Source organism: Coregonus lavaretus, assembly GCF_964263955.1.
Source record: "Coregonus lavaretus genome assembly, chromosome: 10".
NCBI classification, from domain to species: domain Eukaryota; kingdom Metazoa; phylum Chordata; class Actinopteri; order Salmoniformes; family Salmonidae; genus Coregonus; species Coregonus lavaretus.
In genome coordinates this window covers 59621669-59765847 of record NC_139997.1, presented here as the reverse complement: position 1 = coordinate 59765847, position 144179 = coordinate 59621669, and the positions used below count along the sequence as shown (strand labels likewise).

The 144179-nt window shown below is 42.5% G+C and overlaps 3 protein-coding genes across 6 annotated transcripts; 1 reads left to right on the top strand and 2 right to left on the bottom strand.

Moving 5' to 3' along the window:
• The first annotated feature begins 77571 nt into the window (after nt 1-77571).
• Nucleotides 77572-79332, top strand: LOC311136134 (heart- and neural crest derivatives-expressed protein 1-like). The gene is made up of 2 exons (XM_084170221.1): nt 77572-78348; nt 78995-79332. Exons 1-2 carry the CDS (start codon nt 77884-77886, stop codon nt 79088-79090), a joined length of 561 nt encoding a protein of 186 aa, XP_084026347.1. The 5' UTR covers nt 77572-77883; the 3' UTR covers nt 79091-79332.
• Nucleotides 79333-82027: 2695 nt separating this feature from the next.
• sap30l (sap30-like) lies at nt 82028-102266 on the bottom strand. Its single transcript, XM_084170987.1, has 4 exons — nt 101616-102266; nt 95287-95409; nt 94916-95014; nt 82028-83714 (listed from the first exon to the last, which is right to left on the bottom strand). Exons 1-4 carry the CDS (start codon nt 101799-101801, stop codon nt 83586-83588), a joined length of 537 nt encoding a protein of 178 aa, XP_084027113.1. The 5' UTR covers nt 101802-102266; the 3' UTR covers nt 82028-83585.
• A 1764-nt stretch (nt 102267-104030) lies between these two features.
• On the bottom strand, nt 104031-141474 carry LOC311135624 (gametogenetin-binding protein 2-like). 4 transcript variants are annotated; one of them, XM_084169653.1, is made up of 14 exons: nt 141339-141474; nt 140306-140435; nt 139599-139679; nt 135198-135451; nt 129495-129593; nt 127156-127269; nt 126835-127044; nt 126439-126613; nt 119353-119529; nt 116699-116852; nt 105260-105385; nt 104907-105064; nt 104467-104700; nt 104031-104313 (listed from the first exon to the last, which is right to left on the bottom strand). In XM_084169653.1, exons 2-14 carry the CDS (start codon nt 140396-140398, stop codon nt 104125-104127), a joined length of 2064 nt encoding a protein of 687 aa, XP_084025779.1. In that variant the 5' UTR covers nt 140399-140435; nt 141339-141474; the 3' UTR covers nt 104031-104124. The 4 variants fall into 4 exon arrangements, with proteins under 4 accessions (XP_084025779.1, XP_084025778.1, XP_084025777.1 ...); XM_084169652.1 differs by having other exon boundaries at nt 141343-141432; XM_084169651.1 differs by having other exon boundaries at nt 141330-141397.
• Nucleotides 141475-144179: the final 2705 nt, after the last annotated feature.

Sequence of the window (144179 nt, the reverse complement as noted above, 5' to 3'; positions counted from 1 at the left end):
GAGAAACAGGCGCCTCACAGGTCCTCAACTGGCAGCTTCATTAAATAGTACCCGCAAAACACCAGTCTCAACGTCAACAGTGAAGAGGCGACTCTGGGATGCTGACCTTCTAGGCATAGTTGCAAAGAAAAAGCAAAATTGTTTTTCTTTCGAAAACAAGGACATTTCTAAGTGACCCCAAACTTTTGAACGGTAGTGTATTCATTATGAATGACCAAAGGGGTCTGACTTTAAATTAAGTACAGCGTCATGCGATATAGAGTCTTTATGGATGTGTTATGAATGACCGAAGGTGTCTCACTTCAAACTAAGTATTACAGGACACGACATAAAGTGTCAATAAATAGGTTATTAACGTTCTGCTGGTTTATGAATGTTCTCTCATGATGCACAGGTTACGGTAGGGTGTGACAGGTATTTAAATGGGTTGATGGACCTGCAAAGTTTGTGTTTGTGTGTGTGTGTGTGTGTGTGTGTGTGTGCGTGTGTGGGAGTGGGTGAACATGTCAAAGGCCTCACTGGGCCCAGCAGCGCACGGTATGGCTCGTTTTTGTTGTGTGCGTGAAACTTGTGAACTATATTTGGGAGGGAGAACAAGAAAGTAGAGCAGTCCAATAGTTCAGGGGCAGGGACAGAAGAGGTGTATGTGCCGAAGTGGGCGCATTTCATTGCATACGCTTGCATTTCCTGCGGGATGTCTTGAAAGCAGGACCGAGCAAGGACAACCTGACCACACACGATGATGATGAGATCTTTGAGCTGACTCCGACTCCCTTTCCTCCAAGAAGTCTGGTAGGCTACATAATAATACAACTATTGGACATTTTATTCTAGACTATCCTATGTGATAACCCAAGATACAGAACTATTGCAACACCTGGTAGCATCAATGTGTAAATGCGTTCTCAAATACCACATTACCACGGTTTTAGTGTTGGCAGTAAAGTAAGAATGTCTTTATTCTTCATGAAAGTCAATGAGGAAAGACACATCACAGAGCCCGAAAATACATTGCCTACCACCAGTATCTCAAGGAGAGCACCCAAGAGGGCAGCAGTAGATCAGAAAAAAAGGGGAGGTGTGCCCCCAGGTGTTAAACATATTAAAAGGAACCACAATTGGCATAAGTACCATGTTTGGACAGTATGTGGGGAAAACCTTACAAGGGTTGCCAACTAGAGCGAGAGAAAGGGCAAAGATGGAAATCCAGACCATTCTGGTTAAACACTTACTGGAGAATATCACTGATGAGTAATTGATCATCTAGATAAAACAACAAACTTTGTGTTTTCTTTTAACCAAATATTTATTCTAAAAACATGAACAAAATTGTCCTAAATGTATTTATTTATGGGGTTTTATTGTGTCTTTATTAAAATCATGATTCTAATGATCTATCCATCTAGACCAATAGCAGAGAGATATTCCATGGCCTATGATGTTGTTCCATGGAATATGGCCTTCTTCATATGCAGTCAGTAGTAACAGCCATGCTGCCAGCTAACAGCTCCAGTTTCTTAGTTGAAGTAGTCACAGAACTCTTGCTGAATTGCCTTGGCCTCTTGGGAATGGTAGTTTCCAGCATTGACTCTCAATGACGGTAGAGGGGCCTCGCTTAATTTTTTTGCATAATGGACAAGATTTTAAAGAATTATCACGTGTAGTTGAATATTGTGGTCTCTGTGGTCAGTTGACCCCTTGGGTATGGCTTCATGATGTTTTTCTTCAAGCCAAAAGCCTCGGCTACCACCACACTTTTTAAAAAATCCAAGATGGCGTAGCAGTGCGGTCGTGTTTTTTTCTGTGTCCTTGTCTAAATAGACAGTTTTTTAAGTTTTTTGTCTATTTTGTATATATTTCTCCATTTTACTTTTCATTCTTTAACTAAATATATTTTCCTGCAACCCGCCTCACCCAACGTGGAAAGGATTCTATTATTTCTTTATAACTTTTATCAAGAACCTTAAGCTGAAACTAGTCTAGCTGCAACCAAATGGCTACTTGCTATTAGACACCATTAGCGTCTTCACCATTGTCCGTGGCCTGCACTACCCACCAGCCAGCTCTAGCTCTAGCCTGGACAATTTGTTGGCCAGTCTGCACAGCGTGCTATCAACCCAGAGCATATCGGATTTTGGAATCGGAATCACTGGACCCTAGCGCCAGATCATCGCAACCAGCTAGCTGCAACCAAATGGCTGTTGTCGTTGGCTAATTACCATTGCCCCTTAGCAAGCACCAGTTAGCCTTGAGCTAGCCTCGAGCCAGGCCCATCTCCCGGCTATCTACCTCTCTGTCAACCTGACGGGACCTCCTAGTGTTGACACGGAGCCCCGCCGATCCAACACGACTGGTTTGCCGACGAAATCATCTGATGTGGTTTCAACAGGCTTCCTGTTACGACGTCGACCACGAAGATCCATCTGCTAGCCCCGGCCCGCTGGCACACGCAAGCTTGACTTCTTGCTCGCCAGTGCTGTAGCAGCCCACAAACTACCTCTGAACTCTCCTATTGCTGTTCACCGGACCTTATGATAACTCAGCTATACAGCTGATGCCTGCTGGACTGTTCCTTTATATGGTACCGCATCCTGTTTATGTTTAGCCTCAGCACAAACTTTGTCGCCATGACCAGCTGTTGTCTTAGCTCTCTCGAATAACACCTGTGATTGCTTTATGCCTCTCTCCCATGTCAATATGCCTTGCTTATTGCTGTTTCGGTTATTTCTTATTGTACTATTTCACTATAGAGCCCTCAGCCCAGCTCAACCTGCCTTTGACAGCTCCTTTGTCCCACCCCCCATACACGCGGAGACCGACTCAATCGGTGCCTCCAGTGATGCTATCTCTTTCATCGTTACCCAACGCTTAGGTTTACCTCCACTGTACTCATATCCTTCCATATCTTGTCTGTACATAATGCCCTGAATCTATTCTACAATGCCCGGAAATCTGCCCCTTTTTTTCTCTGTACCCAACGCACTAGAAGATCAGTTCTTAAAGCCTTTAGCCGTATCCTTATTCTACTCCTCCTCTGTTCCTCTGGTGATGTAGAGGTTAACCCAGGCCCTGTAGCCCCCAGTATCACTCCTACTTCCCAGGCGTTATCATTTGTTGACTAATGTAACCGTAAAAGCCTTGGTTTCTTGCACGTTGACATCCGAAGTTTGAGTTATTCACTGCGTTAGCACACTCCGCCAACCCTGATGTTCTAGCAGTGTCTGAATCCTGGCTTAGGAAGGCCACCAAAAATTCAGAAATGTCCATCCCCAACTACAACATTTTTCAGTCTCAATAGAACTGCCAAAGGGGGTGGGGTTGCAATCTACTGTAGAGATAGCCTGCAGAGCTCTATCATACTATCCAGGTCTGTGCCCAAACAGTTTGAGCTTCTACTTCTAAAAATCCACCTTTCTAGAAATAAGTCTCTCACTGTTGCCGCTTGCTACAGACCCCCCTCAGCCCCGAGCTGTGCCCTGAACACCATATGAGAACTGATTGCCCCCCATCTATCCTCAGAGTTCGTGCTGCTTGGTGACCTAAACTGGGATATGCTTAACACCCCGGCCAACCTACAATCTAAACTAGATGCCCTCAATCTCAAACAAATGATCATCGAACCTACCAGGTACAACCCGAAATCTGTAAACATGGGCACCCTCATAGATATCATCCTGACAAATGTACCCTCTAAATACACCTCCGCTGCATCCATAATGGGTCCTTTCTAATTGACCTGGCCCGGGTATCCTGGATGGATATTGACCTCATTCCGTCAGTAGAGGATGCCTTGTTGTTCTTTAAAAGTGCTTTCCTCTCAATCTTAAATAAGCATGCCCCATTCAAAAAATTCAGAACTAAGAACAGATATAGCCCCTGGTTCTCCTCAAACTTGACTGCCCTTGACCAGCACAAAACATCCTGTGGCGTACTGCATTAACATCGAACAGCCCCCGCGATATGCAACTTTTCAGGGAGGTCAGGAACCAATATACACAATCAGTTAGGAAAGCAAAGGCTAGCTTTTTCAAACAGAAATTTGCATCCTGTAGCACTAACTCCAAAAAGTTTTGGGACACTGTAAAGTCCATGGAGAATAAGAGCACCTCCTCCCAACTGCCCACTGCACTGAGGCTAGGAAACACTGTCACCACCGATAAATCTACAATAATCGAGAATTTCAACAAGCATTTTGCTACGGCTCGCCATGCTTTCCACCTGGCTACCACTACCACGGCCACCAGCTCTGCACCCTCCGCTGCAACTTGCCCCCCCCCCCCCCCCCCTCCGCTTCTCCTTTACACAAATTCAGACAGCTGATGTTCTGAAAGAGCTGAAAAATCTGGACCCCTACAAATCAGCTGGGCTAGACAATCTGGACCCTTTCTTTCTAAAATTAGCCGCCGAAATTGTCGCAATCCCTATTACAACCTCTCTTTCGTAACGTCTGAGATCCCCAGAGATTGGAAAGCTGCCGCGGTCATCCCCCTCTTCAAAGGGGGTGACAATCTAGTTCCAAACTGTTACAGACCTATATCCATCCTGCCCTGCCTTTCGAAAGTTTTTGAAAGCCAAGTTAACAAACAGATCACCGACCATTTCGAATCCCACCGTACCTTCTCCACAATGCAATCCGGTTTCCGAGCTGGTCATGGGTGCAACTCAGCCACGCTCAAGGTCCTAAACGATATTATAACCACAATCTATAAAAGACAGTACTGCGCAGCCGTCTTCATCGACTTGGCCAAGGCTTTCGACTCTGTCAACCACCGCATTCTTATTGGCAGACTAAATTGCTTTGGTTTCTCAAATGACTGCCTCGCCTGGTTCACCAACTACTTCTCAGATAGAGTTCAATGTGTCAAATCGGAGGGCCTGTTGTCCGGACCTCTGGCAGTTTCTATGGGGGTGCCACAGGGTTCCATTTTCTGGCTGACTCTATTCTCTGTGTATATCAATGATGTTGCTCTTGCTGCTGGTGACGCTCGGATCCACCTCTATGCGGACGACACCATTGTGTATACATCTGGCCCTTCATTGGACACTGTGTTAACAAACCTCCAAACGAGCTTCAACGCCATACAACACTCCTTCCGTAGCCTCCAACTGCTCTTAAACACTAGTAAAACTAAATGCATGCTCTTCAACCGAACGCTACTTGCACCCGCCCACCCGACTAGAATCACTACTCTCGGCGGGTCTGACTTAGAGTATGTGGACAACTACAAATAGCTAGGTGTCTGGTTAGACTGTAAACTCTCCTTCCAGACTCACATTAAGCATCTCCAATCAAAAGTTAGATCTTGAATCAGCTTCCTATTTCGCAACAAAGCCTCCTTCACTCATGCTGCCAAACATGCCCTCGTAAAACTGACTATCCTACCGATCCTTGACTTCGGCAATGTAATTTACAAAATAGCCTCCAACACTCTACTCAGCAAACTGGATGTGGTCTATCACAGTGCCATCCGTTTTGTCACCAAAGCCCCATATACTACCCACCATTGTGACCTGTACACTCTTGTTGGCTGGCCCTCACTACATATTCGTCGCCAAACCCACTGGCTCCAGGTCATCTATAAATCACTGCTAGGCAAATCCCTGTCTTATCTTAGCTCACTGGTCACCATAGCAGCACCCACCCGTAGTCTGCGCTCCAGCAGGTCTATCTCACTGGTCATCCCCAAAGCCAACACCTCCTTTGGCTGCCATTCCTTCCAGTTCTCTGCTGCCAATGACTGGAACAAACTGAAAAAATCTCTGAAGCCTGGAGACTCTTATCTCCCTCACTAACTTTAGGCGTCAGTTGTCAGAGCAGCTTACCGATCACTGCACCTGTACACAGCCCATCTGTAATTAGCCCATCCAACTCCATATTGTCATTTATTTTGCTAATTTGCACCCCAGTATCTCTATTTGCACATCATCTTTTGCACATCTATCATTCCAGTGTTAATACGAAATTGTAACTATTTTGCACTATGGCCTATTTATTGCCTTACCTCCATAATTTACTACATTCGCACACACTGTATATATATTTTCTGTTGTATTTTTGACTTTATGTTTTGTTTACCCCATATGTAACTCTGTGTTGTTGTTTTTATCGCACTGCTTTGCTTTATCTTGGCCAGGTCGCAGTTGTAAATGAGAACATGTTCTCAACTGGCTTACCTGGTTAAATAAAGGTGAAATAAAATAAAATAAATAAACATAGGGGACAGGTGTACTCCATGTTGGGAGGGCAGATGGCTGAGGGATGTTTAGGGCCCCGTCTTGTAGTGCCCTGTAGCTGGTTGGTCTTTAAGCTCCCGTGAAATATTATTGAAGCACCCTCCTCATCCTGCCTTGTAAGCCAGCTCCTCACCCATTCCTTTCTTTTATTTTCTTAGGTCGGTTCCCTTGCTCTTCCATAATATCTATTAAGATTAGTGCACTTAATGCACACTTGTTCTGCACACTCAACATCGTTAATCTCAACCCACAGCACCTGTCTGATTGCATGTTGTAACTGATTTTAACTGTCATGGAACACTACATATGTTATAATTCAAGTGATATCCTAAACTAAATTGTCCTTTGTTATTGCTTGAAGTTGGTACAATTTTAATTGCAAACAAAATGCATTCAAATTGAATAGTGTACCGGTCAACTTGAATGCAATCCAAGTTGGCAACTTTTATTGTGTCCAAATTGCTTCTTTTATTATCTACCTCCTCCGTCTCATGTAGTTTGAAGAAACTAATTTGAATTGAATAATATAAAAAAATACTATTCTATCACTATTCACAATCCCAATCTCTCAATCTATCCAACAATGTCACCAACTCACCAAGCTTCTAAATCACACATGCGTAGTACTAGGTTAATTATCTGATTCTTTGATTGGATGGACAACATGCTAGTTCATATTGCAAAATCTTTGATTTGTTGAGAAAGTTGTTGAGCCTCCTAGGTTTTGTATTGAAGTCAATGTAGCCAGAGGAGAACGGAAAATAGCTGTCCCCCGGCTATACCAGGGTGCTACCCTAGATAATGCTTTTGAGACTGCTGTAGACCTTCATTGCAAAACGGTGTGTTTTAATCACGTATTTGGTGACAAGAATATATTTAGTATAGTTTTTATCTTAAAAGGATAACTTTTTAAATTTTTCATTATTACATTGAAATTCACTGAGTAGCATAGTCTTCCCCTTCCTCCTTTGAGGAGCCTCCATTGGCAGGCGCAGCTCCGCAGCCCCCACGCAGGCTATTAGCCCCCCCCCCCCCCCCCCCCCCGCCTCACACGCAGAGAGAGGCTCAGATAAGATACATTGAAACTAAGAGGAAGAGAAAGACATCTCTCCAGCCACAGACTTAGTTTTCTTCTCCCCTGCTATCTTCTCCTTCGGTTGATTAGCCGCGAGGCTCAAGAGGCCTTGTTATCAACCTTGGAGACGACAAAAGTTCATTGGCCATGACGTTGGAGTGATGGGGGAGGATGGGTAACATGGTAGATAGAAGGGTGGATTCCAGTCCTCACTCCTCAAGGACTACAGGGTCTACAGTTTTTTTCCGACCATAACATTTTGATAGCGGACTGATTCAGAGCTAACAGACCTGAGAAACCACGTGAAACCAGCTAAAAAAAAACGCAAATAACATTGGATAAGGGATTGCTCCAGACCTGGGAAACTAGTTGGTTGGACTTGCTGTCCATTCTGTTACATGACTACTTGAACATAACTGACAGTAACTGACCAATGAGAGAAGAGCAAACACAGAGGGCCTTGAGAACTGGACTTAGACACAGAAAGCATGCGTACCAAATGGCACCCTATTCACTATACAGTGCACTACTTTTGTCCAGGGCCCATCCTCTAGAGATGTCAGTTAGTTTTGTGGACTACCAAATGGCACCCTATTCACTATACAGTGCACTACTTTTGACCAGGGCCCATCCTCTAGAAATGTCAGTTTGTTTTGTGGACTAACCTGACATTCAATTACACTATTTAAACATAATAGTAACTGCGGAAACACAGGACCAATGCGGAAAAAGAACCAGGAGACACCTCTGACCATTAGAAACCCTTTTCTACACCCCATTAAATTAAGCCTGCTCTTGAACCTGCTTCAGACATGTCAGTTAGTTTGCCTCATCACATCGGCATCTTCAGCCAGAGTTTCTCTCACATTTCAGAAGAGACCCTCAGAGGGTGTCAAATAAACATAAACATTCCCAGCCTAGTGGGCTCTCGTCTGTCCTGTCTGTCTGTAATGATGCATCTCTCCAACGCATTTGTTTACCGCCTTAAGAATGTATGGGACACATCACAGTTCAGAGTGTGTGTGTGTGTGTGTGTGTTGTGCAGGGTGGGGGGGGGGGGGGCACTCGGGGTTCAGAGGTTTGCTAATGTTTTAATGATCCAACGTGCAGGGGCTTGGGATCTGGTGAAGATGTTCTGCTGTTTAGTCTACCAATCACAATAGTGACAAAGAGTCTAGGTGGGGGAGGGCCAGGGGGGGTTGATGGGAGCATGAACGACAGTCGCAGCACCCCGGCACCATTCTCTTCCCCTCGGCCTTGACTGAAACACACACACACCCCACCCCCTCGACATGGAGCTGAGGGAGCTCTGGTTAATTTAAAGGCCTGCTGTCGTTGAAAGGAAATTAATGGGAACACTATCAGGCACATTCTTAGGCTGGGGTTACACAATGCAACTTTTGCACAATTTTAGTTGCAGTTGCAGGTTGCAAGTGGCATCATTTCAAGCAACTTTGCTGATACACGTATCAACTCAAACACAACTGAAATTGCATGCAAAAGCCAATCAAATTGAAGCTGCTTTAGTCATACTGTATCATTCCATATGGGTTGAGAATTCTAAACTCACCAATGTCATCTGCTGCATTACATCGTGGTTTCACAAATAATTAGTTTATCCAACCGTTTGGTTATTGTATGAGGATCGATTTAGACAAAATGCTGGCTGTACAATTTAGCTAGCTAGCTAACCAAAATGAAATTGCCAGCACTGTTCTAACCAAACTAGCAATGAGCTAGTCAAGCTAGTAATGAACTAAGCTAGCTAGCTAACAATAGTGGAGTTAATGTTGAACATTTTCAGTTGAAACTGGTAAGAGAGAGGTCTGGGTTCACTTAAAAAATACATGTATTGACTGCCAAAGCATGTACATAAACCTTAACTAGCTCTGATGCCAATATTTAATTATACATCTCCTGTTTGGCAAATGTCTCTTCTGTTCAGCTTTATCGGCTCCCACAGCACTGACAACTATGTTGGAAGGACAACTGGGCCGGAGTTCAGAAACATTGACTGGATCATGTGACAAAAGCATTAATTTTGATTGGCTGTTGCTTGCAATTAGTTGCAAAAAGTTAAATTGTTTGCAACTGCATGCAACCAAGTTGCAGATTAGTTGCTTATTAGTTATGGGAGTGTTACACGAAGCAATCAAGCAGCAACTCAGTTGCAAGCAACCAAAGTTGCGTGAAAGTTGCCTGGTGTAACGTCAGCCTTAATAAGCTGTGTCACACGAAGCAATTTGGACGCAATACGAGTTGCTAACTTGGATTGCATGCAGTGTGACTGCATGCAATTTGACTGCTACACTATGCAATTTAAATGTAATTTTTTTGTAATTAAAATTGTACCAACTTCAAGCAATATCAAAGGAAAATTAAGTATAGCATATCACATGAATTATGACATATGTAATGTTCCATGACAGTTAAAATCAGTTACAACAAGCAATCAGACAGGTGCTGTGGGTTGAGATTAACGATGTTGAGTGTGCAGAACAAGTGTGCATTAAGTGCACTAATCTTAATAGATATTATGGAAGAGCAGAGAATGAGTGCTTCAATAATCTTCTACTGGACCTTAAAGAGGAGGATCCAACCAGCTACAGGTGAGTGCATGATAAGAATAAATACAAAAATACATACTAAGGTTGTTTTAAGCCTACATTAACTCCATCTATCCACCTAGTTTTAACTTGAGTGATAACATCAAAATAAAACAATGATAATATCTCATGTCTGTTTGTTTTTTAGATCTGGGAAGTTTTGAAGTGGTGGTAGCCGATGAAGCTTTCAGCTTGAAGAAGAACATCATTACATTTTTTACATTTTAGTCAATTAGCAGACGCTCTTATCCAGAGCGACTTACAGGAGCAATTAGGGTTAAGTGCCTTGCTTAAGGACACATCGACAGATTTTTCACCTAGTCGGCTCAGGGATTAGAACCAGCAACCTTTCAGTTACTGGCACAACACTCTTACCCACTAAGCTACCTGCCGCCCATACTCAAAGGGCCAACTGACCACAGCGACCACAATCTTCAACTACAGGTAATATTTCTTTAAAATCTTGGACATAATGCAAAAAAAGAAAAAACAGACCTGAGTCAATATCACTATGAGGTGCCTTTGGTGTCCTCATCAGACTCACTCAGTCATCATGAAAATGTAGCAGAATAATGAAAGTCTGAGGTCTTATTATAAGTGGCCAAACATTTGCACACATATCAGTAGAATGATAAGTCTCTAAAAAAGTGTTTCCTTCATTTTATTACATTTTTTTCATTGGATGTACGTGATTTTGGCATGTCCCACACACTGCTCTGCTAACTACAGTGTGTGTAATAAGTGGTTAAATGATACTATATCCAAAAAATGTTTTACATGGTTTTACTGTCCACAATAAGTTATTTGGTAAAACAAGTAATTTTGATCATGTATATTGTATTTTCATAATCATCTTGAACATTTTGCATGTGTCCCTGAAATTGCTGTCCACCCTGTCATTATGGGGTAACTGCCCCTTTAAGAAACCCACTGATGTTTTCAGTGACATCACTACGAGCATTTTGTCTTTCTTCAATGAAGGCTGAAGCAGTGTCTAGTTGCAGAGTAAGTATTTACACTTATGTTTCATAATTTTCATCATATTATGTGTGTAGTTGGATGTTGTCAAGCTTAACATGTCCACTCTGTCATAGTGAAATATCAATTGATAGAAAAACCTATCAGAACTTTGAAATATATTTGTAAAACAGTACACAGTCAGCTTGCTAACTGTAGTATGTTGCTAAGTGAAGGTCCACCATGTGCTCATTAAATGCTAACATTAGCCAAAAATGTCCACCCTGTCATTGTCCACCCTGTCAGCAAGCCTTCCGTGACAGGGTGGACATGGTTCATGACAGGAAGGACATGTGCATAGTTTAGGCCACATACTGATAATGTTACACATATTACAACAGCTATTACACACATTTTATAACAGTACATGCTATACATAGTAAGAATGGACAATATGGACAATTTTTTTGGCGATATCGGTATCAGCAAACCTAGTTTGATAATGCAAGCCTAGTTTACCGGGACTGCCAATTAAAGTGTGTAAGGGAACATTTTCAATCGTCTTTTTCAAGGAATGAGATCAAAAGGAGCTGAGATAGCAAGGAGATATCGGGAACGTCGTGATGCTGACCCAGACAGAAGAAGAAAGTACCTTGAGAAAGAAAGGGTCAAATGGAAAAAAGACAGAGAGACTGGAAAGAAGAAGGGTGTCAATGAGCTCAGTGAGAGAGAGAAGAGGGCAAAAAGAAAGAAATGGAGAGAGGCAAAAAGTCAAGCCAGAGCCAGAAACAGGGCCAGTGCTTTGCTACAGTCAGAGACACCACCCAACTCCCCTGCTGAAACTCCTGAAAATCAGCATGAGCCAGGGCCCTCCAGGTTAGATCATTCGAAGTTCATCCCAGAGAGGGATATTGAATCAAAGCCTGAGGTACCTGCAATAGCTGCCATAAAAGGCACTATGAGAATCCACCAAGCTATCAGTCTGACACCCGGCCAAATGAAATACAGAGACATTTCATGTCTGTGTAAAAGGGAGGAAGGTGTTTTGGACTGCCCCTGCTTTAACCTTCAAGAGGTCACTCTAGCTAATGTTCCTGTTTCATCTGACAAGTCCCCAGCATGTGGAAAGACACCAGATAATCCTAGGAGACCAGAAATGATTGAGGTAAAGCACATTGGAGAGTGGTGCGTCGTTAATTATGACAATGAAGCATACCCAGGTATCATCATGGATGCAGAAGGGCACAGTGTGAAAGTTAAGTGTATGCAACGCCATGGCATAAACAAGTTCAAATGGCCAAGTCTTCGGGACGACATCTGTTGGTACCATGACTGGCAGGTACTTTGCCTAATACCAGAACCACAGGCTCTGAACAAGCGCTCTGTACAGATTGAAGTGTCTGCATGGAAGTATGTGGAACAGCAACTGCAGAACTGAGCCATGTCTCTGCAGAAAGGGAGAGACTGTTTGGAGATGCGTCCAAGTGATCTTTCTGTAATATTCTGTTTTTTCAAATCAACTGTTCTCCACTTAAAAAACATTTTTCTTCTTGTTCTACAGTTGAATGTTTGACTTTCACTGTGCAGAATGATGTACAGAGTTTAACGCTAGAAGGCCACATTAATGTCTCATTTTGGGCATCTTTATTCAGTGGCTGCATGCAGGTAGAGTGGATCAAAAACAGTCTGTTCAACTTGTAATTTCCCCCTACATGGGAAAAGGCATTTTTTACATCATTTTCTTGCATTGTTCCTTGCATTTATGAGGCCATTCAATGACATTTCACAACGTGTCCACCCTGTCATGCCCAGGGTCCACCCTGTCATGTCACTGTCCACCCTGTTCTTTTCATGTTCTATGAAAATAAACAAATTATTTTCACAAGTTAGCAAAATCTTTTGTGTGATTCCTTTATAAACAAATGAGGGCCAAATAGTATTGTTTGAAAGTTTGACCAGATATATTTTTTGTTAGATTTTATTTAGAAAAGAAAGTGCAACTCTCGCAGATTTTATAGAGAAACAAATAGTTTGCCATAATTTCATTATTATCCAAATACTTTTCCCATAAACTAAAATATATTGTTGAGAAAGTGACTAAATAGTTTTCTGAAAATGTACGTTTTATAATCACTATGTAATTACAATGTATTTATTCTGCTTTGAAATTGTCCATGACAGGGTGGACATATTTTGCTGTTTGCATGTAAATTGTCTGCTTGCAGTTAATTTATAAAAAGTGTGGGAGCTTGACCAATATGCATTTCTAACAGCATAACATATACTTAATACAATGAATATGAAGTTCAATGGAAAATCTCAGCTTTTTTGGGGGGAAATGGGGAAGTCTCAAAGGCACCTTATGGTGATATTGACCCACCTAAATCTAGTAAAAATGTGTAGTTCATACTCACTACTGTACATTATTATGTATACTTATTTCTACTTTTATTTCAGATTGTCCAGTGCTAAAAGGTGTGTGGAGAACTTATTTGGAGTGTTTGCAAACCGCTGGCGTGTGTTCAGGACCACCATCAATTTGTATCCAGAGAAGGTCAGGTATCTTGTCCTTGCCACGACTGCGCTCCACAATTGCCTCCGCTCCAAGAAAGTCTCCAGGCTGGTCTACACAACCAGAGATGGTAGATTGTGAATATGTAGAGACCGGTGTCATCATACCTGTTGAGTTGCGCAGAGAGGCCCCTCTGCAGTCAGTGAGAGTCAACGCTGGAAACCACCATTCCCAAGAGGCCAAGGCAATTCGGCAAGAGTTCTGTGACTACTTCAACTAAGAAGCTGGAGCTGTTAGCTGGCAGCATGGCTGTTACCACTGACTGCATATGAAGAAGGCCATATGCCATGGAACAACATCATAGGCCATATCTCTCTGCTATTGGTCTAGATGGATAGATATTTAGATTGATGATTTGAATAAAGAAACAATAAAACACCATTGAATGTATTATAACTTTTAATTTAGTACTGAATAGATCAATAAATAAATACATTTATGACAATTTTGTTCATGTTTTTAGAATAAACATTTGGTTAAAAGAGAACACAAAGTTTGTTGTTTCATCTAGATGATCAAATACTCATCAGTGATATTCTCCAGTAAATGTTTAACCAGAAGTGACTGGATTTCCATCTTCACCCTTTCTCTCGCTCTAATTGGCAACCCTTGTATGGTTTTCCCCACATACTGTCCAAAATTCCAAATATGGTACTTGTGTCAAATTCGGTTCCTTTCAATATGTTTAACACCTGGGAGTACACCTCCCCTTTTTTCTGATCTACTGCTGCCCTCTTGGGTGCTCTCCTTGAGATGCTGGTGGTAGGCAATGTCTTTTCGGGCTCTGTGATGTGTCTTTCCTCATTGTAGTAAGACATTCTTACTTTACTGCCAACACTAAAACCGTGGTAATGTGGTATTTGAGAACGCAGTTACACATTGATGCCACCAGGTGTTGCAATAGTTCTGTATCTTGGGTTATCACATAGGATAGTCTAGAATAAAATGTCCAATAGTTGTATTATTATGTAGCCTACCAGACTTCTTGGAGGAAAGGGAGTCGGAGTCAGCTCAAAGATCTCATCATCATCGTGTGTGGTCAGGTTGTCCTGGCTCGATCCTGTTTTCAAGACATCCCGCAGGAAGTGCAAGCATACCAAAATGCGCCCACTTCGGCCCATACAGCGGCTTGCGAAAGTATTCACCCCCCTTCGCATTTTTCCTATTTTGTTGCCTTACAACCTGGAATTTAAATGGATTTTTTGGGGGTTTGTACCATTTGATTTACAGAACATGCCTACCACTTTGAAGATGTAAAATATGTTTTGGGGTGAAACAAACTAAGATTTAAAAAACTGAAAACTTGCGCATGTATAACTATTTACCCCCCCAAAGTCAATACTTTGTAGAGCCACCTTTTGCAGCAATTACAGCTGCAAGTCTCTTGGGGTATGTCTCTATAAGCTTGGCACATCTAGCCACTGGGATCTTTTCCCATTCTTCAAGGCAAAACTGATCCAGCTCCTTCAAGTTGGATGGGTTCCGCTGGTGTACAGCAATCTTTAAGTCATACCACAGATTCTCAATTGGATTGAGGTCTGGGCTTTGACTAGGCCATTCCAAGACATTTAAATGTTTCCCTTTAAACCACTCAAGTGTTGCTTTAGCAGTATGCTTAGGGTCATTGTCCTGCTGGAAGGTGAACTTCCGTCCTAGTCTCAAATCTCTGGAAGACTGAAACAGGTTTCCCTCAAGAATTTCCCTGTATTTAGTGCCATCCATCATTCCTTCAATTCTGACCAGTTTCCCAGTCCCTGCCGATGAAAAACATCCCCACAGTATGATGCTGCCACCACCATGCTTCACTGTGGGGATGGTATTCTCGGGGTGATGAGAGGTGTTGGGTTTGCGCCAGACATAGCGTTTTCCTTGATGGCCAAAAAGCTCAATTTTAGTCTCATCTGACCAGAGTACCATCTTCCATATGTTTGGGGAGTCTCCCACATGCCTTTTGGCGAACACCAAACGTGTTTGCTTATTTTTTTCTTTAAGCAATGGCTTTTTTCTGGCCACTCTTCCATAAAGCCCAGCTCTGTGGAGTGTACGGCTTAAAGTGGTCCTATGGACAGATACTCCAATCTCCACGGTGGAGCTTTGCAGCTCCTTCAGGGTTATCTTTGGTCTCTTTGTTGCCTCTCTGATTAATGCCCTCCTTGCCTGGTCCGTGAGTTTTGGTGAGTGGCCCTCTCTTGGCAGGTTTGTTGTGGTGCCACATTCTTTCCATTTTTCAATAATGGATTTAATGGTGCTCTGTGGGATGTTCAAAGTTTCGGATATTTTTTTATAACACAACCCTGATCTGTACTTCTCCACAACTTTGTCCCTGACCTGTTTGGAGAGCTCCTTGGTCTTCATGGTGCCGCTTTCTTGGTGGTGCCCCTTGCTTAGTGGTGTAGCAGACTCTGGGGCCTTTCAGAACAGTTGTATATATTCTGAGATCATATCACACTGAGATTGCACACAGGTGGACTTTATTTAACTAATTATGTGACTTCTGAAGGTAATTGGTTGCACCAGATCTTATTTAGAGGCTTCATAGCAAAGGGGGTGAATACATATGCACGCACCCCTTTTCCTTTATTTATTTTTTGAATTTTTTTAAACCAGTTATTTTTTGAATTTCACTTCACCATTTTGGACTATTTTATGTAAGTCCATTACATGAAATCCAAATAAAAATCCATTTAAATTACAGGTTGTAATGCAACAAAATAGGAAAAACGCCAAGGGGGATGAATACTTTTGCAAGGCACTGTAGAGTCAATCACATACACAAACACAATCACATTATTACACATCAATGTGATTTTTATTCTTGCTTGGACTAACTCATTCTTAGCTCTTTTGTCTAACTGTGTTGTGTTATTGGTTTTTGTCTTCCTAGTCAAATCCTGTCCTGCCCTCAGTGGAAGAATTGAGTTGTTCTCCAACACCATCCATCCATGATGAGCCTGTCCTGCACTGAAGCCTCTGAGCACCTCAACCCCTGTCCTGCACTGAAGTCAAGCCTCTGAATACCTCAACTCATGCCTCATACCTTCATTCAATCACTGCTGTGATCCCTTCCCAGTAAGTAACCCTCTCATTCCCATTCACCATAATATTTCTTTATTAAATGTCCTCTCCAACACTCGTAGAAAAAAAGGGTTCCAAAAGCGCTAAAGACGGCTATATCGATACGCTGATACAGGACTAGTAAAAGCCCAGTTCACTACTTTTGTGAAAAAATATTATTTTTTTCCCGATTTTTTATTTAATTGTGATATTTTCAGGGGGTTCTGCAGCACCCTCAGCACCCCTACTTCCCGCTCCATAGCCGCTCATGCCTATTCTCTAATAGTTATGATTGACCCAAGAAACAGTCCTGGTTTCCCTGGCTTGGAATTTCAAGTCAATTCCTGAATTAACTGAATTTAAATGGAATGGACCCCAACCTTGGTAAGAGGAGAATCTAAAGCCCATCTCACGGCCAGTGTGTATGACAGGTTCTCTCTCCTTATGCCCTGACAGGAATGTTGCTGGTTAGGTGTCTGAGAACACCCCTCTCTCGCCTCTCTCCCTTCCCTGTCCTGCACCTCTCCTGGCACTGCTGGGTCTTTGCACTCACTCCACTGGGGAGATAAGGCCAAGCTGGGCCGTCAGCGTGTCGCAGCTGACACCGTGCCTGTCACTGTTCACAGCTCCCCTCGGAGACACTGCACGTCACCACAGAGATCAGCACCCAGCATTCCACAAACACACCTACGTATATAACACACACACAAACACACACACACACACACACACATTACCCCAGAGGACAAACACACACACATACAGATGCACACACACACAAACACACACACACACACACACACACACACACACACACACACACGTGCGCACACGCACACACACACACACCCTAGCTTGCAGTCCCTAAAAGAGAGCCAACATTAAACCTGTTAAACTCTGAGCGGTTGTTTTGGGCCCTGTACAGGGCCCGGTGAGTTGGGGGAATGGGCACCCAAAAATGTAATCAGAATATACAGGCCTTGTCTTTTTGGAAATCGAACTCAAATCTTACTGCTGGCATTGTCATAAAAATTTATTTCTTCATCTTATCAAAAAAAAAAAAAAAAACTTGAAAGCTCTGATTGCTAAGGTCATTTTAAGATGTCAGGCTTGAAAATCCGTTCAGCCATTTTGGCACAGTGACTCACTACCCAAACCAGATGCAACTGGTTTCAAGTGGCCAAGAGACGCCATGTGATCGCCTACTGCTATCTAGTGCAGCGACTCTCAACTGGTGTGTCGCGACCAAAATTTGGTCGCAGGAGGTTTTGAATGGGTCGCGGGTGTCAGATTTTCGTTTTCTTTAAATAAATAAAAAACATATCAATGAAAGAATACTCCAGTCTGAACTTAAACAACTTAAACCAGATAGAAAGTGTGTAGAAATGATAATGAATTTACAGTTAAAGTCGGAAGTTTACATACACTTAGGTTGGAGTCATTAAAACCTGTTTTTCAACCACTCCACAAATGTCTTGTTAACAAACTATAGTTTTGGCAAGTCGGTTAGGACATCTATTTTGTGCATGATACAAGTAATTTTTCCAACAATTGTTTACAGACATATTATTTTATAATTCACTGTATCACAATTCCAGTGGGTCAGAAGAGTACATACAATAAGTTGACTGTGCCATTAAACAGCTTGGAAAATTCCAGAAAATTATGTCATGGCTTTAGAAGCTTCTGGTAGGCTAATTGACATCATTTGAGACGATTGGAGGTGTACCTGTGGATGTATTTGAAGGCCTACCTTCAAACTCAGTGCCTCTTTGCTTGACATCATGGGAAAATCAAAAGAAATCAGCCAAGACCTCAGAAAAAATGTGTAGACCTCCACAAGTCTGGTTCATCCTTGGGAGCAATTTCCAAACGCCTGAAGGTACCACGTTCATCTGTACAAACAACAGTACGCAAGTATAAACACCATGGGACCACGCAGCCGAAAGAGGACCGTTTCCAAATAATCTGTGGGAGAACAAAAATATTTTCTGCTGTTTCTCACACCTTTATCTGAATCCCACAGTTCTTACCTTTCTAACAGTACTAAGCATGTGTTTATTTACTTAATGAGGGTAGTATACAATATTATGCATAGTTTAGAAAATGCCACCAGAGGGGATCAGTTAAGGGAGTCACTAATCATGCTCTGCCCTTTTCTTCCACAGGTCTTAATGGGCCCCGGCAAAACCCATACACACACACACACTCTATCACCCATCCCCCTTGTTCTAAACAGAGTTGGGGAGAGAGACTGCAACCCAGGCCTCGACCCTTACTTCTATCCCTCTCTACTAATTATCTTTAATTGCACCTCTTAAAGCCCAATGTGTTGCATATTATCAAGGCTTAACAGTGGAGGTGTGGGGAGGAACTTTTAAAGAGAAGAGATCCATTTTGATAGAACCTGTGGCTTGGCAAGAGCGAGTGAAGTAACTCCGAAACGGAATTAAATTCCAAGCACGTTGTCAAACATCCATATATTTACTTTCCATCTGAAGCGTAAACTGATAATAAGTCACCCAGTCCAAGCGTTTTGCAGTAATGGATTAAGAATCATAAAAGAAAAGGAACCGGATCAAAACAATGTGTTGGGATGAGAAATCGAGACGCAGCCTAGACTGATGAAAAGAGACAAAATGTGTGTGTGCGTGTGTGTGTAGTTGAGAAGGTGGAGCAGTGATCACAAAGCTCCTCCAACCACATCAAGCCTCTGCTGCCTAGTAAATGTCAGGTAGACTCAGGGGGAGATGTCATCCAGGGGGGAACTGAGGCTTTGTCCCAAATGGGACCCTATTCCCTTTATAATGCACTACTTTGACCAGGGCCCATAGGGTTCTGGTCCAAAGTAGTGCACTAAAAAGGGATAAGTGTGCCATTTGGGAGCAACCTGAGAAACCCGAACCCCGTGTTAAACCTCCAGGGGTCACAAAGCTCAACCACAGAACAAGACTTAAAAAATCGGACTCTCAGTTTCACCTTGAGCACAAACGTAAATGTTTAAGTGAGCAGTGGTAAACACTTCTAAATCATTTTCCGGTCCGCAGTGTTCATACACGCACCTTAGGGGAGCATGGAGGAATTATGAGTACCGAAGCTGTCTCTTAGCTGTCTCTGTGTTTGTATTTGAAGTGCGACAGAGGAACGGTTTGGGTGATTTACTCTCACACACAGAGGAAAGCCACGCAGCTGCCGGGAACAGATTCAGTTGAAATCAGCGGTTATTGCCAGCTCTAGTCACAGCTTTTTCCATCCCTGCCAAGATCTATGATTATACGAGATACTGTAGCACTTAGGAGAACATGGCTTTCTTTCCTTCCATCGTCCACACAGATAACACTGTGGAAAAACTTCAAACATGATTTTGCCTAAATATAGCTAGCTTTAAGTTACATTTGCTGCAAAGAAGCACTTCTTGTGCTGAATATGTATTCACAATTGGGAATATTTTTTGTCAGTTAGGATGAAAGAAAACCGCTGTTGCATAAAATACATAAAATATGTAATCATAAAAAATATTGTATGATTAAAACTAATGTCTGAAGGAAATCATAAATATATAAATTTAAACATCATAATGTAACGAGGTAGTGGTGTCCTTTCCTTTCCTTAAAAAAACGAATTAAAATAGACTACAAATTTAGTTTCTTGATAATTTTGAGAACCAAACAAATCATTAATGGGAATGTGGATAGGGCCTAGTGATGGGAGTGTGAGATTGAGGTTGGGGCCAACTCCAAAATAAAGTTTTGGAGTTGGACCTATCTCCAGCTCCCAGGAAGCTGCCGGGCTTTGGTGGAGCCAGAGTTCTGCCCATCCATCATCCTTATCAGGGGGAGTCTGGCAGCACTGGAGTCCCAGGCTGCAGCAGGGCCAGCAAGGCCTGCTCCAGAGGAGAGCAGAGGAGAGCAGAGGGCCGGCCCAGCATGTGCTGTTGGGGCCCAGGACCCTCCGACCAGCCGGACAGCAGACAGACAGGGAAGGAGGGAGGGAGGCGAGAGCTGCATTACTGCAGTGATAAGCCCTGATACAAACAAAAACAACAGGCCCCGTCCACTAACATCAAAGACCCCCATTTAGATTTGGAACGTGGGGCTGAGGGAGGGCCGAGGGGTGTTCATCAAAGCCTGTACCAGAGACTGACCTGCGCTGGGAGTCAGAAGAGATCTTTTACAACGCAATGTTAAATAAACAAAACACAGTAAAAAGCGCAGGGGAGAAGCGGTTGGAATGTCAAAACTAGCTGTTTTGTCTTAATAATGTGTTTATGGTATTAAAGGAGTTAAAGAAAGCTGGATGTCAGTGGGATAAATAGCAATAACACTTTTCTGATTGTGAAGGATGAGAACTCAAATGAATGAAGAAATATGCAGGGATCAGACATTGTATGGGGATAGTTGAATCTCCCTGTAAACAGGGAATAGCCTGTCCACATGGCAATAGGACAAATACCAATAATCAGAAATGGCCGGCTGCACTTACAACATCCATCATTAGAAAAGACTACATCAACCGTAACAAAGAAAGCTGAAATGCATAGTGTTACCATTTTTTAAAAAGTCAAGTTGATCATCTCTGTGTCTTCTCAGCCAAAGGCATTGATTTTCAACATGAGATACACCAGCACACACGCAACAACATCCTGACGGCATAGGAAACATGGCACCATTTATCTTGATGAATGTCAAAAACAAGAGCCATCCATCTCACTGAAGATGAAGAAGGTTTTCTCTGGTTTGAAACTTAATAAAAACAATTTGTAATGGCTCGTAGTTGTATTAAGGCTGGTTATAAAAGCCATATGGCCACTGTCAGGCAGAGAGGGGAATATACAGCATCATTACTGAAGCAACAGACATCACTTTCTGATAACATTAAAGGAAAGCTTCCTTTGTGTGGCTGCAATCTGTTCAGCGCCATTCTAATTCTCTCTGGCATGAACCAGACAGAGGGCACTTTGAAGCCACACTCCATAGCCAGCACTACTTATCTGATGTTGTTGGAGAAACATGTTGAAGGACAACCATAGCTGGAGGCTTTTGAATTAGAGTCACCAGAATAGGTTAGGATAGAGCGTTAATGTCATTTACAAATGTAGGTCAGATGAAACAACTAAATGCAGCACTTTGACACTAATGATTTGAATGCAGTACTACACAATGGACATTACACAAGGTTTTACCTAAAGGCAATGTGCTTCCAAGGTTGATTATTCAGAAAACCGTGCAAAACTGAACTTTGAACTACTCTCAACTTTACCAAACAAGAATAGGCCAAATATAAAATTTGTTACAGATCAATTATGAACTATTCACAATTCATGTTGGTAAAACATTGTTATAAATAGGATCTTCAATCTGTGCCATTCAATGATTCAGGCAACAGAATCAGTTCTGGAGAGTAAAAGACTCCTGTTTGCACATTTCTACTTTCATGTGGACAGGGGCAGACTTAGTGATTTGGAGGCCCCAGGCAGAGCCCCAGTATATCATGAATAAACGTCACAGCCATTTTGTATTGATCTATTGACTGTGAGACACATTGTCCTATGGGAGAGGAAACTCTAGGAACATCTCTGAAACGTTTGTGCACTTTGGGTTATAATAATTCAGAAAAGACAAAGCACCAGTACAGAGCAGGGGAGAACGACTGCCCCTCTCATTGAAGCAACGGAAGTTCAAGGCCGACCGCGTTACTGCAGGCATCGTTTGCCCTCCCCATTATAGTGAATGGTAAAATGCAAATCTTCGTGTTCAATCTTTGTGTAAATAAAAAATTTTTTAGAAGACAATCATGATACCAATAATTGCTACTAATACAGCAGATGCACAGTATGTCCTTGAATTGATTATTCTTTAATCGCACACAGAATAAGTTATATGGACAATTTAGTTGCTAATGGCAGCCTGCAGTACCCAGGTCGGCCTTCAACTTGAGTTACTCAAAGAATAGCGGCAGCAATGAGCTAGCCTGCAATGTCACTTCCTGGAGTAGCTCAAACTGTGCAGGTCATGTATCCATGAGAAGCCATCGTAGCCCTTTACCCTTGTACCCATATACGGGTAGAAAATGACATTTGGTCACTAAGAAGCGCCTAAATTGGAAAGCAGTGGCTGTACAGTAACATGCCATACATGACGTCAGAGCTCTGGCTCTGTGCTTTACAGCGCTGTTTGGGTTTTGACTGACAGCCGTTTGAACTTGAGCACCACGTCTGACAAGAAGTTGCCCCCATCCCTCCCGGTAATTGGGCAACTTTTGCAAATGGTTTGTTGTTTGACTGAGGGAAATGCTGTAAATTAAGATAAATCGAATTATTTTGAAAGATGAGACATTGAGGATTATAATAACTACAGCTTAGATGTCATACAAGCAAGCCAAACACCCGTGACTCCAAATGAGCACTTTTCCAAATCATAAAACTCATGTCATATACAGTGTCAACGTTTATGATCACTATGTTTGATGTACAGTTACAAGATGGTGTCACACCCTGTATTGTTCTAAACAGAATGAGCCTATGTTTGTTTATTGTGAAGAAAATTTGCCGCGGCACACGCACCTGAATGCACTTATGACTCCATTCTATGCGCACTAAAATTACGATCTGGTTCTCTAAATTGCCTTGTGAAAGCCTAAAACTGTAAGATTGTATTTTATAACATACAGTGGGGAAAAAAAGTATTTAGTCAGCCACCAATTGTGCAAGTTCTCCCACTTAAAAAGATGAGAGAGGCCTGTAATTTTCATCATAGGTACACGTCAACTATGACAGACAAAGGCTCCTCTGTCCTCCACTCGTTACCTGTATTAATGGCACCTGTTTGAACTTGTTATCAGTATAAAAGACACCTGTCCACAACCTCAAACAGTCACACTCCAAACTCCACTATGGCCAAGACCAAAGAGCTGTCAAAGGACACCAGAAACAAAATTGTAGACCTGCACCAGGCTGGGAAGACTGAATCTGCAATAGGTAAGCAGCTTGGTTTGAAGAAATCAACTCTGGGAGCAATTATTAGGAAATGGAAGACATACAAGACCACTGATAATCTCCCTCGATCTGGAGCTCCACGCAAGATCTCACCCCGTGGGGTCAAAATGATCACAAGAACGGTGAGCAAAAATCCCAGAACCCCATGGGGGCTAGTGAATGACCTGCAGAGAGCTGGGACCAAAGTAACAAAGCCTACCATCAGTAACACACTACGCCACCAGGGACTCAAATCCTGCAGTGCCAGACGTGTCCCCCTGCTTAAGCCAGTACATGTCCAGGCCCATATGAAGTTTGCTAGAGTGCATTTGGATGATCCAGAAGAGGATTGGGAGAATGTCATATGGTCAGATGAAACTTTTTGGTAAAAACTCAACTCGTCGTGTTTGGAGGACAAAGAATGCTGAGTTGCATCCAAAGAACACCATACCTACTGTGAAGCATGTGGGTGGAAACATCATGCTTGGGGCTGTTTTTCTGCAAAGGGACCAGGACGACTGATCCGTGTAAAGGAAAGAATGAATGGGGCCATGTATCGTGAGATTTTGAGTGAAAACCTCCTTCCATCAGCAAGGGCATTGAAGATGAAACGTGGCTGGGTCTTTCAGCATGACAATGATCCCAAACACACCGCCCGGGCAACGAAGGAGTGGCTTCGTAAGAAACATTTCAAGGTCCTGGAGTGGCCTAGCTGGTCTCCAGATCTCAACCCCATAGAAAATCTTTGGAGGGAGTTGAAAGTCCGTGTTGCCCAGCGACAGCCCCAAAACATCACTGCTCTAGAGGAGATCTGCATGGTGGAATGGGCCAAAATACCAGCAACAGTGTGTGAAAACCTTGTGAAGACTTACAGAAAACGTTTGACCTGTGTCATTGCCAACAAAGGGTATATAACAAAGTATTGAGAAACTTTTGTTATTGACCAAATACTTATTTTCCACCATAATTTGCAAATAAATTCATTAAAAATCCTACAATGTGATTTTCTGGATTTTTTTTTCTCATTTTGTCTGTCATAGTTGACGTGTACCTATGATGAAAATTACAGGCCTCTCTCATCTTTTTAAGTGGGAGAACTTGCACAATTGGTGGCTGACTAAATACTTTTTTTCCCCACTGTACATAGTCATGTTGGCAATAGAACAAGCTTTCACATCATGCCCACCTGACCCAGACTGCAATTTACAATGTACCATTTTTAGATTGCGTAAAGTAATTGTGTGATGGCGTGGATGAAAGGTTGTGTTCCAAACTAAACAACTACAAGTGTGCTTGCTATAGTTCCTCAACGGCACAGCTAGGAGAGCTAAAACATGTCTTATATTTGAAGACTCTTCTTTGAGTCATAAAAGTGCATTGAAATTGCGTAGGAACTGTGCACACTTTGAAGAGGTGTGTGGCCACTTGGAGACACGTTAGTCCTCTCACTCAAACCCTTGTAATATTTTGGTTGCACCTACCCACATTTTCCAGGAATAGTCTTATCATGTTACTGAATGTATCCAGAATATTTTCAGATTTTGTTGTCAACAAATGCAGCGAAAAGTAAAGTAAATATAAAATCCAAATAAAATCAACAGTGTAATTTTTGGATTCAGTCTTGTGTTACGTGAACTGTTGTGTACTCACCATTGGTTTAATAATTGTACCATTATCTCCAAACTGTTCCCTTTCAATTGTTGCCATGGTTTTCATATTTCTTCTGTAAGAAACATTTCAATTTAGCCCTATGCAGATAGGCCAAATCCCTCTAGTGTAAAGGGTTTTAACCGACTTTATTTGGCTTCAATGCGCTATTTAGTCCTCACATAGGAATGGATGATGTCACGTGATAAATGGCTTTGTTCTTTCATATACAGTCATTTGTACAGATAGACACTTCTACAGTCAAACCAAGCAGCCCATTTGGAAAAAAATAATTTTAAAATATATATTTTTATAAATTTTTTAAGATACATGTGAAATATAAAAATTGGCCAAAAATGTATATTAAAAATAAAAAACCATATTTAATACATTTGAAATACATTCCTACATATATTATGGAATGTATTTAAAATGTATATATAAAGTTATGTAAAATGTATATCACAATATGTTAAATGCATCGGAAAATTTATTAAATGTATTTTAGAATATATTTTCACATGTAGTTACCGATATACACTGAGTGTACAAAACATTAGGAACACCTTCCTAATATTGAGTTGCACCCCCTTTTGCCCTCACAACAGCCTCAATTCATCGGGGCATGGACCCTACAAGGTGTCGAAAGCGTTCCAGAGAGATGCTGGCCTTGTGTCAAGTTAGCTGGATGTCCTTTGGGTGGTAGACCATTCCTGATACACACGGAAGCTGTTGAGTGGGAAAAACCCAGCAGCATTACAGTTCTTGACACAATAAAACTGGTGCGCCTGGCACCTACTACAATACCCTGTTCAAAAGCATTTAAACATTTTGTCTTGCACATTCACCCTCTGAATGGCATACATACACAATCCATGTCTCAATTGTCTCAAGGCTTAAAAATCCTTCTTTAATCTGTCTCCTCCCCTTCATCTACACTGATTGAAGTGGATTTAACAGGTGACATCAATAAGGGATCATAGCTTTCAACTGAATTCACCTGGTCAGTCTATGACATCGAAAAAGCAGGTTTTGTACACTCAGTGTATTTAGAAATATTTTGTAAAATGTATTCCAACATGCATTTAAATGTATTTGTAAAAAAGATTTATTGAAATAATAATGCATGTCAAATATAAAAAATGTGCCAAATCATATTGTAACAAAGTGGTGACTGTCTTAACAATGAATCTTTAGTAGGCTCTTTGGCATCACATGCACGTTTGCCAGTCTGATTAAGACTGCAGAATTGGAAGTGTAGAAGCTTAACCTTTAATCACAAAACACAACATAAGACATTAACTGGATTCGCAATTCGTCTCATGGGAGGCCAAAAAGCCCTACAATAAAGCCACGTCTCAAATACTTCTAATAGGCTGCCGCTGCTACAATATATTTAGTCAAAATGCATTTTTATTGTACTTGACACATACCAAAAGCACACCAAAAGCACTAACATGTTTTAAATGCATTTAAATGACTACAAAAAGTATTACAAACATGACACATTATATAGTGACTCCATAACTTTCAAGTGCATATGACAAAAAAATTAAACTTGACAAGAGCATTGCAACCAACCTCCATCGGGCAGAACTTAACATGTACTGGGTAGTTCCACGAAATGAGTGTCTTTTGCACCAATATTGTATTTTAAAAGACTGTTATATGAAATTAAGTGCCCTTTAATATAGACCACATGAAGAATTGAATAAATCTGATTTTCAGTTTGAATAAAGACTTGCTAAAGTAAATTCTGCATTTTGACATGTCCCTCTGTGCACCCTCTGTGACTTCTAGGAATATTTTAACCCATTAACCCCCAAGAATACTCCAAGTCTTCACCATCATTGTAAAGCCCTAGTTATTTTGTTGCTTTGACAAAATTATTTCTGAAGATTATTATTTATTTCATGTGATTAGTGATTCATTTACGTCTGTCCTTCATTTTAAGGTCAACCCTGTTATGTGAACTGAACTCTCATTTTAATATGGTGAAACTTTCCCTTTTTCTTTCAAAAGAATCATTGAACATCTAATAGTCCAATCATAGTGTGAAAGCAGGTGAGCTGGTTCTACTCTTGTTTTCAAATTTTCTGGTGTTTTGTGGTGAAAAACTGAGCAGGTCAAGCAAAACACGTCAAGCCTGTTATCCATACATAGACAGGGAAGCAATGTTTTAATTGCACATAACAAGCTTCCATTCTTTCTGTCACAAGGGGATTCATGGCTGATTTAACTACACTGAACCAAAATATAAACGCAACATGCTACAATTTCAAAGATTTTTACTGAGTTACTGTTCATATAAGGAAATCTGTCAATTTAAATGAATTCATTAGGCCCTAATCTATGGATTTCACATGGCTGGGAATACAGAAATGTATCTGTTCGTCACAGATACCTTAAAAAAAAGGTAGGGGTGTGGATCAGAAAAGTGAGTATGCAGGCCAGTGGTGGAAAAAGTACCCAATTGTCATACTTGAGTAAAAGTAAAGATACCTTAATAGAAAATGACTCAAGTAAAAGTGAAAGTCACCCAGTGAAATCCTACTTGAATACTCATAGAGGATCTAGATACATTTTCTAACCTCTCTGGATTACAACCAAATTATGACAAATGTACTAAATTACGTATTGGATCACTAAAAATACAATTTTTACATTACAATGTAGTTTACCAATAAAATGGTCTGATGGTGATGTGGATATACTCGGAATACATTTCCCAAAGGAAATAAATGATCTCACTTCAATAAATTTGAATGGAAAGTTAGCAAAAATAGATAAGATCTTGCTACCATGGAAAGGTAAATACCTGTGAATTTGTGGAAAAATCACCCTGATTAACTCTTTAGTATTATCCCAGTTTACCTATTTGCTTATGGTCTTGCCTACGCCTAGCGAACAGTTTTTTTAATTATATGAGAAAGAAATGTTCCATTTTATTTGGAACGGCAAGCCAGACAAAATTAAACGGGCCTATTTATATAATTAATATGAATTCGGAGGACAGAAATTATTAAATATTGAACGTTTGATCTATCACTAAAAGCTTCAGTCATACAAAAGTTATACTTAAATCCGAACTAGTTCTCTAGCAAATTAGTAAGATTGTCTCACCCAATGTTCAAGAATGGCCTTTTTCCCTTTATTCAGATTACAACCACTCACTTTCAGTTATTTGAAAAGGAAATCATCTCCCAAATATCACTATTTCTAAAACAAGCCATAGAAAGTTGGTTGCAATTTTAATTTAATCCTCCAGAAACGACAGAACAAATAATGCAACAAATATTGTGGTTAAACTCAACTATACTAATTGACAAAAAAACTTTATTTTTTGACAAAATGTTTAAAAAAGGTATAATCTTCGTAAATTATATCATAGGTAGGACTGGTGGAGTTATGTCGCACATGCAGCTAACAAAAACATATGGAAATGTCTGCTCTATCCAAAATTACAACCAAATAATTGCAGCCTTACCGCAAAAATGGAAGAGGAAATTGGAAGGGGGAGAAAGTAAGGAACTTGTCTGTCGGCCTTGCATTAAAGAACATAATTGGTTAAGGAAAACTGTGATAAATAAAAAAGTATATCAGTTTCATTTAAGGACCAAAGGATTCACAGCCGTCCCATATAGATTGCAAAATAGTTGGGAAGAGATTTTTGACGTACCGATCCCATGGCATAGTATTTATGAACTGATACGCAAAATGACACCGGATTCAAAATTTAGAATCTTTCAATTTAAATTATTATATAAAATTTTTGCTACCAATAGAATGTTATTTATATGGGGGATACAATCTTCCCAGCTCTTCAGATTTTGCTGCGAAGAGACAGAATCATTAGATCATTTGTTTTGGTACTGTCCATTTGTAGCTTGTTTTAAGACACAGGTCCAGGAATGGCTAAAGGATTGCAATATTTACCTGGAGCTAACCTTGCAGATAGCATTACTGGGTGATCTGAAAAGTCATAGTCAATCGATCAATAACATATTCTCCTGAGTGGCGCAGTGGTCTAAGGCACTGCATCGCAGTGCTAACTGTGTCACTAGAGATCCTGGTTCGATTCCAGGCTCTGTCGCAGCCGGCCGCGACCGGGAGACTCATGGGCGGCGCACAATTGGCCCAGCGTCGTCCAGGGTAGGGAAGGGAATGGCCGGCAGGGATGTAGCTCAGTTGATAGAGCATGGCGTTTGCAACGCCAGGGTTGTGGGTTCGACGCCAGGGTTGTGGGTTTGATTCCCACGGGGGGCCAGTATAAAAAAATATGTATTCACTAACTGTAAGTCGCTCTGGATAAGAGCGTCTGCTAAATGACTAAAATGTAAATGTAATACTTTTAGCAAAAATGTTTATTTTCAATTCACAATCTGTACAAACAATGAGAATAGAAAGGTTCAGAACTTTTGTAAGACATCACAGTACAGTTGAAATATATATGACAAATAGAAATCCTATATGGATGGTGTTAAAAGATAGATGGGAGGTGTTGAATGGAATGGAAGGATGGGACTAATAACAACTAACAACAAATAATAACAAGATAACTAATAATGTAAGCATACTGTGTCCATAATACATATATAGGTTGTAGGTTGGGAGCTTTTGTGAAAGAGCACAGTTACAAAAATATGGCATATAGAAGCAAACCGGATGGATATCATGAAAATTACCGGAGAGGTTGAGAGTAGAGGAAGTTCAGGAGAAAAACAAACAAAATATAATTATTGTAAAATTGACTGTGTCCATAAAATGTAGCTTGTAGGTATAAGCTGGAAGTAGAGGCCTAAGCATTGTTGTTCACTAGTTTACTCCAAGTAGGGAAAGGGTGGTGTGGTTGGAAAGTAATAAAGGGGAATACATATATATTTTTAAAGGATATGTATGTGTATGTATGTATGTATGTATGTATGTGTGTATGTATGTGTGTGTGTATGTGTGTATATGTGTATATATATATATGTGTATATATGTATATATATATATATATATATATGTATATGTATGTGTATGTGTATGTACAGTGGGGAGAACAAGTATTTGATACACTGCCGATTTTGCAGGTTTTCCTACTTACAAAGCATGTAGAGGTAGAGGTGTAATTTTTATCATAGGTACACTTCAACTGTGAGAGACGGAATCTAAAACAAAAATGCAGAAAATCACATTGTATGATTTTTAAGTAATTAATTTGCATTTTATTGCATGACATAAGTATTTGATACATCAGAAAAGCAGAACTTAATATTTGGAACAGAAACCTTTGTTTGCAATTACAGAGATCATACCTTTCCTGTAGGTCTTGACCAGGTTTGCACACACTGCAGCAGGGATTTTGGCCCACTCCTCCATACAGACCTTCTCCAGATCCTTCAGGTTTTGGGGCTGTCGCTGGGCAATACGGACTTTCAGCTCCCTCCAAAGATGTTCTATTGGGTTCAGGTCTGGAGACTGGCTAGGCCACTCCAGGACCTTGAGATGCTTCTTACGGAGCCACTCCTTAGTTGCCCTGGCTGTGTGTTTCGGGTCGTTGTCATGCTGGTAGATCCAGCCACGACCCATCTTCAATGCTCTTACTGAGGGAAGGAGGTTGTTGGCCAAGATCTCGCGATACATGGCCCCATCCATCCTCCCCTCAATACGGTGCAGTCGTCCTGTCCCCTTTGCAGAAAAGCATCCCTAAAGAATGATGTTTCCACCTCCATGCTTCACGGTTGGGATGGTGTTCTTGGGGTTGTACTCATCCTTCTTCTTCCTTCAAACACGGCGAGTGGAGTTTAGACCAAAAAGCTCTATTTTTGTCTCATCAGACCACATGACCTTCTCCCATTCCTCCTCTGGATCATCCAGATGGTCATTGGCAAACTTCAGACGGGCCTGGACATGCGCTGGCTTGAGCAGGGGGACCTTGCGTGCACTGCAGGATTTTTATCCATGACGGCGTAGTGTGTTACTAATGGTTTTCTTTGAGACTGTGGTCCCAGCTCTCTTCAGGTCATTGACCAGGTCCTGCCGTGTAGTTCTGGGCTGATCCCTCACCTTCCTCATGATCATTGATGCCCCACGAGGTGAGATCTTGCATGGAACCCCAGACAGAGGGTGATTGACCATCATCTTGAACTTCTTCCATTTTCTATTAATTGCGCCAACAGTTGTTGCCTTCTCACCAAGCTGCTTGCCTATTGTCCTGTAGCCCATCCCAGCCTTGTGCAGGTCTACAATTGTATCCCTGATGTCCTTACACAGCTCTCTGGTCTTGGCCATTGTGGAGAGGTTGGAGTCTGTTTGATTGAGTGTGTGGACAGGTGTCTTTTATACAGGTAACGAGTTCAAACAGGTGCAGTTAATACAGGTAATGAGTGGAGAACAGGAGGGCTTCTTAAAGAAAAACGAACAGGTCTGTGAGAGCCGGAATTCTTACTGGTTGGTAGGTGGTCAAATACTTCTGTCATGCAATAAAATGCAAATGAATTACTTAAAAATCATACAATGTGATTTTCTGGATTTGTGTTTTAGATTCCGTCTCTCACAGTTGAAGTGTACCTATGATAAAAATTACAGACCTCTACATGCTTTGTAAGTAGGAAAACCTGCAAAATCGGCAGTGTATCAAATACTTGTTCTCCCCACTGTAAATGCCCGTCTGAAGTTTGCCAATGAACATCTGAATAATTCAGAGGAGAACTGGGTGAAAGTGTTGTGTTCAGATGAGACCAAAATGGAGCTCTTTGGCATCAACTCAACTTGCCGTGTTTGGAGGAGGAGGAATGCTGCCTATGATCCCAAGAACACCATCCCCACCGTCAAACATGGAGGTGGAAACATTATGCTTTGGGGGTGTTTTTCTGCTAAGGGGACAGGACAACTTCACCGCATCAAAGGGACGATGGACGGGGCCATGTACCGTCAAATCTTGGGTGAGAACCTCCTTCCCTCAGCCAGGGCATTGAAAATGGGTCGTGGATGGGTATTCCAGCATGACAATGACCCAAAACACACGGCCGAGGCAACAAAGGAGTGGCTCAAGAAGAAGCACATTAAGGTCCTGGAGTGGCCTAGCCAGTCTCCAGACCTTAATCCCATAGAAAATCTGTGGAGGGAGCTGATGGTTCGAGTTGCCAAACGTCAGCCTCGAAACCTTAATGACTTGGAGAAGATCTGCAAAGAGGAGTGGGACAAAATCCCTCCTGAGATGTGTGCAAACCTGGTGGCCAACTACAAGAAACGTCTGACCTCTGTCATTGCCAAAAAAGGTTTTGCCACCAAGTACTAAGTCATGTTTTGCAGAGGGGTCAAATACATATTTCCCTCAATAAAATGCAAATCAATTTATAACATTTTTGACATGCGTTTTTCTGGATTTTTTTGTTATTATTCAGTCTCTCACTGTTCAAATAAACCTACCATTAAAATTATAGACTGATCATTTATTTTGTCAGTGGGCAAACGTACAACATCAGCAGGGGATCAAATACTTTTTTCCCTCACTGTATATATATAAACATGGGGGATTGGAAGTGATGCAGACAATTACATTGATGGAAGTTACAATCTATCTGCAATATTAAGCTGATCTACCCCCAGAAAAAAACTTTAAAAAAAAAAAAGTTTTTGGTTTTAAATATACTTAAGTATCAAAAGTAAAACTCAAATTCCTTATATTAAGCAAACCAGACGGTACCATTTTCTTGTTTTATTTATTTATGGATAGGCAGGAGCACGCTCCAACACTCAGACATCATTTACAAACGAAGCATGTGTTTAGTGAGTCCGCCAGATCAGAGGCAGTGGGAATGACCAGGGATATTCTCTTGATAAGTGTGTGAGTTAGACCATTTTCCTGTACTGCTAAGCATTCAAAATGTAATGAGTACTTTTGGGTGTCAGGGAAAATGTATGGAGTAAAAAGTACATAATTTTCTTTAGGAATGTAGTGAACTAACAGTAAAAGTTGACAAAAATATAAATAGTAAAGTAAAGTACAGATACCCAAAAAGAACGACTTAAGTAGAACTTTCAAGTATTTTTACTTAAGTACTTTACACCACTGCTGCACTGCTGCAGGCCAGGAATTGTGTACAGATCCTTGCGACATGGGGCCGTGCATTATCATGCTGAAATATGATGTGATGGGGGCAGATGAATGGCACAACATTGGGCCTCAGGATCTCGTCACGGTATCTCTGTGCATTCAAATTGCCATCGATAAAATGCAATTGTGTTCATTGTCTATAGCTTATGCCTGCCCATACCATAACCCCACCAGCACCATGGGGCACTCTGTTCACAACATTGACATCAGCAAACCGCTCGCCCACACGACGCCATACACACTGTCTGCCGTCTGCCCAGTATAGTTGAAACCGGGATTCATCCGTGAAGTGCACACTTCTCAAGCGTGCCAGTGGCCATCGAAGGTGAGCATTTCTGCATTCAGGTCAAGACTCTGTTGAGGACGACGAGCACGCAGATTAGCTTCCCTGAGACAGTTTCTGGCAGTTTGTGCAGAAATTATTTGGTTGTGCAAACCCACAGTTTCATCAGCTGTCTGGGTGGCTGGTCTCAGACGATTCCACAGGTGAAGAAGCCGGATGTGGAGGTCCTGGGCTGGCGTGGTTACAGGTGGTCTGCAGTTGTTGTGAGGCCGGTTGCACGTACTGCCAAATTCTCTAAAACGACGTTGGAGGCGGCTTATGGTAGAGAAATTAACATACAATTATTATTAATTATCTGGCAACAGCTCTGGTGGACATTCCTGCAGTCAGCATGCCAATTGCACGCTCCCTCAAAACTTGAAACATCTGTGGCATTGTGTTGTGTGACAAAACTGCACATTTTAGAGTGGCCTTTTATTGTCCCTAGAACAAGATGCACCTGTGTAATGATCATGCTGTTTAATCAGCTTCTTAATATTCCACACCTGTCAGGTGGATGGATTATCTTGGTAAAGGAGAAATGCAGGGACTAACAGGGATGTAAACAAATTTGTGCACCAAATATGAGAGAAATAAGCTTTCTGTGCTTATGGAAAATTTCTGGAGTCTTTTATTTCAGCTCATGAAACAAGGGACCAACACTTTACATGTTGCGTTTATATTTTTATTCAGTGTAGTAATGACCAGTTGGAGGGCCGTTAAGGAGGATTTTTCTCAGATGTGGTAAATTCCCACATCCCACTTGGTTACGAACGTACCATAACACCGCTAACTATCCACTGTAGAGCCGTACAAGCAGAAGACATAGACCTACACTTTGACATATTGTGGAGCTTTGTATGATGTATAGTTTTTGTTTGAATCAATACAAAATTAAACAAAAACATTATAGAAACAGCCTAGTGCCCGATCTCGAGACACTTATTATAGTAATCTTTTTTACCTCTTGAGATGGGAAAACATGCTTTTGATCAATAAATAAAGAGTAATTTAAAAAGCCGAATTAGGAACCACTTTGACCGCCCTGTAGACTAGATGTCATAGCCATGCATTTGTGGAATATTGTCAGGTCTTACATGCATTTCAGCAAAGATGTAAATGTATGTATATTATTCTCTGGAATACATTTTAAGGCATTAAATGCATTTTACAAAAAGATGCAAATGTATCTACATGCATTTGAAATAAATATTACGTGACGTTAAATACATTGAAATGAATTTTTTGGGAAAGAAGAAGATAAAAGATATTGCATGAATTTAGAGGATTTCTCATTCACCCCAGAGACAGAAGAGTTCCTCCTCTCTCTGATATAAATGGAGAACTAGCCTCATTGACTAATACAACGGTTGTGTCCCAAATTGCAAACTATTCCCTATATATATTGCACTACTTTTGACCCGAGCCTTATGAGCCATGTGTGGCCCTGGTCAGTAGTAGCACACTATATAGCGAATTGAGTGCCATTTGGGATGCAAACAATGTCTGTATTTAGTCTCCCTGCTTGGTTTCAAGTGCTTTCGAGCCATACACCCATATACAGTACCTAATGCATCTGTCGTTGTTATATCACACACATACTGTACATGATGTCTTGGCAAAAGTCCCATGCAATCGGACCAACAAAACATGACACCGTGGATAGTGAAGGGACTCAAGGGAGGCTAAACAATATGTGACGTGAATGGCATCTGTAAATCGGGTGGGAAGCTCAGTGGCTCATTGAGTATGAGGAACAATGAGTGGTTAGAGCGAGCGAGCGGAGCGGGCCAGATGTGGCATGGTGAGGCTGAGTGGGGAGACAGATTTACGGCCCTTTCTTTAATGAGGTAACATCCTTTTCACTCATAAGACTTTTAAGAAACATTTTCCCCCACATGTGAGGAAGCAGTTCTCTTCCAAGGCGAAGGGAGATAAAAACATTAAGAGGTATTGTCAAATTTGCTACATCAATATAAACAAAATGAAAGTAACCAGTAAAGGGATTTTCTGGCTATTCATGGGAAGTCGGATTACTCTAATAGCAATTTCAAGGGACCATTCAACTGTTCATGACCTCTACATGACCTCTTATCACCTCTACTACTGTACATATAATTCTTACTATATATTTTGGTGTATAGTATGTACGCATAGATTGCATTTGGATTACTGATAGTGTTATTTGGGTTGTTCGTAGTTTTTTTCTTCTTTATTATTTGTCTACTTGTTTAACATTTTACTGCCCCATTAGGAGCTAGTAACACAAGCATTTCCCTGCACCCGCTATAATATCTGCTAAACTGTGTACGCGACCAATAAACTTTGACTTGATTTGATGATTTGATTTGATTTGATTTATCAACCGAAATTAGTTTACTAAAGAAAGCCAAAATGTGATTAGGGCCCACAGTAGAGTGTGTCATATAAATCTGAAGGCCCTAGATTGTTTTTGCAGAGGCAGGGCGGCCTTTTATGAGCCGCTAACATGAATGAAACAAGGTTTTAAAACAGAGTAGGTAACAGAGGATTTGTGTGGCTGCACTCTGGGGCCTCCTGAACACTGGACTAGATTGTTGCCCCATCCTGAATGGTCGAGTCAGCACCCTTTAACTTCTCAAGACTCCTACTCTCCGTCCCAAATGGCACCCTATTCCCTACATAGTGCACTACTTCTGACCAGGGCCCTATGGAAAAAGGGTGCCATTTGGGATGCATCCCTTCACTACAGCCTCTCCACCTTCACTCAACAATGTTTGAACAGTGTTGAAGGACCCTCGGATGAAGAAAAAACACCCATGTCATTCATGGAGTCCCACTGACCGAGAACGACAAGAGTCTAAATTGAATTTCTGTGAATGTGATGTAATCCGTTGCTACGGGTCAGGCGGAGATGTTATTATCTTGATTTGGGGTTCATTAATCCCATGCGGAGCGACCCGATGACAGGGTTTCCACCTTGTCCCAGCTGCCTGGACCTGCCAGCTGATTTAGGAGGGCTCCCTGCCTTGGTATGTAAACCATTTGCAGCAGGAATGTATAAGCAAGCCATAAAAATAGGATTTGGTCTGAGACACATAAGACAGATAGCGCCATAAAACAATGCGCCACATCTCCAGTGCGGCCGGCCAACGGTGGTTCTCAGCGGCAGAGGGGAGCCCACAGATTCAGAGTTCGCCCAACGACAAACTATAGGTTTGAGGGGGAGCATGTTTAAACCTGAGAATGGATTATTGGGCCAGAACATTGTTATCCTCCTCACAAATAAACAATATATTATGTACGACTCTCATGAGGGGTACTTAAGAAGATGACACATGCACAGAAGTAGAAAAAACATTTCAGAAAAGCTTGAAAAACAAGGGTCTTGAGCTCGGGGGCCCCTGCACTAAATTCAGCCAGTCAAAAACATGGCTCCATGGCTAATTATAATCTTTACTGAAATAAGGCACAACATCGTACATGACAGCATGCACAGAAATACTTGATGGGCTCACATGCCATGAGATGAGTTCACAGGAGATCCGTGCACACTGCTCTCTCCATCCATCCATGTGTCTCCACCCTGACTTGCTGTTCTTCAAGTGGATAATTAAGTATTTTTTCAGATTTTCTGAATGAAAGTGAAATAACTCATTATTTTTTGACAGGGACCATGTACAACAGTCATTGTACCAGATTTGAGTTTTTTTGTGCCTGTATTCATTATTATTTGTGAATCAATATTGAATCAATTAAGATCAATGAGATTAATGAACGAAAGGAGTACATTTCTCTCCTTCAGATAGGATGACATTAAACATCGGCTTGACATCTGATCCAGGACCAAGTCCAACAGTGCTGCTCTAAATACCAGAGCATCTCCTTCCACAAAACAGAAACAGACACCATTACGCAGATACAGAGGAAGAAAAAAAGGTTAATTGTTAAACGGCAACATTTTGCCTCTCCAGCATAGCTCAACTGAAAGTATATAAAGTATATAAAATAAATATTTCATTTTGGTGGCAGGCAGAACAAATAGTCGTCATGCGAATGAGTGTAATGTATACACAGAATTACAACATGTCATACTGCATAAGCCAATAGCCAAGCAGAGAGTGCACAGAAACCTGCAATTAGGCAAGGTAGACATGTAAAAAAGAAATTCGCCCAATGACTTCTACACTACACAGAGATGATTTCTTAACTTCCTAAATTGCCAAGCATCCTGAAAATCCAAGTGAATATCGTTTGATTGGATTATAGTAGATACGCTTTAGGGAGGATAAATCAACAATGTTATCGCTGCTGAAAACTGGCATGGACAGATATTGGAAAGTAATGCATCCTATTAAATAGCTCTATGGACATGAATATATAATCACATGCTCTGTATTTCTGGCGTTGTATGATAGTGTACACGCTGTCTAATGCATGGCAGAGGTCATATGTCAGAGAACCTGCCATAAAAAAGCCTGAGAGGAAAAGGGAAAGAAAAGAAAGCTGGGAGAGGGAGGAGGAGGAAGGGAGGTGGGGAGGAGGGGGGAGGGTGGCGGTGGTGGAGGTGTCTGCTTTTTCTCAGGAGCGAGGCTGCAGAGCAAGGCCGACGTGGAAAAGCCAGGGAATGGGAAAGTGGGGGGCAGAACCTCCAGCCCTAAGCAAGGCTCCAAACCCACCCCAGGCCTACTATCCGGGACAGGGACAGCACACATTCCTGGTCCCAGAGGCAGTTTGGGTCCAGATCAGACCCAAAGCCATGGCCAGGCTTTGTTGGCCTATCCTGGGTTCAGACGAGCAAGGTGGTCCACTGGCATCACGGGAGCTTAGCCCAGATTGACCCTGTTTTTTCTCTTCCCAGAGAATTCCATGCATGTCAAGGTTCAAACACTATGAACATATTTACAGTACCAGTCAAAAGTTTGGACACACCTACTCATTTAAGGGTTTTTCTTTATTTTTACTATTTTTTACATTGTAGAATAATAGTGAAGACATCAAAACTATGAAATAACACATACGGAATAATGTTATTAACCAAAAAAGTATTAAACAAATCAAAATATATTTTATATTTGAGATTTTTCAAAAAGCCACCCTTTGCCTTGATGACAGCTTCGCACACGCTTGACATTCTCTCAACCAGCTTCACCTGGAATGCTTTTCCAACAGTCTTGAAGGAGTTTCACATATGCTGAGCACTTGGCTGCTTTTCCTTTACTCTGCCGTCCGACTCATCCCAAACCATCTCAACTGGGTTGAGGTCGGGAGATTGTGGAGGCCAGGTCATCTGATGCAGCACTCCATCACTCTCCTGCTTGGTCAAATAGCCCTTACACAGCCTGGAGGTGTGTTGGGTCATTGTCCTGTTGAAAAACAAATGATAGTCCCACTAAGCCCAAACCAGATGGGATGGCGTTTCGCTGCAGAATGCTTTGGTAGCCATGCTGGTTAAGTGTGCCTTGAATTCTAAATAAATCACAGACATTGTTACCAGCAAAGCACCCCCACACCATAACACCTCCTCCTCAATGCTTTACGGTGGGAACTACACATGCGGAGATAATCCGTTCACCCACACCATGTCTCACAAAGACACGGCGGTTGGAACCAAAAATCTCCAATTTGGACTCCAGACCAAAGGACACATTTCCAACGGTCTAATGTCCATTGCTCGTGTTTCTTGGCCCAAGCAGGTCTCTTCTTCTTATTGGTGTCCTTTAGTAGTGGTTTCTTTGCAGCAATTCGACCATGAAGGCCTGATTCACACAGTCCCCTCTGAACAGTTGATGTTGAGATGTGTCTATTACTTGAACTCTGTGAAGCATTTATTTGGGCTGCAATTTCTGAGGCTGGTAACTCTAATGAACTCATCCTCTGCAGCAGAGGTAAATCTGGGTCTTCCATTCCTGTGGCAGTCCTCATGAGAGCCAGTTTCATCATAGCGCTTGATGGTTTTTGTGACTGCACTTGAAAAAACGTTCAAAGTTCTTGAAGTTTTCTGGATTGACTGACCTTCATGTCTTAAAGTAATGAGAGACTGTCATTTCTCTTTGCTTATTTGATCTGTTCTTGCCATAATATGGACTTGGTATTTTACCAAATAGGGCTATCTTCTGTATACTTCCACAAATTAACTACCTTGTCACAACTGTCTCCTGAGTGGCGCAGTGGTCTAAGGCACTGCATCGCAGTGCTAACTGTGCCACTAGAGATCCTGGTTCGAATCCAGGCTCTGTCGCAGCCGGCCGCGACCGGGAGACTCATGGGCGGCGCACAATTGGCCCAGCGTTGTCCAGGGTAGGGGAGGGAATGGCCGGCAGGGATGTAGCTCAGTTGATAGAGCATGGCGTTTGCAACGCCAGGGTTGTGGGTTCGATTCCCATGGGGGGCCAGTATAAAAATAAAATATATATATAGGTATTCACTAACTGTAAGTCGCTCTGGATAAGAGCGTCTGCTAAATGACGTAAATGTAAAAAACACAACTGATTGGCTCAAATGCATTAAGAAATTCCACAAATTAACTTTTAAGAAGGCACACCTGTTAATTTAAATGCATTCCAGGTGACTACATCATGAAGCTGGTTGAGAGAATGCCAAGAGTGTGCAAAGCTGTCATCAAGTCAAAGGGTGGCTATTTGAATAATCTTTTGAAGAATTTGTTTAACACTTTTTTGGTTACTACATGATTCCATATGTGTTATTTCATTGTTTTGATGTTTTCACAATTATTCTACAATGTAAAAAAATTATAAAATTAAGAAAAACCCTTGAATGAGTAGGTCTTCACAAAGTTTGCTGCTTCAGTGTTATGAGATATTTTTGTCAAATGTTACTATGGTATACTGAAGTATAATTACAAGCATTCCATAAGTGTCAAAGGCTTTTATTGACAATTACATTAGCCTTTATACAAAGAGTCAATATTTGCAGTGTTGACCCTTCTTTATTAAGACCTCTGCAATCCGCCCTGGCATGCTGTCAATTAACTTCTGGGCCACATCCTGACTGATGGCAGCCTATTCTTGCATAATCAATGCTTGGCATTTGTCAGAATTTGTGGGTTTTTGTTTGTCCACCCGCCTCTTGAGGATCGACCACAAGTTCTCAATGGGATTAAGGTCTGGGGAGTTTCCTGGCCATGGACCCAAAATGTGGATGTTTTGTTCCCTGAGCCACTTAGTTATCACTTTTGCCTTATGGCAAGGTGCTCCATCATGCTGGAAAAGGCATTGTTCATCACCAAACTGTTCTTGGATGGTTGGGAGAAGTTGCTCTCAGAGGATGTGTTGGTACCATTCTTTATTCATGGTTGTGTTCTTAGGCAAAATTGTGAGTGAGCCCACTCCCTTGGCTGAGAAGCAACCCCATTGTCACGATCGTCGAACACAGTGGACCAATGCGCAGCGTGATGAGTGAACACACTGATTTTATTCCACACGAAACAAAACGATAACGTGAAGTCCTTGGTTACAATACAAAACCAACACGGAACAAGATCCCACAAAACACTGTGGAAAACAGGCTGCCTAAGTATGGTTCCCAATCAGAGACAACAAGCAACAGCTGATACTCGTTGCCTCTGATTGAGAACCACCCTGGCCAACACAGAAACACATGAGCTAGATAATCAACCTAGAACACAAAACACATAGAAACAACACACCCTGGCTCAACATAACAGAGTCCCAGAGCCAGGGCGTGACACCCATACATGAATGGTCTCAGGATGCTTTACTGTTGGCATGACACAGGACTGATGGTAGCGCTCACCTTGTCTTCTCCGGACAAGGTGTTTTCCGGATGCCCCAAACAATCGGAAAGGGGATTCATCAGAGAAAATGACTTTACCCCAGTCCAATCCCTGTACCTTTTGGGGAATATCAGTCTGTCCCTGATGTTTTTCCTGGAGAGAAGTGGCTTCTTTGCTGCCCTTCTTGACACCAGGCCATCCTCCAAAGGTCTTCGCCTCACTGTGCGTGCATATGCACTCATACCTGCCTGCTGCCATTCCTGAGCAAGCTCTGCACTGGTGGTGCCCCGATCCCGCAGTTGAATCAACTTTAGGAGACGGTCCTGGCGCTTGCTGGACTTTCTTGACGCGTTCTTCACAACAATTGAACCTCTCTCCTTGAAGTTCTTGATGATCCGATAAATGGTTGATTTAGGTGCAATCTTACTAGCAGCAATATCCTTGCCTGTGAAGCCCTTTTTGTGCAAATAAATTATGACGGCACTTGTTTCCTTGCAGGTAACCATAGTTAACAGAGGACGAACAATGATTTCAAGCACCACCCTCCTTTTAAAGCTTCCAGTCTGTTATTCTAACTCAATCAGCATGACAGAGTGATCTCCAGCCTTGTCCTCGTCAACGCTCTCACCTGTGTTAATGAGAGAATCACTGACATGATGGCAGCTGGTCCTTTTGTGGCAGGGCTGAAATGCAGTGGAAATGTTTTTGGGGGGATTAAGTTCATTTTCATGGCAAAGAGGGACTTTGCAATTAATTGCAATTCATCTGATCACTCTTTATAACATTCTGGAGTATATGCAAATTGCCATCATCAAAACTGAGGCAGCAGACTTTGTGAAAATTAGTATTTGTGTCGTTCTCAAAACCTCTGACCACGACTCTATGTTCTAGCCACAGAATTACGCATGAAAAAAAACTCATCTTAAAAACATCTGAAAGTACAATATCCTCATACACCTTGATGGATGAATAACAATATTACATTTGATATAAGGATCGTTATTTCTCTCAGAAAACAATGGAAACACATTGAGGTGGCTGTGTATATTTTTTAATGGGTGTCCCTTGAAATATTCCCTCCCATCAATCTCATAGGGAGTTGGTCCCTATTGTAGAAATCAAAACAGGAGAGCACCACAACAGCAGTATCCTCTTTCATTTGGGAAGTAAGTCCACTACCTCTCAGACAAGACCTCAAATTGCCACGGTTCATACAGAATCACTGTAATTAACATTTGAACAACTTTTTTTAGTGTGGCGCGGCATTCAAAACACTCAGATAGCTCTCTTTGCATTATGTTATACTGTGCTAACACTGCTCATAATGCTATTTAGTTGCTTTGCCACACACACACATTTTCCCTCTGTGATTATAATACACATACTGTAAATGGGAAAGTCCAGACTGAAGTTATAGCCCACTGGGCACAGACGTCAATTCAACGTTCATTCCACGTTGGTTCAACGCATTTCATTGAAATGACGTGGAAACAACGTTGATTCAACCAGTGTGTGCCCAGTGAGGGGCTACCTCACCCAGGCAAGGCATCCATGGCTCATAATCAGTATGCGTCCCAAATGGCACCCTATTCCCTATGTAGTGCACCACTTTTGACCTGGGCCCATAGGGCTCTGGTCAAAAGTATGCACTATATAAGGAATCGGTTGCCATGTGGGACGCAGCCTGAATGTCATTCCATTAGCACAGAGCCGGCAATGGTTATGATAAGCGATCCGATCATGAACAGCATTGCTATGACAAGCATCCAATCAAGCGCTGGTCTGAGAGCTTGTCACTGCATTCCGGGGGCAGATCTGACACTATCATGTGGTCTGATACAGATAGACCTGTGTCTATTTTAGGTTATATTTAGATAGATGCATCAGGGAGGTGGACAGGACAGGATACTCTGCGTGGCGTGGGCATATTATTAGGTTTGGAAGCCATGTCAGACCCTTTTCCTGGCAAACCAACTGATTCAGACCAGCAAAATGAAATTCCCCCTCATGCCTTGTAATGCTTGCCAGGTGACCTGGTCCCAGATCTGTTTGTGCCTTATCTACTCCTTATCATTCATTGTCACACATCATCATCATGTTTGGCATGACAATTCCATAAGGAGTTGGCAAGAGAGGATGGAATGTAAGAGAGCTGAAACAGTCTGGCACTTATGATAGCATTTAGGTGAATTTTTCACCCCATGGCCTTAAGAGTGGTAGGCTAAACCATCTCTTTTATCCTCATAGGAGTTCACTGAAAACTTTTTTGCCTAGAGCAAACAGGTTTTCCAGATGCTTACAGTAACAGATGAAGTATGCGCTTTCAGATTTTGCCACAAGCCTCTCAGTCCTCGCCTCTGTCTCTTTGTTTCTCTGTCAGTCTGTGTGATGTGTAACTTCGTTAAACCTAACTTAACCTATCACAATGCTCCCTCCAGGTGAACTAATGGCAATCTCACATCTGTAGCTCATTCATTGGTTTTAATGAGCTCAGTGACTTCAATATGAATGAACAGACATCGCCTTGAGCAGCTACCTGCTTCTACCTTTATGAGGCCGTGAGGCAATTAGTCTTACAAACACATTGACCACAACACCACTATATCATAAACAGACACATAGTATTATAGAAAATACATAAAAACAGATTTTTATAAGATATTTAACTTCCAGTATCAACAAAGCCCTTTAAAAAACATTCCCAGGGTTAAATCTACGTGATGATGTTTTGTGTGTCAACTATGTTCTCCCAAAACAATCTGCAGCCTTTTGACATAGAGCAGCCGTGCTCTTTTAAATGACTTCTGTAAAATCATTAGTGCCAGTTCCGTTGGTGGTCTCAGGAGCCAGGACTGTAAAATGGGGGGGGATTTGCATGGGGCGTCTGCACATAGATGGGGCTGGGGCTGGCGGTAGTAGTCTGCTGGGCTAGGTAGGCTTCCCAGTGGGCACACCATGTATACAGAACAAAACTATAAACGCAACATGCAACAATTTCAAAGATTTTTACTGAGTTACTGTTCATATAAGGAAATCAGTAAATTAAAATAAATTCATTAGACCCTAATCTATGGATTTCACATGACTGGGAATACAGATATGCATTTGTTGGTCACAGGTACCTTAGAAAAACAGTAGGGGCGCGGATCAGAAAATCAGTCAGTATCTGGTGTGACCACCATTTGCCTCATGCAGCGCGACACATCTCTTTTGCATAGAGTTGATCATGCTGTTGATTGTAACCTGTGGAATGTTGTCCCACTCCTCTTCAATGGCTGTGCGAAGTTGCTGGATATTGGCGGGAACTGGAACACACTGTCATACACGTCAATCCAGAGCATCCCAAACATGCTCAATGGGTGGTGACATGTCTGGTGAGTATGCAGGCCATGTAAGATCTGGGACATGTTCAGCTTCCAGGAATTGTGTACAGATCCTTGCAACATGGGGCTGTGCATTATAATGATGAAACATGAGGTGATGGCGGCCGATGAATGGCCAGACAATGGGCCTCATGATCTCATCACAGTATCTCTGTGCATTTAAATTGCCATCGATAAAATGCAATTGTGTTCGCTGTCCATAGCTTATGCCTGCCCATACCATAACCCCACCACCACCATGGGGCACTCAGCAAACCGCTCGCCCACACAACTCCATACACACTTTCTGCCATCTGCCCATGGTCTGCGGTTGTGAGGTCGGTTGGACGTCCTGCCATATTCTCTAAAACAACGGAGACGGCTTATGATAGAGAAATCCACATTCAATTCTCTGGCAACAGCTCTGGTGGACATTCCTGCAGTCAGCATCCCAATTGCACAATCCCTCAAAACTTGAGACATCTGTGGCATTGTGTTGTGACAAAACTGCACATTTTAGAATGGCCTTTTTTTTTTGTCCCCAACACAAGGTGCACCTGTGTAATGATCATGCTGTTTAATCAGCTTATTGATATGCCTCACCTGTCAGATGGATGGACTATCTTTGCAAAGGAGAAATGCTTACTAACAGGGACGTAAACCAATTTGTGCACAACATTTGAGAGAAATAAGATGTGTGTGCGTATGGAAAATTTCTGAGATCTTTTATTATTTATTATTTTATTGGAAACATTTTATATTTACATTTTAGTCATTTAGCAGACAAAGGGTTGTGAGACAGAGATTGAATCTTAGACACATGAAAAGTGGAATGTATACGGAGGGGGCAGGGAAACAGAAGATGATTCAGCAGTGGGGCTAAGGATTTTAAAGATGGGGAAAGGGCCGATAAAGCGGGGGGGAAGTTTGCGGGATTCCACCCGGAGGGGCAGATCCCGAGTGGAAAGCCATACCCTCTGCACAAGATGATAGTGGGGAGCAGGGGTCCGGTGGCGGTCCGCCTGTCGCCGATACCTGGAGGTGGTCTTGAGAAGAGCAGACCGGGCTCTCTTCCAGGTACGGCGACAGCGGCGGACGAACATCTGGGCAGAGGGTATATGCTGACTTCTTCCTCTTGCTCGGGGAAGAGCGGGGGCTGATATCCCAAGGAACACTCAAAGGGCAAGAGACCAGTGGCCGAGCAGGAAAGGGTGTTGCGGACCCACACGAGTTGCTGGCTCCAGGTGGTGGGGTTGGCGGAGACGAGGCAACGAAGAGCCGTCTCCAGGTCCTGATTGGCTTGCTCCGACTTGCCGTTAGACTGGGGATGAAAACCGGAGGAGAGGCTGGCCGACAACCCAATGAGGGTGCAGAATGCCTTCCTGAACCGGAACGAGAACTGAGGACCGCGATCGGAGACCATATCAACCGGAAGTCCATGGATTCGGAAGACGTGCTGCACCACGAGCTGGGCCATCTCCTTGGCAGAGGATAACTTGGGAAGGGGAATGAAATGGGCGGCTTTGAAAAACCTATCCATTTTTTACATTTACATTTTTACATTTTAGTCATTTAGCAGACGCTCTTATCCAGAGCGACTTACATTATCTTTTTATTTTTCATACTGGCCCCCCGTGGGACCACCACCGTAAGGATAGTGGTGTTGCTATCTGATGGAGGGAGACCAGTGACAGAGTCCAGGGATATGTGAGACAAGGGGCGGTGAGGAACAGGGAGTGGTTGGAGGCCAGCCGGAGCTTGTTGTGGAGTCTTATTCTGTGTGCACACAGTGCAGGCGGCGATGAATGCGGAGACATCAGGAAACATGGTGGGCCACCAAAAACGTTGTCAGATGAAAGCCAGGGTGCGACGGGAGCCAGGATGGTAGGTCAGTCTAGAGGAATGTGCCCATTCCAGGACCGGGGAACGGGCAGAGTCCGGGACAAACATCCAGACTCTGGATGTGGGTTGAGGCCAATCCACCACCGCTCTCACCTTGTCAGAATCCATCTGAATATTTCCTGCAGCAATGATGTATCCTAGGAAGGAGATGGTGGAGCGATGGAACTCACATTTCTCCGCTTAAACAAAAAACTGGTTTTCCAGGAGACACTGAAGGACCTGTCGGACATGGAGGACGTGCTCTTGAGCTGAACAGGAAAAAACAAGGATGTCGTCAAGGTAGACAAACACGAACCGGTTCAACATGTCATGAAGCACATCGTTGACCAGGGCCTGGAACACTGCAGGAGCGTTGGTCAGACCGAATGGCAATATAAGGTACTCGTAGTGCCCGCTAGCCATGTTAAAGGCTGTCTTCCATTTGTCTCCTTCCCGTATCCGAACTAGATGGTAGGAGTTCCGAAGGTCCAACTTCGAGAAGATCGTCGCCCCCTGGAGAGGCTCGAAAGCAGAGGAGATGAGTGGTAGAGGGTAAAGTTTTTTTTACCGTGATGTCATTAAGGCCCCAATAGTCGATACACGGGCGCAGGGTTTTGTCCTTCTTCTCCACAAAGAAGAACCCAGTGCCGGCGGCGGAGGCAGATGGGCAAATACTCCCTTCAGCAAGAGAGTCCTCAATGTACCTTTCCATAGTCTTAGTCTCCAGACCCAACAGGGAATAAAGCCGGCCCCGAGGCGGTGTAGTTCCTGGGAGAAGGTTGATAGCGCAGTCGTAGGGTTGATGTGGAGGGAGAGATGTAGCGCGGGCCTTGTTGAAAACCTCCCGGAGGTCCTGGTACTCCACGGGAATGGCGGAGAGATCCGAGGCTTCTCCCAAGCCCACAGGAAGACGTCCCGGGGCAGGTTGCGCCGACTTCAGACAATGCGCCTGGCAGAACGGGCTTCAACCCATGATAGAACCAGTAGCCCAGTCGATCAGGGGATTGTGCCTCTGAAGCCATGAACACCCCAAAACCACGGGTACATGAGGAGATTCAATGAGCAGGAACTGCATAGACTCACTGTGATTACCTGACACTCGCCGTTTAATAGGAACAGTATTGTGGGTGACTGCCAATAGAGCACCCATCCAGCGCTCTGACGTCCATGGGAATGGAGAGGGGTTGTGTGGAGATTCCCAGCTCCAGGGTAGCATCCATAAAGCTCTCGTCGGCCCCAGAGTCAATGAGCACCCGGAGAGATTTGGACTGGTGACCCCACAACAGGATGGCATGGAGAAGGGTACGAGTAATGAAGGATTGGAAACTCCCAGCTGAATAAAATAGAAAGGATATTTTCTCCAAACAATTTGAGGGAGTGCGTATTCTGTGTAGAGCGGTTAACAAAGAAATAGGTACTCCTATATGCTTAATTTAGAGTTATTAATGTAACTTTAGTTGTTCTAGAAACGTTGGGCTATATTGTTTTGATTTGTAATACATTCTAAGGCTGCATGATGCGACTCTAATGATGATTTGAAAAAAGTCACTTGAAAGGCATGAGCTCTGCTTAGTTTTTTGCGCAGGCTGTTCACACTTTATCAGTCTCTCATTCACAATTTGGCAAGCACTTAATAATACCTAGAATTTCACGGCATAATACCCTTTGTGTGGCCGTAATGCACCCTAAAAAAACACATGCCCTTTGCGGCCTGTGGCAGTTGTGCCTTTGGCCCGGAGTGCTGCGTTGTGCCCTTCTCCCTGAGTGCTGAGCACTCCGAAGCACCTCTCACTCACATGGCTCTCCATCACGTGATCAGGTCTTCTTCACAGGCTACAAGTGAAGACAGACACATCCAGGACACAACTACGCGCGTCCTTATCAAATTCCGAGGTACATATTGAAGATATTGGAAGAACTGTCCACATTTCCTTTTCGTCAGCCAACAAGATGAGTAGGCCTAACGAACAGCAAAAGCACTAGCCTATGTCAATCTACTATCCCCCATAGTACAAAAGTTGACCTATTCTATTCTGTGTGAGAAATAAATATTCCAAACATAGTCTTTTTTTCCAAACACATTTTTTACGCAATGTGGCTGACGCAACCGATCAGAACGTTTAGCTTTAAATGTTGATAAACTATTAGGCTATATCTTCATATTATAAGCGCAGCAATGCGCACATTGCAGAAGGCTATAAGCAAGAATGTTCCATTAGCGGGAAAACACCAGTATCAAAAGTGACTACAAATTCGATTATGCATGTAATGCTTTTATTATAAAGGTGCATTGTTATGGTGAAAATTATTCTCCCCAAACTTGAAATTTTCACTGCTTATGTACAGTGGGGAGAAAAAGTATTTAGTCAGCCACCAATTGTGCAAGTTCTCCCACCAAAAGATGAGAGAGGCCTGTAATTTTCATCATAGGTACACGTCAACTATGACAGACAAATTGAGAAAAAAAAATCCAGAAAATCACATTGTAGGATTTTTAATGAATTTATTTGCAAATTATGGTGGAAAATAAGTATTTGGTCAATAACAAAAGTTTCTCAATACTTTGTTATATACCCTTTGTTGGGTATATGACACAGGTCAAACGTTTTCTGTAAGTCTTCACAAGGTTTTCACACACTGTTGCTGGTATTTTGGCCCATTCCTCCATGCAGATCTCCTCTAGAGCAGTGATGTTTTGGGGCTGTCGCTGGGCAACACGGACTTTCAACCCCCTCCAAAGAGAGACACAGTACATTTTCAAATGTGCCCAGTGGGTTCTGTCCAGACCACTGGTCTCTCTCCCTGGCTGTACACACAGCATAAATCAGCTCAGAGGGCACCAGGGCCTCACACAACCTCTCCCAGTCTCATCACTGCTGTAAACAAACACAGGAGTCTGCCCCAAATGTACCTCACCGAGCCACCTTCACCGCATTCCAGCCAGGATGTCTTATCTTTATTGGTGGAGGATGTGAGGAAAAACACAACAGCGATCGACGGTCATGAGGGTGATGTATGAGCTGACTCTGCTAAAGCCAGGAAGGCACATGAAGCGAAAATGCATATTGCCCCCCTAACGAGGAGCCATTCCACTGGGCACAGACATCAGTTCAACATCTAGTTTTGATTTTAATTTGGTTGAGTTGTCAACTAACCTGAATTCAATGTGAAATCAACCAAATATGTCACGATGTCATTGGATTTAGGTTCAAAGTTGGGTGAAAAAAATATGAAATTCCCTTACGTTGATGTCTTTTTTCAAATCCAATCATTTTTTGGTTGAAATGACGTGGAAACAACGTTGTTTCAACCAGTTTTTGCCCAGTGGAATAGACTGTATGTGTGTGTGTATAATGTTTCATCACTTTGCATTTAGAAATGGATATAAGGGCATACAGTAAATGCAGCCTTAAAGGCAAAGAAAAGAAAAGCGAGAACATACTGTGTAGAATAGTTTCTAAGAGTAGTTATTATACCATGCTGAGCATGTTAGTGTAATGGGGTTCAGTGTGCAGCTAACAGTTTTGCTTCCTCCATTGTCCGACTGCCCCATACTGGGCTCAAACCAGTGATCCTCCGCTTCGCAACATACATGACCGCCCTCCTTGAAAACGTTCCAATGGTTTGAGCTACCAAAAAAGATCTAACTCGAAAACTCCATCCGCAACATTTGAAGCTTGCTGTGGAGTGAGCTTACGGTACATTCTTAACTCAGTTACACTAGCTTAGAATCATTCTGGGGATATTTGTTTAAAATCTGAAGACCAGAGTAAGCACTCTGAAGAGGGGGGAAACAACATCATTGAAAAATCTACAGTACACGATGACACAAACAACTATGAGGAGAATTCATAACATGTTCAAGATGGCTCCTATGACCTATTTGTTTCCCCAGGCACAGCTAGCAAGGAGAGAGAGAGAGAGAGAGAGAGAGAGAGAGAGAGAGAGAGAGAGAGAGAGAGAGAGAGAGAGAGAGAGAGAGAGAGAGAGAGAGAGAGAGAGAGAGAGAGAGAGAGAGAGAGAGAGAGATGGGAGTGGAGTGGAGGGGTAGAGGCATAAGGTTGAGGGGTTACTTTTGGTGCCAGGGACCAGGGTCTTTCAGATTAAATAGGGTTTATTTTAAATATTTTCATAGTTTTGATAGTTCCTTCCTCATGATTTGTGTGTTCCCCCTTTAACAGCATCCTGCGAATCTTTGCCAGACAGAAGAAAATGTAGCTCCAGTAAAATAGGTCTTTACTTTTGAACGGTATGGGCTACAGATGAGCGGTTTTCTGTGTTGTAAAGATGCAACCACGGACACAAAGCCATGCTCTGTTTGTTTCTATGGCAGAGGCTGTGGTATAGCTAAGCCCAAAGCCATATATTAATTAATAAATGACTCGGGCTAAGCCTAATCAGACTTGCCTGTGCTATTGGGCTTAGCTATACCAAAAAAATCTAGATTAGGAAAAGTTTCCTGGGACACCCGAGAGTTCCTCAATGCACACTGGTTGGGAACCACTGGTCTAAACATCCTATCCGCCAATCAGGGCTGTGTATGTAAATGTATTTACATTTCTATCAACAAACCCATGATCAGACTGAGCATTTCAATGGAAGAAGGAGGTTCATGGAAATAAATGATACAAAATATATATATGGGAGAGCAAAGAACAACTGAAGGAAAACATACTCCAAAAAGAAAATGTAGACGTAAAAGAAAATGCAGAGGAAATTATTTGATATAAAGTCCCCTGTTTAGGGGACCTGCGTGGTTCTGGTACCGGTTCCAACCAATATTTTTGCTTATAAATCGATCTGTGGACACTGTAGATCAAAATGGCTTACACTGAGTGATAGCCCTGGTTCCCACAGACACAGTGGTATATTTTTTTAGCCTGTGTGACATAGGATGTGAAATCTGAAACCACTTGAAGCTGGGATGTCCCTCCTACCATTTAATTCACTCTTCCAACTGTCCATCAACTCCTGGTTGAACCCTATGTCACAGCCACTGACAAAGCACATGCCTGCAATCCTTACATTGTAGCGCAGCAGGAGAGAGTGGTTTCATACCGATAGCACATTCAGAGATCCATAGCCATTAATCTAAAATTCATAGATTTTAAACAAAACAAACGTTTTGTTTGTCATAGCTGGACAAAATTAATATGAGATGAAAGGCGAGTTCCTAAAGAGATCAGGAAGCCAAGTTAGCACTCTGTGTGAGTTCACAGCGGTGGGGGCAGATGTTTTGATCAAAAGAGACCTTTAGAACATATGCACATTTCCTCTAACACTAAACATACAAATATGTATTTTACAGTTATAAGGAAGGTGAAATCTTATAGTCAGTGGTTTTCTCATTTGATTATACTATATTTAGAAAGCATATACAGTGGGGAGAACAAGTATTTGATACACTGCCGATTTTGCAGGTTTTCCTACTTACAAAGCATGTAGAGGTCTGTAATTTTCAAAAATCCAGAAAGTCACATTGTATGATTTTTAAGTAATTCATTAGCATTTTATTGCATGCCATACAGTGGGGGAAAAAAGTATTTAGTCAGCCACCAATTGTGCAAGTTCTCCCACTTAAAAAGATGAGAGAGGCCTGTAATTTTCATCATAGGTACACGTCAACTATGACAGACAAAATGAGAAAATAAAATCCAGAAAATCACATTGTAGGATTTTTAATGAATTTATTTGCAAATGATGGAAGTCGTGACATTACCGTTCCTCTCTGGCGACTGAGTTAGGAAGGACGCCTGTATCTTTGTGGTAACCATCCAAAGCGTAATTAATAACTTCACCGTTATATATTCAGTGTCTGCTTTTTTAATATATATATATATATATATATATATATATATATATATATATATATATATATATATATATATATATATATATATTTATATATATATATATATACAGTGGGGAGAACAAGTATTTGATACACTGCCGATTTTGCAGGTTTTCCTACTTACAAAACATGTAGAGGTCTGTAATTTTTATCATAGGTACACTTCAACTGTGAGAGACGGAATCTAAAACAAAAATCCAGAAAATCACATTGTATGATTTTTAAGTAATTAATTTGCTTTTTATTGCATGACAGAAGTATTTGATCACCTACCAACCAGTAAGAATTCCGGCTCTCACAGACCTGTTAGTTTGTCTTTAAGAAGCCCTCCTGTTCTCCACTCATTACCTGTATTAACTGCACCTGTTTGAACTCGTTACCTGTATAAAAGTCACCTGTCCACACACTCAATCAAACAGACTCCAACCACTCCACAATGGCCAAGACCAGAGAGATGTGTAAGGACATCAGGGATAAAATTGTAGACCTGCACAAGGCTGGGATGGGCTATAGGACAATAGGCAAGCAGCTTGGTGAGAAGACAACAACTGTTGGCGCAATTATTAGAAAATGGAAGAAGTTCAAGATGACGGTCAATCACCCTCGGTCTGGGGCTCCATGCAAGATCTCACCTCGTGGGGCATCAATGATCATGAGGAAGGTGAGGGATCAGCCCAGAACTACACGGCAGGACCTGGTCAATGACCAGAAGAGAGCTGGGACCACATTCTCAAAGAAAACCATTAGTAACACACTACGCCGTCATGGATTAAAATCCTGCAGCGCACGCAAGGTCCCCCTGCTCAAGCCAGCGAATGTCCAGGCCCGTCTGAAGTTTGTCAATGACCATCTGGATGATCCAGAGGAGGAATGGGAGAAGGTAATGTGGTCTGATGAGACAAAAATAGAGCTTTTTGGTCTAAACTCTACTCGCCGTGTTTGGAGGAAGAAGAAGGATGAGTACAACCCCAAGAACACCATCCCAACCGTGAAGCATGGAGGTGGAAACATCATTCTTTGGGGATGCTTTTCTGCAAAGGGGACAGGGCGACTGCACCGTATTGAGGGGAGGATGGATGGGGCCCTGTATCGCGAGATCTTGGCCAACAACCTCCTTCCCTCAGTAAGAGCATTGAAGATGGGTCGTGGCTGTGTCTTCCAGCATGACAACGACTCGAAACACACAGCCAGGGCAACTAAGGAGTGGCTCCGTAAGAAGCATCTCAAGGTCCTGGAGTGGCCTAGCCAGTCTCCAGACCTGAACCCAATAGAAAATCTTTGGAAGGAGCTGAAAGTCCGTATTGCCCAGCGACAGCCCCGAAACCTGAAGGATCTGGAGAAGGTCTGTATGGAGGAGTGGGCCAAAATCCCTGCTGCAGTGTGTGCAAACCTGGTCAAGACCTACAGGAAACGTATGATCTCTGTAAATGCAAACAAAGGTTTCTGTACCAAATATTAAGTTCTACTTTTCTGATGTATCAAATACTTATGTCATGCAATAAAATGCAAATTAATTACTTAAAAATCATACAATGTGATTTTCTGGATTTTTGTTTTAGATTCCGTCTCTCACAGTTGAAGCGTACTTATGATAAAAATTACAGACCTCTACATGCTTTGTAAGTAGGAAAACCTGCAAAATTGGTCATTTCAAGCCTTATTCATACAGTGTTGTTGAATAGGAAATACATCATAACATATTTCATATTTTTATCATATTTGTACTGTGTCCTCAAAAGTGACTACACCTCAGCAATTCATTAAAAAAACTTACCAGGAAGGTGAGATTTTAACCTTTCTTGGAGTATGCACCATTACTAGTTATTGTTTGTGGTCCTCATGATAAATAATTGCTTTCGGGGATTATGTAGATTACATTTTAGATTACATTTAGTTACATTTAAAAGGATGATTTAAAAGGCTTGTAAGTTGCAACCTGTTGAATCTAATTCATAGTCTAATATTAATAGAAAAAGGTATATCCAATAATATTGACACTTTTACGCTATCAAGCAAAACAATTCTGGTGCACTAGAAAACAAGTGTTAGCCAAAAAGAATGACAATGATATACTAATTCTCCAATTCAACAATTATTTAATATGGTCCTACATCTGAATTTGGAAAAGCAGCTGATCTTCACTGCATGGCCACTTCCCTGACTGGGCAAATTGTTGTGATTTAATATTTCTCGTGACGTTGGCATTAACATAGGAGACATTCAAATATGTAGCAAACTGCCCTAATATACACAGTGGCCTTCCAAAGAGGATTTGTATGGGATATGTGTGCTAAACTGGAAGGTGAGACCTCTGATTTACTACTATATTTAGATAAGAAATGCAGTAAATGGTTTCAAAATAGCGTCAAGTTCATGTAATGTAATGGGATAATGCTGATAGAGATAAGATGGTGTGTTAGTATGGGGCTGCAGGCAGCGATGCGGAATGCTACTTGACTGAGCTATGAAGAATTGACAATACAGAGGGCGAGGAGAGATAACTTGCTCGTTCCTTTCAGCTGCCTCCCTCGATACGGGGCTCTCACGTTATAATTGAAGCATGTGATGTTAACTAAAGATGTGTGTAATCCTGTGTAATTGTGCAATGTTCACACCTTTTACACAAAATATTGTAAAATATTCACCAAGGTTATTATAGTAGGCCAAACTAAAACAGAAACAAACAAAAACTATTCATCAAAAAACAATTTAGTAAATCGGAAATAAAAGAATTAACAAATCCGTAAAAAAAACCTAAGACTATACTGAAACTACTATCTTTGACTCCAAAACAAAATAAAAAACATCATGAATTATGTTCAGTTTTTGTTTTTTTGGGGTGCAAAAATCTAATGGAGTTTTCAAGCTTTTTTCTAATGGGGTTTTCAAGCTTCTGAATCTGGCAGGTCACATTGAGATTGACTTTCTTATTTAAAGGTAGACTAACAAGATGACGTTGCCAAGAGCAGCAACACGGATATTGGATGTGTTTGAGTGGTAAGGCTATAGCAACCAACTGTAGATGAAAGTCAAGGAGTGAAGTTGGGGGAGGTGCATCTGCGACAGCCGAAAGTCGACACTAATGTGGTTTTCTAACACCAAGTCTCAGATCAGCATGGCAGTGTTGCCATTGCTTATAAAAAAAAATCATTATAAATGTGGAAATCAACATGTATCTAACCATCATATCACACACTCACAAACTGAAATCGTAATAAAATATTAAGTGTGTAGACATTGTACAATCAGTGAGCGAGAGACTCAAATATATATCCACTGTACAAATAAATCACATCAAATTGGTTCCTGTTTCAATCATGTCTTTGGTCACCTTCGGGTGGGTCAAACAAAAACACCCTAATGATTGGTTGACAATAGAGCCTCCCACAACGTAGACGATGGCTGCAGGATGAGGTCGGCAGTAGCAGTGAGTGGGTAAAATCACTGGGGAAGCCAAGCCAGGCAAGAAAAGCCATATTACAACCTATGTGATGTGATAATTGCGTAGTAGTCCACCAGTGGTAACTTCAATTGATTGGACATGATTTGGAAAGGCACAAACCTGTCTATATAAGGTCCCACAGTTGGCAGTGCATGTCAGAGCAAAAACCAAGCCATGAGGTCAAAGGAATTGTCCGTAGAGCTCAGAGACAGGATTGTGTCTAGGCACAGATCTGGGGAAAGGTACCAAAAAATGTCTGCAGCATTGCAGGTCCCCAAGAACACAGAAGCCCATCATTCTTTTTTATTATTATTTGTTTTTAAATTTGTACTTTTTTCTTTGGCCTGAATACTGGAGGAAACCTGGCACCATCCCTACGGTGAAGCATGGTGGTGGCAGCATCATGCTGTGGGATGTTTTTCAGCGGCAGGGACTGGGAGACTAGTCAGGATCGAGGCAAAGATAAACGGAGCAAAGTACAGAGAGATCCTTGATGAAAACCTGCTCCAGAGCGCTCAGGACCTCAGACTGGGGCGAAGGTTCACCTTCCAACAGGACAACAACCCTAGGCACACAGCCAAGACAACGCAGGAGTGGCTTCGGGACAAGTCTCTGAATATCCTGGCCCAGCCAGAGCCCGGACTTGAACCCGATCAAACATCTCTGGAGAGACCTGAAAATAGCTGTGCAGCCACGCTCCCCTTCCAACCTGACAGAGCTTGAGAGGATCTGCAGAGAAGAATGGGAGAAACTCGCCAAATACAGGTGTGCCAAGCTTGTAGCGTCATACCCAAGAAGACTCTCGGCTGTAATCGCTGCCAAAGGTGCTTCAACAAAGTACTGAATAAAGGGTCTTAATACTAATGTAAATGTGATATATTTGCAAAAGTTTCTAAAAACCAGTTTTTGCTTTGTCATTTTGGGAAAAAAACTATTTAATCAATTTTAGAATAAGGCTGTAACATATCAAAATGTGGAAAAAGTCCAGGGGTCTGAGTACTTTCCGAATGCACTGTATGCCTTGCCACCGTGATATATAGGCTTAAGGCCGAGACAATAAGAAGACACAGTGGCAGAATAAATTCAACCACAACTTTGTTTAATCACAAAACCAGAGCGCAACATCTGTCTGGTGGAGTCCACAAAGCATATTGCATGTAACAAACAGTTAAATGACCTACAGAATGGTCAATCAAGTTAATGTTTCCAAAATTCTCGGACTACTGAACAACTATTGTGTGTCGGTGGGCAACTGCAGGGTGCATGTGATGCGTTTAGTGCAGTAGTGCCTAGGTAGAGGTAAGTTGCATGCTCGCTTACCACGTGCTTGCATACTCTCGCTTACAGCTCACTGCAGCCAGCTAGCCCTTGCGGTGAATTGGGGAGCAGCTTCATGCACAAGTCTCTCCTTGCCAGTACAAAGCCTCTCCATGACCTCTCCATGTCTGGCCTCCTCGTGGCGGCACACGTTAACTGGTTGTCTTGAAACTCCAGGCTTGCAGGGGATCTCAGAGCAGCAGTGGGCCCCAGAGATGTGTGTGAATACGCCCTGCCAGCCATCAACCACTACCCCACTGCCTTGTGGGTTAGTCTGGTACGACAAAGGCTAGGGGAGCACTAGGGCTGTGGTGGTCATGAACTTTTGTAGCCAGTGATTGTCAAGCAAATAACTGCCGGTCTCACGGTAATTGACATTAATTAACATAAACAGATGTAGCATCTCCTGGCTTCCACACATTCCATTTTATAGTATGAAGAATACAATTGAACATACCTTAATAAAATAGAAAGGATATTTTCTCCAAATGATTTGAGGGAGTGCGCACATGCGGCTATTCTGTGTTGAGCGGTTAACAAAGAAACATGTCCTCCTATATGCTTAATTTAGAGTTATACAGTTGAAGTCGGAAGTTTACATACACTTAGGTTGGAGTCATTAAAACTCGTTTTTCAACCACTCCACAAATGTCTTGTTAACAAACAATAGTTTTGGCAGGTCGATTAGGACATCTACTTTGTGCATGACACAAGTGATTTTTCCAACAATTGTTTACAGACAGATTATTTCACTTATAATTCACTGTTTACATACACTAAGTTGACGGTGCCTTTAAACAGCTTGGAAAATTCCAGAAAATGATGTCATGGCTTTAGAAGCTTCTGATAGGCTAATTGACATCATTTGAGTCAATTAGAGGTGTACCTGTGGATGTATTTCAAGGCCTACCTTCAAACTCAGTGCCTCTTTGCTTGACATCATGGGAAAATCAAAATAAATCAGCCAAGACCTCCACAAAAAATGGTAGACCTCCACAAGTCTGGTTCATCCTTGGGAGCAATTTCCAAATGCCTGAAGGTACCACGTTCATCTGTGCAAACAATAGTACGGAAGTATAAACACCATGGGACCACGCAGCCGTCATACCGCTCAGGAAGGAGACGCGTTCTGTCTCCTAGAGATGAACGTACTTTGGTGCGAAAAGTGCAAATCAATCCCAGAACAACAGCAAAGGACCTTGTGAAGATGCTGGAGGAAACAGGTACAAAAGTATCTATAGCCACAGTAAAACGAGTCCTATATCGACATAACCTGAAAGGCCGCTCAGCAAGGAAGAAGCCACTGCTCTAAAACCGCCATAAAAAAGCTAGACTACGGTTTGCAACTGCACATGGGGACAAAGATCGTACTTTTTGGAGAAATGTCCTCTGGTCTGATGAAACAAAAATAGAACTGTTTGGCCATAATGACCATCGTTATGTTTGGAGGAAAAAGGTGGTTGCTTGCAAGCCGAAGAACACCCTCCCAACCGTGAAGCACGGGGGTGGCAGCATCATGCTGTGGGGGTGCTTTGCTGCAGGAGGGACTGGTGCACTTCACAAAATAGATGGCATCATGAGGAAGGAAAATGATGTGGATATATTGAAGCAACATCTCAAGACCAGTCACGAAGTTAAATGGGTCTTCCAAATGGACAATGACCCCAAGCATTCTTCCAAAGTTGTGGCAAAATGGCTTAAGGACAACAAAGTCAAGGTATTGGAGTGGCCATCACAAAGCCCTGACCTCAATCCTATAGAAAATTAGTGGGCAGAACTGAAAAAGCGTGTGCGAGCAAGGAGGCCTACAAACCTGACTCAGTTACACCAGCTCTGTCAGGAGGAATGGGCCAAAATTCACCCAAATCATTCTCTCTACTATTATTCTGATATTTCACATTCTTAAAATAAAGTGGTGATCCTAACTGACCTAGGATTAAATGTCAGGAATTGTGAAAAATTGAGTTTAAATGTATTTGGCTAAGGTGTATGTAAACTTCCGACTTCAACTGTATATGTAACAATAGTTGTGATACAAATGTTGGGCTTTATGTTTTTTAATACATTCTAAGGCTGCATGATGCGACTCTAATGATGATTTGAAAAGATTTGCATTAAAGGCATGAGCTCTGCTTAATTTTTTTTGCACAGGCTGCACACAGTCTCTCATTCACAATTTGACAAGCATTTTATAATGTCTTGAATTTCCCAGCGGCATCCCCTTTGTGTGGCCGTAATGCACCCTAAAAGTTTCCATGCCTTTTGCGGCCAGTGGCCATTGTGCCCTTGGGCTGAATATAATCATTATAATTCCCTTCTCCCGGCTGCGTGCTCCCGAAGCGCCTCTCACTCACATGGCTCTCTCAGATATCTCAATTCTTATTAGCCAATGCCCATCACGTGATTGGGTCCTTCTCACAGGCTACAGGTGAAGACAGACACACCGGAACGCAACTGGGCGGGTCCCAATCGAATTGTGAGGCGGATGTTGAAGATGTTGGTAGAACTGTCCACATTTACTTTTCGTCAACCAACAAGATGAGTAGGCCTAACGAACAGCAAAAGCACTAGCCTATGCCAATCTACTATCTCCTATAGTACAAAAGTTGACCCATTCTATTCTGTGTGAAAAATAAATATTCCAAGCATAGTCTGGGACAGTTGTGGGATGGTATGGATCCCAAATTAACACACCTACTCATTCCAGGGGTTTTCTTTATTTTTTACTATTTTCTACATTGTAGAATAATAGTGAAGACATCCAAACTATGAAATAACACATATGGAATTATGTAGTAACCAAAAAAGTGTTAAACAAATCAAAATATATTTTATATTTGAGATTCTTCAAAGTGGCCACCCTTTGCCTTAATGACAGCTTTGCACACTCTTAATGACAGCTATCTATGCACTTAAATAGCGAATGGAGGACACTTTTCCCGTGGTTCATTGATGTCAGAGTGATTAGAGGGACAATAGAGTGCTGAGTACCAGGCATTTAGCAATTTTGGTAGGTTACTAATGACCATCAGCAGCATCAGAGTTTAGAGAAGCCAAATTACCGTGACTAAACAGTCACGTAGAATTTACTGTGAGAGGCCATGAGCTCATGTTGAGCAACATTTCTATAGGCTATGCAATTGCGTGAGAAAACAGAGTGATGGCCTCTATTAAAAAGAGGAGGATCCCATCAACTTTCTATAGGCTAGGCCTACTATATTTATTTCTCAACTTTCCTAATCGTAAGCACATTGCTTCTCAGGATGGCATGAAAATTAACCATGGGAATAGCGTCCTCCATTCGCTATTTAAGTGTATAGATGACATGTATTCTTTTCCCCTGCCCATGTTTCGAGACAGGTGCATGATAGTGGTCCATTCTAAATCAAAACTAATTTCACACATATATTATTTAGTATATGTAAAGGGAAGATTCAATCAAGAATAGTCTGATGGGTGACAATATTAGCCTATCACTTGTGAATGATATATTTACCGCCAGGAAATTCGAGGCATTATCAAGTGCTTGTAAAATTGTGAATGAGGGACAGATCAAGTGTGTACAGCCTGCGCAAAAAAACAAAGCAGAGCTCATGCCTTTCATGCAACTTTTTTCAAACCATCATTAGAGTCGCATCATGCAGCCTTAGAATGTACTAAAAATCTAAACATATAGCCCAACGTGTATCACAACTAAAGTGGCCAAATAACTTCTTAAAATTAAGCGCATTAATCTGTTTTACAACGTGTGTAGAGCCTAACTGGCATACATACGCAGCGCGTAAGTTTCAAGTTTGGGGAAGATAATTTTCACCATAAAAATGCACCTTTATGATAAAAGCATTACATGCATAATCGCATTTGCAGTCACTTATGAGAATGGTATTTTCCTGCTAATGGAAAATTCACGCTTATAGCCTACTGCCGTGTGCGCATTGCTGCGCTTATAATGAACAATTGCCTAATTGTCACGACTTCCTCCGAAGCTGCCTCCCCTCCTTGTTCGGGCAGGCTTCGGCGTTCGTCGTCACCGGCCTTCTAGCCACTGCCGCTCCATATTATTATTCCATTTGTCTTGTCTTGTCAATTACACCTGGTTCATATTCCCCTCATTAGTACGTGTTTAAGTGTTCCCTCTGCCCCCTTGTCCTTGTGGGTGATTGTTTATTGTGAGGATTAGTAGCTCGGTTGAGCTCAGTATTTTGTATTGCCGGGGTATTTTTCCCTGTGTGCATGTTTGTTCCAGTGCGCCTGTATTGCGCACTGGACTGGTTATGCTGGATTACGGAATAAACTCTGTATACTGTGATTTACCCTCCTGCGCCTGACTCCTTCAAATCACACATCACAGAATCACCCACCACAAATGAGGCAGGGGACGAGGACTGCGCAGGACTTCGCCTTGGAGTTTCGGACTCTAGCAGCTGGGTCCGGGTGGAACGAGCGGGCCCTTATCGACCAATTCCGGTGCCATCTGCGGGAGGACGTCCGAAGGGAGCTTGCCTGCCGGGACACCATGTTGTCCTTCACGCAACTGGTGGACATGGCCATCCGTTTGGATGATGGAGCTGGGTGGAGCCGCGATCCGAGAGAGTGGAGGACGACAGCGCCAGTGTCACTCTGGTGGCACGAAGGGACATTACACCCCACAATGTCGTCAGCGTTCTTTTGGGTCTGGAGGCGGCAGGCAGGGCACTCTCGCATCACTCCAGGTATCGAACACCCACACTTGTTCAGAGCCCTCTGCTGCGCACTGTATCCTACCCATCCACTTTCCTGATCACATGGTAGTTCCCCAGTGTAAGGCGCTAGTTGATTCAGGCGCAGCTGGGAACTTTATGGACAGGGCATTCTCACACAGTCTAGGCATTTCATTGGTTCCCCTATCCATTCCACTCCCCATCAGAGCACTTGACAGTCGACCATTAGGGTCCGGGTTTGTTAGGGAAGTTACCGCACCAATCACCATGGTTACCCACGAGACTCATTGCGAGCAATGCGTTTTTAATTATTGAGTCTCCTGCTTTCCCTGTAGTACTAGGTATCCCTTGGTTAGCACTCCACAACCCCACATTCTCATGGCCGCAGAGGGTTCTCACGGGGTGGTCGCGAGAGTGTCAGGGTAGGTGTCTCTGTGTTTCCGTTGGTGCAACCACGGTGGAAAGTCCAGACAGTACCTCCACCGTGTGCACTCCCCCCGAATACCTCGATTTGGTGCACACGTTTTCCAAAACGCAGGCCACCAAGTTACCACCTCATCGGGCGGGCGATTGCGCAATAAACCTCTGGGTAGACGCTGTACCTCCCAGGAGTCATGTGTATCCCCTGACACAGGCTGAAACAGAGGATAAGGAAACATACGTCACCGATTCCCTGTGCCAGGGGTTTATACGTCCCTCCACTTCACCCGCCTACTCGATTTTCTTTTTGTGAAGAAGAAAGACGGCGGTCTGCGCCCTTGCATTGATTATCGATCACTGAACAAGGAGACGATACGATTTAGTTATCCTTTCCCCCTTATTCCTTCAGTGATCGAGTCAATGCATGGGGCGCGCTTCTTCACCAAATTAAATCTCAGGAGTGCATACAACCTGGTGCGTGTCCGAGAGGGGGATGAGGGGAAGACAGCATTCAGCACAACCATAGGGCAGTATGAATACCTGGTGATGCCCTACAGTTTGATGAATGCTCCATCCGTCTTCCAGTCCGTTGTGAACGAGGTGTTTCGGGACATGCTTGGTCGCGGTGTAGTGGCGTACATCGATGACATTCTGGTGTATTCCACTACACGCGCCGAGCATATGTCCCTGGTTCGCAAAATGCTGGCCCGACTGTTTGAAAATTACCTTTATGTCAAGGCAGAAAAGTGTCTGTTTTTCCAGCAGTCCGTCTCCTTCCTCGGATACCGCATTACCACCTCAGGTGTGGAGATGGAGGGAGATCGCATTTCAGCCGTGCGTAATTGGCCGACTCCAACCACGGTTAAGGAGGTGCAGCGCTTTATTGGCTTCGCCAACTACTATCAGAGGTTTATCTGGGGCTTTGGCAAGGTCGCAGCTCCCATTACATCTCTGTTGAAGGGTGGGCCGTTCCGGCTCTGCTGGTCTGCTGAGGCTGACAGGGCCTTCAGTAACCTGAGGGTTCTGTTCACCTCAGCCCTGGTACTGGCCCAACCCGATCCATCACTACCGTTCGTAGTGGAGGTAGATGCATCCGAGGTAGGGATAGGCGCTGTCCTATCTCAACACTCGGGTATGCCACCCAAGCTCCGCCCCTGTGCCTTCTTCTTTAAGAAGCTCAGCCCGGCGGAGCAGAACTACAACGTTGGTGATCGGGAGCTGTTGGCTGTTGTCCGAGCCCTGACCGTGTGGAGGCATTGGCTCGAAGGGGCGAAACACCCTTTCCTCGTCTGGACGGACCACCGTAACCTGGAGTACATCCGGGCAGCGAGGAGAATGAATCCATGCCTGGCCAGGTGGGCCCTATTCTTCACCCGTTTTGATTTCACACTATCATACATCCCGGGTACGAAGAACGTGAAGGCAGACGCATTGTCACGGCTGTATGACAAAGAGGAGAGGCCCAGAGACAACACCCCCATACTCCCGGCCTCCTGCATTGTGGCGCCGGTAGTATGGGCGTTGGACGCGGATATAGAGCAGGCGTTACGCACAGAGCCATCTCCACCTCAGTGTCCAGCTGGGCTGCAGTACGTGCCTGTTCTTATCCGTGACTGTCTGATCTATTGGGCACACACCTCACCCTCCACTGGTCACCCAGGTATCGGTCGTACAGTGCGCTGCCTGACCGGAAAGTACTGGTGGCCTACCTTGGCTAAGGACGTGAGGTTGTATGTCTCCTCCTGCTCGGTGTGCGCCCAGAGTAAGGCACCTAGGCACCTCCCAGCGGGTAAGTTACAACCTTTACCAGTTCCACAACGACCATGGTTTCACCTGAGTGTTGATTTTCTTACCGATCTTCCCCTCTCCCAAGGTAACACCACCATCCTGGTCGTTGTGGACCGCTTTTCCAAGGCCTGCCGCCTCCTTCCTCTGCCCGTTCTCCCCACGGCCCTGCAAACTGCGGAGGCCTGTTTATACACGTCTTCCGGCACCACGGGGTACCAGAGGATATAGTGTCTGACCGGGGTCCCCAGTTCACATCCAAGGTCTGGAAGGCATTCATGGAACGTCTGGTTTCCACCCCGAGTCTAATGGGCAGGTGGAACGGGTAAGTCAGGATGTGGATAGGTTCCTGCGGTCCTACTACCAGGGCCGGCCGGGGGAGTGGTCGGTGTTCTTGCCATGGGCCGAATATGCCCAGAACTCTCTCAGTCACTCCTCCACTAACCTAACGCCATTCCAATGTGTTTTAGGTTACCAACCGGTTCTGTCACTGTGGCACCAGAGCCAGACCGATGCTCCTGCAGTGGATGACTGGTTTCGGCGCACGGAGGAGACGTGGGACGCTGCCCACGTCCACCTCCAACGCGCTGTGCGTCGTCAGAAGGCCAACGCTGACCACCACCGCAGTGAGGCCCCTGGTCTTCGTACCGGGTGATCGGGTCTGGCTCTCAACCCAGAATCTGCTCCTCCGCCTGCCCTGCCGGAAGCTGAGCCTGCAGTTTGTGGGGCCGTTCAAAGTCCTGAGGAGAATCAACGAGGTTACCTATAGGTTATTACTCCCCCATGATTGCCGTATTAACCCCTCGTTTCATTTGTCTCTCCTCAGGCCGGTGGTGGCTGGTCCACTCCAGGAGTCTGAGGTGCGGGAGGTCCCTCCGCCTCTTCTGGACATCGAGCGGTCCCCGGCATACTCCGTCCGTTCCATCCTGGATTCGAGGTGTCGGGTGGGGGGCCTTCAGTACCTTGTGGAGTGGGAGGGGTATGGTCCTGAAAAACGGTGCTGGGTCCCAGTGAGGGATATCCTCTATCCCTCCCTGTTGTGGAATTTCCACCGTCGCCATTCCGGCTCACCCTGCTCCGCATCCTCCTCCCCGTGTGCATGTTTGTTCCAGTGCGCCTGTTTTGCGCACTGGACTGGTTATGCTGGATTACGGAATAAACACTGTGATTTACCCTCCTGCGCCTGACTCCTTCAAATCACGCATCACACTAATAGTTAATCAACATTTTAAGCTAAATATTCTGATCTGTTGCATCAGCCTCATTAGTTGTTTTTTTTATGTTGATGCTAGTGGTTGTATTAATTTGGGATCTATCGCATCCCACAACTGTCCCAGACTATGTTTGGAATATTTATTTCTCGCACAGAATAGAATAGGTCAACTTTTGTACTATGGGGGATAGTAGATTTACATATACTAGAGCTTTTGCTGTTCGTTAGGCCTACTCATCTCGTTGGCTGACGAAAATGTTATGTGGACAGTTCTTCCAATATCTTCAATATGCGCCTCGGAAATGGATAAGGACTCGCGCAGATGCGTCCCCGATGTGTCTATCTTCACTTGTAGCCTGTGAGAAAGACCCGATCACGTGACGGAGTGCCATGTGAGTGAGAGGTGCTTCAGAGCGCCCAGCCGGGAGAAGGGAATTATAATTATTATATTCAGCCCAAGGGTACAATGGCCACTGGCCGCAAAAGGCATGGATTGTTTTAGGGGGCATTACGGCCACACAAAGGGAATGCCGCCAGGAAATTCAAGGCATTATCAAGTGCTTGTCAAATTGTGAATGAGAGACTGATGAAGTGTGTACAGCCTGCGCAAAAAACAAAGTAGAGCTCATGCCTTTCATGCTACTTTTTTCAAATCATCATTAGAGTCGCATCATGCAGCCTTAGAATGTATAAAAAAACATATAGCCCAACATTTGTATCACAACTGAAGTTACATAAATAACTCTAAATTAAGAACATAGGAGTACCTGTTTCTTTGTTAACCGCTCAACACAGAATAGTGCGCACTCCCTCAAATCCTTTGGAGAAAATATCCTTTCTCTTTTATTCAGCTAAGTTCAATTGTATTCTTCATACTATGAAATAATATATAATAATGCCATGGAATTCTAAGCAAATATTGTCTACTAAATGAACTAGTGTAGCCCACAGCCATATGGCATAGCCAGATCAGGGCCTAACATCAGGACAACTCAGAGTGTGCTATTCTGTTCTTCTGAAACAGACAACATTTTCTTCATATCATGTTTCTTTAGACCTGTCTAAAAATATATTATGGATTTATTGTGATGGATTTATTAGACTTTTGAAAATGTAGATTTTCCAAAGGTCTGCATCATTGGCTTGTAGGCTATGTGTGGAAGCCAGGAGATGCTAAATGTGTTTATGTTAATTAACGGTCAATTACCGTGAGACTGGCAGTTATTTGCTTGACATTCACCGGCTGACAAAATTTCATGACCGTCACAGCCCTAGGTGGGACAGAACAACAGGATATGGAGCAGAGTGCTGGGTAGGCATGGTGTTGGCCAGGTCAATGAGAACAGCATGAGACTGCTAACTCTATGTGCTGAGCATGATCTCATCATCACTAACACCTTGCTCCAGCAGAAGAACAAATACAAAACATAATGGATGCACCTACGCTCCAAACACTGGCACCTGATCGACTACATCAATAGTGAGATGTTCTCACCAATGATGTCCTGCTGACAGGTGCCATGAGGGGTTCAGAATGCTGGACAGATCACTGTATGATACTGGCTTAACTCCAGGTGAGAATTCGTCCCCCCCAACGCCTGCAAAAGTCCAGTAAGAGGCATCTGCACTGTACCCGGCTTGAGAAAGCTGCAGTAAGGGACGAGTTCTGTTGCTCTCTCGCTGAAAGGCTGATGGAGATTGAGCCTCTTCGGAGCTCAGAGGACCCCATGGACCAAAAGTGGGCATCTCTCAGCTCAGTCTCTAACAGGCAGCGGCCCACTCCATTGGCTACAGAGGTAGGAAACATCAGGACTGGTTCGATGAGAACTCGGACACCATCACAACCTTACAGGGCTACTCTCAACAGCCCCACATCTGCTACTCTCCACCAGCAATGATGAGCATCCCGCAAGAAAGTGCAAACAACCTTGCGTGCTCTGCAGAATGAATGATGGACGAATAAGGCACAGGAAATCCAAATTTATGCGAACAAAAACGACATGCACAATTTCAACAGCTAAACTCAGCTAAAGCTATCTATGGCCCTAGAATATGCTCCATCACCCCCCTGAAAACAGCTGATGGTCTGACTCTCTTGAAGGACCAAACCAGATAGTGTTGAGGTGGGCTGACCACTTTGAAGAACTACTTAACCAGTGCTCTCCAACCGACCGCTCCATCCTGGAAAAACTGCCTGTCTGTCCACCCATTCAAGACCTCAACCATTCGCCAACCTTCCAAGAGGTGTTATCAAGACTCCTGGCGCTGGCATCATTCCGGCAGAGCAACTTAAGAAGGGAGGTTACTTCTGCACCAGAATGCTCCACCAGTACATCACTGAGGTTTGGGACCGGGAGATCGTCCCCCAACAGTGGCAGGATGCAAACATTGTCACCATCTATATAAACAAGGGTGACAAGTCCATCTGCGGCAACAGCTGGGGCATATCCCTTCTGGCTGTTGCCGGCAAGGTCCTGGCCAAGGTGATGCTACACAGGCTGGTGAATAACATCACAGAGGAACTGCTACCAGAGTCACAATGCGGCTTCAGAATGAACAGGAGCCCGGTCTACATGATATTCACGGCAACTCCAGGAGCAGTGCCGTGAACAACATCAGGACCTTTTTATGGCCTTTGTCAACTTATCCAAGGCCTTGGACACTGTGAGCAGGGACCTACTATGGGGCATTCTACTCAAATTTGGCTGTCCAGACAAATTTGTTAACATCCTTTGCCAGTTCCATGATGGTATGATGACTCGGGTGGCCATAGGAGGGCAGGAGTCAGTGCACCTGTACTCTTTAACATCTTCCTCCCATGTGTCACCCAGCTTCTCCACAAGGAGCTTGAGGACAGAAGCGGGGTTGCGGTGGACTTCAGGCTGGATGGAAATCAGAAGGCTCCGAGCAACCACCAAGGTTTTGATGGAACGGGTTCTTGAGCTGCAGTATGCTGGTGACTGTGCTCTTGTGGCCCACACTCCGGAAGAACTTCAGTCCATCCTTGTAACGGCTGTGAGGGTCTATAGCAGGATTGGACTGTCTATCAACACCACCAAGACAGAGGTGGTCTGCCAATGGAGATCCAGCCCGCCACCCACCATGCCTGTCTTCACCATTGAACACAAATCACTGACAATAGTCCCATCATTCAAATACCTGGGCAATATCGTCTCGGAGGACTGCAGCATGAAGCAAGCCTCAGCTGCCTTCGGGAAACTCAGACGCAGGGTCTTCCAAAACAGGGATCTCCACCTCCACACCAAAATTGCTGTCTATCAAGCCGTCTTCAGTACCACATAGGATGCCTGCAGCGCATCCTGGGAATCACCTGGCACGACCCTGTGCCCCATACGGAAATACTTGCTAAGATCAACTGCAAGAGTATGGAGGCCATGGTCACCCAACACCAACTGCGCTGGCTTGGGCATGTCATTAGAATGTCTCAGGAGCGCTTGCCGCGGAAGATCCTGTATGACCATCTACACCTAGGCCGGTGGTCTGCAGGGGGGCAGATGAAGCGTTACAAGGACCAGCTGAAAACGACGCTGAAGAAGTGCAACATCAAACCCACACACCTGGAGGATGCTGCTGCCAACCGTTCCACCTGGTGGCAGCTCTGCCAGAGCAGTGTACAGAGGTGGGAGGAGGAGAGGAGCACAGAGACAGCAAAAACAGCTCATGAGACATACAACCATGCCTGCCCCCTGCCAACACAGACTGCACATGCCCCACCTGCAATAAAGTTTGTGGACCTCGGATTGTACTCTACAGCCACCAAAGAATTCACTGTTAACTCAGAAGTGTAAGTCCTCATCGGATACGATGTACGACCATAATTAAGTAAGTAAGTAAATGTGTGTGTGTAAGTAGAAAAAAACATGTGTACTCACCCTACTTGTAGAGAAACGCCTATGCCATCCTCCTCTCTTTCATGTTGCCAAAACGGTCTATGACTCTGTCATACAGTAAGCCTACACGCTTTTAGTTTTTTGTTGTTCTTGGCTACCTGGCTAAAATGCTTGCTCGCTAGCCTAACTTCCTTTCATGGGCAACAATGAGCCAGCTAGTTAACATTAGCCTTGTACATCTAGCCACATATTGATCTTCCATCCTCTCAGGCCAGGGGCACAATATATGAATTTATGGTTGGCTCAGAATAACCCGTTATAATCATTGGCCAGTATGGAGAATTAAGTAAAACCACAAGTCCAAATCCCTATCTCCATCCATAGCTAATTTAGGAAATGGCCAATTTAGTTAGCTAGCCACCGGAGGACAACAACACAAGGAGATGCAAATCAAATACTAAGGAAGTCTCGAGGTTTTGCTCGCCTGAGGTAGAGTATCTTATGATAAGCTGTAGAGCACACTATTTACCAAGAGAGTTTTCATCTATATTTTTCATAGCTGTCTATTTACCACCACAAACCAATGCTGGCATTAAGATTGCACTGAATGAGCTGTATAAGGCCATAAATCAACAGGAAAACGCTCATCCAGATGCAGCGCTCCTAGTGGCCGGGGACTTTAATGCAGGGAAACTTACATCCGTTCTACCTAATTTCTACCAGCATGTTAAATGTGCAACCAGAGGAAAAAAAACTCTAGACCACCTTTACTCCACACACAGAGACGCATACAAAGCTCTCCCTCGCCCTCCATTTGACAAATCTGACCATAACTCTATCCTCCTGATTCCTGCTTATAAGCAAAAACTAAAGCAGGAAGCACCAGTGACTCGGTTAATAAAAAAGTGGTCAGATGACGCAGATGCTAAGCTACAGGACTGTTTTGCTAGCACAGACTGGAACATGTTCCGGGATTCTTCAGATAGCATTGAGGAGTACACCACATCAGTCACTGGCTTCATCAATAAGTGCATCGATGATGTCGTCCCCACAGTGGCCGTACGTACATACCCCAACCAGAAGCCATGGATTACAGGAAACATCCGCACTGAGCTAAAGGGTAGAGCTGCCGCTTTCAAGGAGCGGGACTCTAACCCGGACGATTATAAGAAATCCCGCTATGCCCTCCGACGAACCATTAAACAGGCAAAGAGTCAATACAGGACTAAGATTGAATCGTACTACACTGGCTCTGACGCTCGTCGGATGTGGCAGGGCTTGAAAACTATTACAGACTACAAAGGGAAGCACAGCCGCGAGCTGCCCAGTGACACAAGACTTCCAGACGAGCTAAACCACTTCTATGCTCGCTTCGAGGCAAGCAACACTGAAGCATGCATGAGAGCACCAGCTGTTCCGGATGACTATGTGATCACGCTCTCCGTAGCCGATGTGAGTAAGACTTTTAAGCAGGTCAACATTCACAAGGCCGCAGGGCCAGACGGATTACCAGGACGTGTACTCCGAGCATGTGCTGACCAACTGGCAAGTGTCTTCACTGACATTTTCAACATGTCCCTGACTGAGTCTGTAATACCAACATGTTTCAAGCAGACCACCATAGTCCCCGTGCCCAAGGACTCTAAGATAACCTGCCTAAATGACTACCAACCCGTAGCACTGACGTCTGTAGCCATGAAGTGCTTTGAAAGGCTGGTCATGGCTCACATCAACAGCATTATCCCAGAAACCCTAGACCCACTCCAATTTGTATACCGCCCCAACAGATCCACAGATGATGCAATCTCTATTGCACTCCACACTGCCCTTTCCCACCTGGACAAGAGGAACACCTACGTGAGAATGCTATTCATTGACTACAGCTCAGCATTCAACACCATAGTGCCCTCAAAGCTCATCACTAAGCTAAGGATCCTGGGACTAAACACCTCCCTCTGCAACTGGATCCTGGACTTCCTGACGGGCCGCCCCCAGGTGGTAAGGGTAGGTAACAACACATCTGCCACACTGATCCTCAACACGGGGGCCCCTCAGGGGTGCGTGCTCAGTCCCCTCCTGTACTCCCTGTTCACCCATGACTGCATGGCCAGGCACGACTCCAACACCATCATTAAGTTTGCTGACGACACAACAGTGTCACCGACAATGATGAGACAGCCTATAGGGAGGAGGTCAGAGACCTGGCCGTGTGGTGCCAGGATAACAACCTCTCCCTCAACGTGACCAAGACAAAGGAGATGATTGTGGACTACAGGAAAAAAAAGAGGACTGAGCACGCCCCCATTCTCATCGACGGGGCTGTAGTGGAACAGGTTGAGAGCTTCAAGTTCCTTGGTGTCCACATCACCAACAAACTATCATGGTCCAAACACACCAAGACAGTCGTGAAGAGGGCACGACAAAGCCTATTCCCCCTCAGGAGACTGAAAAGATTTGGCATTGGTCCTCAGATCCTCAAAAAATTCTACAGCTGCACCTTCGAGAGCATCCTGACTGGTTGCATCACCGCCTGGTATGGCAACTGCTTGGCCTCCGACCGCAAGGCACTACAGAGGGTAGTGCGTACGGCCCAGTACATCACTGGGGCCAAGCTTCCTTTCATCCAGGACCTCTATACCAGGCGGTGTCAGAGGAAGACCCTCAAAATTGTCAAAGACTCCAGCCACCCTAGTCATAGACTGTTCTCTCTGCCACCGCACGGCAACCGGTACCGGAGTGCCAAGTCTAGGTCCAAAAGACTTCTCAACAGCTTCTACCCCCAAGCCATAAGACTCCTGAACAGCTAATCATGGCTACCCGGACTATTTGCACTGCCCCCCCACCCCATCCTTTTACGCTGCTGCTACTCTGTTAATTATTTATGCATAGTCACTTTAACTCTACCCACATGTACATATTACTTCAACTACCTCAACTAGCCGGTGCCCCCGCACATTGACTCTGCACCGGTACCCTCCTGTAGATATATCCTCCCTACTGTTATTTTATTTTACTTCTGCTCTTTTTTTCTCAACACTTTTTTTGTTGTTGTTTTATTTTTACTTTTTTGTTAAAAATAAATGCACTGTTGGTTAAGGGCTGTAAGTAATCATTTCACTGTAATGTCTGCACCTGTTGTATTCGGCGCATGTGGCCAATAAAATTTGATTTGATTTGATTTGGAATTCAAGTTTTCTCTGTCAATGACGTTTGGCTTTTGATGTGATGTGATTAGTGTGAAGCCAAATCCAAATTGGCTTCCCTTGACACTAGGACCATTCACAGTTGAGGTCAATCAGTTTAGCTCAACGCTGATTGGCTATTATTTTATAGTTTTTTTATCAAGGGAGGCCAGATGCTCGCTGGCTTCCCTTGCATTCAATACTACGGGTGGCAACAATATCATACTCTTTTTGACCAGACAGCATCAGATAGATGGGCTACACATACAGAGACGGAGGGGCGCTGTTTCGCTCGCTCGGATGCTTTCTCTGGTGAGATACAATCAGCCTCTTACGAATTCAAGGAAAATTGTGAAACACAGAGAGACGAAAGATACATTATTTTTGTAAATGTGTGTGTGTGTGTATGTAGAAAAAAATGTGTACTCACCCTACTTGTAGAGAAACGCCTATGCCATCCTCCTCTCTTTCATGTTGCCGAAACGGTCTATGACTCTGTCATACAGTAAGCATACACGCTTTTAGTTTTTTGTTGTCCTAGGCTACCTGGCTAAAATGCTTGCTCGCTAGCCTAACTTCCTTTCATGGGCAACAATGAGCCAGCTAGTTAACATTAGCCTTGTACATCTAGCTACATATTGAACTTCTATCCTCTCAGGCCAGGGGGACAATATATGAATTTATGGTTGGCTCAGAATAACCCATTATAATCATTGGCCAGTATGGAGAATTAAGTAAAACCACAAGTCCAAATCCCTATCTCCATCCATAGCTAAATTAGGAAAGGGCCAATTTAGTTAGCTAGCCACTGGAGGACAACAACACAAGGAGATGCAACAATTCAAGTTTTCTCTGTCAATGACGTTTGGCTTTTGATGTGATGTGATTGGTGTGAAGCCAAATCCAAACTGGCTTCCCTTGACACTAGGACCATTCACAGTTGAGGTCACTCAGTTTAGCTCACCGCTGATTGGCTATTATTTTATCGTTTCTTTATCAAGGGAGGCCAAATGCTCGCTGGCTTCCCTTGCATTCAATACTATGGGTGGCAACAATTTCATACTCTTTTTGACCAGACAGCATCAGATAGATGGGTTACTCATACAGAGACAGAGGGGCTGTTTCGCTTGCTCTGATGCTTTCTCTGGTGAGATACATTCAGCCTCTTGCGAATTCAAGGAAAATTGTGAAACACAGAGAGACGAAAGATACATTATTTTTGTAAATGTGTGTGTATGTAGAAAAAAACGTGTACTCACCCTACTTGTAGAGAAACGCCTATGCCATCCTCCTCTCTTTCATGTTGCCGAAACGGTCTATGACTCTGTCATACAGTAAGCCTACACGCTTTTAGTTTTTTGTTGTCCTAGGCTACCTGGCTAAAATGCTTGCTCGCTAGCCTAACTTCCTTTCATGGGCAACAATGAGCCAGCTAGTTAACATTAGCCTTGTACATCTAGCTACATATTGAACTTCTATCCTCTCAGGCCAGGGGGACAATATATGAATTTATGGTTGGCTCAGAATAACCCATTATAATCATTGGCCAGTATGGAGAATTAAGTAAAACCACAAGTCCAAATCCCTATCTCCATCCATAGCTAAATTAGGAAAGGGCCAATTTAGTTAGCTAGCCACTGGAGGACAACAACACAAGGAGATGCAACAATTCAAGTTTTCTCTGTCAATGACGTTTGGCTTTTGATGTGATGTGATTGGTGTGAAGCCAAATCCAAACTGGCTTCCCTTGACACTAGGACCATTCACAGTTGAGGTCACTCAGTTTAGCTCACCGCTGATTGGCTATTATTTTATCGTTTCTTTATCAAGGGAGGCCAAATGCTCGCTGGCTTCCCTTGCATTCAATACTATGGGTGGCAACAATTTCATACTCTTTTTGACCAGACAGCATCAGATAGATGGGTTACTCATACAGAGACAGAGGGGCTGTTTCGCTTGCTCTGATGCTTTCTCTGGTGAGATACATTCAGCCTCTTGCGAATTCAAGGAAAATTGTGAAACACAGAGAGACTAAAGATACATAATTTTTTCTTTTTTTTCTGTCAATTTTTCGGGGCAGGAAGTCAGTGATGAGCAACTGCAGAAACTTGCAATTGACTGCAGTCAACACTTCATGGTCTTTGATCACATCATTTTTGTAAAGTTCATGCAGTCGACATGTAAGCGCAAGTCGGACAATTTTTATCCCCAGAATGCAACACACTTTGAAAGTTATCTGCTCGAACACATCCATTGAGACAAGCACGATGCAAGACATGCTCTCACACAGTCACACAGAGTATCTGCACATGTGCACAGGTGTGCTTCACGCTGCTACAATGTGGTAGCTAAGGGACCAAAAGAGTTGAGAAGTTGCGCAGTGGTCTAAGGCGCAGTGGTCTAAGGCACTGCATCGCAGTGCTAGCTGTGCCACTAGAGATCCTGGTTCGAATCCAGGCTCTGTCGTAGCCGGCCGCGACCGGGAGACCCATGGGGCGGCGTACAATTGGCCCAGCGTCGTCTAGGGTATGGGAGGGAATGGCCGGCAGGGTCGTAGCCCAGTTGGTAGAGCATGGCGTTTGCAACGCCATGGTTGTGGTTGTGGTGGTTGTGGGTTCGATTCTCACGGGGAGCCAATATGAAGAAAAAATTATATATAATGTATGCACTCACTCACATGTAAGTCGCTCTGGATAAGAGCGTCTGCTAAATGACTAAAATGTAAAATGTAAGTTTAGCCTTGCGCTTCAACGCTCCTAGGTGTTGTGTAAATTGACCCACTACTACAGTTTACTTCGTGCATCTATGTCATCTCGCTGAGTCTAACTTAAAACCTGACCTGACCCATCACCTTATGCCTTACTGCCCCACAGTGGCAAAAACGCAAAACCTACACAGAAATGGCTCCTAGCCTCCCTCATAGGCTTCTTTCTGTCCCTAACATTAAAACTATAACTGAATAACTAAATAATATAAAAAACGACATAGAAATATTTGCATAAAACTTGAACTAAATAAAAACTAGATCTGAAAACTAACTGAAACTAAACTGAATTCCAAAGAAAAATCTTAAAACTAATAGAAATAAAAACAAAAATAAAAAAACAAAAATATAATAACCTTGATATTCACACACTGAACCATCATCCCATAGGACGGCGCACGTCCGGGTTTGGCCAGTGTAGGCCGTCATTGTAAATAAGAATTTGTTCTTAACTGACTTGCCTAGTTAAATAAAGGATAAATAAAAATAAAAAATAAAAACAAAATTCAACCTCAAGAGCATAAACATTCTTCAAACTGTGCATCATGCATTTCAATTATAAACATTTAACCTGTGACAAAAAAATGCTTTGAATACATGCTGTCACTGGTATTTTTACTTGCCATAAATATATTACTTGAACAGTGAATAGCAAATATATAGGCTACAATATAAGCCTCTCCAATTAAGGGAATAGATAGCCTAATGAATAATTGATCCTTTGTTGGTCATGTTAACTGCATGGATATTGTTATAGTTAAAATATAAATGTGTGATAGCCTATGTGTAAACAAGTATGCCTATTTGATGAAATGGGCAGCTTTTAAATTTTGATAATTTCCCAAATAGGACTAATATTCAAACAGATACACATAGTTGAGTTTAATAAAAAAAAGTCCCTTGCTAGATTTACAAAATTATGTTATCATTTCATTATTCAGAGGATACACAAATATTAGGCTACACGTGTTTTCCCCGAAGCCAGATAAGCTTGTCAACCACGAGGTCATTATTTAAATGTTTATATGATTATGCATTTATACAATTATAATAAAGTTTGATTCTACAGTTCTGGAAAAGCAACAATTATTCTGGGAAGATTTCAATCCAGGGAGTGAAAACAGAGAACTGATTGGCGCTCATTTTAAAGGTTAATTCATTTTTTTAAAGTGTTTCCTTGGGTTATATGCCAAAAGTGTTTCCAAATTGTCTCGGCCACACGTCTTACAAATGATAATACATGGTTTGCACACTAACCGACTGGCCACGTATCAACAATTTTGAAAAGTAATAACTTTAAAATACATCCCTGCATGTTTTTTTCTAATGTAGATGTAAGACAATATTAGTCTACACGTTTATTTTGCATTTCTTTCTCTAGCCTACATTATATTGAATTAACCATTTCCCTCCCTCAAAGTATTTCACATCTAGGCGACGGCCTAATTGTATTAGCCTACTATAACATATCCTAGGCTCACAAAGAAATACAACATGCACGCAAGGAACTTATTTTTTCCACAAATGTTTGTAAAAGGGGACCAATGTAAGCATGTTGAACGAAAACACAACATTTTACTAACTGAAGCAAAATAGAAATATCAAAATTCAAAATATATGTATGTGAAAATTGCGTAAAATCCGTGTGTAAAGGCTGTCAGAGAGCTCATTATGGAATCCACAGGAGCCCTTTCCACTGCAAATATTCTAATTAAACACATGAAAATGATGGCATTATGCCATTTTTTTTATTAAAATGGGGAAAAGACCCTGCAAATTATGTCTTGGTTTGCTTTGTATGCTCTCATATCCAGTTACTGCGGTTTTGTTGTGGGACCATGGCGCATGTTTTTGTAGCTTCGAACACACCGACTGTGTTTTTGCGTTTTGGTACACAACATGTACGTTCATTTCCAATGGAACACTTGCAGCACTGCGTTGCAGAGGCAGTTGCAGTGCATTCTGTGTGGTGCATAGGTTGGATTTATCGAACGTATGCGTCAAACTGTATGCATAAACGGGTTGACAGAAATGGTAGCAGAAGGTGAATGTTTAACTTTTGTTGCACACATTTCTAGATGATGCTGCATACTATTTTGCGCAATGACACAGTCGGTGTGTTCAAAGCGTTAACCTCTCATGGTGCTTTCAAGACAACTGGGAACTCGGAAAAAACGTGACGTCAGTGATCTTCAAGTCGGAAAGTCGGAGCACTAGAAAGATGCCAGAGATTCCAACTTGCAATTCCAAGTTGGATGACCATTCAAAACTTTTTTTTCCAAGTCAGAGCTCGTTTTTTTCGAGTTTCCAGTTGTCTTGGACACACAGAAGTCGGAAGTTGGAGATTTCTGAATTCCGAGTTCGCAGTTGTTTGAACGTGGCATCAAACACTTCCAACCAAACCTGTAGCCTTCTCACCCTATTGGCTGACTGGTCGATCTGTCGCTTTCGAAACCATATAAACCTGTGGCCCCGCACCTTCATTTGGGTCAAATTTATTGCGCAAATGAGAGCAATCCCACGAAAAATATGGGCACTCGAGATTTTCAAAACCTGTCTGGATTATACTAGTCCTGCCTCACTTTAAATGTATCAGAATGTCAACGACGGTTTCTCAACGAACTTGATACTTTTTTGAGGAGAAACGTTTAAAACGTGTGTTGGTTGTCATGTGTTTCTAGCCTATTTGTTATAGTGAAGGGCTTCATATGTCGATTGGAGCATCAGTCGCGAATGTCACTTTCCCCTGATCACTATAGCATACATAGGTCAGTGACTAGTGTTACCAACCGCAAGACTCCTGCAGGACCGGTGGCGATTTTTATTTATTGTAAAAATGAACCTTATTGGGAGCTACCAGCATCATCATCTGATGCACGACACGTTTCCATTCGTCCAGAGGTGTCATCAAGATAACCCCTACTTCCAAAGCTGGGTGGTGAACAACGGCGAAGTCCCCCCTGACTTCCAGATGCCTTACTCCACGGAGTTCGGGGCTCCGGGTCCGGCGCACGAAAGCCAGCTGGATGCTCTCTCGGCATGCATGGGGAAGAGGAGAGCCTCGGGGCCGAAGAAGGAGCGGAGGAGGACCGAGAGCATCAACACCGCGTTCGCCGAACTGAGAGAATGTATACCAAACGTACCCGTAGACACGAAACTGTCCAAAATTAAAACGTTACGACTAGCAACAAGTTACATTGCCTACCTAATGGACGTGCTGGCTAAAGACACTGGGGAGACCGAGGGATTCAAGGCCGAAATCAAGAAATATGATAGAGATTTGAAACGGAAACGGGAAACGGTAGGCTATGTGAACTATTTTAATAAGCTGCCTTTTATTTTTGCATAGGCCTAGGCTATATATATATAAATATAAATATATAAATATTTTACTGTCCCAAAAATCTAAATGCATATTCTGCAAACTATAGCAGCATTGTAAAAATAGTATTTATTGGAATTAGGCTCACGTAGTCTACGTTCTGCCATCAAGCTAAGTTATTGTCTTAATTATTGAGTGTAGGCCTATTTTAGGCAGAATATGATGGAATATGCACCTTCGTGATTGTGGTTTTATCTGTTGAAACAATGTTGAGGCCATAATGTTGTAATTACTGTGTAGGCCTATTCAATTAATGTTCAAATGAATTGTATGTTTGTTGGCTCTGTAAAGCGAAAACATTTAACATTTTATAGCAATGAAAGTCACTATACAATCCCATGTCAGAGAAATCATATTTTGAGCTCAATTGAACAAGCCTGAAAAGGCCTATAAAGAGAAATAATATAACATGATTCGACCTCTGGTTGTTAATTTGCACATGTAATAGGCCTAAGTGTTTATTTAATTCAGGCCATGTAATTTTACATTGAGTTTAAAATCAGTCAATATTACAATTGCATAGTGCATATATCAATATTGACTACATTTGTATTTTATTTCACAGAACGATGGCCTGCAAGAGTCATTAGGAAACGAGAAAAAGTTCAAAGGACGGACAGGTTGGCCTCAGCAAGTCTGGGCTTTGGAACTGAACCAGTGAATGTTTTGACCTCTGAGCACAGCAGCATGCAACCCACTCAAAGACTCCGTATTCAATCACGTCGCTGCAAGGAATACAACCACTTATACACATCTACTGTATATACGTGCAATGTTCAAATTCAAACAAGGTGGACTTGGTAAAATGCAATATTATGCAAATAATTCAACAACTGCCTGGTAAACGTTTCTTTGTCATTTGTCTTCTTTTAGAGAATTTAAATGAAAGTTATATAGCTTAGAATAAATATTATTTCTTGTGGATAGGCCACAATAACAAACGGAGAGACTGGGATATTTGTGGTGTTTATTCTTTACGCCTCACGGTTATGGGTAGAGCACGACAATAAGTTGACTCTACTACAACAAGACCAATGCAAAGCGGGGAAAACAGTGTTCAGCACTATTTTCCCTGCTTTGCATTGGTCTTGTTGTAGTAGAGTCGACCTACTGTCGTAGTATGTCTTGTAAAGAAAAATGTTGAATCTACCTCAAATTAATGTAACTGTCCGTTTGAAATAGAAAACTAATACATTTAGCATTTCAGGACAAATAGCCTATTATATATTAAACAATGGAACGCACAGGTTTATATTACTTCGAAATGTTACCGATAAAGGCCAATTATTAGACTACTGATATTTGGTTCTGATGAAATTGTTTTCTTCGTATGAATTCGATGTGAAATTATATTCATAATGACTTTAATTTAATCACACAATCTTTAAAACGGCAATGAAATAAGTCAGTTCTCCAACAGAATGATTAGGTAGGCTATACAAATCTTGATATGCATAGCCCTAAGCAATTATTCATTTGCTTTATTTGAGGACACATTATTTTATTTATTCAACCTTTTGTTTTATGGTGATGTAGGCCTACTAGATAATTTAATGGTTTGAGGTGCAGTAGTATAAAATATGAAAACACATGCTTCAGTGTGCAAAGGAAAATAAACAGTGGTAGGACTATCTCTGGTATATCGAGAGCTTGGGACTAAGATTCGATCTGCATTTTGTCCAAATTGAGTTACTGACATAGCCTTGTTCTGTTCCATGTTCTAACATATAGTAGCCTACTCTAAATACCCCAATTCATGTGGTTAAGTTCAAAAGAGTACAAGATAAAAATTGCTTACACCATTTATACCAAAGAGGGTTCGGGAACTTTAAAGCCAATTATCTCAGAATCATCTTTTTGAAGATAGAACCTTATCATCCCAAGCTCTCGATATCTCTAGCCATATGACTGGGGAAAAATTGATATAGGCAAGGGAAGGCCTATGCCATTTGTGATGGCAGTTACAGGCTATTTTCTTGTAGCGTACCTTCATGGTTCAGTGGTGTGAGCTAAAACATTTGATTGGCTCTACACGATATTTACCAAATTCAGAAATTAATTATAGATCAATATATATGTCTATAGCAATTACATTCTAAAATCTAAATGTAGAAGATAAATAAATACTTTTCAATTTACGGTTATATTCCTTTTGGGGGCTGGGACAGATGAACGCTGTTTCGACTGATCTAACAGAGCGGTCTTTCGATTGAACAGCCCACAAGATAAAGTCGCCCCATCAATCAATCAATTTCAAAGTATATCCTATAGGATATAATAATCGAATTAAGAGATATTATTTAAATGATACAAACATACAGTATATAGCCTATGAACAAATATTTGGTTTGGAATAGGCTATTTGCAGAGGCCTAATCATACATGAGAAAAACACGTTTCATATCAGAGGTAAACACATTTTTTTGGCCTGAATAAATAATTATTTGGCTAAATAAAAAAGGAAGAGGCTGATGAGCAAGAATCTCAATTCTCATATTTTATAACTTATAGCCTATGTGGTCTAACCTAGTTCTAGCAAGAAAGGGGTTCCTCCAGCAAAGGTGTGCATCTGTGTGCATGCAAGTTCAAGTTCATTGCTCATCAACCAATCATGCTCAGGCAATATTTCTTTGAAAAACATATGTCATTCTCAAACCTATGCGCCCAACATCAATGCAAACTATATAAATTTGCCTATACAGAAACTCAATGAAAAGGTGTGGTAGGCTATGATAGTAATTAGTAGCATGCAGGAAACCTTGTATTCCATAGCCTGTGTAGGGAAATGCATAAGACAGCCTGAGCAATGTGTCCTTATAATAATTTCCTGATATTGGCGCCTCAATTTTGGACATAGGCCTACTCATGCGTGGACTAAATTATTGCAGGGAGAAAGGGTTGTAAGCAGGCTACACATGATCAATAGTCCTTACAAAGTCATACAACTGCATTAATATATCCTACATGTAGGCCTACATGTATGTTTTTAGAAACCTAAACCAGAAATAATTACCGGGAGACCCATGGGGCGGCGCACAATTGGCCCAGCGTCGTCCAGGGTAGGGGAGGGAATGGCCGGCAGGGATGTAGCTCAGTTGGTAGAGCATGGTGTTTGCAACGCCAGGGTTGTGGGTTCGATTCCCATGGGGGGCCAGTATTAAAAAGATAATGTATGCACTAACTGTAAGTCGCTCTGGATAAGAGCGTCTGCTAAATGACTAAAATGTAAATGTGGGGCCCCAACAGAATGCTGCTGGACACCTAGTGGTGGATCTAGTAACACATAGCAACCTGGCCTCCGGGCAATTCGTATGATTTGGGGAGTTTCTTTGTATATCCCTCCATTTAGTGCCATATGTTATGTTTGGGCTGAGTAGCCACATACAGAGAGAGAGACCATAATGCACGCCTGAGGTATAGGTGCACTGTAATTCTGCATCACTAGTGATTGGGCTACATAACATCTCTCAGCGATCCCTTTGTCTATGGTTGAAAAAGCATGAAAGGAGAGAAGTTTTGTCCAGTCACTAATTCCATCCACCCACTAATCAGAAAATGGAGTGACTACCCCACAATAAACAAAGACAAGCCATTATATATGTACAGTACATTTATTAAAAGCAATAAGCAGCCATATTTAAATAAATGTGTTTTATCTATTACAACAAATGGGTTAAGCAACACAGCCAATATGCTAACATAGGAGGGGAAAAAAAAGAAGAGGGAAATCTATATGGCACTAACAAAGCTACAAGCAAAAACTCAAAAAAGCCATCGATAGTTCAGCAAATGACACATTTGACATGGCTAATTGATGGTGTAAGATGGAAAACAGTAGACATTAAGTTATTCCGTAGGACTTAAATAAGGTCTGGGACAGAGAAAACCTACTCAATACTAAGGCATAGCATCATCTGTGAATAGACCACTGACAATCAAACAAAACAGCAGTGTTGAAGTGAACAAGAAAATCCCAATTAGTGATACAGAGAAAGCAAAAACGTGTTATTTTTACGACTCCCATCTTCCACCAGCGACTATAAGCGGTAGTGTTATCGTGTGGTTGTGTGCCCACGAGACAGACAGAATTTCAACACTGTGCCAGGAGAGGAAATAGACTTGACAGCTGAGGGTGACATGATTCCTCAGAAATACACTCCAAAAGAATAGAACAAAATGTATTGTGAACACTAAGGCAAAGTACAGCCAGTGCTTGTGTGCATTGTGAAAACAATTTAGGTGGTTCAAATATGGTTAATTGCCCTCAAGTTGAGGCTTTCTACGTGCCTGTGTTAGTACAGCAACAATTTTCTTCTAAAATAATAATATTAATAATAACACATTTTAAACCCCTAATAAACAAAACTTCAATTAAATGCTTTAAATTAGTCTCAAAAGCTGAAACCAAGAAAATGACAATGAAAACACAAAGACTGAAGTAGTTACTTTCCACCAGACACACAGAGACCTTACAATCAAGAATGAACTAAAGTACTGTACTGACATTTCTCACAAAAAAGGTAGAACATTTAGTAAAGAAAAGAGTCAGACATAAAATCGCCACCAATACTTGAAAAGAGCTTGTTATTCACTGAAACGCCATTTCACTCTGCAGTATGTGTGTGTTTCAGTGTATAAGAAAGACTTGGGACAGAGCAGGTAAAGTCTGAATGTAAAATGTAAAAAAGGGTCAGGGCCAAATGCTACATCATTCAACTTCATCAGTCTTCCCATGCATGTCATACCACTGGATGAGATAACGAGTATTCTAATTGGACAGAAAATGTGCAACACTTCCCAAAACCTTATCCACCATCTTTTCATTCACAAATTGCATCCTGTCCAGTTTATTGAAATATTAAGTTTGCACACTCTCTGGTTTGACACAAGCCTTTCTTAAAGTTGTTAACAGTCCATGCAAAATACAAAAAAAAAAAAAAAAACTTTAAGGCAGTTCTCATACATTGCATTCTACCGTGTTGCTGATATCTTCATATCTTCATACCGCGTATTTTGTACATATCGGCATATTCACATTACAGAATTACAATACCCTGCGGAGAGTCTCGACAGCAGTCTTAAATCCGGTTTGGCTGGCTGGCAGGAAACACCTTATCATCAAACACACGTGTTCATGTCCAAGACTTATTGGTGCTTTATTCCAGCTGTTTGCTGCCCTCCGATTTCTGGTCCAGTCGGCTTTTGCTGCTCTTCACCATATAAATAAAGTATGTGAGAGTCTCCTTCTCGTTCACTGGGATATTCCGGAAGTGGCGACTGACAGTCTGAAAACAAATAACATTGCATTGAGGCCAAAATAATTTAGTTAGCACAGAGAATAACTACGTTCTATCCAAAGTGGTATGTAAACATTACAGAGAGGAAGAGGTCAGTTTAATCAGTCTATTGATTGAACATCTAGTTGTTTTCTCCCCAATTTTAATTAAAACATTGTGGCAAGGATTAGTGGTATGGTCAGGGGCGCAACTTTCACTGGGGACGGTGGGGGGACAGTTTCATCATTGGAATGTGATACAAAAAGAGGCAACGGTGTGCTTTAGGACCATGCGGACACCTCCGAGCAGTCGGGTAGGCTGTTTGGAGTGTTTATCCGACTGGATAAATAAACTAATAAAATAATGCCCCCCCCCCCACTTCTAAAACGAAAGCTGCGCCCCTGGGTATGGTATATAGAGTATTATATCTAAGAGGGGGAGCAGGCAAGACCAACAAAGACCAAGTGTGATCATCAGTCTGGTTAAAGGAATACTTCGGGATTTTGTCAATGAAGTCCTTTCTCTACTTCCCCAGAGTCAGATGAACTCGTGGATACCATTTGTATGTCTCTGCCTGCAGTTTAAAGCATTCCTTTAACTCCCAACCAAATCATTGACCACAATTATGTTAAGGATCAGAACTCAAATGTATAAATTCAGGAGACCCTGTCTAAACCCAAACCCAGATGATTTTATTCAAAAGACTAAGTGTGATGGGATATAAACATCCTCTACGTAGTCTCAAAACCTAGGGCTGTTGCGGTGACCGTATTACCGCCACACCAGCGGTCACGAGTCATGAAAGTAGTCAAATCCCACGTGACTGTTTAGTCACGGTAATTAGGCTTCTCCAACCTCTGATGCTGCTGATGGTCATTAGTAGCCTACCAAACTTGCTAACTGCCTGGTACTCAGCACTCTATTTGTCCCTCTAATCACTCTGACATCAATGCAAATGTAATCGAAAATCTAACCAAAACACTTCATGAGAGCGCATGACCTCATGTTGCGCAACATTTCTATAGGCTATGCAATTACGCGAGAAAACAGAGTGATGGCCTCTATTAAAAAGAGGAGAATCCCATCAGATTTCTAAAGGCTAGGCCTACTATATTTATTTCTCAACTTTCCTAATATTAAGCACATTGCTTATCTTTACAACAGGAGTATAGCCTATCTGGCTGGCATGAAAATCAACCACGGGAAAAGCATCCTCCATTCGCTATTTAAGTGCATAGATGACACTTTTTTCCCGCTGCCCCTGTTTCGAGACAGGTGCATGATAATGGTCCATTCTAAATCAAAACAAATTTCACACATATATTATTTAGTATATGTAACGACGAGATTAAATCAAGATAGTCTGATGGGTTAAAATATTAGCCCATCACTTGTGAATTATATATTATCACTTGTGAATGATGCCCAGCATAAGGCAAGAAACAATGCTATGTTTTTTTTGTGTGACTTTTTCGACTCAGTCGCACACCTCATGTAGCCTAGCCCATAGGCCTATATGTTTTGATAAGGTTTGTAAAGTGGCCAAATAACTTCTTAAAATGAAGCACATTAATCCGCTTTACACGGGGTGTAGAGCCTAACTAGCATACATTAGCAGCGCGTGAGTTTCAAGTTTGGGGAAGATCATTTTCACCATAAAAATGCACCTTTATAATAAAAACATTACATGCATAATCGCATTTGCGATCATTTTTGATAACGGTGTTTTCCCGCTAATGGAACATTTGTGCTTATAGCCTACTGCCATGTGCGCATATAATATGAAGAAATAGCCTAATAGTTGATCAACATTTAAAGTTAAACATTCTGATCTGTTGCGTCAGCCACATTGCATAAAAAAAAGTTTTTTGATGCTAGTGTTTGTATTAATTTGGGATCTATCGCATCCCACAAATGTCCAAGACTGTTTGGAATATTTATTTCTCGCACATAATAGGTCAAGTTTGTTACGTTACAGCCTTATTCTACAATGGATTAAATATTTTTTTTCACGAAACAGGTTTTTAGATTTCTTTGCATATTTATTAAAAATAAAACACAGAAATACCTTATTTACATAAGTATTCAGACCCTTTGCTGAGACTCGAAATTGAGCTCAGGTGCATCCTGTTTCCATTGATCAACCTTGAGATGTTTCTACAACTTGGAGTCCACCTGTGGTAACTTCAATTGATTGGACATTCTTTGGAAAGGCACACACCTGTCTATGCACAGGTGTGTGACATGCACAGGCATGCATGTGACATGCACCTGACATGCACAGTTGACAGTGCATGTCAGAGCAAAATCAAGCCATGAGGTCGAAGGAATTGTCCGTAGAGCTCCGAGACAGGATTGTTTCGAGGCACAGATCTGGGGAAGGGTACCAAAACATGTCTGCAGCATTGAAGGTCCCCAAGAACACAGTGGCCTACATTATTCTTAAATGGAAGCAGTTTAGAACCACCAAGACTCCTCCAAGAGCTGGCCGCCTGGCCAAACTGAGCAATCGGGGAAGAAGGGCCTTGGTCAGGGAGGTGACCAAGAACCCGATGGTCACTCTGAAAGAGCTCCAGAGTTCTTCTGTGGAGATGGGAGAACCCAGAAGGACAACCATCTCAGCAGCACTCCACCAATCAGGCCTTTACGGTAGAGTGGCCAGACGGAAGCCACTCCTCAGTAAAAGGCACATGACAGGCCCCTAAAATAGCTGTGGAGCGACGCTCCCCATCCAACCTCACAGAGCTCGAGAGGATCTGCATCATACCCAACAAGACTCGAGGCTGTAATCGCTGCCAAAGGTGCTTCAACAAAGTACTGAGTAATGTTTTTTTTCTCTCCAGTTTTTATTTATTTATTAAAATTAGCTAAAATAAAAAAGGTTTTTAATTAGTCATTATGGGGTATTGTGTGTAAATTGATGAGGGGAAAAAAACGATTTAATCCATTTTAGAATAAGGCTGTAACGTAACAAAATGTGGAAAAGGTCAAGGGTTCTGAATACTTTCCAAATGTACTTTATCTCATCCGGTTTCTGCATTAGAAAATTAGTGAAGTCCCAAATTCCCGGCGAGATATTGTGAGAATTTGTGCACTTAAGCATACGGAGCCTCAGAAATAAAAGATCCGGACACGGATTAGGAGCCCTTTGAGGATACTGGAGTTCATAGGAGAGGAAAATGACTTTGGATAAGTGCCCTAATGAAATCCCAAGACAGAAGTTACTCTTTTAGAGCTGTCCTTCTGAGACAGCTTACCAAGTTCTTTAGATAGGCCACTAACTACTGACCAAAAATATAAAACGCAACATGTGTTGGTCCCATGTTTCATGAGCTGAAATAAAATATCCCAGAAATGTTCCATATGCACCAAAAGCTTATTTCTCTCAAATGTTGTGCACAAATTTGTTTATATCCCTGTTAGTGAGTATTTCTCCTTTGCCAAGATAATCCAGCCACCTGACAGGTGTGGCATATCAAGAAGCTGATTAAACAGCATGATCATTACACAGGTGCACCTTGTGCTGGGGACAATAAAAGCCACAGACTGCAGGAATGCCCTCCAGAGCTGTGAATGTTTGTTTCTCTACCATAAGCCGCATCCAACGTAGTATTAGAGAATTTGGCAGTATATCGAACTGGCCTCACAACCGCAGACAACGTGTAACCACGCCAGCCCAGGACTTCCACAACCGGCTTCTTCACCTGAAGGGATCGTCTGAGACCAGCCACCCGGACAACTGATGAAACAGAGGAGCACTTCTGTCTGTAATAAAGCCCTTTTGTGGGGAAAAACGAATTGGCTAGGCCTGGCTCACCAGTGGGTGGGCCCATGCCCTCCCCTGCCCAGTCATGTGAAATCCATAGATTAGGTCCTAATGAATTCATTTCAATTGACTGATTTCCTTATATAAACTGTAACTCAGTAAAATCATTGAAATTGTCGCGTTTATATTTTTGTTCTATATATATATATATATATATATATATATATATATATAAAAAAGTATTTGATCCCCTGCTGATTTTGTACGTTTGCCCACTGACAAAGAAATGATCAGTCTATAATTTTTATTTCAACAGTGAGAGACAGAATAACAACAAAACAATCCAGAAAAACTAATGTCATAGATGTTATAAATTGATTAGTATTTTAATGAGGGAAATATGTATTTGACCCCCTCTCAATCAGAAAGATTTCTGGCTCCCAGGTGTGTTTTATACAGGTAACGAGCTGAGATTAGGAGCACACTCTTAAAGGGAGTGCTCCTAATCTCAGTTTGTTACCTGTATAAAGGACACCTGTCCACAGAAGCAATCAATCAATCAGATTCCAAACTCTCCACCATGGCCAAGACCAAAGAGCTCTCCAAGGATGTCAGGGACAAGATTGTAGACCTACACAAGGCTGGAATGGGCTAGAAGACCATCGCCAAGCAGCTTGGTGAGAAGGTGACAACAGTTGGTGCGATTATTCGCAAATGGAAGACACACAAAATAACTGTCAATCTCCCTCAGCCTGGGGCTCCATGCAAGATCTCACCTCGTGGAGTTGCAATGATCATGAGAACGGTGAGGAATCAGCCCAGAACTACACGGGAGGATCTTGTCAATGATCTCAAGGCAGCTGGGACCATAGTCACCAAGAAAACAATTCGTAACACACTACGCCGTGAAGGACTGAAATCCTGCAGCGCCCGCACGGTCCCCCTGCTCAAGAAACCACATATGCAGGGCCGTCTGAAGTTTGCCAATGAACATCTGAATGATTCAGAGGAGAACTGGGTGAAAGTGTTGTGGTCAGATGAGACCAAAAATCGAGCTCTTTGGCATCAACTCAACTCGCCGTGTTTGCAGGAGGAGGAATGCTGCCTATGACCCCAAGAACACCATCCCCACCGTCAAACATGGAGGTGGAAACATTATGCTTTGGGGGTGTTTTTCTGCTAAGGGGACAGGACAACTTAACAGCATTAAAGGGACAATGGACGGGGCCATGTACCGTCAAATCTTGGGTGAGAACCTCCTTCCCTCAGCCAGGGCATTGAAAATGGGTCGTGGATGGGTATTCCAGTATGACAATGACCCAAAACACACGGCCAAGGCAACAAAGGAGTGGCTCAAGAAGCACATTAAGGTCCTGGAGTGGCCTAGCCAGTCTCAAATCTCTGGAAGACTGAAACAGGTTTCCCTCAAGAATTTCCCTGTATTTAGCGCCATCCAACATTCCTTCAATTCATAAGAGTTTCCCAGTCCCTGCCGATGAAAAACATCCCCACAGCATGATGCTGCCACCACCATGCTTCACTGTGGGGATGGTGATGAGGTGTTGGGTTTGCGCCAGACATAGCGTTTTCCTTGATGGCCAAAAAGCTCAATTTTAGTCTCATCTGACCAGAGTACTTTCTTCCATATGTTTGGGGAGTCTCCAACATGCCTTTTGGCGAACACATGCCTGTTTGCTTATTCTTATCTTTAAGCAAAGGCTTTTTTCTGCCACTCTTCCGTAAAGCCCAGCTCTGTGGAGTGTACGGCTTAAAGTGGTCCTATGGACAGATACTCCAATCTCCGCTGTGGAGCTTTGCAGCTCCTTCAGGATGATCTTTGGTCTCTTTGTTGCCTCTGATTAATGCCTTCCTTGACTGGTCCATGAGTTTTGGTGGGCAGCCCTCTCTTGGCAGGTTTGTTGTGGTGCCATAGTCTAACATTTTTAATAATGGATTTAAAATGGTGCTCTGTGGGATGTTCAAATTTCGGGATATTTTTTATAACCCAACCCTGATCTGTACTTCCCCACAACGTTGTCCCTGACAAAAAAATAAGAAAATTGAGATTCTTCAAATACCCACCCTTTGCCTTGATGACAGCTTTGCGCTCTCTTGGCATTCTCTCAACCAGCTTCATGAGGTAGTCACCTGGAATGCATTTCAATTAACAGGTGTGCCTTGTTAATAGTTAATTTGTGGAATTTCTTTCCCTCTTAATGCGTTTGAGCCAATCAGTTGTGTTGTGACAAGGTAGGGGTTATACAGAAGATAGCCCTATTTGGTAAAAGGCCAAGTCCATATTATGGCAAGAACAGCTCAAATAAGCAAAGAGAAACGACAGTCCATCATTACTTTAAGACATGAAGGTCAGTCAATATGGAACATTTCAAGAACTTTGAAAGTTTCTTCAAGTGCAGTCACAAAAACCATCAAACGCTATGATGAAACTGGCTGTCAGGAGGACTGCCACAGGAATGGAAGACCCACAGTTACCTCTGCTGCAGAGGATAAGTTTCATGAAAGTTACCAGCCTCAAAAATCGCAGCCCAAATAAATGCTTCACAGAGTTCAAGTAACAGACATCTCAACAGCAACTGTTCAGAGGAGACAATGTGAATCAGGCCTTCATGGTCGAATAGCTGAAAAGAAACCACTACTAAAAGGACACCAATAAGAAGAAGAGACTTGCTTGGGCCAAGAAACACGAGCAATGGACATTAGACCGGTGGAAATGTGTCCTTTGGTCTGGAGTCCAATTTGGAGATTTTTGGTTCCAACCGCTGTATCTTTGTGAGACGCGGTGTGGGTGAACGGATGATTTCCGCATGTGTATTTCCCACCATAAAGCATGGAAGAGGAAGTGTTATGGTGTGGGGGTGCTTTGCTGGTGACACTGTTTAACACTTTTTTGGTTACTACATGATTCCATATGTGTTATTTCATAGTTTTGATGTCTTCACTATTATTCTACAATGTAAAAAATAGTAAACAATAAAGAAAAACCTTTGAATGAGTAGGTGTGTCCAAACTTTTGACTGGTAGTATGTATGTATATGTGTGATATATATACAGTGGGGAGAACAAGTATTTGATACACTGCCGATTTTGCAGGTTTTCCTACTTACAAAGCATGTAGAGGTCTGTAATTTTTATCATAGGTACACTTCAACTGTGAGAGACGGAATCTAAAACAAAAATCCAGAAAATCACATTGTATGATTTTTAAGTAATTAATTTGCATTTTATTGCATGACAAAAGTATTTGATCACCTACAAACCAGTAAGAATTCCAGCTCTCACAGACCTGTTAGTTTTCTTTAAGAAGCCCTCCTGTTCTCCACTCATTACCTGTATTAACTGCACCTGTTTGAACTCGTTACCTGTATAAAAGACACCTGTCCACACACTCAATCAAACAGACTCCAACCTCTACACAATGGCCAAGACCAGAGAGCTGTGTAAGGACATCAGGGATACAATTGTAGACCTGCACAAGGCTGGGATGGGCTACAGGACAATAGGCAAGCAGCTTGGTGAGAAGGCAACAACTGTTGGCGCAATTATTAGAAAATGGAAGAAGTTCAAGATGACGGTCAATCATCCTCGGTCTGGGGCTCCATGCAAGATCTCACCTCGTGGGGCATCAATGATCATGAGGAAGGTGAGGGATCAGCCCAGAACTACACGGCAGGACCTGGTCAATGACCTGAAGAGAGCTGGGACCACAGTCTCAAAGAAAACCATTAGTAACACACTACGCCGTCATGGATTAAAATCCTGCAGCGCACGCAAGGTTCCCTTGCTCAAGCCAGCGCATGTCCAGGCCCATCTGAAGTTTGCCAATGACCATCTGGATGATCCAGAGGAGGAATGGGAGAAGGTCATGTGGTCTGATGAGACAAAAATAGAGCTTTTTGGTCTAAACTCCACTCGCCGTGTTTGGAGGAAGAAGAAGGATGAGTACAACCCCAAGAACACCATCCCAACCCTGAAGCATGGAGTTGGAAACATCATTCTTTGGGGATGCTTTTCTGCAAAGGGGACAGGACGACTGGACCATATTGAGGGGAGGATGGATGGGGCCATGTATCGCAAGATCTTGGCCAACAACCTCCTTCCCTCAGTAAGAGCATTGAAGATGGGTCGTGGCTGGGTCTTCCAGCATGACAACAACCCGAAACACACAGCCAGGGCAACTAAGGAGTGGCTCCGTAAGAAGCATCTCAAGGTCCTGGAGTGGCCTAGCCAGTCTCCAGACCTGAACCCAATTGAAAATCTTTGGAGGGAGCTGAAAGTCTGTATTGCCCAGCGACAGTCCTGAAACCTGAAGGATCTGGAGAAGGTCTGTATGGAGGAGTGGGCCAAAATCCCTGCTGCAGTGTGTGCAAACCTGGTCAAGACCTACAGGAAACGTATGAACTCTGTAATTGCAAACAAAGGTTTCTGTACCAAATATTAAGTTCTGCTTTTCTGATGTATCAAATACTTATGTCATGCAATAAAATGCAAATTAATTACTTAAAAATCATACAATGTGATTTTCTGGATTTTTGTTTTAGATTCCGTCTCTCACAGTTGAAGTGTACCTATGATAAAAATTACAGACCTCTACATGCTTTGTAAGTAGGAAAACCTGCAAAATCGGCAGTGTATCAAATACTTGTTCTCCCCACTGTGTGTGTGTATATATATATATATATATATATACACACATACACACACACACACACACACACACACACACACATACATATGCATATAAATAAAACTAACTAAACAGGACAGCACGGCTGTACAAAATAAATGCATGCGGTAAAAATCTGTAATGTAAGAATATTAAAGCCTGCCTACTATCATTGTGGCAATAAACAATAAACCGTTCGTCATTTGGATATATTGACACTAAGCAGTACAAGCCATAATTAGGTTGGAATAAGCTTATTTGGACAAGGAATGAGATTGCAAAAGAGGGCCGTGAGTAATTCCTCCTGGCCGTGGGTCTGGCACTTAGGCTTTCTATTCTACCAGCCAGCTCCCCTTTGGCCAAGATGTCAAGCAGAACTGGTTTCGCAAGTTGCAGTTTGTTTTGGATAGCCACTGGGAGACTTGGCATCCAAACGGACCATTGTATTTAATAGTCCAGTATTATGAAGTACATCTAGATTGCAAAATGCCAAAACTCCATATAGAACAACAATACATTAATCAAAGTGAAATATTTTGCCTGGTGCTTGTCTTTAGATGGATTAGATGCCCCACGGTTGTGTACACTGTTAGCGGTCTATGACATATTACTAACATCTTACTGCTGTAGGTCCAGGGGTTAAAAAATTAATAAATCCCATGACAAACTTAAGTTGATCTCAGATCGATTGTCTAGGGCCAAGTTAACCTCCCCTTTCATGTAAGAAAGTCATGACCATCATCCTTTTAGAGAAAGCGGATAATTTTGTACATGTATTAAACAGTGAGACAATTTCCAGTTCCCTTGCTTAGGGGGTCTGAGGTCATCCCGGGGATGCTCTTTAAAAAAGGCCAATCTACTCCAAAATGAATGAAAATAAAATTATGCTGACACCATCTAAAATATACATTTTAAATGAGCCCAATAACATATTGGTCAAAATGTAACATATATTGGAACATGCATATAGCCTATGCATGGTCTATATCAGGGTTTCCCAACCCTCTCCTCGGGCCCCCCCAGGCGTTTCACATTTTAGTTTTAACCCTAAACTGGCACACCGGTTTCCATTAGTCAAAGGCTTGACGATTAGTTGACTAATTGAATCAGGTCAATTAGTCAACTAAGGAGAGGGTTGGGGAAACCCTGGTCTATATTATGTTGTTGTTGTTGTTAAGATGCCATTGCCCCTTCAAGAGCTCTGTTGCATAGTGATGGCATTCCGAGTCTTTTCGATAAACTGGATAATCTGTTCACCTAAAAGTGCCGTTCATTTGGATCCCTAATGGCTCTTCATTCAGTAGTGCTTAGAAATTGACCTAAAACCATGAAAATAGTTCATCTCTAATTTAAAGCCTAAAACATTGCCTACCATTATGTCAGATCATGAAATGTGAGTTCAAATACAATCTCAAAGGACTTCAAAAAAGAAAAGACATGCAATTAAAAAAAGAAAAGAATGATCACGCTCATTTTCCTTCTTTTTCTTAAAGCGCTTTGAGATTGTAGTGAAAACCGCTATACGAACGGCTCTTTTTGGTGAACGTCGGGAATCGAATGTGTGAAAGAGCCATTAATTTGGCTCCCTGATTTGCATACTGTTACTATCTTTTCTGAAGATGATAATTCCTCATTGCAGAAACAATATAGTGAGGAGAGAGCCTTATTCTGGTCCACGCTTTTTTCAGTGTGTTAAAATATATAATTTTTAAGGCTATCTAATAGTTCATTAATGGCTTGAGCAGTCAGCGCCAGGAGGAAGTATAGAGTTGAGGCAGTTCAGAACCACTAGGCTACTGTTGCGCTAAAGCGCTAAACAGCTGCGCCTAAACATTTTTTGAAACTCCGGTTGTAACTGCATTCGTTGAAAGATGCCACTCCTGCAATTTAAGGTGTAGAGAAATAAGCACGGTAGCAATGGAAACCTGGGGGGACCCCCCCCCTTTTTAACAAAGGCCAAAATTGCTTTCAAAATAAATTTGCCAAAAGTGCTTTCCAACGTGTTTTCCCGCGATTGCATTAACAATTGTTGTGCATTGAATGCTTGTCAGAATAGATGTTTCTCCCCATATGGCTCCTGCAACATGAATGCGCCTCAAAATGAATATTTATCTTGCATAGAACACACAAGTTGACTAGGTAAATAGGTAAACTATTCTACTATGGGGTTGTCTGAGTTTGTTTTAATAACATTACATGGCAAAAATAGTAGCACTGGAAAGTTGCATCCTGAGTGATAAAGTATAGGCTTTGAATTACTTTGCCAGCAGCTACACAACGCTGAGTTAAGCGCTGCGGTGCTGCGTATTATATACTATTTAATTCCCTTCATTTTAACATCGGAGCGTCAGCAACAATCAATCATGTCAGTTCTGGGAACACAGCGTAACAGAAAATAAAATATTTGAGAATACACTTATTTGGGAATATATTTCATAAAACAGACATGGCATGGTATTAGGCTATATCATCTCCAAATATTTTTTATTGCAGATCTCAAAAATGACCTGTCCAGAATCCATATGATGGAAATCCGTCACAGTGACGGAGAACTTTAACCCCTGTGTAGGCATACTTGTCTTTCTTGCACTTGTAGAAATATTTTTTTTAACAAAAGGCATTTCTTACTAGCACTTCTTTCACTAACAGTTGCTTGCAGTGACTGTGATATGTGGTTGTCCTACCTAACTTAGTTGAATGCATACTAAGTCGCTCTGGATAAGATCGAATGCTAAATGACTAAAATAATAGTTGGCCTACCTCAGCCAGTTGGGCCTTGTTCAAGCCAGGTCTGGTCTGGAGCTTGTAGTGTCTCTTGTAGCGTCTCAGCGTGTTCACCTGAAGCTGGAACAGGTCCACCTAACATCACAGAAACAGACATTGTGAGGAAAGAGTGGTGTTATCCATTAAGCATTGCATATCTTTAAGCACATTTTACTGTTCTCTATCAATTACATTTCACACACAAAAAATGCATAGAGCTGTCATGCTATTAGGCCTTTTCATCATGTCATCTTATGTTATTTTTCATATCTATTTAAGTTGCTATTATTTTCTTCAAGGAGAAGCAGTGTCATTCTTTAGAGACATGATTAAAGGGAGGACAATGGGCTCGTTTTCCCGGCTGTTACCTCTGGCACTTCCACATCATGATCCGGAGACTCCCCTCCATCGTCACTTGTCTTCCTCTTCCTTTTGTTACGGACACTCTGGATGAAGTTTTTGTGGAAGTCGCATATGTAGAGGTGTCGAACCTAAAATAAGAGGAATATACACTGAGTGTACAAAACATTTTCCATGACATATACTGACCAGGTGAATGCTATGATCCCTTATTGATGTCACTTGCTATATTCACTTCAAATCAGTGTAGATGACGGGGAGGAAACAAGTGATATCTCCTAAGACTCTCGCTCCTATAAGATGGGAAGGTAGAGCAGGCAGTGGCCCGGTTGTGTGAACCAAAGGTGCCTAGCCTGAGGCACAGAAGTTTAGGTCTGTAATCATACAGACCTCCTCCCACGCATTTGGGTCTAGGGAGTCCAGTTGCTTCCCCCACCTCCTCCAGTAGCTCAGCCTGATAAGCCAACAATACAGAGGCCTTGTACATCTTCTGAAAAATGGAGGCAGTAAAGCGCTCCGTCTTTCTAGGGAGTGAGGGCCTGAAGTGGTCAGCCAGTGACTGCTCCACCGAGGGAGGGTTGCGACACCCGGATTCCTCCATATTGTGCATGTCCAGGCTCGGGGATGCCTCTAGCAAGAATCTTGCTAGTGAAGGGTTTGTCCCACAAGCTCTTAGCTTCCCTGAGGCAAGCTGGTACCGCAGGGAGCAGTTGTTTTACCGGGGCTGTATGAGACGGGAGTCTCTTCCCGTTGTAAAGGTCCTTTAACGGGACCGAGACCCTATGGGAGACGACCACTCAATGCAGAGTCTGGCCGCGGCTCGCGTGCAGGCATGGAGGAGCTCAAGGGGAAGCTTCACTGCTCTTGGGCAGTCAGACCTGAGGGCCTGAGAGGGCGTGGGAACAGTCATCAGCTCAAGAGGTGGGGGGCTATCTCGAGGATATCCGTGAGATTAATCCCATCGTCATCCCCTAACTCGCCTTCCCCTGACACTACATCATCACACAGTGAGAGGAGGGAGTCGGGGCTATCCATGACCTCGCCCCACCTGGTCTCGGTTGCAGGGAGCTGAGCGTTCATTCTTTTATTAGACGAATCCACCAGTATTTGGACAAAGCACCTCAAGCTATTTTCTTGTTGTTGTAACAACTGCTTGTAGAACTATTTTTGTTCGTTTAAAAGATCCTTCACGTGTGACAGAGACACACCACTGTCCTCGACAATGGTACTCCTGCAGGCTTTGGTCTTTGTCATGGTCGCTAGCAACGTAGGTTACGCTGTTACTCCTCGCAGTTCCAGACAGGGCAGGTCACAGGGAAGATTGAAAACAACAGACAGCCACAAACTCGGGACAATCCGCGGTCCCAGCCACAATGGCTAACCGCGTCGCAGGCTGCGTTCAAGCCCTCAAGAAAACCCTGCTAGCTTGATATGCTGCTAGCTAGCAGCTAGGCTAGTTGCAATGCCAAATAGCTCCTCAGACCTGTCCTTGGTCGGCAGGATCACTGGACAGAGACTAGCAATCCCAGCAACTGATGCCAACTGTGTCGTGGGATCCAAACTAAAAAGTTAGCTAGCTACTAAGAACTTCCCAATACAATTTCAAAACAACAAACTTTTCAAAACAACAAATACGAGCTCTTCCTCATTCCACATTCAACAGGAAGTGACGTCTGATGGTATGTATTTAACTTGTGTTCTTGACAAACATAATTTTGGAGAGCAAAGGGAAGAATAATTGATATTGGAGTTAGCCTAAAGCCTAACCAAGTGTGGCGTAGTAGCTCTGGTAATGTTGTGTTGGGAGAGCCACAGGAAGAATCCTAAACTCTGCACAAGGAGCAGGTTTTCGTCCACTCAACCAGGGCCAGTGTTATCGCCTGTCCAAATAAAATATTGATAATTTTTTCGACCGAGATGCACGCGGACAGAAAGACACATCAATCTCAGATAAATCATCAGAGCGAGCGAAACAGCGCCCCTCTGTCTCAGTATGTGTAGCCCATGTATCTGATGCTGGGCTACATACAATAAAACAGAGGAGCGCGGTTTTGCGCGCTCTGATGTTTTCTCTGGTGAGATACTAGTTCTAGCCACTTGCAAATTGAAGAAAAGTTGGCGGGTGCACAGTGCACTGTTCGGATGCTGGAATTAATTTGGGTGAACATGGGAAGGTAACCTACTTTTTGAAGTGATTTGTTTGACAATCAGATTAAAACATCATGACTGGTTGTGTTCATGCCACATTAAAAAGGAAATACATTTTTACAGTTAAATTACAAGTCTTTACTATAAAACTCACACTAGAACTGCTGCTCATGAATTAAAACATTGTATTACTTATTTTTACAGTCCCCCTCAGTCCTTGACTATTCCTAAATAAGTCTATAAAATACGTTGTTAGAATCTTAATATCACAAACAGAACTGGTGTTATAACCAAAATGGTATGTACCCTATCAGTCCACCGAATCCAAGCAGCCTTATGAGTCTACTCTGGCCTACTTGGAGTACACAGTGAGTGTGTGCGTAATTTACAAATGGCAAGAAGACCAAGACGAATGGATGCACATGCTGCATTACCGTTGCTACAAAATCTGAATGAAAATGACTCAGATGGTGGGGAAGAAATTAATCATAATGACAACCGATGATTATTCTTCCGATTCTGAGCCTTAGCCTGAACCCACACATCTGAGGCATAAGCGGAAAAAAGCCAGAAAGGTGTGCACTGACAGGTGCCCGCGTCACCACCAAATTAAAACGGTGAGACAGGAGAGAGGAAGGGACGGCACCGTTTGGATAGAACAAGCTGGTGACAATGCTACGAGCCGATTATTAGCACAAAATGTAATAACAGAGAGCAGGCCCTACCATCTCAAGCAAAAAACATCAGCAACATGCTCCAACTGATGCCATTGCGTGAAGACGCACACCATATAAGCACGAGCCGACAATAATTAACTGCTGTCATCGATGCACTGTAAGTCGCTCTGGATAAGAGCGTCTGCTAATTGACAAAAAAAATAAAAAAATAATCGACACTACTTTTTTCACATTTTGTTACGTTAAAGCCTTATTCTAAAATGGATTAAATTGTTTTTTCCCCTTCATCAGTCTACACACAATACCCCATAATGACAAAGCAAAAAAAGGTTTTTAGAAATTTTTGTAAATGTATTACAAATAAAAGTATTCAGACCCTTTCCTCAGTACATTGTTGAAGCACCTTTGGCAGTGATTACAGCCTCGAGTCTTCTTGCGTATGACGCTACAAGCTTGGCACACCTGTTTTTAGGGAGTTTCTCCAATTCTTCTCTGCAGATCCTGTCAAGCTCTGTCAGGTTGGATGGGGAGCGTCGCTGCACAGCTATTTTCAGGTCTCTCCAGAGATGTTCGATCGGGTTCAAGTCCGGGCTCTGGCTGGGCCACTCAAGGACATTGAGACTTGTCCCGAAGCCACTCCTGCGTTTTCTTGGCTGTGTGCTTAGGGTTGTTGTCCTGTTGGAAGGTGAACCTTCGCCCCAGTCTGAGGTCCTGAGTGCTATGGAGCAGGTTTTCATCAAGGATCTCTCTGTACTTTGCTCCGTTCATCTTTCCCTCGATCCTGTCTAGTCTTCAAGTCCCTGACTCTGAAAAAAATCCCCACAGCATGATGCTGCCACCACCATAGGGATGGTGCCAGGTTTCCTCCCGACGTGACGCTTGGCATTCAGGCCAAAGAGTTCAATCTTGGTTTTATCAGACCAAATAATCTTGTTTCTCATGGTCTGACAGTCTTTAGGTGCCTTTTGGCAAACTCCAAGCAGGCTGTCATGTGCCTTTAACTGAGGAGTGGCTTCCGTCTGGCCACTCTACCATAAAGGCCTGATTGGTGGAGTGCTGCAGAGATGGTTGTCCATCTGGAAGGTTCTCCCATCTCCACAGAGGAACTCTGGAGCTCTGTCAGAGTGACCATCGGGTTCTTGGTCACCTCCCTGACCAAGGCCCTTCTCACACAATTGCTCAGTTTGGCCGGGCGGCTAGCTCTAGGAAGAGCCTAGGTGGTTCCAAACTTCTTCCATTTAAGAATGATGGAGGCCACTGTGTTCTTGGGGACCTTCAATGCTGCAGACATTTTTTGGTACCCTTCCCCAGATCTGTTCCTCGACACAATCCTGCCTCGGAGCTCTACGGACAATTCCTTCAACCTCATGGCTTGGTTTTTGCTCTGACATGCACTGTCAACTGTGGGACCTTCTATACACAGGTATGTGCCTTTCCAAATCATGTCCAATCAATTGAATTTCCCACAGGTGGACGCCAAACAAGTTGTGGAAACATGAAGGATGATCAACTGAAATCAAGGTAAAGGGTGGCTATTTGAAGAATCTCATATTTGTTTAACACATTTTTGGTTACTACATGATTGCATATGTTATTTCATAGTTTTGATGTCTTTACTATTATTCTACAATGTAGAAAATAGTAAAAATAAATAAAAACCCCTGAATGAGTAGGTGTTCTAAAACTTTTGACCGGTAGAGTATATTAGGCTATCAACGAGTATGGCTAAGCTATTCTTCATAGTGCCAGTGAATTTTAGTTGAACATCACCAAATGCATCAGTTTAATTAGGCCTAAATGAATGAAAAGTATTGCCTATAGCTTATTTAATGAAACCCTGGCTGGCTGTTGATGTCCTAGGTCAGGGCTCTCCAACCATGATCTTGGAGAGCTACATTCCAGTAGGTTTTCACGCCAACCCCAGTTGTAACTAATCTGATTCCGTTTATCAACCAGCTAATTATTGAATCAGATGCGCAAGATTAGAAAACCTACAGGATGGTAGCTCTCCACGAACAGGGTTGGAGAGCCCTGTCCTAGGCAATAGATCGCAAAGCAGCATCCCTGCTAAACTTTTTGTTCACTTTCTCATCCATAAACACAGTCAAGTGCAAATAGGGTTCAGCAGATCAAATCAGCAGGATGTGGGGCATTGTTTTTAGGAAGGACGTCAACCATGGATAGATTGCTAAAATAATGATTATGATCACACTTCATCAATTTTTATATTATCGGGAGACCTATACATTTGGCAGCCAAGCACGAGTTATCAGTGTAACCTATTCTCGTCTAGAAATGATGTCGAAATATATTCACGCCTATAATAAAAACCTACAGGCTTCCGTCATGAGTCGATCAAAACATTATAATAATTATAATAATTACAAGAGGCCGTTTGGAAAAACTAATCCTGTGTGAATCATCGTCTGGAATAACGCATATGCTTGGATAATTACAAAACCAACGTCTCATAATACCCGTCCGAATAGGGCTATAACATAGCAAAGAATTGGCTTATCAGCATAGAGTGCGCCGCATCATCCCATGGGATCCGTCAAGGCTGCACACAGCAGAAAAATCACTGAAATATTATTCCTACACATATCCCCTTATATATTCAAAAAATGTAGGCCTTTTTTAAGCAAATGGGCAGCATCATGTTCATGTCAGTGCTTTAGAACGCAAATGTAGTCTTCCTAGTAGGTCTGCAATAATGAGGTGCTGTGTATGTGTGTGCGCATCCGGTTCAGCGTGTTTTGGGAGTCGAGCAAGAGCCGACTCTTTTCGACTCCAAAAATACTGGAGTCGTGCACTACTAGTTCTGCAGGGTGAAACCAAAATTGTCTATATGCACACTGCGGTTATAAACATGCAGCGCCCCCTATGAGTCGCTTACTACAAGCCACGCCCACTGCCATTGGGTTGTTAAGCACTGTCTCTGACACACACACTCCAGAACAGTACGTGGCGGTAATGCACCAACGTTTTACCGCAGTTCTATTAACGTTACAGCGAGTGAAGTAGCTAGTTAGAGAGACAACCCAACTCTCGCGTGGTGGTTACCCTCGCCGTAACGTTAAAATAACTGCGGGAGAGAAGTGCTCTTCAGGCTCGGGCGAAGGACACTGTGCCCGTGGCCTGGCTCGCTAACAGTTGTCGCAGCATGTAGAAAGAGATGCGTAGTGGGCGCGGCATGTAGTAAACGCCGTCTGCAGATGGACCCTTCTCGGTGAAACAGCCAAGGCTCGGATTGGAGGTGGGGGAGCAACCCTCCTTGTTTGCTGTTCCAAATAAAACCATAAGCAATCAGAAGTCCACAATGTTCCGTGATACATGATTATGGCGCAGAACAATTGTAAAACAATAACTAATAGATTAGTGAGGTTGAATTTGCCAACAAGCGTGCTCGATTAGCAAATTCTTGCCTAGCAAACTGTCAGCGGGAACGTCTAGGGGGCTAACTAGCTACCTCGTCTCATAGTTAGTACAGCTAGTTAGCAATAACCACTTACGCTTTTGTCGATATCCAGCTTTAGTTTTTTTTGCGATATGCTTTTCTGGATCCGCTTGCTGAAGGAAGCGTTTCCAGCTGATCGTCCGCAGCGCTCACCGTCCTCAATCAAACAACAAGTCTGGCCATAAAACGGTGGCGCCGGGGGTCCATCGTGACTGTCTTCTTCTGTGCTGAACCCGTTCATGATAACTAGTTGGTTTGGGGATCTTCTTGTAAAAACCACTGAGAACGTTCTTCTCTCGTCCCACAATGTCAACTTTCTACTACAGACAAGCGTAAACGTCGTTATCTATTTTTATTTTTTTACTAAACCAAAGCGAAAAATGTGGTAATAAAATGACACTTTACTAAGTTTCGTCGTAAAGCTAGGTACCCATCCCACAATACAAGCTAGAATGCCAAGAAACAGGACCGCAATGTGGCTTACTAGCTAAGTAACGTTACTGCTAACGAACAAATTCCTAAACTGACAACGCGCAACCGTTACTTTTCTATCATTCGTACATGCCGCTCTAAACAGTTCACATATATCAAACTAAATCGGAACACTTCAATCGTCTTTCACTGACTAAACAACTTTGAAGACATCACGTATTTCATAGACTTCACCTCAACAGCCGCGGTATTCTTTCAGAATAGCTTGTACAATGAACATGTCCTGCTCCTGCAGCGGAAGTTTTCTTACTGGATCACTATTGGTCATTTTCTAATAGAGGCGGGATTAACATGTTTGTATTGCTCTTCGGTTGGTTAAAATGTATGTAAATTCAGTTGTTGCTTCCTGGATTACGATGCGTATTTGTTTTGTATGAAAAGACGAGTCTGACACGGCCACTGTGCTATCTTCATACTGACGTGCGTTATATACGGACATTATCACCATACTAGATATGTAGTGGCGTAATAATGTTATATGATGTACAGTTTTATATTTTGTTTTCTGTGTAATGTAAGTACCTTAATGTGTTTGGACCCCAGGAAGAGTAGCTGCTAATGGAGATCCTTAATACAAATACTGTACTATGATAGTCTGATATTATTTCAGTCTAATAACACTGTCGTTGTGTAGTCTCCTTTCGAATATGCACACAAGAGTTATCAAGTTGTTAAAATACAGAAAGTAATTTCATCCTTGGTCTTGTAAATGTAGCCTACCACTGCCCTAACCAGGACGTTTCCCAAAAGCATGTTGGCTAAATTAAGATGCTTTTGGGATACCGGGCCTCGATGAAATAGCCTTATTGCCCTTGACAGTTTCTTCTAAACTAGCTAGTAGATTCATTTTAAATATGAATAAACAGTGGATTTTAAAAAATGTAGGATTACAGACTGTGACACTCAATTATAATTCTGCTGCAAATTAAAATGGTGATTAGACATCTCAACTATGAATGGAACAAGGCCCAAACTACATTCAATGCTTTAAATTGGTGCTTTTAGGAGACAATGTCATCCTCACAAAGTAACTACAGTCAGAGGAGTACTTTGCTACAGTATAGAAAAACAGTAGTAATCTTTGTCGTCATGTAACTTTGGTGACCAGATACTCCCGGATTTGTGGCCTGTCCCCAGCTAGAGCTGTCCCCTGAAATGTCCCGATTTTAATTTCCCAAAATCTGATCACTTTACTTCACATTCACGTTGCATTCTTTTGCCACTAAGGGGAGCCAAAGTGCAAACTTGATAGGGAATTTATTGCTCAACTTTTCTCATGTGTAAAAATATAAAACGCAGAATATAACAAGTTATAGGTATGGATTAATTAGTCTAACGAAAGTAAAGTACAGTACTGTGCCTTCGGTCAGCTCCCAATGACAGGCCTGAGGCTAAACTTGTCATATTATGCCATCTACTTGTTATTCATGAACATAGCACATGGTGTTAGGTAGCCAGGTCAGAAGCACAAACAACTATCAAATGCGTATTAATAAATATTATTTATTTAGTAAATCTTACTTTAACATTTTTATATTAAGATAATTTCATTTATGTACACATTTATTGGTGCAACTTTTTCCACTCAAATGAAGTGTCACAGAGGAAGTGAGACACACAAAATGGAAAATATGAGAGAAAAACGACATAGGACTGACTACCAACATCTAAACCCTAATGTCACAGCTTGCAAGCTTGATTATCAGATCCACTGTGCTACAAAACAAAAAACAGCAGCCCTACAAAATGAGACCAGAAAGAAACAGCTTGGTTTGGTCAGGGTGGGAGGGAGGACAACAAGGATGGGGTGACAAGGTGAACGGGAAGGCGACAAGATAGGTGAGACTGAGGGCGAGAGATAGATGGAGAGAAGATGAACAGAGGGGGGGAATTAAGAATCACATTTACTTCAACCAAACAAATAAATAAAATAATTAAACAGGAGACCAAATTGTAATTAGATTTTTTTCTATTTTTTAAAGGCTGCGCGTACCGCGCAGAGCAGTGGTAATCATCATGAGTGTTAAAAAAGATTTCATGACAGTACTGCAACAGCAGCAGCAGCTAATTCTTTAATTGACGCTGGTGGTGGCAGCAGCGAACCACTCTCCACCTCCGCGGCAGTACTTGGTGAATTTATCTTTCAGGTGCTGTCGGTACTGGTCGCGGTTGTTGTAGAAGGACTTGTTGCTATCCACAAACGACTGGATCTCGTCCTGCGTGAGGCAGTTCTCTTCGTCTGAAGTCACTTCAGAGTCGTCCTGTTTTCAGTAGAAAATACAGTTAAATGGACCTTCCAAACACACACTGAATAAATATGTTACATCCTACACTCATATGGAACTCAAAACTAGTACAAATAATGACATCCAGCACTGAAGTGACTATCACAGCTTTTTTTAAATTTCACTGACTAGTAGTTCCATGAGACTGTTGACGCTGGTGTTTCCCTGACCACACATGTTTGCCTCCAGATAACGGCTCATGTTCTTTTGATGTTCTGTCCATGGTAACTGCAGTGCAATGCTAGAAAAGGTGTCACAGCACAACTTGGCGCACGTCTCTTTGGTTCTGCACACATGTGATGTCGTAGAAGTGTTTTGCCCTCTCCTGTACCCTTCCATCACACAACCCTCTGTTTTTGGACCCTTTGGAAGAAAATTCATTAAAAAACAAGTTTTGTTTAATAGTTTCACCTGATTAGCAATGAATGACAGTCTAGTGAGAGCTGTGATTAGGACAACATAACATAAGGAAAATCTGGCAAGAGGAAATGTCAATTTCAATTATAAGCTATATGAATGGAAAAATCACATCCCTACTATGGTGAAATCAAACTAAATTCTAATCTCACCTGATCGTTACATAAGCCCTTGTTCTTTCTTTTCTTCTTATTCTTCTTGCCCTTAGTGTTTTCTTCAGAGTTGGCCCAGCACTCCACACAGCTGTCCACCCCGTCCTCCTCCTTATCTTCATCACAGTGATTATGATGGTGACCACACGAGTAGTCTCCTTCAGATGACAACAAGAAGACACAGCAGCAGTGAGAAAGGAGACTGGTGAGGAGTCAAAAGACATGACATGCATCCCCATGCAGGTACGCCACATTCTGTGTCTTGCAAAAAAAGAAAGACAAATGACAGCAACACCCAGGTTTGAAAAATGCATCACTACTATTTGGACCACTAACAAAAAAAATTGACCAACCTGCTTCATCGTGGTTGCAGATTCCCTCAGTGCAGGCGACGTCAGAGCATTCCCGTGAGCCAGGCTCGCTGCCTTCCATGCTAGAAGAGTAGCCACAGTCACTCCCATTGTTGTGGGGTGACAAACCTGGGGAAAGGACAAGGAGAAAAATCAGTTAATGAGCTCAACAAATGCCTGAGGCTGGTCTAGCGGGTAATGCCACCTACCGCATATATATGTAACTGCCAGAATAAAGGAAACACCAACACAAAGTATCTTAATAGGGTGTTGGGCCACCAGGAGCCGGAATAGCTTCAATGCACCATCATTTGGTGTTTTGTTGATGGTGGTGGAAAACGCCGTCTCGGGTGCCACTCCAGAATCTCCAATAAGTGTTCAATTGGGTTGATAGAGTGGTATACTACGAAGCAAGCTACAGTAGATCTACTCAGGCTTTTATAAAAGCTAGCCAGCTTCACATTCCAGGTCAGGCTTCAGCTGTACTACGACGGTGGATATTGCTCGTCTACCTGCCGCTAACTCTAGCAGGCTTGTAATTGCGAGTGCATGTCGCACATGGCTAGTCGAACACTGAACTCTTCATTGAGACTATGCTGAAGCGAATTAGTACCACATTTTCATTTGTGCTGGAATCAAAATTAAAGAAAAGTTATCTTGCAAATTCAGCAGTCTATGGTGTGAATAGCGCTGTTACGGTGACCGTATTACCGCCACACCGGCAGTCACGAGTCATGACCGCAGTCAAATTCCACGTGACTTGAGTCATGGAAACTAGGTTTCTCCAAAACTGCGCTCCGATGCTGCTGATGGTCATTAGTAGCCTACCAAACTTGACAAATGGATTTATTAGACTTTTTAAAATGTAGATGTTCCAAAAGTTCTCCATCAGTGACTTGTAGGATATGGGACAGCCCGAGTGTGAAATAGGCTTTTAGAAGTGCCATCTTAATTGTATTACTTATCGTTAATGCCGTCTTTGGTGTGCTTATCAGTGCACAAGCACCTTTTCCCCACTCCTATCGCTAGGGCTGTGACGGTAATTGAATAACCGTGTAACTGACGGTTATGGATGAAGACCGTCATGAAAATAAAATAACCATCAAAACCGTTTAAAAATAGGCCTACGTTCATTTAGGGATTTTGTTAAAATGTGTATTAACTTTATTTTCATGCAGATGAACTTTACCTAATAGCGGGAGTGTTTACTAATGATTATAAGCAATTGTTTCGCTAACTTAGTCTGTATTAAACTGCCTCCATCTCCTCCTCTTTCCAACTTTCCTTTGCTGCTCGAGTAGCTAATCCGCTAGCTGCGCAAGGGTGTAGAGCGCTATAGGCTATAGTACTTTAGTAAAAAGAATCCTTGATGTATGGACTTTCTTTTATACAATGCACGTTTTCATTGCTTGTAAATAAATACAAATCGGTCCCACATTATTATTATTATATATTTTTTTTATAGTTGGATGTGTCTGACTATTCATTAAAATATTCAACAGCAGTCGACAAGGTTGTTCTGGCTCGGGGGCCTATAATGCGCTAAATGTTGTGTCAAATGGACAATGCGCCAATCATCTCCAACCTGGCATGGTTTAATTTGATACAGAATATTTTCTTAAAATTATAGACTAATCAACGCTGATCAGGCCCGGTCCTGGCCGATATACCATCCTAGGCAAGACAAAAAAAATTGCTGCCCTTATATCCCCGCAAAGTAGAATAGTTGCCTAGGCTAGTGTCGGCCCGAATGCCCATGTGGTAAGCCTACAGTTTGTAAAACAGGCAATTTACCATGAATCCTCTCACAGTACATCAATGAAGTCAGTTAATATATATATATTTTTTTACATCCATTCAAAATTATAATAGTTCTTCACAGTATTTGAAAAATCTTTCCAACACTCTCCCCCTTGATAATCAGCGTCGCTGATAAATAGGCTATGGACATGTTGCGTGTATTTGTTTCTATTTTAATGATTGTCAATTTCATCTTCATACGGTCCCCTTAATACTTTCCTTGTCAAGTCATTATCTTATATCCTTTTTTTCGGAATGCCTAAAAGGTACGCATAGGATTTTTTAATACGTTTTAAGGAAAGGATAAATATTTGCTTGTGTCTGACATAAGCTGGTGGCTTTGATTGATGGGTGCTTTTACGGGGGTGTGTGAGTTCGCTGATTCTCTATAGGTCTAAATGTCCATTCAGAAAGTTTCCTAAAGTAGCCTGTCTGGACTCCATCTCTTAAATAAGAATGAAAACGCTCCGGTCATGATTTAATCTTGTAAAAGGCCTATTTTCAGTAGCTTAGGCTACATTATTTCTCTCATTACGGCGTCCTCTTGCCACTGCCATCGAATGACAGCAGCAGGGTTTGTGACATTATGCGAATATTTTGGGAAACGTGGGAGAAAACCCATCGGAATTTGAAGGATCTGTAAAATAAAAAAAATAAAAAAACCTGGGCTCATTGGGAGAGTGGACAGACAGAAGCCACTCCTGAGAAAAAGGCACATGACAGCACGCCTGGAGTTTGCAAAAAGGCACGTGAAAGACCTGAGAGCATAAGGCAAAAGATTCTGTGGTCTGATGAGACAAAAATGGAACGCTTTGGCCTGAATGCAAAACACTATGTCTGAAGAAAACCAGGCACAGCTCATCACCCGTCTAACACCATTCCTACCGTGAAGCATGGTGGTGGCAGCATCATCCTATGGGGATGCTTTTCAGCGGCAGGGACTGGGAGACTGGTAAGGATAGAGTGAACAATGAATGGAGCCAAATACAGGAAAATTATTGACGAGAACCTGCTTCAGAGTGCAAATGACCTTAGTCTGGGGTGAAGATTTACGTTCCAACAGGACAATGAACCCAAGCATACAGCCAAAGCAATGCTGGAATGGCTTCATAAAAAAATATGTAAAAGTCCTTGAGTGGCCCAGCCAAAGCCCAGACTTGAATCCCATTGAAAATCTATGGAAAGACTTGAAGATTGCTGTTCACTGCCGCTTCCCATCTAATTTAAGAGCATGAGAAAAGCTGCAAGGAAGAATGGGAGAAAATCCCCAAATCCAAATGTGCAAAGCTGATACAGACATACCCAAGACGACTCAAAGCTGTAATCGCTGCCAAAATGCTTCTACAAAGTTTTGACTCAGGGGTGTGAAAATGTATGTAATTGAGATATTTCACTTTCAATAAACTTGTTAACACTTAAAAACATGTTTTCACTGTCATTATGGGGTAATGTGTGTACAGTGGCTTGCGAAAGTATTCACCCCCCTTGGCATTTTTCCTATATTGTTGCCTTACAACCTGGAATTAAAATTGATTTTTTTGGGGTTTGTATCATTTCATTTACACAACATGCCTACCACTTTGAAGATGCAAAATATTTTTTTATTGTGAAACAAACAAGAAATAAGACAAAAAAACAGAAAACCTGAGCGTGCATAACTATTCACCCCCCCCAAAGTCAATACTTTGTAGCGCCACCCTTTGCAGCAATTACAGCTGCACGTCTCTTGGGGTATGTCTCTATAAGCTTGGCACATCTAGCCACTGGGATTTTTTCCCATTCTTCAAGGCAAAACTGCTCCAGTTCCTTCAAGTTGGTTGGGTTCCGCTGGTGTACAGCAATCTTTAAGTCATACCACAGATTCTCAATTGGATTGAGGTCTGGGCTTTGACTAGGGCATTCCAAGACATTTAAATGTTTCCCCTTAAACCACTCGAGTGTCCCATTAGCAGTATGCTTAGGGTCATTGTTCTGATGGAAGGTGAACCTCCGTCCCAGTCTCAAATCTCTGGAAGACAAACAGGTTTCCCTCAAGAATTTCCCTGTATTTAGCGCCATCCATCATTCCTTCAATTCTGACCAGTTTCCCAGTCCCTGCCGATGAAAAACATCCCCACAGCATGATGCTGCCACCACCATGCTTCACTGTGTTGGGTTTGCCCCAGACATAGCGTTTTCCTTGATGGCCAAAAAGCTCAATTTTAATCTCATCTGACCAGATTACCTTCTTCCATATGTTCTGGGGCCTTTCAGAGCAGGTGTATCTATACTGAGATCATGTGACAGATCATGTGACACTTAGTTAAATAAAGTACACCTGTGTGCAATCTAATTATGTGACTTCTGAAGGTAATTGGTTGCACCAGATCTTTATTTTAGGGGCTTCATAGCAAAAGGGGGTGAATACATATGCACGCACCACTTTTTCGTTATTTATGTTTTAGAATTTTTTGAAACAAGTTATTTTTTAATTTCACTTCACCAATTTGGACTGTTTTGTGTATGACCATTACATGAAATCCAAATAAAAATCCATTTAAATTACAGGTTGTAATGCAACAAAATAGGAAAAATGCCAAGGGGGATGAATACTTTTGCAAGGGACTGTATATGGGTGAGAAGAAAACAACTATTTAATCCATTTTGAATTCAGGATGTAACAACAAAATGTGGAATAAACTGTTCTGGCGGCTCGTGGTGACCCAACGCCCTATTAAGACACTATGTTGGCGTTTCTTTATTTTGGCAGTTACCTCCCTTCAGGAAGTATTCACACCCTTTGTTACAAAGTGGGATTAAAACAAATCTAAATTGTCTTTTTGTCACCGATCTACACAAAAAACACTAATATCTCTTGAATAAATAAGTATTCAACCTCCTAAGTCAATACATGTTAGAACTGTGAGTCTTTCTGGGTAAGTCTATAAGAGCTTACCACAACTGGATTGTGCGACATTTGCGCATACTCTTTTCAAAATTCTTCAAGCTCTGTCAAATTGCTTGTTGATCATTGCTAGGGACAACCATTTTCAAGTCTTGCCATAGATTTAAGCAGATTTAAGTCAAAACTATAACTCGGCCACTAGTGAACATTCAATGTCGTCTTGGTAAGCAAGTCCAGTGTAGATTTGTCCTTTGTCTTACTGAAAGGTGAATTAATCTCCCAGTGTCTGGTGGAAAGCAGACTGAACCAGGTTTTCCTCTAGGATTTTGCCTGTGCTTAGCTCCATTCCGTTTCTTTTCGATCATGAAAACCTCCCCAGTCCTAAATGATTACAAGCACACCCATAACATGATGCAGCCACCACTATGCTTGAAAATATGGAGAGTGGTACTCAGTAATGTGTTGTATTGGATTTGCCCCAAACATAACACTTTGTATTCAGGACAAAAAGTTAATTGCTTTACCACATTTTTTGCAGTATTACTTTAGTGCCTTGTTGCAAACAGGATGCATATGTTTTGGAATATTTTGTATTCTGTACAAGCTTCCTTCTTTTCACTCTGTCAATTAGATCAGTATTGTGGAGTAACAACAATGTTAAGCCATCCTCAGTTCTATCACAGCCATTACATTCTAACCGTTTTAAAATCACCATTGGCCTCATGGTGAAATCCCTGAGCGGTTTCCTTCCTCGCTGGCAACAGTTAGGAAGGACGCCTGTATCTTTGTAGTGACTGGGTGTATTGATACACCAACTAAAGTGTAATTCATTACTTCATCATGCTCAAAGGGATATTCAAATGTCTGCTTTTCTATTTTTACCCATCTACCAATAGGTGCCTCTTTGCGAGGCATTGGAAAACCTCCCTGGTCTTTGTGGTTGAATCAGTTTGAAATTTACTGCACGACTGAGAAACCTTACAGATAATTGTATGTGTGGGGTACAGAGAGGAGGTAGTCATTCAAAAATCATGTTAAACACTATTATTGCACACAGAGTCCATGCTATTTATTGTGTGACTTGTTGAGCACATTTTTACTCCTTTACTTATTTACTGTAGGCTTGCCATAACAAAGTGGTTGAATACTTAGACTCAAGACATCTCAGCTTTTCATGAATTTGTTAACATTTCGAAAAACAATTCCACTTTTACATTATGGGGTATTGTGCGTAGGCCAGTGATATAGATAGATATACACATACACTGCATTCGGAAAGTATTCAGACTTATTCCACATTTTGTTTACATTACAACCTTATTCTAAAATTGATTAAATAGTTTTTTCCCCTCAATCTATAAACACCCCATAATGACAAAGCAAAAACAGGTTTTTAGAAAATATATATAATAATAATAACAGAATTAATCACATTTACAGTGGGGAAAAAAAGTATTTAGTCAGCCACCAATTGTGCAAGTTCTCCCACTTAAAAAGATGAGAGAGGCCTGTAATTTTCATCATAGGTACACGTCAACCATGACAGACAAATTGAGATTTTTTTTCTCCAGAAAATCACATTGTAGGATTTTTAATGAATTTATTTGCAAATTATGGTGGAAAATAAGTATTTGGTCACCTACAAACAAGCAAGATTTCAGGCTCTCACAGACCTGTAACTTCTTCTTTAAGAGGCTCCTCTGTCCTCCACTCGTTACCTTTATTAATGGCACCTGTTTGAACTTGTTATCAGTATAAAAGACACCTGTCCACAACCTCAAACAGTCACACTCCAAACTCCACTATGGCCAAGACCAAAGAGCTGTCAAAGGACACCAGAAACAAAATTGTAGACCTGCACCAGGCTGGGAAGACTGAATCTTTAATAGGTAGGCAGCTTGGTTTGAAGAAATCAACTGTGGGAGCAATTATTAGGAAATGGAAGACATACAAGACCACTGATAATCTCCCTCGATCTGGGACTCCACGCAAGATCTCACCCCGTGGGGTCAAAATGATCACAAGAACGGTGAGCAAAAATCCCAGAACCACACGGGGGGATCTAGTGAATGACCTGCAGAGAGCTGGGACCAAAGTAACAAAGCCTACCATCAGTAACACACTACGCCGCCAGGGACTCAAATCCTGCAGTGCAAGACGTGTCCCCCTGCTTAAGCCAGTACATGTCCAGGCCCGTCTGAAGTTTGCTAGAGTGCATTTGGATGATCCAGAAGAGGATTGGGAGAATGTCATATGGTCAGATGAAACCAAAATAGAACCTTTTGGTAAAAACTCAACTCGTCGTGTTTGGAGGACAAAGAATGCGGAGTTGCATCCAAAGAACACCATACCTACTGTGAAGTATGGGGGTGGAAACAGCATGCTTTGGGGCTGTTTTTCTGCAAAGGGACCAGGACGACTGATCCGTGTAAAGGAAAGAATGAATGGGGCCATGTATCGTGAGATTTTGAGTGAAAACCTCCTTCCATCAGCAAGGGCATTGAAGATGAAACGTTGCTGGGTCTTTCAGCATGACAATGATCCCAAACCCACCGCCCGGGCAACGAAGGAGTGGCTTCGTAAGAAGCATTTCAAGGTCCTGGAGTGGCCTAGCCAGTCTCCAGATCTCAACCCCATAGAAAATCTTTGGAGGGAGTTGAAAGTCTGTGTTGCCTAGCGACAGCACCAAAACATCACTGCTCTAGAGGAGATCTGCATGGAGGAATGGGCCAAAAATACCAGCAACAGTGTGTGAAAACCTTGTGAAGACTTACAGAAAACGTTTGACCTGTGTCATTGCCAACAAAGGGTATATAACAAAGTATTGAGAAACTTTTGTTATTGACCAAATACTTATTTTCCACCATAATTTGCAAATAAATTCATTACAAATCCTACAATGTGATTTTCTGGAATTTTTTTCCTCATTTTGTCTGTCATAGTTGACGTGTACCTATGATGAAAATTACAGGCCTCTCTCATCTTTTTAAGTGGGAGAACTTGCACAATTGGTGGCTGACTAAATACTTTTTTTCCCCACTGTACATAAGTATTCAGACCCTTTACTCAGTACTTTGTTGAAGCACCTTTGGCAGCGATTACAGCCTTGAGTATTCTTGGGTATGACGCTACAAGCTTGGCACACCTGTATTTGGGGGGTTTCTCTCATTCTTCTCTGCAGATCCTCTCAAGCTCTGTCAGGTAGGATGGGGAGCATCACTGCATACCTATTTTCAGGTCTCTCCTGAGATGTTAGATCAGGTTAAAGTCCGGGCTCTGGCTGGGCCACTCAAGGACATTCAGAGACTGAAAAACATCCCCACAGCATGATGGTGCCACCACCATGCTTCACCGTAGGGATGGTGCCAGGTTTCCTCCAGACGATGACGCTTGGCATTCAGGCCAAAGAGTTCAATCTTGGTTTCATCAGACCAGAGAATCTTGTTTCTCATGGTCTGAGAGACCTTTAGGTGCCTTTTGGCAAACTCCAAGCGGGCTGTCATGTGCCTTTAACTGAGGAGTGGCTTCCGTCTGGTACTCTACCATAAAGGCCTGATTGGTGGAGTGCTGCACAGTGGTCCTCCTTCTGGAAGGTTCTCCCATCTCCACAGACGAACTCTGGAGCTCTGTCAGAGTGACCATCGGGTTCTTGGTCACCTCCCTGACCAAGGCCCTTCTCTCCCGATTGCTCAGTTTGGCCGGGCGGCAAGCTCTAGGAAGAGCCTAGGTGGTTCCAAACTTCTTCCATTTAAGAATGATGGAGGCCACTGTTCTTGGGGACCTTCAATGCTGCAGAATTGTTTTAGGTACCCTTCCCCAGATCTCTGCCTCGACACAATTCCTTCGACGTCATGGCTTGGTTTTTGCTCTGACATGCACTGTCAACTGTGGGACCTTATATAGACCGGTGTGTGCCTTTCCAAATCATGTCCAATCAATTGAATTTAGCACAGGTGGACTCTAATAAAGTTGTAGAAACATCTCAAGGATGATCAATGGAAACAGGATGTACCTGAGCTCAATTTCGAGTCTCATAGCAAAGGGTCTGAATACTTATGTAAATAAGGTATGTTTTTTTATTTTTAATAAATGTGCAAACATTTCTAAACCGGTTTTCGCTTTGTCATTATGGGGTATTGTGTGTTTTTAATCCAATTTAGAATAAGGCTGTAACTTAATATGGAAAAAGTCAAGTGGTCTGAATACTTTCCGAATGCACTGTATATGGAACACCTTCCTAATATTTTGCCCTCAGAACAGCCTCAATTCGCCGGGGAATGACCTCAAGAAGGTGTCAAAAGCATTCCACTGGGATACTGGCCTTGTTGACTCCAATGCTTCCCACAGTTGTGTCAAGTTGGTTGGATGTCCTTTGGGTGGTGAACCATTCTTGATGCACACGGGAAACAGTTGAGCGTGAAAAACCCAGCAGCGTTGCAGTTCTTGACACAAACCAGTGCATCTGGCACCTAAATTACTACCATACCCTGCTCAAAGGCACTCAAATATTTGGTCTTTACCAATCACCCACTGAATTGCATAGACATATACAATCCATGGCTCAATTGTCTCAAAGCTTAAAAATCCTTCCCTTCATCTACACTGATTGAAGTGGATTTAACAACTGACATCAAAAAGGGATTATAGCCTTCACCTGGACAGTCCATGTCAGAAATTCTGGGTATCCACCTGCGATTGACAGCCAAAATTCATCCAGTAGGGTTGTGGCAAAGGCTGCGCGCAGGGTCCTGTCACTGGATAGTTCCAAGAGTGAGTCCGGTAGCTCCGATGACAGGTAACTGCCAGCGGTGGGTGGCAATCAACGGTTGTCGGGATCCAGTCGTGGTTTTTGTACGACTCCTCTTGAAAGTACCTCCTGAAATGTCCAATTAGTCCTTGGAGGTGATGAGCGATCCTTGCCTTTGTCGCATCATCCAGGTGCAGATCATTCTCCTGAAGCAAATGGAGTCCAGTGAACATCTCCACACTCCCCTCCTCCACTCGCACTGCCCAGTGCTCCAGCTTCTTCACAAACCCCTCAACTTTGTCAGCCAATGACAATGTTGGTATTTGGGCCTTGTAGTGTCATGTTAAAGTCTATTCATTCTATCAAAAATGTCTGCCAAGTAGGCTAGGTTTGCCAGCCATTTAGGATCAGTCAGGCATTCTACATAGGGCGACTGTATCCAGCAGGAATAGGCACACTTCAGCTCTCATTTCAAATAGACGCAGCAGCACTTCACCTCGCGAGACCCACCTGACCTCAGTATGCAACAGTAATGATGTGCTCAGATCCCATTTCTTTGCACAGGTCAGAAAACAGTCTCGTATTCATGGGGCGTGCCTTTATGAAGTTCTCAACGGCCTTGGAAGCAAGATCTTCAATGTATATAACACAATGAGCGAATACTACGTGTGGTGCAACGGCTTGTACCTTTGCCTTCAGACCCTTATGTTTACCCATCATAGCACCAGCCCCATCTGTGCACACTTCTCCCAACACACCTCCTTCCTGCATTTTTTCATCAAGTTTGCTGAATATATCCTGTCTCGTTCATGTCCCCTCAAGTGCACTGCAAATTCACACATCTTCATGTAGTTTACCCTCATAGCAGTATCTGATGAATACGAGAAGCTGAACTGCATGCGAGAGAGATAGAGATATATATCTATCTATCTCTCTATCTATATCGATTCATCTAGTTGTAGAGCAAATGTACCACTTTTTTTGATTCAATCAATAAGCTGACTTGTGTCTTTTGCAATATCATCTATTCGCTGGGCAACAGTGTTATCAGACAGCGGAATTTGTTTAAGCTGACTTGCTATTTTCTCACCATGCATAGCTTGACACATTGCTATTGCTGCGGGGAGAATGAGAGTCTCACCAATAGTGTGTAGCTTTTTGATTTTGCAATGAGATATGACACTTCATAAGAAGCATCTTGGGCTTTGGTAGTGGTTGTCGTCTGTGTGGTCAGTACCTGCTTTTGGCCAAGCAAATCTTGCTCTTTTGCTCATTGGTGTGTAAATGTCTCTTCAGTTTCACTGGCTTCAAACTGTCATTTGCTAGCACATCCACAAAACACATTGTGGATGTGGATCCCCATCGACCATGACACGTGAAACCATACTGAATGTAATCATCTTGATATCTCCGTCGCTTTGCTGAATTCGAGAGGGCCAGCTTATCCTTGCGCTTCTTTCCCACTGGCACTAGGGTCTCTCCCGCCGGCCTCTCGCTCGGCCTAAGCTCAGTGTCATTATCAGATGGCGGTTCATCAGTTGTAGCTATAGTTGTAGATTCACCCTCATTAATGGTTGGATTGTCTTTATTTTTGTGAATCAGCCACCTGTCCATATGTAGCTAAACTGTGTCAGAGACTCTGAGAACAGGGTAGCTAGTTCGAAAATTTGCGCCAATTTGGTCAGGTGGTCGACAAATTCAAAAAATATTGACTAGGCACACTACTACATCGGCTTTTAAAACTATGCCCCTAGAGGCTAAAAAAGTAAAATAACTAGTTTAATGATTTTTAAGTGAATTCATCAAATGGGGACTTAAGATTAAAATTAGCTATCTAGCCATTTCTGGTATAATACATAACATTTCCTCTGAGATTTAAGTTTCAATTGTACATGGTTCCTGTCAAATAAAATAAATACATTTCAGTATTAGCCAACATTGGTAAGATTGATCTTACCCAGGGTCAGATGTCTGATCTTGGGTGATGGTTGGACGGTGGTGTCAGCTTTACCTTTCTTGACTTTGGGTACGGTGCCGTCTGGGCAGCTGCAGGAAGTAGTGCTCTCGTTGTTGGTGACGACCACCTCCACACAGCCGACATGACCCTGCTCCTCTGGTCTTCCACAGGCCTTGCAGCCACTTCTCTCCACAGACTCTAATGAACCCTGTATGGGGGAGCACAGAAAATGACATAGAAAAGTATTATATTGCTAAAAATGGGAGGACCACAGAAAGGGGTGGCAATAGGGCTGTCCCAGACAAAAATAAAATAAATGTTGTAGACCCGAGTCGTCTGTTCTTTCGAATAATCAATTGGTCTACATTTTTAAACATGTATTTTTCCATATATAGACACACCACATGTTTTATTCAAATCAACTATATATGTAGGCTACTGAGCTTGTCTGATAATTTTTTAATCACAGTGCTTAAAGTAAGACAAATTACTAGAGCCAGAGATCAATATAGCCAAACCAGAAGAAAAAAAACCTAAACCCAGATTCACAAACCTTAAGAAGCAATTTCTTCTTAACTATAGACTTAAGAAGTTAAGCAAAATTGCTATTCCTCAAAAAGGTCATTGGAAATGTTCTTGCGCTATGTCTTATTTTTCCAAGATAGCTAAACCCTTGTCTTAAACTCAGGGCAGTGAGAGAAAAATCTCATGAAAGCAATTGAACATGTTTAATTCACAAACTTAATCTGAAAGTTTCAGTATTGATTATTTTAAACCCAAGAACATGTTTTACAACAGTAATCTCAGTAAGAAATATGCTAACATGATTGCCATTACTAGCTAGATAGCTAGTTAAAATGGTTGCCTAGCAACAAACATCTTAAGAAGATTTGTAAGAAGTTATGAGTAGTTCGTAAGAAAATCATTCAATCTTAAGATGTTGTTGAGGAATTGCACTTACATCTTATGAACTTCTTATTTTTTTACGTAAGAAGTGTTTAGTGAATCTGTGCCCTGTTCCCGACCCTCCTCCCCCTCCCACTGCCCGCTGCTGCTGGCCTTCTGCCATTATGCTCCTGAAGTGGCTGGTAATAGGCTACACCAGAGGTCGGCAACCTTTTCTATTTGGTGTGGCAATTTATCGTACCATTTCTACTGATTTGCGTGCCAGTTGTGATTTTCATATGCACATTTTTGTGGAACAGTTTCACTTATAATAAAAGTCCCCATCCTATAAAAAAATAAAACAAAAATAAAAAATAAGCTTCATATATCAAAATCAATGTCATGTGGTTAATCAAAGTTCTAAATTAAAATGATACAAATCTAAAAGTAACTTCTATTGCCATTGCCAATATGTAAATAGCCTACATAACGCCAACAAATCAAAACATTGCAGGTAGAAAATATCCTGATAAAAATAAATATCCTGTAAATCACATTGGCTACGCATGGCCTGTCTGCAAGGAACTTGAAACATTATATCAACTATAAACTTGGTCCTACCCGAAGCTCATCCTAGCAAACTTACAACATAGTATAAAATATTCTGGGCCCTCAGAGTTTCCCGAGCCAGTGAACTCCTGACAGACAGACACAGCTGTAGGCCATTTGCGCAAGGGATAAGAAGTAATCAGGTAGGCTTATTTTATGACGTTTACACCGGATCAGAGCATGACATTTTTTCCCCCTTTCATAATGAGTGATTATCGAAAGGGAGAGAGCTGGAAATATTTTTCAAATAGGCCATGTTGAGGAACTATTCTCATTCTCAATGGATGTAAAAACAGACTTTGTTTACTTGCTGTTTGACGCAAAGAAAAAATTACTTTGAGAAGCTCCACAGTGATGGTGAGTTAAGACAATCAGACATAGTATCAGATCCCCAGATGGGCACATTTATAGGCCTACATTTGCACGCAGGCCAGGTAGCCTAGGCCTTTTTTTAATGTGTAATCAGTTGCGTAATCGTAAATGGAATGAAATAAACCAAAACCTGTTTCTCACAAGTGTAGCATAAGTTGTGTGCTCTGCAAACAACGTGTCCACTCCTACAATGAGAATGATAAGACTAATAATAATAATAATAATAATAATAATATATTGAATGCATTAACAGAAATTACAGTAACCTAACAAACATTGTAGATTAGAAATTATGGGAATTAACGGTAAATGTGGGCCTACTACTGGTGTGCCATCCCCGCGGCCTCCGCAATGGATTAGTCCACTCAGACAGGCGTCTTGTGTGCCATAACAAAAATAATATACATTTGTGACTGCTCAACAAAAAAAAAAAATCTTGGCCGACCAACAGCCTATCGACCCAAAAACAATAAATATACCAGTCAACTAAATGTGGTCAGCTCTATGTGGCAGTGTTATTGGCAGGGAGAGTTATGGACTTACAAACACTGTCTGACCATTTGAAAGCTATTTTTTGCTATTCAAACCTATGGATGCCATTTTGTGACAAACACTGAGTGTGTGAATAATAAAAAGGTCACAAATAGAATGCTTTAGTAATCTAGCAATAACATGGTTAGCTTGACAATGAAGAGCATGGATAAGGTTAACCACATAATGCGGAACAAGTATGCCAGACAAGGGCATGTGGGGATATAACAGACTCAGTGGTATTTCCCTGTTGTCATGCTGCCTTAGTGCTCCTGTCGTGTGTTAGAGAGGAGAAAAAGATAAAGGATTACCTCATCCAGGCTCTTCTCCTTGCCCTCGGACATGTCGAAGCCGCACTTGTTCTTTCGTCTGTTCTTCTTCTTCTGCCTCTTCTTCTCCTGCTTCAGCTCCTTGGCCCTCTCCTCCTCAGACAGCTCTTCACACAACTGCTCCAAACGACTGATGCCTTGCACCTTCTCCACCGCCATCTGGGGAAATGGGTGTTAACAGGTCGTTATAGTAAAATTAATTTGGCTAAATAAAAAGGTTATAAAAATTGAATGTTGAAATTCTTCCAATTCTGTCAAATTGGATGTTGATGATTCCTAGACAATCATTTTCAAGCAGATTTAAGTAAAAACTAACTCTGCCACTCAAACATTCACTGTATTCTTGGTAAGCAATTCCAGTGTAGAATTGGCCTTGTGTTTTAGGTTATTGTCCTGCTGAAAAGGTGAACTCATCTCCCAGTGTGATGGAAAGCAGACTGAACCAGGTTTTCCTCTAGGATTTTGCCTGTGCTTAGCTCCATTCTGTTTCTATCCTGAAAAACTCCCCAGTCCTTAATGATTACAAGCATACCCATAACATGATGCAGCCACCACTATGCTTGAAAATATGGAGAGTGGTACTCAGTAATGTGTTGTATTGGATTTGCCCCAAACATAACACTTTGTATTCAGGGCAAAAAGTTTGTTGCTTTGCCAGTATTACTTTAGTGTCATGTTTTGTTTCACTCTGTCAATTACGTTAGTATTGTGGAGTAACAACAATGTTGAGCCATCCTCAGTTCTCCTATCACTGCCATTAAATTCTAACTGTTTTAAAATCACCATTGGCCTGTCATTAATAAAGGTTGAAAAAAGTAAGGGGCTTAGACAGCTGCCCTGGGGTTTCCTTCCACTCTGGCAACTGAGTTAGGAAGGACGCCTGTATCTTTGTAGTGACTGGGTTGTATTGATACGCCATCCAAAGTGTAATTAATAACATTACCGTGCTCAAAAGGGCTATCCAATGTGCGTTTTTTTTTTTTTTTTTTTTTTTTTTACACCCATCTACACTGAACAAAGACAAACACAACATGCATCAATTTCAAGGATTTTGTTACAGTTCATAAGGAAATCAGTCAATTTAAATAAACTCATTACGCCCTAAATCTATGGATTTCACTTGACTGGGAATACAGATATGCATCTGTTGATCACAGACACCTTAAAAAAAACTTTTTAAAAAAGGTAGGGGAGTGGATCATTGAACCAGTCAGTATCTGGTGATGACCATTTGCCTCATGCAGTGTGACATCTCCTTCACATAGAGTTGATTAGGCTGTTGATTGTGGCCTGTGGAATGTTGTCCAATTCCTCTTCAATGGCTGTGCGAAGTTGCTAGATATTGGCAGGAACTGGAACACGCTGTCGTACACATCGATCCAGAGCATCCCAAACGTGCTCAATTGGTGACATGTCAGGTGAATATGTAGGCCATTGAAGAACTGGGACATTTTCAGCTTCCAGGAATTGTGTACAGATCCTTGCGACATGGGGGCGTGCATTATGTGCATTATCATGCTGAAACATGAGTTGATGGCAGTGGATGAATGGCACAACAATGGGCCTCAGGCGCTCTTCACAGTATTTCTGTGCATTCAAATTGCCTTTCGATAAAATGTAATTGTGTTCGTTGTCCGTAGCTTATGCCTGCCCATACCAAAACCCCACCGCCACCATGGGGCACTCTGTTCACAACGTTGACATCAGCAAACCGATCACCCACACAACACCATACACGCCATCTGCCCGGTACAATTGAAACTGGGATTCATCCGTGAAGAGTACACTTCTCCAGCGTGCCAGTGGCCATCGAAGGTGAGCATTTGCCCACTGAAGTCGGTTACTATGCCGAACTGCAGTCAGGTCAAGACCCTGGTGAGGATGAGGAGCACGCAGATGAACTTCCCTGAGATGGTTTCTGACAGTTTGTGCAGAAATTCTTCGGTTGTGCAAACCCACAGTTTCATCAGCTGTCCGGTTGGCTGGTCTCAGACGATCCCACAGGTGAAAAAGCCGGATGTGGAGGTCCTGGGCCGGCGTGGTTACATGTGGTCTGCGGTTGTGAGGCCGGTTGGACATACTGCCAAATTTTCTAAAACGACGTTGGAGGCAGCTGGTAGAGAAATTAACATTCAATTATCTGGCAACAGCTCTGGTGGACATTCCTGCAGTCAGCATGCGAATTGCACGCTCCCTCAAAACTTGAGACATCTGTGGCATTGTTTTGTGTGACAAAACTGCACATTTTAGAGTGGCCTTTTATTGTGCCAAGCACAAGGTGCACCTGTGTAATGATCATGCTGTTTAATCAGCTTCTTGATATGCCACACCTGTCAGGTGGATGGATTAACTTGGCAAAGGAGAAATGCTCACTTACAGGGATGTAATCAAATTTGTTAAAATGTTAAAGAAATAAGCTTTTTGTGCATATGGAAAATGTCTTGGATCTTTTATTTCAGCTCATATATGTTGCGTTTATATTTTTGTTCAGTATATCAATAAGTGCCCTTCTTTGCGAGGCATTGGAAAACCTCCATAGTCTTTGTGGTTGAATCTGTATTTGAAATTCACTGCTTGACTGAGGGACCTTACAGATAATTGCATGTGTGGGGTACAGAGATGAGGTAATCATTCAAAAATCATCTTAAACACTATTGCACACAAAGTGAGTCCATGCAACTTATTATATGACTTGTTAAGCAAAATCGTGTGCAAGGCTGTCCTCAAGGCAAAGGGTGGCTATTTGAAGAATCTCAAATATAAAATACATTGATTTGTTTAACACTTTTTTGGTTACTACATGATTCCATATGTGTTATTTCATAGTTTTGATGTCTTCACTATTATTCTACAATGTAAAAAATTGTAAAAATAAAGAAAAACCCTTGAATGAGTAGGTGTGTCCAAACTTTTGACTGGTAGTGTACATGAACCAAACGTTAATGATGAATAATGAATAAGCTAAATCATGCAAGTATTATTTGTCTGTGTATGCAGGACATAAGAGGACTAACGGGACTGCCCCGGCAGAGCTCCTGACAGATGTGCATTAAGTTTGCTGGAACCTCTCCAGCTGATAATAAATAATTATTCATTTAAGATTGACTTCAGGTGTCCCTGGTGGTAATTTCCACGACAAAAGCTTGGGAGCACCTTAAAATGACATTTTGGCCAAAAAGGCAAACTTCGCTCCATCATTCATCACAAAACCCACTGATATAGCCAACTACTTTAATGATTTTTTCATCAGCAAGATTAGCAAACTTAGGCATGACATGCCAGCAAAAAAACGCAGACACTACACTTCCAAGTATAACTGACCAAATTATGAAAGACAAGCATTGTAATTTTGAATTCCGAAAAGTGAGTGAGGAAGAGGTGAAAGAATTAGTTGTCTATCAACAATGACAAGCCACCTGGGTCTGACAACTCGGATGGAAAATTACTGAGAATAATAGCGGACGATATTGCCACTCCAATTTGTCATATCTTCAATCTAAGCCTAGAAGAAAGTGTGTGCCCTCAGGCCTGGAGGGAAGCAAAAGTAATTCCGATACCCAAAAATAGTAAAGCCCCATTCACAGGCTCAAATAGCCAACCAATCAGCCTGTTACCAACCCTTAGTAAACATTTGAAAAAAATTGTGTTTGACCAGATACAATGCAGTTTTACAGTAAACAAATTGACAGACTTTCAGCACGTTTATAGGGAAGGACATTCAACAAGCACAGCACTTACACAAATGAATGATGATTGGCTGAGAGAAATTGATGATAAAAAGATTGTGAGAGCTCTTTTGTTAGACTTCAGTACGGCTTTCGACATCATCGATCATAGTGTGCTTCTGGAAAAATGTATGTGTTATGGCTTTACATCGCCTGCTATATTGTGGATACAGAGTTACCTGTCTAACAGAACACAGAGGGTGTTCTTTAATGGAAGCCTCTCCAACATAATCCAGGTAGAATCAGGAATTCCCCAGGGCAGCTGTCTAGTCCCCTTACTTTTTTCAACCATTATTAATGCTTTGAGTAAAGCTAGTGTGTATTTGTATGTGAATGACTCAACACTATACACGTCAGTTACTACAGCGAGTGAAATTACTGTAACATTTAACAAAGAGCTGCAGTCATTTTCAGAGTGGGTGGCAAGAAATAATTTAGTCCTAAATATTACAAAAACTAAGAGAATTTTATTCGGGACAAATCCTTAACTAAACCTCAACTAAATCTTGTAATGAATAATGTGGAAATTGAGCAAGTTGAGGTGACTCAACTGCTTGGAGTAACCCTGGATTGTAAACTCGTGGTCAAAACATGTTGATGCAACAGTAGCTAAGATGTGGAGAAGTCTGTCCAAAATAAAGCGCTGCTCTACATTCTTAACAACATTATGAACGAGGCCGGTCCTACAGGCCCTAGTTTTGATGCACCTGGACTACTGTCCAGTCATGTGGTCAGGTGCCACAAAGAGGGACAATTGGCTCAGAACAGGGCAGCACGGCTGGCACTTAAATGTACACGGAGCGATAACATGAATAATATGCATGTCAATCTCTCATGGCTCAAAGTAGAGGAGAGATTGACATTTTGTATGTATTGACATGCTGAATTTATTTTATATATTTTTTACCTTTATTTAACTAGGCAAGTCAGTTAAGAACAAATTCTTATTTACAATGACGGCCTACACCGGCCAAACCCAGACGACGCTGGGCCAATTGTGCGCCGCCCTATGGGACTCCCAATCACGGCCGGTTGTGATACAGCCTGGAATCGAACCAGGGGGTCTGTAGTGACCACTGAGATGCAGTGCCTTAGACCGCTGCGCCACTCGGGAGCCCAATGCACCGAGGTGTCTGTTAAAACTACTATCACACAGCTCAGACACCCATGCATACCCCACAAGACATGCCACCAGAGGTATCTTCACAATCCCAAAGTCCAGAACAGACAATGAGAGGCGCACATTACTACATACAGTCGTGGTCAAAAGTTGAGAATGACACAAATACTAATTTTCACAAAGTCTGCTGCCTCAGTTTTGATGATGGCAATTTGCATATACTCCAGAATGTCATGAAGAGTGATCAGATGAATTGCAATTAATTGCAAAGTCCCTCTTTGCCATGAAAATTAACTTCATCCCCAAAAAACATTTCCACTGCATTTCAGCCCTGCCACAAAAGGACCAGCTGACATCATGTCAGTGATTCTCTCGTTAACACAGGTGAGAGTGTTGACGAGGACAAGGCTGGAGATCACTCTTTCATGCTGATTGAGTTAGAATAACAGACTGGAAGCTTTAAAAAGGAGGGTGGTGCTTGAACTCATTGTTAACCATAGTTACCTGCAAGGAAACACGTGCCGTCATCATTGCTTTGCACAAAAAGGGCTTCACAGGCAAGGATATTGCTGCTAGTAAGATTGCACCTAAATCAACCATTTATCGGATCATCAAGAACTTCAAGGAGAGAGGTTCAATTGTTGTGAAGAAGGCGTCAGGGCGCCCAAGAAAGTCCAGCAAGCGCCAGGACCGTCTCCTAAAGTTGATTCAGCTGCAGGATCGGGGCACCACCAGTGCAGAGCTTGCTCAGGAATGGCAGCGGGCAGGTGTGAGTGCATATGCACGCACAGTGAGGCGAATACTTTTAGAGGATGGCCTGGTGTCAAGAAGGGCAGCAAAGAAGCCACTTCTCTCCAGGAAAAAACATCAGGGACAGACTGATATTCTGCAAAAGGTACAGGGATTGGACTGCTGAGGACTGGGGTAAAGTCATTTTCTCTGATGAATCCCCTTTCCGATTGTTTGGAGCATCCAGAAAACACCTTGTCCGGAGAAGACAAGGTGAGCGCTACCATCAGTCCTGTGTCATGCCAACAGTAAAGCATCCTGAGACCATTCATGTGTGGGGGTTGCTTCTCAGCCAAGGGAGTGGGCTCACTCACATTTTTGCCTAAGAACACATCCATGAATAAAGAATGGTACCAACACATCCTCTGAGAGCAACTTCTCCCAACCATCCAAGAACAGTTTGGTGACAACCGATGCCTTTTTCAGCATGATGGAGCGCCTTGCCATAAGGCAAAAGTGATAACTAAGTGGCTCGGGGAACAAAACATTGACATTTTGGGTCCATGGCCAGGAAACTCCCCAGGCCTTAATCCCATTGAGAACTTGTGGTCGATCTTCAAGAGGCGGGTGGACAAACAAAAACCCACAAATTCGAACAAACTCCAAGCATTGATTATACAAGAATGGGCTGCCATCAGTCAGGATGTGGCCCAGAAGTTAATTGACAGCATGCCAGGGCGGATTGCAGAGGTCTTGAAAAAGAAGGGTCAACACTGCAAATATTGACTCTTTGCATAAACTTAATGTAATTGTCAATAAAAGCCTTTGACACTTATGGAATGCTTGTAATTATACTTCAGTATACCATAGTAACATCTGACAAAAATATCTCATAACACTGAAGCAGCGAACTTTGTGAAGACCAATACTTGTGTCATTCTCAAAACTTTTGACCAAGACTGTAGAGCCATGGCTACATGGAACTCTATTCCACATCAGGTAACTGATGCAAGCAGTAGAATCAGATTTTAAAAAACAGATAAAAATAAACCTTATGCAACAGCGGGGCCTGTGAAGAGACACACACACAGGCACACGCATACATATGATAACACACGCACTATACACACGTACACATGGATGTTGTATTGTAGATATGTGGTAGTAGAGTAGTGGCCTGAGGGCACACAATGTGTTGTGAAAAGTTATGAAATGTAATATCTTAAATTGTATATAACTGCCTTAATGTTGCTGGACCCCAGGAAGAGTAGCTGCTTCCTTGGCAGCAGCTAATGGGGATCCTTAATAAATACAAATACATCACTTCCATCAACAAATATGTCTGATACATGTCACTTCAACTTGTTGTTATTATGTCATGCTGGCATTGTACAACAAACCTCAAAGCTTGCTCGTTGGTGTTCTTTTTTGTATGATGTTGGGTGGAAAGAAATCTATAAAAATGTGATCATAAAAAAACAAAAACAAACCAACCTCAAAGCTTTTGCGTAGAGCGTCGATGCTGAGGTAGAAGAGCATCTGCCAGGTTTGCTCCTCTGCCCTCAGCTTCTGCCAGATTCTGTGCAGCCGCTCATACAGGTGGATGCCCAGGCAGGTCAACACTTCCTCTTGTGCAATGTCAATGGTCTTAGCGTGCCGTTCTCTACGTCTAAGAAGAGACGGCAGGAGTTTTGTTGTGAAAATTAGCATTTTACTTCTATGTGGTCTTTAACAAGCAAACAAAAGGTAATGGAAAAACTATAACTAAGCTAGTATATCAGAAGGATACCAGATGATTTTAGCATACTTCACTACTACTACTCCTAGGTTACTACATGTGTTTACAGAACATAGATTATAGAACATAGGAAAAAGTAGCAGTTTACATACTCGTAACCTCCGGCGAACTCGGGCTCGGCCCGGCCCAGGAGGTGTGCGATGAAGTCGGTCTCGCAGCAGACGTGGACGTGGTGCTCGTGGGGGCAGCAGCGAAAACCCTCGTACAACGCAGCGCAGTATCCCTTCTCTTTTGTGCAGTCCAGCTCCCCAACCAGGATGTTGTACGCTCTCAGTACCTTGTTCTTGCAGTCAGTACAGAACCTGAAAGGAAGAGAGAAGGGACAAAAGGAAAACATTGTAGTAGTAACATTTATTTTCACAGTCTAAGTTACATTAAGGTGCAGTTGCATAAGTAACATTACTCTAACTTACCTGTGTTTGCGCAAGTATGTTTCCAGGGTTTCCAGGAGGCAGGCACTGTCGATCAGAACGACCTCATCCCTGCACTCCTGAGACATGAGCTCCCACACATCCATCCAGCTTCCCCTGTGAGCAGCAAACCACCTTGGTTAACATCAAGCACGACACACATCAATCAAACACATTCTTTCGAAAGACAAACATATCAAGTCAGCTTCACAATAGAGGTGACGAACAAGACAGGCATGCCGACTTAACATCGGCAAGTATTCATTGGATAAATCCTGATTAAAATGTGCTTCAACTCAAGAAAGTATTTTACTTTTGATCCTGACAATGAACTCAACTACTTCAGACTGGCGCTAACTAGCTAGCATCCAGAAATGTCACTTAAAAACTCTGAACAAACAAGCTGTGTTTGCTTTGCTGCATACCTGCTGGGGGACTGAAAGGGTCCAAAGTAAAACGTGACGTAACATCTGCTGTCTCTCTTCGCTCCTCCGTCTTTGTCTTTCTCTAAACCTAGCCCTTTGTCTGCCTTCCCTTCTCCTCTAAAGATTCATACAGACATCTCAAAGACACTTCAATACTGTACATCATAAATTACTCTTACTACAGCTTCAAATTGCCTAGTCTGGCCCTGGTATGACCAATAGGTGGACATACAGATTACATTTAATTTACCAGAACTGAGAGAACAGGCTTCACAACTTTTTCCTCAAGAACTGTATCGTCATACACGATATTGCAAATAAGTCCAATACAGCAGTTACAGTGCATTCGAAAAGTATTCAGACACCTTAACTTTTTTCACATTGTTAAGTTACAGCCTTATTCTAAAATGTATTAAATAGTTTTCCCTCATTAATCTACACACAATACCCCATAATGACAAAGCAAAAAAAGGTTTTTAGAATTTATCATTTATAAAAAAATTCAAACTGAAATATTACATTTACATAAGAATTCAGACCCTTTACTCAGTACTTTGTTGAAGCACCTTTGGCAGCGATTACAGCTACAAGCGTGGACACCTGTATTTGGGGAGTTTATCACATTCTTCTCTGCAGATCCTCACAAGCTCTGTGTCAGCATTTTCAGGTTTCTCCAGAGATGTTCGATCGGGTTCAAGTCCGGGCTCTGGCTGGGCCACTCAAGGACATTGAGATTTGTCCCGAAGCCACTCCTGCATTGTCTTGGCTGTGTGCTTAGGGTCGTTGCACTGTTGGAAGGTGAACCTTCGCCCCAGTCTGAGGTCCTGAGCGCTCTGGAGCAGGTTTTCGTCAAGGATCTCGCTGTACTTTGCTCCGTTCATCTTTCCCTCGATCCTGACTAGTCTCCCTGCCACTGAAAAACATCCCCACAGCATGACGCTGCCACCACCATGCTTCACCGTAGGGATGGTGCCAGGTTTCCTCCAGACGATGACGCTTGGCATTCAGGCCAAAGAGTTCAATCTCGGTTTCATCAGACCAGAGAATCTTGTTTCTCATGGTCTGAGAGTCTTTAGGTGCCTTTTGGCAAACTCCTAGCGGGCTGTCATGTGCCTTTTACTGAGGAGTGGCTTCCGTCTGGCCACTCTACCATAAAGGCCTGATTGGTGGAGTGCTGCAGAGATGGTTGTCCTTCTGGAAGGTTCTCCCATCTCACAGAAGAACTCTGGAGCTCTGTCAGAGTGACCATTGTGTTCTTGGTCACCTCCCTGAACCACCTAGGCCCTTCTCCCACGATTGCTCAGTTTGGCCAGCTCCAGGAAGAGCCTAGGTGGTTCCAAACTTCTTCCATTTAAGAATGATGGAGGCCACTGTGTTCTTGGGGATCTTCAATGCTGCAGACATTTTTTGGTACCCTTCTCCAGATCTGTGCCTCGACACAATCCTGTCTCGGAGCTCTACGGACAATACCTCCGACCTCATGGCTTGGTTTTTGCTCTGACATGCATTTTCAACTGTGGGACCTTATATAGACAGGTGTGTGCCTTTCCAAATCATGTCCAATCAATACAATACAAGACTCCAATCAAGTTGAAGAAACATCTCAAGGATGATCAATGGAAACAGGATGCATCGGAGCTCAATTTCGAGTCTCATAGCAAAGGGTCTGAATACTTATGTAAATAAGGTATTTCTGTTTTTATTTTATTTTTTATAAATTTGCAAAAATGTCTACAAATCTGTTTTTGCTTTTATCATTATGGGTTATTGTGTGTAGATTGATGAGGATTTTTATTTATTTAATCCATTTCAGAATAAGGCTGTAACGTAACAAAATGTGGAAAAAGTCAAGAGGTCTGAATACTTTCAGAATGCACTGTAGATAGATGATAAATAGTATATGTTAATGTGACTCACCCCAGTGGCTTAGGTTTGTGTGTGTCTAAGGAGTGCAACTGGCAGCGTTTATTCTTTTTGCTTTTTGGAATGGCATCGATCATGTCATTCAACTTTGACCTACAAAAAAAAACAAAAAAACATTTTCCTTTCTGGCACATTTACTAATACTGTAGTGTTGTACAGTATACCGAAACATCTGTACTTTCTTTCGATACAAGAATCTGAAAAAGGGTTCGGTACTCAAATTGTTGTTACTTTCGGTACTTCTGTCAAGCGTGTCTCATGTCGGCTACTGATTGAGAGTCCGTCTATCAGCGCAGCCAATGTCCCCTTACGAGTGCGAGAGCACCGTGCCTGCTCCATTTACACATTGCTAGCTCTAGCCTGTCCTGAGGTATCATTGCACTCACTATGAGTCTGGGCTGCATCACCACTTATGCTGCAAAGACGTTCACATACTTGAATAATGCAAAACGCCTCAAGTCTTCCCCCAGTCATGCCTCAAACTGAGTGTGTGAATGATGTCATTGTTCTTAACCTCTTAAGGATCGGAACCTTTTTTTTTTTTTTTGTGCCTAAAATGACATACCCAAATCTAACTGCCTGTAGCTCAGACCTGAAGCAAGGATATGCATATTATTGATACCATTTGGAAGGAAACACTTTGAAGTTTGTGGAAATGTGAAATTAATGTAGGAGAATATAACACATTAAATCTGGTAGAAGATAATACAAACAAAAAAACATGCGTTCTATTTTTTTGTTTGTTCCATCATATTTGAAATGCAAGAGAAAAGGCCACAATATAATATTGCAGTTTAGGCGCAATTTAGGTTTCAGATTGATCCAGTGAAGCATTGCAATACTGGACTATTTTGTATCAAGTCTGCCCAAATGTGCCGAATTGGTCAACTGATACATTTTCAAGTACATAACTACAGAGAACATACAAAAATGATATTGTAATACAAAATGTAAGTTTACACACGCCCAGGAATGTCACACATGACGGATTATTAGCTTATACACTAACTTTGACACATCTCGATGGCCGGGTGGGTGTGGTGCCAGAGACAGCAAGGGTTCAAACTGTAGAACCCAGTTCCTACATTTGAATATAAAAATTGATTTTATCAAACAAAACTATGCTACAATTTATCTCTGGGACCCTCAGGATAACAAATCAGACCAAGATTACTGAATGTAGGTACATTATTTACCTTCAGAGGTGAATGTATCAAACCAGTTGCCGTGATACGCTTTTTATTGTGCACTCCCCTTAAACAATAGCATGGTATTCTTTCACTGTAAAAGCTACTGTAAATTGGACAGTGCAGTTAGATTAACAAGAATTTAAGCTTTCTGCCCATATACAGTGGCTTGCGAAAATATTCACCCCCCCCCTGGCATTTTTCCAATTTTGTTGCCTTACAACCTGGAATTAAAAAATTGATTTTTGGAGGGTTTGTATCATTTGATTTACACAACATGCCTACCAATTTGAAGATGCAAAATATTTTTTTTTGTGAAACAAACAACAAATAAGACAAAACAACAGAACTTGAGCATGCATAACTATTCACCCTCCAAAAGTCAATACTTTGTAGAGCCACCTTTTGCAGCAATTACAGCTGCAAGTCTCTTGGGGTATGACTCTATAAGTTTGGCACATCTAGCCACTGGGATTTTTGCCCATTCTTCAAGGCAAAACTGCTCCAGTTCCTTCAAGTTGGTTGGGTTCCGCTGGTGTACAGCAATCTTTAAGTCATACCCCAGATTCTCAATTGGATTTACTAGGCCATTCCAAGACATTTAAAATGTTTCCCCTTAAACCACTCGAGTGTTGCTTTAGCAGTATGCTTAGGGTCATTGTCCTGATGGAAGACTGAAACAGGTTTCCCTCAAGAATTTCCCTGTATTTAGCGCCATCCATCATTCCTTCCATTCTGACAAGTTTCCCAATCCCTGCCGATGAAAAACATCCCACAGCATGATGCTGCCACCACCATGCTTCACTGTGGGAATGGTGTTCTCGGGGTGATGAGAGGTGTTGGGTTTGCGCCAGACATAGCGTTTTGCTTGATGGCTAAAAAGCTCAATTTTAGTCTCATCTGACCAGAGTACCTCCATATGTTTGGGGAGTCTCCCACATGCCTTTTGGCGAACACCAAACGTGTTTGCTTATTTTTTTCTTTAAGCAATGGCTTTTTTCTGGCCACTCTTCTGTAAAGCCCAGCTCTGTGGAGTGTACGGCTTAAAGTGGTCCTATGGACAGATACTCCAATCTCTGCTGTGGAGCTTTGCAGCTCCTTCAGGGTTATCTTTGGTCTCTTTGTTGCCTCTCTGATTAATGCCCTCCTTGCCTGATACGTGAGTTTTGGTGGGCGGCCCTCTTGGCAGGTTTGTTGTCGTGCGATATTCTTTCAATTTTTTAATAATGGATTTAAATGGTTCTCCGTGGGATGTTCAACGTTTTGGATATTTTTTTATAACCCAACCTTGATCTGTACTTCTCCACAACTTTGTCCCTGACCTGTTTGGAGAGCTCCTTGGTCTTCAAGGTGCTGCTTGCTTGGTGGTGCCCCTTGCTTAGTGGTGTTGCAGACTCTGGGCCCTTTCAGAACAGGTGTATATATTCTGAGATCATGTGACAGATCATGTGACAGATTGCACACAGGTGTACTTTAACTAATTATGTGACTTTAAATGCCATTTAGCAGACGCTTTTATCCAAAGCGACTTACATTCATGTGCGCATACATTTTTACGTATGGGTGGTCCCGGGGATCGAACCCACTACACTGGCGTTACAAGCGCCATGCTCTACCAATTGAGCTACAGAGTACCACAGAGGACTTCTGAAGGTAATTGGTTGCACTAGATCTTATTTAGGGGCTTCATAGCAAAGGGGGTGAATACATATGCACGCACCACTTTTCCGTTATTTACTGTTTAGAATTTTTTGAAACAAGTTATTTTTTTTCATTTCACTTCACCAATTGACTATTTTGTGTATGTCCATTACATGAAATCCAAATAAAAATCCATTTAAATTACAGGTTGTAATGCAACAAAATAGGAAAAACGCCAAGGGGGATGAATACTTTTCCAAGGCACTGTAAGACATGTCTATGTCCTGGAAAGTTTGCTGTTACTTACAACAGTCATGCTAATCACATTAGTGCACGTTAGCTCAACCGTCCCGTATACGGGACACAGATCCCGTAGAGGTTAGAAGAGACAGCGCACACTTTTATCAAAGAAGAGACTGCTTCTTCTATGCAAATGTTGACCAGTACAATAAAATAAGTCACAAATGGAAGGGAAACACATCTGTAGCCCCTTGAAATCAGCCAAAACAAGCTCAACAACTCAATACATGCACACACGCCTATTGAATATGCATTCACCTGTATTGTAAATAGGCCTTTGCTACATCTTGATTTACCCAGTTCATCAATACACTAGAGATTTACAGTGCATTTGGAAAGTATTCAGACACCTTCACTTTTTCCACATTTTGTTATGTTACAGCCTTATTCTAAAATTATTTAAATTGTTTTTGTCCCTCATTAATCTACACACAATACCCAATAATGACAAAGCAAAAACAGGTTTAGACATTTTTGCAACTGTATTAAAAATAAAACCTAAATATTACATTTACATAAGTATTCAGACCCTTTACTCAATACTTGGTTGAAGCACCTTTGGCAGCAATTACACCCTCGAGTCTTCTTGGGTATGACGCTACAAGCTTGGCACACCTGTATTTGGGGAGTTTCTCCCATTCTTCTCTGCAGATCCTCTCAAGCTCTGTCAGGTTGGATGGGGAGCGTCGCTGCACAGCTATTTTCAGGTCTCTCCAGAGATGTTCGATCGGGTTCAAGTCTGGGCTCTGGATGGGCCACTCAAGGACATTCAGAGACTTGTCCCGAAGCCACTCCTACGTTGTCTTGGCTGTGTGCTTAGGGTTGTTGTCCTGTTGGAAGGTGAACCTTCGTCCCAGTCTGAGGTCCTGAGTGCTCTGGAGCAGGTTTTCATCAAGGATCTTTCTGTACTTTGCTCCATTCATCTTTCCCTCGATCCTAACTAGACTCCCAGTCCCTGCCGCTGAAAAACATCCCCACAGCATGATGGTGCCACCACCATGCTTCACCGTAGGGATGGTGCCAGGTTTCCTCCAGACGATGACGCTTGGCATTCAGGCCAAAGAGTTCAATCTTGGTTTCATCAGACCAGATAATCTTGTTTCTCATGGTCTGAGAGTCCTTTAGGTGCCTTTTGGCAAACTCCAAGTGGGCTGTCATGTGCCTTTTACTGAGGAGTGCCTTCCGTCTGGCCACTCTACCATAAAGGCCTGATTGGTGGAGTGCAGCACAGATGGTTGTCCTTCTGGAAGGTTCTCCTATCTCCACAGAGGAACTCTGGAGCTCTGTCAAGAGTGACCAAGAACCTGTCAGAGTGACCATCGGGTTCTTGGTCACCTCCCTGACCAAGGCCCTTCTCCCCCGATTGCTCAGTTTGGCCGGGCGGCAAGCTCTAGGAAGAGTCTTGGTGTTTCCAAACTTCTTCCATTTAAGAATAATGGAGGCCACTGTGTTCTTGGGGACCTTCAATGCTGCAGACATTTTGGTACCCTCATGGCTTGGTTTTTGCTCTGACATGAACTGTCTACATTGGGACCTTATATAGACAGGTGTGTGCCTTTCCAAATCATGTCCAATCAATTGAATTTACCTCAGGTGGACTCCAATCAAGTTGTAGAAACAGGATGATCAATGGAAACAGGATGCACCTGAGCTCAATTTCAAGTCTCATAGCAAAGGGTCTGAATACTTGTGTAAATAAGGTTTGTCTTTTATTTGTAATACATTTCTAAACATTTCTCAAAACCTGTCCCTAAAACAATTACTTCATTTTAGAATAAGGTTGTAACTAATAAAATGTGGAAAAAGTGAAGGGGTCTGAATACTTTCCGAATGCACTGTACCATTCAAATAAATGATTACCATTATGTTATGTAGTTCGTTTTTTACCAAAGTCAAATTGATTGTATGATGTTATAATTGATTCATTAATGCATACATAAACATAAATAGAAATATGTAATGATATTGAATTCAAAAGATCTGTCTGGATCAAGTGCCATTCTGTGACTTTGGCTAATACGGTTTTCTGTTCCACCTGATAGTTAATTGCGCACACCTGGTGTCCCAGGTCTAAATCAGTCCCTGATTAGAGGGCAACAATGAAGAAAGGCAGTGGAACTGGCTTCGAGGTCCAAAGTTGAGTTTGAGGGGTATAGAGTATTGTGATACTAAACCTGGTATTGAACTCAGAATTCTGCTATCGTGACAACACTAACTAATAGCTTACCATAAAAACATAAGTGGTCAGATTTTATCAGTACTTACATAAGCTAAACAAAAAAACCTTCCAAAACACAAATACAGCTGATTCTTACTGGGACTCGAGAAATGGTATGTAATATTTCTGCTGTCAATCAAGGGCACAGTTTACAGATTGTTTCTAAGGCAAATGGGCCAATAAAGTACGGATAAAAGATGGACCACATCAATAGTATGAGTCCGTCTTATGACAGGTCAATAAAGAATCAATAAAAAGTTAGGCTACACAAGAAGCACTCTGTGACATGCCAATAAAGTATGAATAAAGAAATAGACTCTTGTAGTCTGTCTTGTGACAGTTCTCACTCACCCGTGGAAGTAGAAGAGGTTGTACAGCTTGTTTGCATCGGCCACGCAGGCCTTGGTGACAGAGAGCACGCCGATGGGCTTCAAAGTGAGGGGCTCCAGAGCCGGGTTCCCAGACTCCACCAGCTGGGAGAAGAGGCGCTCCACACTCTGCCTGCAGCCCACGCACGGCACCAGCTGGGACAGGGCGCTGAACATCTCCCTGGACGACACAATCATGGCGTTGTTCAGGTCCTGCTGCTTCAACATGCTGTGATGCTGTGGGGGGCAGAGGCAGGCAGACACACACACACACACACACAACTTGACTTAGTACTGTGTGTAGCTAAGTGTTGAAGAAATAAAGGCATGATCCTTGAGCAAAGTATGACAACCAGTCTTAAAGTCAATATCATCAAGCCATGTATGAAAAGGCGCACACTAGGGATGCACATTTCGGTCAATTTTGCTGCCGACTAACCGACCCTCATTAACCTGTCAACAAACGGTTAGGGGGTTATAATCCACCCCCAGAAATAAAAATCATGAAACTCCTATCAATTCAATGAAAGCCTATGTTCTATCAGTGGGTAAAATAAACTTCTAAGTGGTCCGTCTGAAATCAGGAAATCGTGTAGGAACGCGTCATAGCTACATGGTTCCCGTCACTGGGCCTCAACATTATACATCGGGTTAGGGCCAAGTAGGGCCTGTTTTTTCATCAATAACTAGGGTACGGTCAGGTCTCGGGTATCACTTACATTTTGAAGCTGAGCCATTTGCTCGTGCACTGCTACGCAGTACAGTCATATCTGACTAAGATCATAACATGGGGTCAGAAGTGCTTCAAACTCGTCAAATATAAGGAGAGATTATTTCACAGAAAATAATAATGTGCCTTAAGTTGTCTGAGTTTAGAGTGATGAAAAAAGCTAACTGCTCTCATGTCTCTACATTGAGCAGAGCGACCCAAGCGGAGCGTTGCTATGGTTACTCACAGAGCAGCCATGAGCAGAGAACATTTTTTATTAATTTTTTCACCTTTATTTAACCAGGTAGGCCAGTTGAGAACAAGTTCTCATTTACAACTGCGACATGGCCAAGATAAAGCAAAGCAGTGCGATAAAAACACCAACACAGAGTTACATATGGTATAAACAAAAACGTACAGTCAATAACACAATAGAAAAATATAAAATCTATATACAGTGTGTGCAAATGTAGTAAGTTATGGAGGTAAGGCAATAAATAGGCCATAGTGCAAAATAATTACAATTTAGTATTAACACTGGAGTGATAGATGTGCAGAAGATGATGTGCAAATAGAGATACTGGGGATCAAATGAGCAAAATAAATAACAATATGGGGATGAGGTAGTTGGGCGGGCTAATTACAGATGGGCTGTGTACAGGTGCAGTGATCGGTAAGCTGCTCTGACAACTGATGCTTAAAGTTAGTGAGGGAGATAAGTGTCTCCAGATTCAGAGATTTTTGCAGTTCGTTCCAGTCATTGGAATAGCAAGTGTTTTTCGGTTTTCAAATAAATGTATAAAATGTGGTTAATGGCCCTGGCAGATTGGGCACCTCTTGAAGGCCAAATGGCCTTGCCCCTAAAATCACGAAATCCCAGTCCTGGAGTGCAGGAGGCCCTTCATGTTTTTGATTTAACCGACCTGGAAGACCAGGTGTGTTGAATTTAGGCAATCACTGAACTGATCAATTAACAAAGTAGCTCAGTGTGGTGCCTAGTAGGGACAAAATCTTGTAGTACCTGCGGCACTCCAGGAACAGGGTTGCCTAACCCTGCAATAGATGGTATGGGCATACTTGTCTAGAACACATCCAACCGTGTATATCGTCATGACAAAGTATATATTTTGCTTAGATGTGCTCAATCTAAACAGTGTACCAAATTATTCAACACAGTTTCTCCTTCAAGTACCATCTCGCAATGAGCTCTGTGTGTCTGTGGGAAAGGGCCGTTGTTGCCATAGCAACGTACTCTGCACTGGCTCTGGGCAGAGGCGAACTGCAAATTGAACTCGGTGAGACTCCTAAATTGTTAGTGCAGTTTGTTTAGCCGATTTTACTACATATGCAGTAAGTAGCACTAGCACCTTCACATGTAGGTTTTATTGTATGTAGTTACATTTGCTAGCTAGCTACCTAGCAGCCAGCACAGAGAGAGCATTGCATTGTGGGTTTTGTAGTCGACTTGAGCTGCAAAACCCACAAACACTTAATAATAATAATAATAAAATTATTATTATTATTATTATTATTATTATTATTATTATTATTATTATTATTATTATTATTATTAGCCATTTAGCAGACGCTTTTATCCAAAGCGACTTACAGTCATATGTGCATACATTTTTACGTATGGGTGGTCCCGGGGATCGAACCCACTACCCTGGCGTTACGAGCGCCATGCTCTACCAATTGAGCTACAGAGGACCACCCAACCCTCTAATCATAGGAATTAGAGGGTTGGGTGGATTATCCATGTAATTTTAGTCTCCAAACAGTAAAATTACCAACAGAAAATATTATGCATGCATTCAAGGAATGGCAATTTTTCATTAACAGCTTAATTAAAACATGCAACAATAGCAAGTCTTACAGTCAAAGGGCTATAGCCTATTATTGAACATGCAACTGCTGTAATGGAGAAGCTAATAAAACTTATTTTTCAAACATTTGCCAAAATGCAATTCGTAGGAAATCACAGTTCTAAAACAGTGCACCTAATGCGAGCAGTTCCATATGTGACAGATTAACATCTCTGTTAGAAACGTAGGTTTCTAACAATTATACTGCCTAAAGCTCATATTGCAAAGTGGTGGGTGACATGCTGATAGCCTGCCTACTGTTGACTATAGCCTATGCACTGGTGAATGGGAGGCGCGCCTTAATTACGAGTTAAGATTGTGAGATAAAACAGCTCTTTTTAATCATCAACAGTTTAAAAACATCAACAGTTTAAAAACGCGATTGCATTTAGAATAGTTATTTGTTGTGCAATGACTAGGCTTATAAAAGCATGTTTCACTCCAGTACCAGCTCTCATGCAGTCTGAAAGGTGCTCTCATGCGGTCTGACAGGTGCGCTCATGCGGTCTGACAGGTGATAGGCCATTCTGCTCCTCAAACTAGGCTCTGTATGCTGCGAGTGTGTGATAATTAAGTAGTGCTGAGCGATTAGTGCTTTTATAGGTCGGTTCGGTTTCTGTTAAATTATTAAAAAATTAATCACGGTTTTCGGTTTCAATTATTTAGGTTGAATGTTGTAACAGAATAAAACAATTAATAAAAGTCCCATGATGGTAGTGACTGCTCATTACTGCTTATCACATTAACCATTTATTGACATTTCTTTACTTTAATAAAATACTTCAGTTGTTCAAATTACATTTGTTTTATTTTAATGACCATTATTTAATTCCAAGTAATCTCATCTCTATAGAGCTGCTGCATATGCTGTCTAACAAAATTACTATTTTGTAGTTTTTCAAAGTAAATAAGGCATACTTTTATGACTGCTGAATTCCAACTATCGATCACTTAGATCATGTATTTTCAGATCCCCTCACGATCGCGCATTCTTCTGCCTCTTCCGTAGACTGGACAAGTAGACGCGCAATGGATTATGGTCATTCTAGTTAATAACCACGTTTTAAGCACTAAACTATGTAGAATATTGGCCTGTTGGAAACTACAACTCCCTACTACATCACACAGTTCAGGCTGGACCTGATTTATCTCTAGAGAAACTGTGCAATGTGTGCACAGAAAAAACCCTGAACAAAATGGAATTCAAATAATTGAACTGAAAAATAACAAATGTCGGTTAATATAATTTAAATTTACATCATTTAGCAGACGCTCTTATCCAGAGCGATTTACAGTGAGTGAGTGCATACATTTTTTAAATTTATTTTTTCATACTGGAATCGAACCCACAACCCTGGCGTTGCAAAATGCCATGCTCTACCAACTGAGCTACATCCCTGCCGGCCATTCCCTCCCCTACCCTGGACGACGCTGGGCCAATTGTGCGCTGCCCCATGGGTCTCCCGGTCGCGGCCAGCTACAACAGAGCCTGGATTTGAACCAGGATCTCTAGTGGCACAGCTAGCACTGTGATGCAGTGCCTTAGACCACTGCGCCACTCGGGAGAGATACATAAGATACATGACGACTCACGAAGATACACACACGGCAATTTAATTCCATTAAAGTATGCAAATTAACCTATAGACCGATAAGAATGACCGGTCAAATGTGTTTTCAGTGGCTAATGACTAACGGTTAACCGTTAACGTCCCTAGTACACACAAATCTTCTTCCTTCCTTATGACTAGGATGTTGATTCATTCTATTCGATCACATTCACAGCAACAGTGTCACAGTACTCACTCACCTCAACAAACTGCTTCATCTGAGAGCTGTTGATCTGGTGACTGTCAAGGTTCATGACACTGTCAGTGAACTCCATCACCATCTGTAATAACAAGGGGACATATATTGAAAATGTCATCAGCACAAGTATTCCACAACACAACTGGGAAATGCTACACTATGTAAAGTAGAGCAAGTAAATCTGTTCACTAAATGAATGCTCTTCCAACATTAACCTGTCCATACAGTATCTGCATCGCCAAAATAGGTCCAAGCCCAGTATCTAATATGCTACCACTGCTCAAATGATCACCATTTAGGCTAGCCACTCAGCTAACAAGCAACCGCATACAGTTTGCGGTCATGGTTAGCTTGCCGGTTAGTTAACTGGTCAGTTAGGCTAGCCTAACAGCTCAGAACTGTAATGCCAAAATGCATTGCTTAACCTACATCAGGGTGTCATTGGAAATACGTGACAGCTAGAGCTAGCTCTAACCAACATACCTAGCTATCAAACATTGCTGACTAGAAAGCCGGTTGGTGGATCCGGCTAGCTAGCTTGCTGGCGCTAGTTCTTGGAAAGGCCTAGCTAGTCCTCTCGGTCACTCGCTCGCAACCGAGTTTCATGGTCGACATAGGTAGCTAGCTACTTTCAGAAGAGTGCCTGATTGTAAAGCCTTAAAACATCTAGAGCACCATATGGGAGACGGACACACTGCACTTTCTTACCGTGAGAGTGTCATCGATGTACAGGGGAATCTGTCTTGCGAGGAAAGGAAAGTCTTCTTCCCCGTCCCTGCAAACCGCAACCAAGCGCGCCATGTCTTCCAGCTCCTGTCGTGGTGGTAGCACGTATTGCCTGTATACAGTTAGGACAGATTGAGAAAATCCAATAGTCACATTTTCACCAATAGCTAGGGCTAATGTACCCGTCATAACATGCAGGGAATTATAATTTGGAAAAATACATTGAATGTAACTGTTACTGTAATATGAAATGATCCCAACAATTTTAAACGCTTCGGTGGATGATACATGCCATTGTAGCAGTTCTCTATGACCTATAAGTCATGGATAGGTCATTGACCTAGCTGGCTCGTGGGCTGCTGCTAGTTACCGTTAGCTACTAACTAGCTAGTTACCTAGAGAAAGTGGATGCTAATAAATACTGGGCTGGGGCGTATTTATTACTCGAAAAAGTTGCAGCCATTCTGTTTCGTAACAGAAGCTAGAGTTTCTATTGGACATATTCATGTAGGTCCCTCCCTGTTTGCTGAACCTGTCCAATATAAATGTTCGTTTTCTTTTGCAACTGTTTGGCGAAATGATTACACCCCAGGCTAGTTAGCATAGTGCTAAAATTAGCGAACCAGTCAGTGAGTATACTTCATGATACTTCAGTTAGCTAGGTTTTAAACTGAGGTCGGAGCAATCTTTAAGAAAATACAAAAACTACAATAAGAACGTGTTAGATTACGGCACAGTTTACATTTACTGTGGTTAACTTTCTTATTTGGTTAACATGCTAGCTAGCAGCTACCTCCACTGGGTCTGAAGAAATTCGAATCAAATTGAAGCCTCAGAACGACACAGATTAGCTAACTCGCTAACGTGAACTCTTCGCCGAAAAAGTAGCTATGTCAACCGATCTGTAAATTACTGATCTTGCTTCATGTTCTTGACAACTGACACTTCTTTCCGAACTTACAAATGTATAATGACATTATTTTGTAAACACAAGCAATCACCGTACATCTCTTACCCACTTTTGAATGTTGCCTTTTTATACAAAAACAAACAAGCGCGGCGGCGGAATCTTCATGTGTAACCTTTGCCCTCAAGACTTAGCAACAAAAATAAATTCCAGCAGTACACTCGCGATGACATTCGAGCGCTAGGGGTTGCCAGAGCACAGATTGAACAATGAGACAGATATTTCACTGATAAATGTGCATCCGCTTGGCGTTTCCAAATATGGTAGTGAGAGGAAGCCCAGTAGCCTGTGTCATAGTTCCCAATCGTTCTGATTGTGTAGTGATTGTGACGTCATGTTGTAAAATTTCTCACACCGTGAATATGTTCCCAGTTCAATAATTAATTGCACGAGCCCGGACCTCACTGGAAAGGGTAGATGTCATACAGGGGAAAGGACTCAGAATATGTAGTGGGGCGTTTCGGACGTCCCCAGTAGCTGCATTACAGGTGGAGATGGGGGATATGCCATTGCAGATTAGGAGACAGCAGCTGGCAATTAATTATTGGGTTAACCTATAAGGACATGGGGTGTCTCATCCTGCGAAAGGGATTTTACAGGCATGCTGGGAACATGAGCGAAGACAGAACACAAGCTTTGGGTGGGTGGGTAAAACCCAGGCGAAGGAGATGGGACTGTATGGAAGGGAGTTTAGTCCAACAGTAGTTATTCCTGTAAATCCACCATGGCTACTCCCGCCTCCAGTAGTTGATCTAGAAGTGTTGGAGAGACTACAGAAAGATAGGGAGGGTGTTGATCCAGCAGATTTCTTTAAGAGACGTCTGGAAACTGTGTATCAGGAGTTTTTTATCAGAGAAGGCATTTATTTCAAGTACAGAGGAAAGTCGGGGAGGGGAGGACGGCAGGAAGGGACAGAAGAGAGGAGGCTATTTTTACAAGATTAAGGGTGGGACACAGCCAGTTGAATAAGTCATTAAATGTGATAGGAAAGCATCCATCAGGAAAGTGTGATTATTGTCAGGAAATAGAGACCGTGGAGCATGAATTGCTACAGTGTGGGCAGTATCAGAGGGAAAGAGAGAGGATGAAATCTAGTATGAGGTAGAAGGGGATATAGGAAATTAGTTTAAATAGTGTATTGAGTATATCATCATTAGATATAGTCTCAAATATTTTGTTATCTTTTTTAAGAGAAACAGGGTTGGCAGGTAGGATTTAGTTTCTCCCTGTCTCTGGCCCACATTCCAGTACAGTAGGTGGCGGTAATGCACCATAACGTTGGATGCCAACCGCCAATAAACCCCACTGAAGAAGAAGAAGAAGAAGAAGAATTAATTGCATGCCTGGCTGAGCTCGTGCGGATGTCTCTCTCTCTCTCCCCTCGCTCGACGTCGAAAAACTGTGGGCGCGTGCATTTGCTACATCTGCCAATCCAGACTCGCGTGTCAAAGTGCCACAGAGAATGGATTAAACTATTTACCCATTTAATAACCAGACCTTCATACAAACTTGCTATGAAAAGGGATCTTCTTTGGTAGGAGGACACAGACAGGAAGGTTGAGTTTGGAGAAGGTTAGAGGAGTAGGTGGGATAAATCGTTGAAAAACAAACAACCTTTACTCGGTGTGGGGGTGGTTCGGCACGGCTGTGCTGTGAATGGGTCAGAGATGGTAGGAGATAGTGATGGAGAAGAAAGTGAAGCAAGTATGGAACATAGCGGTACAAATAAAGGAGGGAGTAAGAAAGAGAAAAAGAAAGCGGGAGAGAAAGGGAGTAGGGGTATGAAGGGGAGCGAGAGGTCTATGGAGGCAGAAAAGGACGTTTGAGGAGAGCAACCTAGCTTCCAACGCTAGCGGAAGTTCGGAGGTAGAAAGTGCAGAGGAAGGGCAAGATAAGACGTGAGGGGAACATAGAGGTGAGGAGGAGCATAAAGTGATTCTTAAGTTTAGGGAGGAAGGGGGAGTTGGGGCGATGAGTCCGATAAGGTTGACGGCAGTGATAAAAGAGTTGATTGGGGAAGTTGTCAATGCTAAAGTGTTAAGAGATGGGAGCTTGTTGGTGTTCTGTAAGGACATGGCGCAAAGGGAAAAAGCTCTCAGAGTGAAGCAAATAGGGAAGTGTAAGGTGGAGTCGAGATTGATGTAAGGTGTAAGGTGGAGTCGAAATTGATAGAAAATAGACCTCGCTCTGGTATCTAGTGCGATGGCAGGAATATGTGAGTGGGAGGTATGGGAGTAGTCGACAGTAGGGATTGATCATTACCCCATAGTATGTACAGTAGGCCGGAGGGAGGAGGAGGTGTCAGTGGATGGAGTAGGCAGGTGGATGTTTGGAAGGGCAAAGTGGGATCAGTTTCAGAAGCTGAGTGAGCAGGTGATGGCTCGGGTGGATATGAGAGGGGATGTGGATAGTATGAATAACTGGGTGAGAACAGCGTTAGTGAGGGCAGCTACTGAGGCTATACTTAAGAGTTCAGGGAGGAGTAGGAAAGCAGTCCCATGGTGGACGGAGGAATGTGGGGCAATGGTGAGGAATAGGAACAGGGCATTTAGAGTACTGAAAAGGACGCATAACTTCCAACATCTGATTCAGTATAAGCAGGCCCAGGCCATGGTGAGGACAACTATCCGTCAGGCAAAGAGGTCATGTTGGCAACGGTTCTGTGACACCATTGGAAGGGCGACACCTGTGGGATAAGTGTGGTGGATGAGTAAGAGGATGAGTGGGGTCAGAAGAGAGTGGGATTATCCAGTGTTGACGAGTGGGGAGGATATGGCAGTAACAGATGAGGAGAAGGCAGAGATGATGGCCAAAGCATTTGTCCAAGTGCATAGCTCCGCAAATCTGTCAGAGGAGGGGCAGAGGGGGAGAGAGAACACGAGAGAGGAG

Excerpts from the sequence above, each read along its gene's own strand:
- sap30l (XM_084170987.1), bottom strand. The coding sequence starts at position 101,801 with ATGAACGGGTTCAGCACAGAAGAAGACAGTCACGATGGACCCCCGGCG. Across the intron at positions 95,015-95,286 it reads ATGATGTGGAAGTGCCAGAG|GTGGACCTGTTCCAGCTTCA; the intron begins GTAACAGCCGGG and ends CTGTGATGTTAG. Across the intron at positions 83,715-94,915 it reads ACAAGGCCCAACTGGCTGAG|ACTGTCAGTCGCCACTTCCG; the intron begins GTAGGCCAACTA and ends ATTTGTTTTCAG.
- LOC311135624 (XM_084169651.1), bottom strand. Across the intron at positions 119,530-126,438 it reads CTCTACGCAAAAGCTTTGAG|ATGGCGGTGGAGAAGGTGCA; the intron begins GTTGGTTTGTTT and ends CCATTTCCCCAG. Across the intron at positions 104,701-104,906 it reads AGGGCTTATGTAACGATCAG|GGTCCAAAAACAGAGGGTTG; the intron begins GTGAGATTAGAA and ends TTTCTTCCAAAG.
- LOC311136134 (XM_084170221.1), top strand. The coding sequence starts at position 77,884 with ATGAACCTTATTGGGAGCTACCAGCATCATCATCTGATGCACGACACG. Across the intron at positions 78,349-78,994 it reads TGAAACGGAAACGGGAAACG|AACGATGGCCTGCAAGAGTC; the intron begins GTAGGCTATGTG and ends TTTATTTCACAG.